The sequence below is a fragment of the Haemaphysalis longicornis genome, unplaced genomic scaffold, assembly GCF_048455015.1.
Source record: "Haemaphysalis longicornis isolate Haplotype H1 unplaced genomic scaffold, Haemaphysalis longicornis Haplotype H1 scaffold_4, whole genome shotgun sequence".
In the NCBI taxonomy this organism is placed as follows: domain Eukaryota; kingdom Metazoa; phylum Arthropoda; class Arachnida; order Ixodida; family Ixodidae; genus Haemaphysalis; species Haemaphysalis longicornis.
Window position 1 is genome coordinate 179882540 of NW_027526361.1, and position 144179 is coordinate 180026718.

At 49.5% G+C, this 144179-nt stretch overlaps 3 protein-coding genes across 5 annotated transcripts; 2 read left to right on the top strand and 1 right to left on the bottom strand.

The window, feature by feature from the left end:
- The first annotated feature begins 4761 nt into the window (after window positions 1–4761).
- LOC144179529 (uncharacterized) lies at window positions 4762–21828 on the top strand. Of its 3 annotated transcripts, none has more exons than XM_077707921.1 (12): window positions 4762–5597; window positions 6226–6351; window positions 6495–6645; window positions 8143–8227; window positions 10245–10487; window positions 12053–12223; window positions 14018–14142; window positions 15677–15738; window positions 15812–16054; window positions 16939–17110; window positions 17567–17715; window positions 19262–21828. In XM_077707921.1, the coding sequence occupies exons 1-12, from the start codon at window positions 5099–5101 to the stop codon at window positions 19417–19419; spliced, it is 2184 nt and encodes a 727-aa protein (XP_077564047.1). In that variant the 5' UTR covers window positions 4762–5098; the 3' UTR covers window positions 19420–21828. The 3 variants fall into 3 exon arrangements, 2 of the variants coding, with proteins under 2 accessions (XP_077564047.1, XP_077564046.1); XM_077707920.1 differs by having other exon boundaries at window positions 4764–5597; window positions 8116–8227; window positions 19262–21826; XR_013324271.1 differs by lacking the exon at window positions 16939–17110 and having other exon boundaries at window positions 4764–5597; window positions 8116–8227; window positions 19262–19367.
- A 21605-nt stretch (window positions 21829–43433) lies between these two features.
- Window positions 43434–80520, bottom strand: LOC144180122 (uncharacterized). The gene is made up of 7 exons (XM_077708516.1): window positions 80465–80520; window positions 72749–72826; window positions 68634–68711; window positions 63336–63368; window positions 62540–62743; window positions 56239–56412; window positions 43434–43714 (listed from the first exon to the last, which is right to left on the bottom strand). Exons 4-7 carry the CDS (start codon window positions 63364–63366, stop codon window positions 43434–43436), a joined length of 690 nt encoding a protein of 229 aa, XP_077564642.1. The 5' UTR covers window positions 63367–63368; window positions 68634–68711; window positions 72749–72826; window positions 80465–80520.
- A 27309-nt stretch (window positions 80521–107829) lies between these two features.
- On the top strand, window positions 107830–109950 carry LOC144180686 (uncharacterized). Its single transcript, XM_077708977.1, has one exon. It carries the CDS (start codon window positions 107890–107892, stop codon window positions 109450–109452), a length of 1563 nt encoding a protein of 520 aa, XP_077565103.1. The 5' UTR covers window positions 107830–107889; the 3' UTR covers window positions 109453–109950.
- Window positions 109951–144179: the final 34229 nt, after the last annotated feature.

A 144179-nucleotide genomic window follows, 5' to 3' on the forward strand; every position in this document is an offset into this window, starting at 1 on the left:
AACATCACTACGACGCACGTGGACCGAAGTCGTCCACATGGTTCGCCAAAAACCTTAATACGCAAGATTACGGATTTGTTTTTGTTTGTTTCTGTGAACTGACTTTTTATTTTGTGTTGTAATGTCGTTTTATTTTAGCACATGGTCGATGCGCTCGTAGATTGGGGAGGGGCGAAATGCAGCAAAACAATGCACTGCATTTCTGCACTTGTGTTTTCTTGTTACCGCCCGGCTCCGCCGGCCTGTGTTATCAGTGTCCCAAGTGAAACGCGCGTTCTATTTTTTTCTTTCTTATGCTGCACGGGTTATCATATTTGATAGGGACAATATGTTTCGCACTAACGTCCCTTACCTAGATTAGTGTTCTTTGATCTACCGTGTCCTCGGTGTAATTGGACGGTTAGAGAAACACTCGCACCGAAAGACAAATGCCCGCAGAGCAGACGCCGTGGCATTCGAGTCACCCACACTCGCCTGCGTACGTCACTTTGTTGACTGCCGCTTTGTGGCTCGTATTTTTTTTAGTTGTTAGGGGAGCACAAGTTCGCTCCAATAAACTTTTTGCCCTTCAAGACAACTGCGTAATCTTTGGATTCTTGACAATATTATGAAGCATAGAAGAACGACGCGCGTTGATTTCAGGGACAAAGTTCAGGGACAAAGCTAAGAACTGCAACAAAACGAAAGCCGCGAGGGTGCAGTAAACAAAACGACTTGCGCAGGCGAGTGTCGGTGAATCGAATGGCACGGCGTCTGCACGGCGAGCGTTTAATTTTACGCGTGATTGTTTCTGCAAGACTCTAAGTACATCGAGAACACTAAAGATCAAAGATTATTCTAGTCAGGTGTCGACAGCGCCAAACGCTCTGCATTCCATATTGAATAGCCTGCGTGATATACAATAGGAAGAGAAAAAAACTCGGGCCTCAATTCTAACTTAGATAAGGCACATGGCAATCAAAACACACAAATAAACAAACCAGAGGTCGCGGCATTTCCGTCCTTCTCCCTCCACCAAGGGTTGTCAGGTCTCGCGATCTCTCGCGAAATGGTTAAATTTTTTAGACTCGTGGGGGCGAGAATTTCAGTGTGGAGACTTCGCTACTTTCTGGCTAATTTGGGCATTGGTGATTTCTATATTTCCAGCCCCTTCCGATGCGCCACTTCCCACAAAGGGGCCTTCTATAAACTTCAATTGCATTTCAGCTGTTGAGACACACTGAACAAACACAACCCAACAAACGTTCAGGCGGATAACGGTTATCTGGAAAATTGTAGAATAGGTCCCAAAAAATCAGTCACTCACACACACCACCATACTGCGCTACTCAACATAATAAATCAAAATTTTCGTTGGTCTTTTTTTTAATATCCTGCACCTGATGTCGCATGAATAGTGTCAAAGCCTGCAAGCAACGCTATCAGTTTCAATGGGTCCTGAAAGACGTTTTTTGCACACTCGTAACATTGAACTCAGCTCGCTGGATTAACAAACCGTCCTCGTGCGTACGATACTCGTTGCACGCACACACGGAGTATTCCCTACACGCGCACCAACTACGGTCGACAAATGCTTAAATATACCCTCCCGACCACATTATATTCATTTTGAGCTTCAAAACCTCAGATTTATTATATAGTCTTGTCCATTATGATGATGTTTACTGTTCTTGTTACAGCCATTGAGAAATTTTGTTCAACTTTCCGTTACCCTGTCACTGGCTGTTTTTATTAGAATGTACTTATGCCACTTTGGTTCTATAGATTTTATTGGTCTAAGCGTGCCAGGAAATTGCTCTTAAATTGCATTTAATTGTTTTTATCTCGAACACAATATGATTTGTAGTTCAATGTGTGTATTTCGGCGAAGTGCGCCAGAAAATTGTTTTTTCTCCGGACGTACTTATGCCTGTTTTGTTAAAGTATATTTATGGTTGATTGTACCATAAAACTGCTTTTGTATAAAAATTTTCCCTTTTATCTTTTTTGAATTAATCTGCCAAATTGTATGTTTACTGTATATGAATGTACATTGCAACTCCTGTTTGAACTGTATAAGGTACACAGGCCTCGTCAAGCCCAAGATGGCTTTTTCCCTTTGCCCTCAGTATATCAGCATATCAATGTTCAAATAAACACTGACTTTCGAAAAACGGTCTGCCATAAACGTGTGAGCGAAATTTTGAAATGGCCCATATAATAGAGAGGCACTCTTTTTCAGAGAGAGAGAGAGAGAGAGAGAATAAACATTTAATAAAGGAAACGGTGGTGGTTGAGCCGTCACTCGGTGGGGTGGGTTCACCTCAGTCCAGGTACCCTTGGGCCTTGGCTGCAACCCTGGCACGGGTGACCAGAACGATCTGGTCAGCGTGACGGGAGCTGGTCAGCAGGCCCTCCCACTGCTCTGCGGAAGGTCTGGGGTTGGGGGTAAGCGATGGGGTGTTTTGACAAGCCCACACCACGTGGGAGGTAGTATTAGGAGAGGGACAGAATTAGCAGGTGAGGGTGTATGGGGTAGGGGAGATAGCGTGGAGGATGGGTGCGTTGTAATATGTGTTTGTAATCGACGCCAGATGACTGCTTCCTCGGTTAGTTGAGGGTGAGGTTGAGGCAAAGTGAGGCGAAGGTTGCGATAGTGGTGCAGGATGTCGTGGTAGCGTGATGGAACAGCGGGAGGTGGAGGAGGCTGGACAGTAGGTTCTGTTCCTGAGGAAAATGCCTGGTGTGGAAGGGCGCGGGCAGCAGCGTGAGCCGCCTCATTTCCCTCGAGGGATGAGTGGCCAGGGGTCCAGACGATGTACAGCTCGGGGAGGGGATTGATTGAGGCGAGTATGCGTAATGCGGGAAGTGAGATGCGTCCACGTTGAATGTTAGGGCAGGCTTGCTGGGAATCTGTTATTATTGTAAGGTATTCGGAGCCAGTTGTAGCGTCGATGGCTATGGTAATTTCTTCGGCAGTGGTGGTTGATGTCGAGAGAGTTGTGAGGGAGGTGAGAAGTGTGCCTTCTGAGTTTACAACCGCCAGAGCATGAGCCTGGCGTGCGGGGTAGAGGGCGGCGTCGGTGTAGCGAGTATCGGGGTGAAAGTGGAATTGTGATCGAAGATGCTTAACCCGTGAGAGCCTTCTACCTTGGTTGAATTCTGGGTGCGTATTGTTAGGAATTTTGGATACAGTAATGTGGGACCGGATTGAAGATGGAATGCGCTGAAGTGCTTGTGAAGCAGGTGGGGTCGGGTAACCGAGAACCTGGAGGACGTGTCGGCCGGTAGTGGTAAGGAGGAGTCTGGTGAGTTGGCTGTTGCGTCGAGCTTCCAGGAGTTCTTCGAGGGTGTTGTGGATTCCGAGTTGGAAGAAACGACAGGTAGAGGTTTGAGCGGGGAGGCCAAGTCCAATTTTGAAAGCTTTTCGAATTAATATATCGACTTTCTCCCGTTCTTTGGGTTTGAGGGCGATGTATGGGGTGGAATATGTGATGTGACTAATTAAAAGTGCTTCAATTAGTCGTATTGTATCGTCTTCTTTGAGGCCCTGACGTTGGTTTGTGATGCGTTTAATGAGATGGGTAAGTTGGGTGACAGTGGCTTGAAGGTGGGGAAGAACTGCAGCGCCAGAGCCATTTTGATGGGATTGAACTCCGAGTATACGAACGGTGTGTACTTTAGGAATGGGCGTGGAAGCGATTGTTGGAGCAGGATCGGATGTGGGAACTGGACATCCTTAAATGGAAGGTTTAGCGCAAAAAAGACGAGGACGGTGGCAAACGTGACAGGTGCTACTAACAACTGAGTTGATTTCGAAAAGCACAAACAAATAAATAGCAGGCATACACTGAAGAAAAAGAAAGGAAAGAGAAACAATTACACACATCACGGTCATCTGGCGATCATCAGAAAAAAGTATGTAGAAATGCACTTTCCTTATCATAAATAGAAAGCGACCGTACACTTACGCACATGGGCCCTTTTCTTTTTATGAAAAAAGCCTCGGCAACCTCACGTGCGGTAGCATCTCTGCTCCTTTCGATTATTTTTGGTTTTGTCCAGATTGGGTTTACAGATTGGGTTTACAGAATCACAATCTCTACAATGTTGGGGCAAGTGCGAACCAGTTCCATTTTTTATCGACAAGGCATGTTCTCTGAGGCGGTCATTAATGCATCGGCCGGTTTGGCCGATATACACTTTACCACAAATCACAGGGATCTCGTACACAACACCAATCGCACACTTAATAAACGTCGTGACATGCTTCTTGCATTTTTTGCGTTTCATCTCTGGCGCTATTCTTGAGCACAGCGTGGCAAGTTTCAAGGGCGCTGAAAACACAACCGGTATGCTGTACTTGGAAGCGACCTTCTTAAGGTTATGTGCAACTCGGTGCGAGTACGGTATGACCGCAGGCCTTGGCTCATTTTGCAAGTGCTCAGCATTAGCCCTTTGAGGGGCACCTTTCGTTTTCTTTAGCAAACCCTCCGCAACGGCGGTAAGGGTTGAGCCCGGAAAGCCAGCAGCTTCAAGCCTGGCCATTTGATAGTCAAAACTGCTTCCCATAGCATGCTCACACGATTTGTACAGGGCAGACTGAAGGCACATAGTGGCGATGGCACGCTTTACAGTTTTAGAATGAGCGGAATCAAAAGGCAACAGTTCCTTGGAGGTTCTAGGTGAGTATTCCCAGCACACGTGGTCGTTCATAAAAGTTAGGTTAATGTCTAAAAACTGGAGTCTACTGTAAAGGGGCAGCTCATGTGTAAAATTTAAAGGGGCACTGACACAAAATTTTGAAGGCGAGATAACGTCCGAGATAGATTGTTGAGAACGCACATACATCATCTGCAAAATTTCAGCGGAAAATACAGCCTAGAACATATTTAAAATCAATTTTAAAGTGAGCGAAACGCAACCGAGCAGCCGGCGGAGGACCTCGCGCCATCGACATTACGTGGATTTTTTAAAAATAAGCCAAATCCGAAGACGTCACGGGTTTCTCCCGCTACCGCACTGCGCAGTTTGCCCAGTTTGCATTGCGCGGCGGCGTCGCGCGTGTTTACGTGCGCTGGTGTAGTTTACGCACTGCCCGTGTTTACTTTGTGGCACCATGTCGGGGGTACGGTGCTCCGTGGACTTCTGTCCATCGCATACAGGTTCGGGTGCAAGCATGCACAGATTTCCGCTGGGCGATGGCCCTCGCCGCCAAAAGTGGATAGAGTTTGTGCGCGGTGCTGCGGGACGCACAGAGTGGACCCCACGGAAGAGCAGTCGGATCTGCTCGCTCCATTTCGAGCCGGCGTGCTACAAACAGGACCTCCCGAACGTGCTGCTACCCCGTCCGCGTTGCTGTCTTGAGCCTGATGCCGTGCCGTCTATTTACAACTTCGTGGGCCCTGATTCGGAGCATTCTTCGCTATCCCAGCGTCCTCGGCTAGAGGTTCGTATTGCTTACGTTCTGCTTGCATGTGTTTGGTGTCACAAATATGTAATGACGCCCAATATCGTGCAGGCTCTCGCTGACATGCACCCTGAGGATGCTGCATCCCCTACGATTTGGGCGGGCCCCAGCGCTGATTGTGAGGTGAACGAAGTCGAGAAGGCAGCAGGTGGGTATTATTGTTATCCCGGTGCGTGTAACGACTCCACTTTCGGCCGTGAAGTACGGAGCTAGGATATCGCATGGCGCGCTTGCACTTGCGGTGTTGTTAATAGAACGCCACGTACACGTTTGGCTGTAACAGACTGCGGCATACTGCCGATCGTGTTTCAGAAGGCCCCGGCTGTATCGCGATCGAAAGTGGCCGTGGTCCCGGCAATATATGGTACTTCATGAAGTGATGTTTCGAAGTATCAATAAATTCGAGTAGCACCGCGTGAGTAAACGAGCGTTGCGAGAATAGAAACGGGTGACAGCATGCTGGGGCACACCAAAATTATCACACAAATGCAGGGTTCCTGCACTTGAAAAATTTCTGTGCATTTCAATATATCTCAACCACAGTGTACTGATATGTATTGTGAATCAGAATAAGCTAACACCATCGAATAAGTATAAATGGGTAAGTGGGCCATTACTAACTAACCACTGCTGCTTTTAAAAACATGACAGTTTCATTCAGTACATGTGTCAAAAATAACACATCATTACCAGTTATAAAGGTCTATAAGGATAATGCACCGACAGCATGTAAAAACTTGACTTGAAGACAAACAGCTCGATATTTGTTTCCACAGGACAAGTAAAGGTGGATGCAGAGAGCCAGTGCATTGTTCAAGTTTCTTCTAAGGCAACTCAGGTGGTGCTGAAGGCTCACACAAAAGCTGCCAAGGTTCAAACAACCCGAACAGTGAAGGAAATGGGTGAGTGCCTCTCGTGATACTGCGATATGTATTCATATCGATCATTCTGAATTCTAGAATTGCAACCCCTTAGGGAACATTTCATGTTTTTTTAGGTGTCAGTGTGGCTTCCTAAACATACTAACATGCTGCTGTACTTTCAGCATGCCAGACCGACTTGGAGTTACCTGATATACTATTGATGGAGGAAATGCAGCAGCGGTGCTCAACACCTTTACGCTCTGAGCCATCTTTCACTCACATTGATGATCCCCTGGACAAAACATATGAACCCACATTGAACACCACATGCGCGTAAGTGGCACGACGTTTTATTTTCATGCTTGAATGTGTATTTAAATGTGCTTGAATGTGTATTGGGTGGAGTAAATCACAACATAATAGGCTTTTGCTATCCCAAAACAAGCCAAAAAGCTGCTTTATACAAGGTCAATAAATGGGCACAAAAAGCAAAGGTTCATACCAACTACTCCTCATCACCACACATTTCGCTTGACAAAGTCCTCAAAAACCACAGACTGTGGCAGTCAGACAATTCACGTCTTGGGCATATACCCCCTGTGCTGACTCTGGCTCCTAGGTATGTGGTCCTGTGCTGTCATGCATGATATTGCAAAACAAAATCTGGTCTGTGGCGGTTCAATTTCGATGTAATGAATTAGGATAATGCTTGTATGCCGTCATTTTGTGGCACGTCCAAGAACCTTAGCTTGTCAAACATAACGTGGGTCTCCCTGTATGCAGTGCCTCATAGCGAAATTGTCTCTTTGGCACAGTTAGAAATTGGTCGAAGTTTTATTGCTGAGGTGCCTATTTTTTTTAGTAACAATGTAGTCAGTTGTCAACAAGAGAGACATTGTACGCTTGCAATATGGGCTTGGAAAGTGTGCATATTGGCTTGCAGTTGTCAAAACATTACCTTGTGCAACACGTGTTATAGATAGCAAGAAAACGCTTTCTACTGCTTGCAGCACCTTCAGCGGTTACGGTACTTGTCTTTACCGATTTACCGATTCTAACGCGCACTTTTCTTCCGAAAAAATAGGCCGAAAAATCGCATGCGCGTTGGAATCAGATACAAAACCGAAACTGCCGAAACAGTGGAAATTTCATCCCACCCATCGCCATCGTTATCTCAAGATGGCGCCAAAGCTTTTAGTAACGATTTTTTAGACGCAGCAAGCCTAGGCCCCTAGGCTTTTCCATCGCCGTTCACACAAATCGTCAAATCGTTTCACTTGTGCGCTTGATAACAGCAATGGCAGCAGCAGCTCCCACGCGTTCAAAACGAGTGGTCGGCTGAAGCGCGCGCCTCTGGAGAAGCTCTCGGGATGGGCATGCGAGGCGTGGGTCACGATCCCATTGACCATGGTTGAACGTTCGTTCAGAAGTGTGGCATCGCGAACGCGCATGAAGGCACTGAGGCCGAGATGTTGTGGTCAGCGGAGAGCGACGAGGAGTGAGATGAGTGAGGTTACTTCGGGAAATAAATCGCCCGTTTCTCTCGCATTCGTTTGTCTGGGTCACAAAGTCCCGTGCGCGTCACAATCGGAGGTGCAAGTTTTTTTGTTTTTTTTTTGCCAGGAAAATCGAGGGCGCGTTAGAATCGGGTAAGTACGGTACTCGATAATTTATACAGTTAATTTCACAGCATGGTGGTTGCGTGAAATCACTTGCCGACTTTAGCAGCAATTTCACCCAAAACCATGCAGTGCCCTGAGAAAAGTATGTTTACTGTGTTTCAATCAACCTTATTTTTAACAGATCCGTAGGTGCACCTCCTGCTAATAGGAAATTCATCGTGTACGAGGAATGCCTGCTGAAGGTTTTCCAGATGTGCCAGACATGTGGCCTCCCTGCTGAATGTTCACTACAGGTGTGGTTACATTTCTATCCCTCTAACACATTATGCTGTTGTTAGCAGATGGGTTTAAAAATGAAGGCAATGGTAATGCAGTCAAACCATGGTATAACAAATGTCAATTTAACGAAATCCTTGAGGTAACACATCACTTTATTTCCCAATTTTAATCACTGTTGCGCCATTTGTTGTGGCCATGCATTGCGAGGCCACCCACACATAGGAGCCAAATTTTGATCTTGAAGACTTTGAGAAGCATAAAGCAGCATGCAATGAAATGGGACAGAAGAGAAATGCAGAGACAGAGCCTCGTTTCTTGCTCACTGTTGTGCTCACAGATTCGTACCACATGGCTCGTTGACTACCATTCCTAGAGGTGGTTGTTTACGGCAACATGCCTACTAGCTTTCATAACATTGTTTCGGAACCAAACAAGCCAGTCTTGAAAATTATGTTGTGTACCAAAAGTAGTGCGACTTATATATATGTCCAGAGATGAAAAAGCATATGTTTGCTTTTCTAGATTCCACCATTGCTCATCTCAATGATCGTGCTTCCGTCTGCTGCAAGTGCAGAGCAACATGCCTTGTTCCCTTCATTGCAGACGTGGTTGGTGGCATTACACTTGGAAGCCTGCATTCTTTTGAGACAGCAGTCAACTAATAATAAGAAACTATCCCCACACATTCACTGGGAAGCTTTGGTGTTTTTCCTAATGCTGAAAACCCCAACACCACGTCGTGGTAGAAATCATGGTATAACGAATTTATGGTGTCGTTACATCAAGGTTGAGTACCGGCAAAAAATTTTAAGGCGTAGTAACTTCTAACGTAGGTTTGTGCGGACATCACACATTAAATAGGCAACTTATGAATGGCAAATTGCTGTTATCACATACATAAAAATTGACTTTATAGCTTTTGCTGCATGACTGAGCTCGAAATGGAGGGCACAAGACATTTCCAGCAACTTGAATTTTGTGTCAGCAACCGACAACCACCTACATCATGTATATTTTCTATTTTTGTCTGCCATTGGCCACTGCGTCAGCTATGTGGTGCACTGGCCGAGAAAGCTCTAGTGTACAGGCTACACTGGTAATGGTTTTTTGTGGCCATGTAGCCATCTCTCTTTCAATAAAGCCACCGATACCCATCTCGCTCAGAGCTTTCTTAACTCTTTCTTGACCGCGGGAAATTGACCAACCCTTAGGGGTCCAACAAAACATTTTTTTCTGCAAAAAAAAAATTGGTTAGGCACTAATCATGGAAACACAAAATGCAGAATATTTAACGTCTTTTCCAATAACACCAGTTTTGAAATGTTTTCGTACATCATAGTTGTAAAAAAAAATATTAAAATCAAAAGTTTTGTCGAGTTGTCGAAGGAAATGACGAAAAGGGGGTTGTGTATTACAGACCATCGTTAGTAGAAAAAATTAGAATATACATTTTGTAGGGAAATATTTCAAAAACACGCCCTAGAAAAAATGTCGACTTGCGCGGAACAGTTTGTCAGATATAAATAAAAATGTTAGCAGGTGTCTCGTTCCACGCGATGAAGCCCAACCTCCATTTCAAAATGTGCAATTTCGGGTGGTTCCATGGAAGAAATCTGGCGGTTGGACATTATCAGAGGCACGAATTTGCCCCCACGTAATGTCAGAGCATCTTGTCTATGACTGAATTTCCATTGACGGCCAGCAGAGTATTTGGGACAAGCACGCGATGCGGGAAAACATGCATAAAGTTGAAAACGGAACTGAAATGGTGCTATATCAGCTGACAACGACCCAATGGTCTTTTCCACAGGTGTAACACTGAACAAAATTGTGTGAAATTGCTGACACATAATCTTCACTCGATATGTATGCATTTAAATGGGACCAGTAGCCTTTTCGAAATTATAGTAGGTCATGGCCTTGACGACCTTCCCACCCCTCTCGTGTTTTTACTGCTATGATAGCAAATGCATATGAACAGATCATTGCAATGTGCGTCTATGTGAATGGTGTACTGGATACTTTTTGCAGGTGAAAGGTTCCCTTGCGACGATCACAACAACGTGCCAGGAGAACCACGTCATCACATGGCACAGTCAGCCGAAGAAGGGCAAGCGTGCTTTGGGCGACATCACGCTGGCTGCTGCTGTTCTGTTCACGGGCGGAAGCACAAAACAGTCCCTCCGTTTTTTGAACAACGCAGGCATTGCTTGCTTCAGCGAACGGTCCTACCATCGCTTGCAGAAGAAGTTGCTGCTTCCCACGGTGTACAAGGTAATGAAATTTCTGTATTACACATATGCACAGAAGCAGAATCTGTCGGGGGTGGAGGGGCTTCTAGAATATACGGACCGTGGAACAATACTGCTGTGCCGTCACGAAGGTGCTTTCTAGAGTATGCATTGGGCTGCAAAACAGACGTCATTGGTGTAGTTATGCTGTGACGGTGGCTTCATGGTGTGCGCAAGAATATTTATGTTGTGGACTGTGCTAATGCTTTTGCTACTTCTCCTCTAGAAATGAAGCTCTTTCGATTTTTAGCTTGTTCGCCCCTTCATGCCTAGCAAACACAAGCAATATCCTATGTGCCTCACGTAATGCTTGTTTACATTTTGTTGTATGTGCACACGTGGAGGATGAATGGAAATTGTTCCTTTGTTAACATTGGGCCGATAAAACCTAATGGCAGCCAGCAAAGAGGATAAGATTATCAGCGCACATTTAGTTGGTGGTAGACAATCGATAGACACAAGATTTCCCTCATGCAAGATATGTACCTATGATTTTGCCTCTGACATAGTGAAAAATGCCTGGGAAAGCTGAAGACAGGGGATCCAGTCGTTTCTTTGGTATTTGTCAGGGAACGCTTTTCACTGATTTGGTTGATTATGGGGTTTAACCTCTAACAGCGCCGAAATCTCGAACAGACAGGTGTTTTTGCTTTTTAACACACTTTGCGCCTTGGAATCTTTTTACCTATAGCTTTTTCTTTGTGGCGCCTTCTTTTCATGTGCACTGTGTGAAATTTTTTTTAGCCACCACCGCTGCCTGCCACTTACTGCACCTAAACATATTATGATCGACACCTACATGCTGCTGTGCGCTTTTTTTTTAGTATTTCAAATTGATACCTCACTGGGAGTCTCTTTATTTTTGGCTCAAATATAACTGTGCTGGATCAGTAGCGTAGGGGTTTTTCGAATGGGATGTGTTTTTTCTGCTGCTTGCTGCGGCTACCTAAATTAAATACAAGAATATTTGTTGAACATGAAAATGGACGGCTTAGTTAAGTGAACTCGTTGCTGGAAATTATTCACGTGAAACAGGAAAATGCATTTCAACATAGCAGTTTTCACCAGTCCTGGTGCCTGTTTATCGCGTTTTGTTTTGCCCGAAAGCAGTGCACTAGGCGTAACAGCAATCATACAAACAGTCGTAAAGAAGCATTGAAGCGTAAAGCGTGTAGAAGCAAAAATGCACTTGCCCTTGGGAAACGTCACGTTTTTACCCCATTTTTTGCCAGTAAAAAATTTTGAGCTGTGAATACATGAAATTCAGCTCACTGGATTACATTGTTCACCTTCACGAATGCCAGTCCAGTAGATGGCTGCAGCACGCCTGTCCCACCACGGGACGCTGGCCCGGCCGATGGTGGTACTGGCACGGCGGAGCAGCGTGCCCTTTTTAGGGGTCACACGCTCCCCATATCGACTAACCCATTTGCCCCACTGTTAGGTGAAAGTGGCACTATGTATCATGACTATTTGTATATTTCATGACTACGTATATTGTATGTTCAAAGACATGCTTTCAATAAAGAACTTATGTGCTGATTTCAGGTCTGGGAGGATGAAAAAGGTGAACTCCTGCGCAGTCTGGTGGCCAATGGAGGGACCGCAAGGGTGGCAGGAGACAGTCGTGCTGACTCTCCCGGCTATAGTGCTAAATATGGTGTCTACACACTCCTGGAGACCAGCATAAACAGAATAATCAACATTCAGCTTGTGCAGGTGAGGGTGCAGTAATACACTTACATCAATCAGTGGAGACATACTTTTTGTCAATATTTTCTGCTTATAGTGCCACTCTGTCCTTTTATAGAAAAATGTCCTTTTATAGCATTCATTGTGGCTGCAACTTACCAGAAATTCCTTGCAGCACAGCTTCATCACTTTTTATTATGTAATTATGTCGGTTGGCTATGATAACTCGCGACAAATATCTCTTACAACTGATCCCTATTATGCACAGAATCTTGCTTAGTTCCACATTCACTGTACTTATTTCTACAGCCATAATTTGATCTCATTTACTGCTGCTTGCTTTACTGCTTGCTTCAGGTTCATGTCAGTCATCTGCATTGCACATGTAATTATGGTGCACATGGCGGGCCCTCCTGTTTTCTGTCAGCCACCCATCTCTGTTTGTTTCATGTAGTAGGCACATTTAATTACAGTCTACGCTCGTTACAGCGGATCTGGCAATAACGGTCTTCTGGTTACAACAGACCGTTTCTTCGTTTGGTCCCCATGCATTTTAGAGTCCACTCCACTCATGACGGACCCTACTAGAGCAGACTATCGGCTACAACAGACTAAACTTTAGGCAAAAATCGTTTCGACTGATAGCTAACTTCCATGGGGCTGGCACCCGATATGCTTTTTATTTGTATAGTTTGGCAAGAAAACTGTTATGTCTGACAACATCATTGGCAGCAGGATCGTTGGTGCAGCCAAGCCAGTGCCAGTGGCCTTGTTTTTTTTTTTTTTTTTTTTTTTGCGACTAGCATCATGCGCAGCAGGGTAGCTGATTTCACTGTTGGATAAATTGAGCATAATTAACGCTGTAGAAAAAGGGGAAAAACAGGCCGACATCGCTAGAAGTACAGGCCTGTCTAAGCAGACAGTCCGCTCGGCCGTCTAGAATAAGGCCGCTGCTGATAAACGCGACTCCGGTGAGATTGAACAACAGCGCTATCGAATACGCTAAGTGGTCCACCCGGAGTCAAGTCTGCCCTTGTCAGTATTTTTATGCAATAAAGAAGTCGGGTTCAGTGAAGTTCGAACCTTATTCATATGCATGCATCGTTCCCGTTCCGTTTGGTGAAAAAGGTAAGCAATGTATTAAGTAGAGGGTTGGTTCCCATCCATTGTGTGCAATCTTCCGGTAGCCGTGCGCAGTCTAACTGTCCAACTTCTGATTTCACAGCTGTCCTTCATCAGATTATTTCGTATAAGCTGCTTCAATGACCAGACTAAAATCATAAAAAATGCGGAAGCTGCTTTGGGAGAACGTCAGGCAGAGATCAGATTTGTTTGACAAACGGTTTCGGGTAAACCTTCCTCATCACAAAGGGGTTTGAAAGAGCTTAGCTAATTCTGGTGGCCACGACTGATTTGTATAGCTGGTTAATAATTGCTCCTGGTTATAGTCTTGCTTTATTTTCTCAGTTTATCATGCGTCTTTATACACTTGACCGTATGCGCTAGGCTTTTTCCTTTTCCAGGTGCCGGTGCTAAGCTTTAGAAACGGTCTTTAGGTGATTCTTTGCCCTCGCGCTTACACTTTGCGTAGGTGCTGCAGGCGTGTAGAGAGAACAAAGCGTCTATAGTATGTATATGCAATACCGGTCAAAGTACCCACTTCTGCGCTCATATATCCCCCCTCCTCCCCCTCTCCCCCCCGGGGAGGGGGGGTTGGATTCTGCATACTTCGGCTACAGCGGACGTTCTTTTCTGGATTAACAGGGTCCGTTGTGATGGGCGTAGACTGTATTCACATTACGCATTTTCATTCGTTTCTAGAGCAACGAGGTGGCTTCAAGCAGCCATATGGAACTTGAGGGCCTGAAAAGGGCTCTAACCGCCCTTGAAGAAAGCGGTGTGCGGGTCACCGAAGCGGTGACAGACCGACATCCACAAGTGCGCAAGTAAGTGTTGTTAAATAGAAATGAAAGTAAAAAATAAAAATGAAAAAAAAAGTAGACCAAACCACTCACTTATACACTGATCTTCACAAAATTATGTGAATGCTGTGGGGACCATCATGCATAAAAAAGCATTGCAACACCAACTTCTGTACGTAGTAATTCCACCTGTGCTTGCATATTCGAAAGTATAAGCAATATTAAAATGTCTATTTCTGGGCCACTCAGCCGACTCAGCCGGCCAATTATTCTCTGTGTGGCGACATGCCACACACAAAGGGACACAATGCTCCCTTTAGCGTCCCGTGGGCTGAGCTTACCCGAAGGCGCCACCGCTTTTGGAGCTGCACCCCTCCGCAATTGTCCTGACGTGGGCGCTTCGTTTTGTGTAAGCACCAATGCGTTAAAACAAGTATTGAGTCGTGAATGTTTTTAATAGTTCCACGTATGAAGGTTTTGCGCCTTTGTTCACAGGCGATGTACTGGGCTTAACTAAAGCCCCTGTATCTATAGGGCTTTAGGCATAACAGGCAGCATGGCGCGGGCTGGAAAAATTTCGGGGAGGTGGGGGGGGGGGGCTGAAGCCCGGTCAGCCCCCCTGGTTACGCCGCGTGCCTTCAGGTGACTCATCCACGTAAACCCTGGCAGAGACCTTGCGAGGAATTTTTCCCAGGCCCGTGATGGCCGATCAACAAGGCTTGTACCGAGTGGAATAGTCGTGGTAGATAGAGGGGCGAAACGCGCCGCGGAAGCAAGCAGCACATTGCTTCCAGTCTTTTTTTTTTTTCTTTTCTTTCGGTGGTCCCGAAAGTAGCAAGAAAATCGCCGTCATTCATAACTTCAACTTGCTACGGGCCTAGTTCGCCAATTTGGTGAAAAGGAGGCACAATGTGCGGCGCTGTGGGCAGAATATGGTTCCTTAAAAACTACGGAGTGAGGAGGGGGGAGGGGGTTCAGTGAAAATGGGGGGGGGGGGGGTTGAACCCTGCAAACCCCCCCATTGGCTACGCCACTGACTCCTACATTTCATAGGTCTAGACAAAACTTTCCTGGCACTCATTGTAGAAGTGCGCATAATATATGCATCGAAATGCAAGGCGTGAAATTTTTCAGACCCGAACTGTAAAAAAAAAAAAACAGCAGCTGAAAGCTGAAAAGACATGACAGGACTCCTTTTCCCCTGTTCGTTGCCAGCATGTACGACAGCTTGCAGACAGGGTTGCTTGTAGACCCAGTACTTCACTCTTCTCCCCTCCCCTTCCTGCTATTGCAATGATGCCCAAGCACAGAGCACACAGAGAAAAAAAAACGTACTTTGCTGTTTTTCCCCCTACATGATTCCTCATGTCCACCCTTAGAAAGATGCTGGGGAACCATTACAAGCTTTGCAATGACATTTGTAGTTTGAACTTGGTAATGTTTCATTGCTTTTTCCTTATGAAGTAATTTTGTTATTGCTAAAATGCTGGTTGTACTTATTAGATGCTATATTGACTTGAGCAGTTCAGTTTCTAGTTCTGTTTCTGCGTTAATACAGGTACTTCAAGACAGAGAAGCCTGAGGTGGACCATCGGTTCGATGCCTGGCACGTGTGCAAAGGTCAGCATTGTAAATTGTTTCTACAGAGACCCCTCCCTCATGGTTGCATTGGTGTCATTTTTTCATTTTGCAGGACTGAACAAGAAGCTTCTGCAAGCTGCCAAATCAACCAGCTGCACAGCCATCAGCCCCTGGTCACGCTCCCTTGTGAACCATCTGTATTTTTCAGTGAAGCGTGGAGATGGGAATGGAGACCTTGCAGTGGCTGTGTGGTTGTCCATGATGAACCACATACAGGACAAACATGACGGCCACAGCCTGCAGTACGAGCGGTGCCAGCATGGTGACCTTGAACCACGAAAGTGGATATTTCCAGGTGCATTTTTGTTATGCTTCTTTTATTGAAACACTTTTTTTTCTCCCGTGAATGGTCACCTAAGTGGTAATTTAATGGTTGGCAGTGGCTGTATTTGTACCATTTAGGATGGAGAGGGAGAGAGGCAAAAATTGGCACCTCAGGCCAATTGAACAGGGCTACGCAACTTGTGGGCTAACGTGCAGGATAGCAGAGGACCCCGGCTAACTTCCCTAGAGAAAGTGCTACGCACCCCCCTACAGTCCCCACGGAACGCTCCCGCGGGCCACTCGTCGGCTCGAGGGGGGGGGGGGGGGGGGAAGGGGGTGGTAGAGGTGGTCTCCTCCAGCCGTTGGGAAAAGGGCAGCTTGAGAGAAGGCAATGAACTGGTCCTCCTTCCGCCTCGCCCTCCGCACACATTCGCGACGAGCAGGTTCGGCGCGTCGCGCGGGGTCATGAAGCCGTCATGACTCACGTGACGCACCGGCTGCCCAAAATGGCAGCTCCCAGCTCACCCAAAATATGTGCAGACGAGGCGTCGGGACACCAGGATCACCACGAACTGCAGCCCATGTTGAAAGTAATCGTGAGCGCAAAGGGTAGATAAACTGTGGCGACATGCTATTCCATTCGTAAAACTGATGGTCGCATAATGTAAATTTCTGAGAGGAAATGAATGTATGGACGGCACAAAATGTCACTTGCCACAATTGACATGGGCTTGTGATCTTCAATGTCCATGTTTCCTACGTGTGCATTACGCTGCAGGCATTTCGTAAGCTAGGAAGCACACAATTGCTGCAATTGTAAGCTGTACTTCATGTGGCTGCTAGTGAAGTGCTTTGCAAGCAGCGCTCTACATTTCAGCCTGTAACTTTTACATTTCAACCTGTAACTTATTATAGGAACCCAAGCTTTTGACAAGCTGACTGTCATCGTGACAAGCAAGAGGCTCCTGGATGACATTCGTCAGATGTCTCCACGATTCCAGACGTTCAGCGTGGAGTCCTTCCACTCCATCATTAATCGCTTCGCGCCCAAGGCGTATGCCTTTTCCTTCCACGGAATGTTTGCAAGGCAAGTCTGTTGCAAAAATGCCTGGGTAAACGTGTGAATAATTTTATTAGTGAACCTTCATTGTTGTTCGAAGCTTGGCATGTTATGGAGTATATTTGGTGCCCTTCACCATCATCGAATCCAGTTTCTCCCATAGAGGGACTACATCTCTGACCATACTCTGGTGCAGAGACATGTTTTTTTTTACAGTTAGCGTCACTCGTGAGGAAAACACAACACTGCAGTTAGACTTGGTATATACAAATGGCATCGAAATATATCAAATTATTGTCATTGTCTTTGTTTATGCATCAAGTCGACCTCCCTTTAGGAAGATCTACCTTCACGTTGTTGGGAGTTGGGATTTGCAATTGGGATTTCTGGCCATTATAATGATATCAGTGGCCTTACTATTTGCATTTGTGCTGACCTATGGATATGTAATATACATAACTGTGCCATCTTTACGTACTGCAGAACTGCACTGGCTGCCTTGCACTACAATGAGAATGCCGACAATGGACAGGCAGTGACACGCAGCGGTGAGCCCCGCTTCAGGGTGAAGAACCCAAAAGCGCGGAAGGGGGAAGCAACCGCCTCTTCTATCAAGGAACCGCCCACCTATGGTATGGAGAAAGCTGGTGCCCCTCTTATAAAAATCTCAGTAATTTCCCACAAGTTGCACACAACAGTAGCTGAACGCACTAAAGCTGGTTATTTTCTTTGATCACCTATCTTGGCCTCAGATTTAGCACGCTAGCTCAGCGGAGTGAAAATGGGGCTCTGTACACCTCAGGTGGTCCACAAAGGCATTTCAGGGGTCTGCAAAGCGCTTTTCAAAACTTCCCCCCCCCCTCCCCCATGACCACTTTTGTTTTCCTTTTTGCTAAACCGTGTTTGTGCTGCTGATGATGATTGATAGTGGTATCCCCTTTGTAGCAGGGTGATGATGCGTAATCTCACCAAAAAAAATGTACAGAAACTAATATACCTATGTTTTACACTCTTCATTTAATACTAAGGAAACAGTGACTAAGGAAACGGTGACAATTTCTGGACGCCAGAAATTGTCACCGTTTCCTTAGTTGGGTGCGCTGCTAGAAGATGTGGGGAGTTGACTCAAGCGAGTAAACAACCCCACCGAATCTACAGAGCACAGGTGACGAAGGGGGTGGCCGTCTGATGTGCGGCGTTCACCGACCAGAGCGGTAAGAATGAGTCCGAGCCCTGAACGAAAGCAACACAAAGAAAGACTTGTATTTGGACAGGCAAAACACTGTACAAGCACGAGAACATGTAACGTAAACGAGAGGTAACTTAGAATGAATACAAGTGCGAGAAACAGTTCAAAATTGGACAAAATGATACCATCAGGAGCAATAACAAATAGATATTACGAAGCAGACAAGTTAACTAAAAAGAAAATGAACAGTTCGATGCATACGAGAGACAGAGTCCCACAATATTCACCGACCGGGCCGGACGATGCACCGCTGTCGGAGGTGATTCGGCTACCTGTGAAGCGTGGCTTCGTCGTAGGCCAGGCCGTCCGGGACAATCACGGTGATTTGAGGCCCGGGAGTACGTTGGAGTCCTCCAGGGCACGGGTCGCCGATGGTGTGGTGCGCAAACTGGCTGAAGCCGTTGTCACATCACGACGTCCAAACGTAGCTGATTTTCTTCGGCGCAGATTCTCCTTTTATAACTGCGCTGGCGCGGAGAGAGAGGGCGCAACGCACCCGCTGCTGTCGAGTGCACAACTTCCCTCTTTCTGCCTTCTGGAATCATCGGCGCGCCTTAGCACTGGCAAAGCTACTCTCGCCCCCTCCAAAGAACTCGAAGCTTCGGTGAAAGCTAAGCGGCGGAGCTTTTATTTTGGTATTTTCTTGCCGGCAAGTGGTCGTGTTACCGCTGCTTCGTTTGAGAGAGTTCCAGCATTTTCTCGGGGCGAATAGAACAAAAGTGAATGAATAGGACGACTGTAACAAGAATTAGGCCCTGTCCAATAAAATGAAAAAATTATATGATACTTTTAGGCGTCGTACGCCCGAGTTTGTGACAGTAGCACTTATTTGCCACAATTTTGGAGCACCCAGTACAATTCTGATAACCTTTTTGTTGTGCTTGTTACTTTGATTCTCTAACAGACATGAGTGCCTTTTGGATATGCAGATTATGTGGCCCGTCTCTTCTCACTCCTTGAGGAGTACGTCAGTGGTGGAACTCCAAATGCCCTTCCTGTGAAGCCGCCTCATTTGACAACCGCACTTGTCTCTATTGACAAGGCAGCCCTTGTGAAGTCCCACCTTTCAAGGTTTGGGAAAAAGTAAACGATGATGGAGGACAATACGCAGCCACTACCGCCACCAGTGCTATAGCCACAGCATCTGTGCTCCGTGCGGCATTGGCTGCCTTGATCTTGTGTGGACGCTACTTGTCAATTCTGCGCCCAGTGCTGTTGTGCCGAGTCCACTGTGTCACCGCACGCCGCGGCAGAAAGCAGACCATACGACATTTAGATGTGTTCTTCCCTTTCCGGTTTGATGGTGCATTTTCACACCCAAGAGAATGAGTAGCGCCGGTGTCTTCCATATGCACTGAGGCCTGCCTTCGGTTCTTTTGTGTGTGGCATTTATTTCGGGCAAATTTACAGAGAGGCACGGCAACCACTCATTTTTCCGGAGATGTACGGGCACTCCAATCATCCATGTTAGTACGTTATGTCACTATTGTTCATTTCTTGTCAGTGTTTTTTTGTACTGAAAATATGTCAAGTATCATTCACTATAATTTCATGCTGTATTTGCTTGACTTGATAGTAGAGTGTATTAAATAAAGTGTTCATAGCGTGTACCATGTGTGTACCAGCTGTGTTGTAGACTTCGGGATGCCGGTGCCACTTTGCACGCCTGTTGCCACCACTGCGGGTCCCCCCTCACATACGTTGTCATACAGGTTAGAGGAGGCCAGGGAGGGATGGTTTTTTGGTGCTTCATCTTTGGTGCTATTATTTTTGGTGCTTCATCCAGAACTTTATGCACTTGCTACCTCCCCTTATCTGCTAGTGTTGATTGTGATGATGTGCCTAGCAGATCAACTAGTGTTGATCTGCTAGTGTTAATGTCGATTACACCGTATGTAAAGCTTGTAGGACTCTGGGTTTTTTGCGGCGCAATACAAGAAACTTTCCACAGGCAATGCGCGAATTGCTGTACAAGTCTAACGTAAGGTCGATCTTAGAGTACGCTTGCGCCGTATCGAACTTTCTAATAAATTAGAAAGGGTACAAAGCCTTGCAGCCCGGTACGCCATTGGTAAGACTCCTAGGAACTCTAAGTTTAGCGCAAGTCACTGCCAAGAGTTTTTGAAATGGGAGACACTAGAAGATCGAAGGGCAATGGTTCGCTTAAAACTATTCCACTCCATATACTATTCTCAAATTGACATTTCCCGCCATGATTACATTTTGCACCTCATTACGTGTCAGCGCGAATGGATCACACCTGCAAGGTGTGTGAAATTCGCTGCAACACATTGGCGTTCGCAAACTCATTTTTTCCGAAAACAATACACCAATGGAATTGGTTACCTGCGCCCATAGTTACGGAACAGTCTGCGGATGCATTTTACGCTTCCATGTGTTTGCTGAAAGCTTTGAACTAATGCACATTTGTTCACTGTGAATTTATTGTGATGCAAAACAATCGTTTTTTTTTGTGTATGTGCGTGTGTGTGTGTGTACGTGACACTCGAACTGCGTTGTAGCCCGACATGGTAGGACAGCCTTGTACTTTCACTTTTTTTACTATTACTTGCTCGTGTTTTTCTTGATGCAGTGTGTTATATTTTCTGTGCGACTGCAACTGATGGAAAGCAAGGGAGCGACTTGCTGTGGCCTTTTCTTTGTATAGGTATTGAAACTAGCTGATATTCTGTACCACTTGTGCTGTTACTGACAACTATTAGTTCCTGAAGAGCATGGCACATCTTTTTTTTTTCCTCCCCTTGTGTGTACAAATGTATCTGAAAAGGGGCTCGCGGCCTCTGGAACATTTTTTTTTGGTTATCAATGTGACTAGTTGATGTATTTCTTTTTGTTATTCCCCCCCACTGTAATGCTAAAAAGGCGGTGTGGGTACCAAATAAAGAAAGAAAGAAAGAAAGAAACACCTACCAGGGAGTTTATTTTTCGATCATGAGTGCTTTCCAATCAGGCTCATACGTGCTTCGTGCTATTGTGTTCTAGTACTATACCCATGCTATGTGCAGTTTCACATTTATGCACTTTTCTTATTACTATTTCTTATTTGCCACAACCTAAGGCACCTTTGAAATCTGTTATATCTGCTCCCCAATATGAATCGTGTTGACGTAGAAGCTCACTTTCATGGTTACGTATATTGCTTGCAGCCATAGCGCAGCTCGGGCCACACTGAGTGATCAAATGATGCATTTTTCACGCAGTCTCATGAAATAAAATTTATGGAACTTTAGTGACATTTTATTCAACAGGTAAAATATGCCAGAAAATATCCTTGGTAGCATACATAGGAGCAGCTGACATAGAAATAATTTTTTTAAATTGCACGGTCTTGGCAACATACATACTGACATAAAAAAATAGGAGCAGCTGACATAAAAATAATTTTTTTAAATTGCACGGTCTTGGCAACATACATACTGACATAAAAAAATAGGAGCAGCTGACATAGAAATAATTTTTTTAAATTGCACGGTCTTGGCAACATACATACTGACATAAAAAAATAGGAGCAGCTGACATAGATGCACTGTCTTGGCAACATACATACTGACATAAAAAAATTGTCTTGGCAACATACATACTGACATAAAAAAATAGGAGCAGCTGACATAGAAATAATTTTTTTAAATTGCACGGTCTTGGCAACATACATACTGACATAAAAATAACTGACATAAACAGCTGACAAAAATACATTTGTCAAATTTCACAGTACCAACACAATAAGGCTTTCTTATTGTGGGTACTGGAAGCCGGCGTATTCTTGAGAGGGGAAGGTGTCCCTAATTGTGCCCACAACACAGCTGGGCAGGACCCTCCTATTGCGTCGTCCCAGCCGACGCCAGACCCATCGGGCAAACATGCGGTACGCAGTGTACCTGTAGCATCTAAAAAAAAAATGTATCACATTAGGAATATCTCGCCACTTGCGTTCATGTCATGAAATGCAAATTTTTGTATGTAGCAAACCTGCACAACGACCAGCCCCAATACATACCCATGTAAATTATTCCCAAGAACATGATGCATTGTCAGGGGTTGAGCTTGTTCGTACCTTTTAACACTTGATATTTGCATTCTATGACTAGGCGCGCGCACACACACGCACGCGTACATAACACACACAATTATGCACTGACATGAGGGTGCAGGTGCCTCGTGTAGCATATCGTCCGAGTCAACAAAAAAAGAGCCTGTGCGATGCCAGTGAAGAAAATAGATATTCTACGCTGCCGGAACGTTTTCTGATGCCGCAAAGATAACTCCGATAGCACGGCTGTTCAAGCGTACGCAAGTGCGATGGCTAACTGCTAGCACTGACAACCTAATCTTGCGAACCGACGATCATTTAGGGTCGCGAGCACGGTAGCAAACGTATGTAAATGTCCGACCTGTGTATTTCCGGAGCCTGCACAACTTCAGGGCGCTCCTCCAGAAGTTCGAAATACATTATCTGAAGAACACGTATGTTTAAAAAAGCTACAGCGAACATTTCGTGTGCCGTGATGCAGTCGTCGTCGCCTCTCAATCTGTCCACACGATCCAGCTCCCTGCAGCAAACTGACTCCACTTCGGTACCCATCGCCCTGCAATGTCCACACTGGCACCTGCGATTAACGTGAGAAGCGTTTCACACTTTCAATCCGTCGTGCATACATTATTCAGCATCGTAGGTATAATCCTTGCAAAATTTGTAAAGAAAAAAAAACACAACATGCAAAGCGGACAAGCCAACTGCATGTTTTGCAATGCATCGTTACAGGGCCATGCCTTTCTTTTCTTTTTTTTTTCGCTGTCTCGCAAGAAATGGCGTACAAATGTATCAATTAGACATCGCTGTTGAGCGCCCTGGATGTTACGACGCCCGACACGGAGTTAAGTGATACTTACCATTCAACATTTCCAACGCGCGGGTCTTGGTGTGGCTGCTCCTCGCTGTCACTGTGGGCATCATGCTCCGATTCGCTGCTGGCAAGTGGGTCAAACTGGAAGTGGTTTGCCACATCCAACAGAGCGTCGTCTATCGCCTGCAACAAATCCTCGTCTACGGATGACGAGGACGACACGGACGAAGACGACGGTGTTGACATGGCGAATTCGTGCGAACGAACCAGACCGTTCAAGCAGCGCGCTCACGTGCGCGGGTTGCAGGGCGCTGCGCACGTCACAGTTTTGTGTGGTCACGTGGACAGCTTTGGTTATAAAAAATCCGGAAGTTCGTGGCAGCCGCTGAAACCGAAACTGAGAGTGGCCGCATTAAAAACGTCTCTAATTAAACAACCGTCGTGCGCTGAAGCAAATGAGGTTTGTACGCGTGATAAATAGGTCATTAGCTAGTTATTGCGACAAAAAAAACAAGATGCAAGATTTTTGTGTCAGTGCCCCTTTAAACCCTTCCCGCCCTGATGAAAATGACCTAAAACTTCCGTGACTGTGTTAGGATATGTTACTTGGTCCTGTTTTCTCAAAAGAACCAAAAAATCGTCAACATATCTGAAAACCTTGAAAACTTTGTCCCCTTTGAGCGACTGACTCAGATCCCGATCAATGCCTGCCAGGAAAATGTTGCAAAGTGCTGGCGCTAAACAAGAGCCAATGCAAATACCCTTCTTTTGTCTGTAAAGCTTATTTTCGAAAGATATGTGAGTGGCACTGAGGTAAAACTCAAGAAGGGACATAAAATTATTAACAGAGATACCAGCACTATTCTGAAAGGTTATCTCGCCATTTGTTTCGATACACTCCACAACTGCGACCAAGAGTTCATTGTGCGGAACCGAATAAAACAAGTCTTCAACATCTATGGAAAAACCATATCCTATGTCTGTCCTACCCCGTATAATATCCGTGACAGCGACAGAGTTCCTCGTTTCGAAAGGGTCGTTCACATTTAAGGTTTTAAGCTGGTTCAAAAGAAAGCCACTGACAAGCGACTGCCACGTATCCCTTTCACTCGCGATAGACCTGAAGGGAATCCCGGCCTTATGGGTTTTGGCCGTGAAGGAAACCTTTAAATTGATCCGGCCACTTTCGCTGATACCTTTAGCAAGTTTCTCTAGCTCGAGGCTCTTACACAAGGCTACAGCTTTACTCTTAACCTTTGAAGCACTCACATCAACGGGGAGGAAGTTCTTGTTGACGGCAAGTGTGGCTTTCTCATCGAACGTTCCAGCGGTCATGGCGACGAACCCCCCTTCCTTGTCGCTTTGTAGCAGCCTCAGATTGTTGTCCACGAAATAGTTGACCACGCTGTCTAACCGGTCACGTTGAGCACGGGTAGGCGACACGGTACGGAGAAGGCTGTCGACACCGTCGAGTAGGCATCTTTCGCCGTCTTTTGCGCTAAACCTTCCATTTAAGTATGTACCAACTCGCCCAACAGCATGTTCTGTTGAACTGGACATCGCCCACTAGTTCGGGAGCGGAGGATGAGGAGTGCTGATTTGTTGGGGGCACACGTGAGGCCTCGAGGGCGTAGATAAGCGAGAATGGTGTCGATGGCTTGTTGTAGGGTATCTTCTTGTGTGCCAGGAGATCCGGTGGTCGTCCAAAGGGTTAAATCATCAGCGTATAGGGCATGGTGGAGACCAGGAATGGTTTGAAGGAGAGGTGGGAGCTTGAGGACAGCGATGTTGAAGAGCAGGGGTGATATAACTGATGCTTGTGGGGTTCCCTTGGGAGGAGTGCGAAATGTGTCAGATCGAAGTGGTCCAATGCCAAGGGTGTGGGAGGCTGAGAAGATTTGTCTTCCTTCAGCACAACACGGCAAGCATACGGCTCCTGCGCTGGAGTTGATGAATATGATTGCTATTGGTTTTGCCTTTGTAGAGGGGTGATGACATGTCATCTTACCAAAAACGACTAATATACCCATGTTTTACACTCTTGGTTTAACATTAGCACTGCTTAGGGCAGGCACAAAATGCTTATTAGGCACAAAGTACTTTTGTTTTTCCTGTAAGAGGTGGTAACTGTCTTAGGTAGTTTTCCCCTCTCTGCTTTTCGTCCACCAGCATTCTAATGTTCTTTTCATCCCCTCGACAGCAATGAAAATAACTTCCTCTGTGATACCCTTAAATCCTAGGGCTTCTGGAAGCCGAATATTCCCTTCATGTACATTTGGACGGATATCCTCACATTGTAACACTATGTGCCGCATAGTTTCTGTTTCTTTTCCGCAGACAACGCATAGCCCATCATTTTGTGAATACTTCCCCACAAAACTCTTAGTTTGCAGGCAACCTGCGTTAGCCTCAAAAAGCAAAGCACTGCCCTGGGAATTATCGTAGAACTTTTCCTTTCCGATGTTCAATTTCTCAGCCCTGTATATCTCTAGCGACGTTTTAGCTTGCATTTTTTCCCTCGAGTTATTCGTTTCAATCTGCCTTGCCTCTTTTTGGGCTACCTTGGCTGTTTTGGATTCTCCACTGTTCTTTGCGTATGTCATCGTTAGCCTTCTGGTCTTTCTTAACCACTGCGTGTCCACGCTTTTCAAGTATGGGTACCTAAAACCTTAGCTGCACACCTTCGTTGATCCATTGCTCTCAACCTGATCTCAAAGCATATTTTACTCTGTGCTTCTCTAACTTCAAACGACGCCCAGCCCACATCTCCCTGAGCTGCTTCGTTAGTTGTTTTTCCATGCGCGCCTAATCCAAACGTCCTACCGTTCTCTGGTTTACTTCAAGGCCTCATAAAACATCTGATTTTAAGGAGAGTACAGCATTCGCAAACGTGAGACTCGGAACCATTACTACTTTCCACATTCCTCTTACTACTTATATTTGTTATAGCCCAACAGAGCTCTATGCTTCATTATAGGTGCGTTTCACCTTCCCTTACCCTTAACTTGCTCCTCGTGGGTTTGTAAGTAGTTAACCCCTTCGTTTATCCACATTCCCAAATATTTATGTTACTTCACTCTGGGTAATTCGCCTTGCTGGATACACACTGCTAGCTTCATTAAAAACCATTATTCCTGATTTTTCTGCACTAAAATTTCCCGAGATCGGTGGCTTCCTGGCCGCTAACATGTATTAGCCGTTGCATATCGGTTTGGTTATCAGCTAAAAGAACAATGTCGTCTGCGTATAACATTCCGGGAATATGCTGTTGTACCACTTCACCTGCAGCATATGGGTTGGGCTAAACCCTACTTGAATTTCTTCCAGTTTCTTTTCTAACCCTGCCATGTAAAGCATGAACAGTATTGGGCTCAAAGGGCATCCCTGTTTCAGTCCCCGATGGATGTTGACCTGCTGGGCGCGTTACTGTCCTTCCCATGTAAGCTGCACTCTACTGCCATAAGGAACTGTATTAACTCGTCATCTAATCCCTGGAGTTTCAGGATTCTCTACAGCCATCCTCTTTTTACTTTGTCATATGCCCGTGTAATATCCAAGAACGTAATCAATAATGGTCTATTCTGTGCTTTCGCAATTTATATGCATTGCGTTATGACGAACAAATTGTCATCCAGTCGGCTGTCTTGTCTAAATTCATTTTTTAGTTCCCCAAGTATTTCACTTTCTTCCATCCATGCTTGAATTTCTGATTTTATCGCCTGCATTACCAATCTATACACCACTGACGTTACTGTGAGTGGTCCGTATGAATCAATACTGGCTTCGTCTCCTCTGCCTTTATATATTAAATTCATCCTACTTTCTAGCCAGTCCTCTGCTATTTGTTTGGTTTCTATCATCTTATCTATTGCCCTCATAAAAAAATCCTTACATTTAGGTCTAAGCAGGTTTATCAGTTGCATTTGTATTCCGTCTGGGCCCACTGCTGTCTGGGGGGAAACCTTTTGCTCTGCTTTTTTCCAGTCAAGGTTCATCAAACTTATTTCCCATTCCGCAGTCGTCTGTGGCGCTGATGTTATCGGTGCAGGCTGCCCTACCACTATTGCCCTAAACTCTCACTAATCACACGATGAATATGCGCTAACGCGTGCTCTCCTTCTAAATGTTTCCCCTCCTCATCAATCAGGAATTTTTGATGGATATTGTTTTCTGAGCTTAGTAATTTTGCATGGTTCTAAAACTTCTTGGATGCGCTTTTGTCCTTCTTCCGTATTTCTGCCATCCATTGTTAGCTTTTCAGGTTGATCTTTGCTAGCCCTATTTTCTGCAGTTCTAGTTTTTTCCCCCGTAGATATCCCATTTTTCCTTCACTACCTCCGGTTCCATACCAGTTCGTTTTGCTTCTCCATCTTCTCTCGACGCCTTCCTCCGCTTGTCAATAGCCTCTTTTATTTCCTTATTCCACCAGCTTCTCGGCTTTCTCTTCCCGTTCTATCGGTTTCGTTGCTTTGCTTCATTTATCTTACTCTTTATGAACACAATCATTTCGTGGTAATCTCAATTTTTGTCTGGGTATTCATTGATTTCACCTTCCAATCTATCAGCGATGATCTTTAAAGGAGCCATGAAGAGAAAATACAACTTCGTTTAATTTGAAAGAACTAGGATTCAGTATCTCACTCAGCTCCATTAGAGCCACAAAAGATGTTTTTTAACACAAAAAAAAGCAAGAAGTATTTAAAAACTTTCAAATTTGGCGCCATAGTGACGTGTTATGAGCAAGAATGACGTCATACGGGCCGACAATAAAACATAATTTTCAGTGCGTTAACTGCACGCTAGCATTGAAGTGTTACGGTCAAATGGAACTAGAGGCCCCATTACAGACGTCCAGTCATGTGTCGTCGCGACAGGTCAGTTAGGCGGCCGCCAATCGCACAAACAAGGTTCCGTGACGTCATAGAAAAGTTTGCGGGAAATCGGCTAGGGGGTCGCGACTGCTTTACAAGTTTTCTTTAATATCTCCGTCATTTGTTCGAGGATTGCGATGATATTGGTATCATTGTTATCGGGACTAAGCAGTCTTTCTAATAAACCCAACTTGTATTTTGTCTTCATGGCTCCTTTAACAGCTCAGTGTTCAAATTCGTTCCTGCTATTGTACCTATTTCTGAATTTGTCCGGGTTGCGCCTCCAAATTGCAAGCTAAGCCGCTTGTGGTCACTTCCTAAGCTGTCTGTTCTATTTTCATCTATCCTCTTTTCCCGCAACCTTTCGTATACTGTCTCGGATACTAAACTGTAGTCTATGCTGGACTGTCTGTTACCGCTTTCCCACGTTATTTGTCCGTCACATTTGCTTTCCGTGTTTACTATTACAAGCCGGTTTTCCTGACATAGATCTATTACTAGAGAACCGCTGTGGTCTGTGTATCCATCCAAACCTTCTATATGGGCATTCATATCTCCAACTATGATTATTTCGCCCGAATCTTTGAACTCGTTTATATCTCTTCACAAACAGTTTACCAATTCCGCATTTTCTTCCCTAGCACTACTTCCGGTCCACAGATAAACCACTCCTAACCATGTATTTTTCCCCTCTATAGTGCCTCTAACCCATAGATGCTCTTTGCAGCTTTCATGCACTCTCTGCCAGTCGGTCCCTCTTAATTGAGCTTCCCAACACCTCCCCCTGTCTCCATTCCTTCCTGTGGTCTTTCTTCATTCCTGGGACACGAAGCAACGACGCCCGGTTCCCCTAATTTAGCACGGCGCCCCTACTTTAAGGGTCACTTGTCACCAGCTTTCGGCGCATGTAGAAGTACTCTCATGGGCAAACGAAACGTGTTCACAAAAATGTTATCCAGAACACACATGTAGCGCCATTCCTTCCGTGCAGGTGAAACTGCCGCGTTGCTGAATTACAGCAACAAAGTTGGGAAATGCGGTTTCCCAAAAATACCAATAGTGCTCCATTATTTGAGCTCCACGAACAGTAGTTACCATTTTTCCGTGTTCTGGCTCGTCTTTTCGTGTTAACATTTCATAAGTCTGTGACTGTACGAATAGAAAAGTATCATAGCAGTTGCAAATGGTAACTCACAACACGGTATTTTTTGAAAGGTGCGATTATGACACTTGGCAATTGTTTTAAAATCATTCACTCTATTCCTTATAATCCACTGCGGCAGAATGAAATGCCCTTAATACCAGCAGTTTCCTTTGCTGGGTAGCCTTGCCCAACAAATTTCACAACGAAGCTAGGTGATATTTTTAGTTACCAGTAATTTTTAAGGAGTTCGTGATGTCTACTAATCAACCCCCGTTTCCAGTTCATATTCGAGACGGCGCCCTCTTCACCCCCCCCCCCCCAACGAAAAAACAACTAGAGAACAATGTTGACAGGTTTCAATGCCATTGATTGTAGGATTTTAACGCGCTGACGCAACGCAGGCGATGAGGCGCGCTGTAGTGGAGGGCTCCGGATTAGTTTGTTACCAGCTAGGGATCTTTAACGTGTGCCAAAATCTCGTACACACGGGCGTTTTTGCTTTTCGTCTCCATCAGAAAAGCGGCCGCCGCGGCCGGGAATCAAACCCGCGACAAGGTTTTACTTCTAAGGAAACTCGGTGGTAGTTGTGTATGTCGCCTCGCGCCACCTACACGTCTGCGCAGGTTTCAAGTTCGCACACAACCTCGATAACGATTTACCCAGGGTTACCATCAGTTTCTTCGATGTGACTTTTTGTTTGAGGATATTTCCCGCGCGGTAGTAGATTGGACTCGAATAAGCCAAACTCCAATAAATCAAACGTTTCGTCATGGCATTGGGCTCATTGCGCCGGGGGTAATAAAAGCTCTTGAAGACTTCAAGTTCTTTCGAAATGGTTGAAAGGCCTTGCTTCAATATTCGATGCCCTGCACGCCACCGCGGAACAATTGTCTTTGCAGCGCATCATCCCTGTTCTTTAGTGTCTTCATTTTTTTATTTCAAGGCGTACCTTGGGGTATACAGACATGTTATGTTAAAATAACCTCGAGCCGCAGGGTCAAGTTTACAGGATTGGGTAGTCGCCACACTAAATATGCATTCGAAGTTAGTGATAGGTTGTTAAAAATCACCGGTTCCGAAGGAGCCTGCTACTTGCAGAAGCGCAATAGGCACGCGCCACTGCGTTGCCTTTAAACCCGGTTAGATCATTGCACGCAGGGCAGCTCATCTTGAAAGGGTCTGACAGCGTCGTTTCTGCCACCAAGGGTTGCCCACTATTGCAGCATTGTCACGCTTCACCTTGCGGCGGCCTGGGCGAGATGACCGTTTGCACAAGACGGAAGCGACAACCCTAGAGGTGCACCGGAGAGCACTTTTTTTCTGGCAGCGCAGTGGCCGCCACCTCTCCAGTTACAGCGCCGACAAAGTGCGTCGGACATCAAGCAAGGATGTGGCTGTTTTGCGCCACCCTCCAGCTTGACCCGTTTGGGGGACGCTCCATGAATGAGTTGCCTAACTCTAATCAGCTATTCTTCCAGTTTGAAGGCGCTCTTTATCCGCTACCACCAGAGAGAGGACGCTGCAGTCTTCTTGTTGTGATCGGCCTTGTGTGCGTGATTGGGGCGGCCTATCAATTACATGCTTGTGTTTGAGATGACTCTTGAAAGAGGCCATTCAAGCTTCCGCGAACCGGACGTGAGAGCTGCGCGATGCTGATGTAGAAGTTCTGGTTATAGCCCCATTTGAATCTTTTTCACTGTATTCCTATGCCTCGTACATACTTGAGTCTCATATTTCGCCTTCGTCTTCGGCCTCGCTATAATGGTACCAGGGTGGCAGCCAGTGCACGTGCACAAGGGTATTAAGTTTCCTTGCGCAGTGGCACTTCATTGGTCGATTCTAGATACCCCATAGCAGCCTTTGCAACGGCATGCAATGCACTGTGAATCTGTGAACGTTGATACCGCGTGATTCACGGAGGCTTCAGTTGCTGCTCTCCGAAAATATGGGGTGGCAATGGAGGTGACGCAGATAAAGCAAATCAACACACGTAGTTCATGAGCTGACCTGGTATTTATAGAAGTGTACTCTGTAAGCAAACCAACGCACATGCTTTTTGCTTTCAATGCGGATTTCACCCCTCAAGCCTTCCAATTTTCGGTGGTGGTTCTTGGCGTCACTTTATGGGTATGCGGATCCACGAAGCGGTGTTCGCCAACTGAGCCATGTAATGCTTAAACGATGCTCGTGCGTAAAACAGGTTCCCCCGTGTGTCACCCGTCCCTGCACAAGCCTGCAAAATTGAATCATGTCCGCGTCACGCATCTGATAGCTAGCGCATATGCTCCGTGCGCGAATGGGAACTTGTGAGCGTTAAATTGCAAGCGAACTACTCAAGCGCGACTGGACCTCCACACGATCCCCGCCGCCGCACTAGCGGACTACGTTTTGATGCAGGCCGGCGTAGAACTACCCAATGAGGACAAAGTGAGAATCCATCACAAATCAAACTTCATCATTGTCAGCACCCCATCTGAGAAGAGAGTGCTCAAGTACCTCGGCATGACCCAACTTCCACTGCCCAACGGCACGTACACCCTGTGCAACCATATCCCCCCGCCATCCGATACTGCTTTTGGAGTAATATTTACCGCGCCAGAAAACGACACTCCGGAAGAAATTATGCGCACCTTGACAGCGTACAACCACGACCTCCACATAATAGACGCCGAGTGGCTGCGGAACTCCACCTTAGTGCAAATGCTGTTCCAGGGACCCCATGTGGAATTCTGGGTCCGCTACAGGGCGGCCACCCTCCGCTGCCACCTGTTCAAAAGAAAATCAAAGGCGTGCTTCAACTGTTGGCAGCCGGGCCATCGAAAAGACGTGTGCCCCAATCAACCACCTGCCCAAAGATGCCCCACTTACGGCCTAGCGCAAGCCCCGGAACAGCACTTGTGCAAACCGAACTGCATCTTGTGCGGAGAGGCCCACCCAACGGGAGCCGCGGGTTGCCCCCGCCGCTTCCAACGAGGGCGTCGACAGCCACACACCAAGAGCGAGACGCCGAATGTACCAACCAACAGTCAACAGAGCAGCAACAGCCAAGGAAAACCTCACCAGACGGAGGGGAACCGCAAACTCAAGCCTACCAAACCCCCCGAGAAGACGACACAGGGGAAACAGCTGCCGCCACTGGAGCAACCGCGGACTTACGTCCAAGTTCTCCCAGGAACGACCGGCACCGCAACAACGGTAACACCAGCAAAGGCGAGTACCCAAGGCCTTTTCGCTCCCAATTTTATCCTTCCTCCCTTACATACTACATCTCCTACATCTCAGGACAGCAAACTGGATTTAATTCTAAAAGAGATGCAAAATATGCGAGCCGACATAGCGCTACTTAGAAGCGAGAACGCCCAACTTAGGGAAAAGAACAGCAACCTTAAAGCTCAGATAGCGAAACTAACAACCAAAAACGCCGCGGAGACAGAACCCACCCCGCCACCGCTTGAGCGCAAGAACACGAGAAGGACGGTAACTAACCCCAAGTCCGACGACAACATGGGCAGACTAGACAAGCAAGAACTCAAACAAGAAATGCTTCTGTCACTCAACGCCACACTAAAAGAACCCATTACGGCCCTGCGAGCTGAACTACTTGGAACCCTGACGAGCGCGAAGGCACCTGCAAGCAACTGAACCGACCAGGCGAGCACGACCCCTGTACCAATAGATATCGAGCAAGATGCCGACTTCTAGACACATCACCATATGGCAATGGAATTGCAGAGGCTACAGAACCAAGAGAAGCCAAGAGAGGCTACAGAGAGAAGAGAAGAGCGTGGACAAGCCCACTTGTCCACGCTAGATAAACCACCCGATGTCATAGCCTTACAGGAGACAGGATCCAACACCAAACTTCTTAACAATACAGCGTACACATACCCCGAACACCCGCAGCTAGCTACACTCGTCAGTAGAAACATATGCACATCCGCTAGTGAAATAACCAACACAAAAAAATTACGCCCACATCCCCTCGCGGGAACCCTGGTGTGATGCGACGCTGAAGGGGGTTCCATTGTGCGTTTCCGTTGGGTCGATTACTCGAATTGCGTGAGCAATTGTAGGCTAATGCGAGAGAGAGAGAGAGAGAAAGCAAGGGTATCGCGGACGACCGTCGACTGAGAGACCGGCCGGAGCGCGGCACTTCGCTTATATGCGCAGCGCCACCGAAGGAGAGTAGACCGCGGAGAGAGAGGGCGCTGCACATGCGCACAGCGCGCTTGCGCCGCGCGCAGCGCCGCGCACCGGCGGAGTGAGAGTGCGCTGCGCCACGCTCCCGCAGATGTTGGGCGAGAGTGTTCGCTATTGGAGAGAGGAAAGGGGGTCAGCGGAGGAGAGACGCAGCTTAGCGGACGCGGACGCCGACGACGACGGACGCAGGACAGGGCCGCCGGCAAGAGATGCTCCTCTCAGCGTCGCATCTAATATACCGCACGTATTCATAACTCTATTGCCAGTCAAGAAGGGCAGCAGCCTCTCCACGGGCTCAACATTTACTACCCACCAAAGCAGACGACCCACAACTTCAAACCCCTCTTGCTAGAAGCCCTGAAAATAGCCGGACGCCAACCCTTGTAGGCAACTTCAACGCCCCACACGAGGCATGGGGATACCATAGGACAACAAGCAAAGGCAGGAAATTGGAAGAATCAATACAGACTTGCGGTCTTACCTTACACAATACCCCACGAACACCGACCCGCATCGGAAAAAGCGTACAAAGAGACACAACCCGGGACCTAACCCTAACACACAAAGTAATAGCGGGAAAATGGGAGGTCTCTTCTCAAAACTCTCGGAGCGACCATTACATATTACAATTCGAAGCCAACTACAAGACGCGGCTGGCACAAGAGCCACCCAGGAAATCCCTTACCAACTGGAACTGGGATCTGTTCAGACCGAAATGTACGCAAGTGGAACCGCCCAAGGAAACTACAGAAAGCAACATCAGAGAATGGATGCAAACCATTATGAAGTGCAAAGAATACAGCGATGCACCAATAGAACCCATAGTTCCGGCACCGTATGTTGATTCTAAGCTACAGCACATGTGGGAAGCATATCGCAGTATCGAAGCGAGATGGAAAAACACCGGCACAGGAAAACACTAAGAATAAAGCTACAGAACCTCAACACAGCAAAAGCCAAACACGCAGACTACCTGACACGAATGCAGTGGCTCCAAGCGTGCGACGAATTGCGCGGCACACTATCGATGAAGCGCACGTGGGCGATCCTACGGAAATTAATCGACACCAGCAACAACAAGACAGAATCTGCTAAGAAGATCACCGAGCTTACACAACATTACCAGGGCTCGGAGCTGCAAATGCATGGTGAGCTCATAAAGCTATACGCAACCCAAAACAATAATACACGCTCCGAACCTGCGTATTATATGGGCGCGAGCAACGAAATACTAGACGCCGAATTCACATTCGAAGAGGTGCATGCCGCCATCTAAACGCTAAGAAGAGCGACCTCACCTGGAGAAGACAAGACATCCAACAAGATATTACGACATCTTGAAGAGACAGCGACTGAGACCCTGACAGCCTACTTTAACAAGGTGTGGCAAGAAGGGGAAGTGCCGCCCGATTGGAAGCACGCAAACATATCACTAATTCCCAAGCCAGGCAAACCAATCAAAATCGAAAACCTCCGGCCAATATCGCTTACGTCGTGTGTGGGGAAACTCATGGAGCAAGTCGTGAACGCCAGCATAGTAGACTACCTCGAGACGAACGACATGCTACCACACAACCAAGTCGGCTTCAGACCATGGCTCTCAACTCAGTCGGGATCACGGTACAGAGGCACAGCGACGAGAGGGCGAACGGAGGAGGAAGAGAGCAAAGGGAAAGCTGGGCGGCCGGCGGCGCTTGGACATTATCGGCCCGAGCAAAAGATTTTTTCTACAGATTCAACACGATTTACTGCACCACCCACCGAAAAAAGGCAACGCGGCCATTTTAGCCATTGACCTCCACAAAGCCTTTGATAACGTATCGCCCGAGGCAATACTAACAGAAATCTCGACGCTCGGGCTTGGAGTAAGAACATTCGCCTATGTGAAATCCTTCCTCACCGGCCGGACAGCCAAGATGAAACTAGGAACGTACCAAGCATAAATCTTCAAGATGCCAGACAAGGGGACGCCCCAGGTAGCCGTAATCTCGCCTTTACTCTTCAATCTTGCAATTCGACCGATGGCCACAGCGCACTTTACAGCATCCCACAAACTACGATCAACGATATACGCAGACGATATCACCCTGTGGGTCGACAGGGGCAGCGACGCCGACATCCAACAGACGCTAAGGAAAGGCGCCGAAATAATCGCGGAACACGCAATCAGAGCGGGCCTCATGTACTCGACTACCAAATCCGAACTAATGATCCTTCGCCCCCCCCCCCCCCCCAGGAGAAAACTAGCCACCCAACCGCGCATCAGAGTCGAGATCGGAGGGCAAAGCATACCCATTGTCTCGACCTTAAAAATACTAGGACTGAGGATACAGGCCAATAGAGGGACAACCAAGGCAGTACGCGTCCTAAGGTCACATACGCCGAAAACAATTTCCATGTTAAAAAGAATCACCTCAGGGCAACATGGCCTCACAGAGGAAGAGAGGTTAAAGATCGTACATGGCTTTGTAGTCAGCAGATTCAGTTATCACCTGCTTTATGTGAATCTAACCCAATCTACCAAAGACTCACTCGACGCACTACTTCGGAGAGTCCATCGCGCGGCCCTGCACATTTACCACTCCGCTCCAACAACCAGACCTGCGAAACTGGGCATGCACAATACCCTAGACGAGATACTCGATGCCCACCGCACGGCACATATACACAGGCTGGCGCAGACCACGACGGGAAGGTACACACTGCAGTGGATCCAGATACAACCGCCCAACACCGACTCCGCTGTGGCCAGGATACCAAAACACATACGAGCCCTAATCAAGGTCAAACCCATGCCCAGAAACGTGCACCCGACCTTCCACGCGGGATGGAGAGGCACACGCGCTGTACCACTCGTAGCTCTATCCACCAGACAAACACACCGTGTATGTGGATGCGGCACGGTACCCCGACAGAGCACCCTTCGCAATCGCAGGCATCGCCTCCGCCACAGAACCGCAACCAGCAACCTAAGTCTCCATCTGTACGGCAAACCCCACCACTGCAAAAGAAACAGCCCTGGCTCTCGCCATAACCAAGAGGCCCACCCCGACCGTCGTGCTATCGGATTCCCAGCAGGCGCTTCGCAACTATGAGAAGGGCAACATCTCAGCCTCAACACTGAAAATTCTTCTAAAAAAACCTCCCGACCAGCCCGTGATGTTGCTGTGGACCCCGGCTCACACTGGCGTGGGAACCAACGAGGTGGCTAATCAGCAGGCCTGAGCATTAATACCCCGGGCGAGCACTCCTCCTGGTGTTCCGCGTGGAGCAGTCGACGTCACTGGGTACGCCCTCACCGAATACCGAGACATCACACAACACTACCGCCTCACCCGCCGAACACTACACCCGCCCAACGCCGATCTTAGGATAGAGGAAGCATAGATGCGGCGCACTCTACAAACCCACTCTTTCCCCCATCCCACGCAATTACAGCACTCCCACCCCCACCCCGTCCTCTCCGCAGAGTGTCCGAGATGCCACAACCTCGACACGCTTTAGGGACCGGGCAGCTGGACCGGTGGCGCCACCACTCGGCGCTCCCCTCGACAGTGGAATGAGCCGGTGCATTGGACTACACAGCCTCTCGTTGTTTTTGTTGTGTTTGCTTCGGTGCTTTGAATGTTTTTGTGGTGTTGTGAGCGTATATTGGCGGTGAAACAAAGTCTAGACAGATGTGTTGGGTTCTTAGATGCAGTAATGACTACGTAAACTTGTGGGACGCTTCTAAAGTTGGGTATCGGCTGCAATGGCATGAACGCTTTTTGCAGCGATCTGCGCTTGGCTGCACCCGTTCTGAGTACGAATAAAACTACTATTAGTAGTATTATTTTCTTCTTAAATGCACTAACGGCTACGCAAATTTATTGGATGCTTGTAAGGTTGGGAATGGGCTACATTGACACGAGCGCCTGGCTCCGCGCGATCTGAGTAGGAATAAAACTTTTAGCAATATTATTATTCATTTCTACCGCTTTAAATTATCTTCACTGGTTTCAATGACTACGGTTTCGACGCCAGCCTTAGCGCTGGGATACCTCGGTACGTGTGCTTTAAATAGAAAGGCACCTGCATACGAGATGGATTACCGCGTAGCCGTAGAAATGTTGCGGTAGTTTACACTTTCTGTAACCGTGAGCTTTCTGTCTTCGGGTTTGGTGAGGGACACTGTGACAGCATGGTAGCCTGAAAGCCGAAGTGGAAATCCCACATTTGTGGTGGTCGTTTTATCAAGAGCCAAAGTTATTCACCAACTGAACAGCCCAAGCTACAAACCATCCACCATCCCTCCTCCGCTTCCCGTTTTACCACCTGCGTAGAATGAAGGCTGGCACCGATAGTTAAAAAATGTGGCAGCGTTAACGTCAGCCGGTGTTTTTTAATGCTTAAGTATTCTTTACAGAGTACCTAAAAATCGTGTAATGCCTGGTGAAGACACCAAAAACGCGCGATTAGTTGCCTCAAATATGGGTGCATCAGCCCGAGCCCTCCAGCACAAACACATTTCCGACACGCTGGACAAAGCTTAGATTTGGAGAAAGTGACATGAAAGTTCCAAATTAAACAGCAAAATTATCTAGCCCTCCGTCTAATGATTATGATGGTTGAACGTAAGGCTTTCTTCCTGCGAAATCGAATGGGAAATGGTCAAAGTCAAAGACGCTGCGATCAAAAGATCAAACTGCGTGCTGGTCAAATTCGACGCTCAACTAGTCAAGTTTAAATCCAGAAGGCAACCAAGGAAACCCATACGATAGAGCTTTGCGATAAACCCTCATTGTCGTTAGACGAAGGTGTGCATGATTTTTCAAGCGTAGGTGGCAGCTTGTAAACCGACCCCAGCATTCAGTTGTGAAGCTGAGTACAGGTTTCGGGCACCAACCTGTCTTGCGTCCTTCAGCCACGCAGGAATAGGTTTTTGAAAAACCATTTACCAACTAGCCAGCAACCATTGCAATTCTTGTAAAGCAATGCTTCTCCACGACAAGCGATAACGTTCTGCTATCATGTGGTATTTATTCTATCAACGATTCCCGATGACTGCAGTAAGAGCATTTCTGTGAAATTAAACCCGTTTCAGCCGTAGGTAATGAAGTTACGGAAGCGTCGTCCATCAAAATTTCTGTTTTGAGGTAAATCTTAGACGACACCCCCCAACTTTGTCTTTCGCTTGTGCACGACGTCGACGCCATCTCGTCATGAACTGCCCATGGCCAGCGCCACAGCATTCCTAGGTTGGTTGCACACACCGGATTTGTGGGAGCATTTAGCTGCAGTATACTCCTCGATACGTGAAACTGCATGCAGGCATCAAAAAATTGCATGAAGCAACGAACTTTCACTTCCAGCTTCACTTCCAGCTTGGCGCATTGAGAGTCGTCTGCTATTTGAAAATACTGAGTATGGGCGTAAATCACACACATGGCATGCCTCGTAAACGTCACATCCACTCTCAAGATTTACCTATCTGAAAATTGCACGTGGGGTTACGTACTCTTTGCAAGCCGCACCGCAGAAAAACGACAGAAAGCCATGCACAGTTAGGCTGCGCTGACTGCCACCGGCATTCCACTGACGAGCGGTTCGCCACGGGCGGCGCTGTTCGCTGAAGCGACGGTGGTGCCATAAAACGGCCGCCCGGTCCCGCGGAGCCCTACCCCCTCCTGCTCCGCCCCCACCCACTGGGAGCAGGCCTTGGGTAGCTCTTGCCTCGTGGATCAACGGACCCTGACGCAACGGGCACTACAGGTCGCTTCGGCCGTTTGGGCTGAGGCGCACAGCGACGCGCTGTCGACGCGCACAGCGGCGACACGGTGGTGCGCGTCGCCGAGCTCGCCGAAGTTGTGCTATGGCAAGCTCGCGGAATGCGAAGTACTCCTCGTGGAAGCCTGTCCGAGCCAATCGACTACGACGCCAAGATGCATTATTTTCCACGCGACGACATACAGCGCTAAACGTGGACCACGAAGCAAGATAAAGAGGAGCGCCGACTGTGGCCCAGAAAAAATCTTTTGCTCGGGCCGATAATGTCCACGCGCCGCCGCCCGTCCAGCTTTCCCTTTCCTCTCTTCCTCCTTCGTTCGCCCTCTCGTCGCTGTGCCTCTGTACATGGCTCTTCCCTTCTTCGCTCTCCCCAGAGGCATCATTTCTTTCGCAGCGACGTCTGTCTTATGCCTGTCCTACTATGCAGGAGGCATGCGTGCACGCGCGAAATTTAAACACCCGTGCGCGGCCGCAATAGACGGCGCAGATAATCTCACGCCGCCGCATACATGGGGATCGCTTATTCCCTATCAGGGAACGTTTATTCTGACATTATGAAGACCCACTAAAAATATTGTACTAACCCAGCAGATTATGACGCAACTGAACGACGACGAGTAACATGGAACGAGTAGTATGTAACGCAAGAGTAATATTGAACGCCACAACACAGTCTAGTGTGATTCTGCTTACGACGAATCGATGCAGCGCAAAGATTACCCTCTGTTGATAGCCCGCTCTCCACCCGGAGTCTCCATCGGCAAACGGCAATGATGCACATTTCTGTGCCAATGACTGAATTGGACGGCTGCCCTGTTGTATCAAGTATACGAAAACACTGTCAGTTTGATAAGAAACCCAATAATATCAAACGCAATCTTCATTGTAACTCGTGCCGGAACTTACCGCCCGATGTTCACTGTCGCTCTACAGCCGGGCTATCTCGTCGATAACACCGCGGACTCCAAATAAAATGCTGCGATTTGTATGGCTGCAGTTTTTTGGCCTACCAGGGTTCCCGGTATTTTTTTTTTTCTTTAGGCGGCTGACCAGCAAAACAACCCGCTCGTTAAACCTTTTCTTTCGGCGAGTCATCACCACAGAGATATAGGGTCCGGACGAATTCAAATATCACGAAATGAAGGCATGTGAAAAGACCGAACTGTCAAGGACTTGATCTTGAGCAGATTGCTACGTCGCGGGCAGTCGTGTGTGATGTTATTGTCGCATTTCTGTTCTTTTCTGATGAGCGTGTAAGTGTAAGTGCTGGTCCGTGTTCTAGGCATACTCTGTTTTGGACGTAAGTTGGAGAACTGCGAGAAAGCTGAGGGAACTTTTATTATCACTAGTGATCAGAACCAGTTGCTCCTTTCGCCTTTTGTAAAACCTGTTAAAACACAGCCGAATTGGTATTCACAAATTTACAAAACCGAGCCACATTTTCGACAAGCACTGCGCGAAAGGTAGTATAGCATTCATATGTTTGTATGTGGTCTCTACATTTTGTTTTCCCGCCATGCAAACCAATCCTTAACGTATGTTTGCCGTACGGCCACTCAATTCCTTCGCGCCCTGGTTAACCAGAAGGTGCTGTCGAACAAGTTAATCAACTGTGCGAAGGAGGCACGCAATGAACGCAAAGTGGTGCCAAAGCAGGCCCACAGCAGTCCGTGCCCAAAACTACCGTCACCGAAGCAGACGACAGAGCCGACGGAATGCGTTCCGCCAACGCACCCGCCGGCGCACGGGGAACGCTGGCCGTTTAGCCGGCCGCCAGAGCCTTCTATTTGCTGCGCCATCTACATTGTGTTCCGCGAGTATGGACATGAAGGGCCCGCCGGAGAGAGCGAAGTTGGCACTCCTGTTTATCTTGCTCCGTGGCAAGGACTGTCGCCCAAGCCAGCGGGCTCGGCGTTTCTCGGGTCAGCTTGGGTGTTGGGAACTTCAGGCTTAGTATCGTGGCGAATATTTGATCGCCGGTATCTGTACAACTGCGAATGACCATCCCTTACACAACTTTTCACCATTTATTTTGGCGATAATTGCCGTTTCAGCGATCGGTGACCAAGACATCTGCCGTGGCCTGTTTTGATTCTAGCGCGCAGGTTGCGCCATCTTTCGGCCGCTCGCCGCACCGCGGTGCCAGCAGTGCTGGGTCGGACCGAACCTCCACCGCCGGTCAGCATAGGCTTACCATCGCGGCAAATATCTGAACGCCGCTTTTAAATTCAGCGCTGATAACAACCTCTAGCACATTTTTCACTACACTAACATCTACTTTCTCGCATGTGGAACTTCTTTTTCGCGATCAGATTGATTATAAATAATCAGAGTGGCGACAAGTTGTTGCTATCATGGTCTGCGCCGGTTCGAGCCGCAGGGATATTAAAAACGGACCACGGCGAAGACATCGCCGGCCTAATCACCTGGCCAAATAAAGTTTCCCTGTCTATCGGGTGGCAGCGACTCATCCGAGTCTGATGATTCAGACGACATGTCCACTGCTCGGGCGAGTGCGGACCATATGCAATCATAGGTGACGATGCGGCGAACATCCCTGACGTCACGTGTGAGACCGTGACGTCAGACTGGCCCGCTTGCAGGCTGTCCTTCGAACGGCCATTTTGCCGCGCGGCAACGGAATTTGAAACTGGTTGCAATAAACGTGCTATAATTCTGTTTTGGCGGCTGACGGCTTTCGGTTCGATATTCGTAATTACTGGGCCAATAGGTATTCTTTACAGCATAAAAACTGAAAGCGAGAAATTTAGTGTCAGTACTCCGTTAACACGATTGGTGCCGCTGCGCCGGAGCCGCTTCATACATGTGTCACATAATTCGTATAACGTGTGTGTCATTGAACCAGCCGTAAGCATGATAATCAAGCTACTCCTAGACCACTAGGAAAGCTAAGAATAACCAGCTGAACATCTGCTCCCGCTACGTATATCCTGGCATAGCCGAGTTAAGCCATTGCTAATTTTTTTTATGTCGCTCGTTCTGTGCGAAATTTCAACCACCTGCGCCATCTATTGTTCATGCAATAACACAGCCAATCGCGCTCCGAACATGGCAGCACCGAAACGTTTGCGCCATAGACCTACGGCACTATCATCATTGACCATCGTGTAGCCTCAGCCTCGTGCATGGCAGGAAAAACAGCCACACAGCGTACCCAACTCGGGATTCGTGCGTAACTAAAGCACCAACTTATAGGTGTTGCAATGGTAAACGGCTGGATTAGGCGCCGCCGTCCGCGGCGCGGAACAGCCCGGCTTGAAACAGCGCTGGCTTGACATTGGCTGAGCTTGAAGGCCAGATTGACGCTAACACGTCTCCAGCGGATTTCGCTGAAAAAGCGGCGTCCGTAACAGAAACGCAGCTCCTACGAGGCCTTCCATTGCACGTGGCGTGTGTTTGAGCGGAGAGCTGGCGTCCGGCACCGGCGTCCCTAACAGAGAAACAGCACCATCCTCAGGCATTCTACATCGCCGGCTTAACTCGGCAGTTGCGACAGGTGCTCTTTCCAGCCACTATACCGCAGAATAATGGAAGGGGACAAGCACCAAAAGTCACCCCCGTCGTCCACTCCCAACTGTAAATTCTGCAACTACTCAGGCACCCTCAAACGCATTGTGTGGGAGTGCGACAACAACCCAGCCCTGCTGCCCCTTTCCTCATACCATGAGCACTGGGAGGTATTGCTGTTCAGCTCCCGACGTCATGATCAACTTCTTCTGGTCGCGGGGGCCATTCAAGCAAAGACGGCGCATGGATTCCTGAAATAAGAAACACCCCGCATCTAACGCTCAATAAAAGAATTTTTGTCTTTCTCTATTTCCCCATTCCAGGGCGCCATGGCCCAGCAGCGGCGTAACGTGTAGGAAACAGATCTCAAGCGGCAAAATTGCAATGCCCTTCGACAACGCGAGGCAAAACACTTCGTTTCAGGCCTGCAGGACACATTAGCCCTTGTGGAAATGCGAAAGCATTCACAGTCCGTAGGTGCCTAGGTGTCCTGGCATTATTTGTTGCATTTAAATGCCTATTTTCTATTTCACTCATGCATTGTGACTCATGCTGCATTTTGGGAGCGAGTGCCTCTGGAAAATACGCCGCCCGTTCTTGTGCAGCGACTTAAGAACGTAAGCACTGCGGCGATTATACCAGTTCTAAAAGAGCGGTTTTTACCCCGCACCGAATTCAGAACTCCGTCGGTGTAGAAAGCACGTTTACTGCACACAAAACTCAAGAGTCAGCCCTGGGGCTGCACGGCCGCCTTGGGGTTGCGTCTGGCCGCGTGGAGACGCTGCTTGGTGCTGTTGCTGCCCTGGACAACGCACTTATCCAGGCACTCGGCCAGTCTGATGTAGGAGTTCGAGACGCAGGCGGTCTCATCCCAGGGCTCGCAGCTCTTGCTCCGGTGGTCGAAGTAATACGTGTACACCTTGTCCTCCCATAGGCACGGCCGCACCAAGCTCTCCAGGGAGCCGAGGCGGCATCGCGTGTCCTTGCTTTTGTCTCCTTCGCTGGCTTCTGGGAGCGGGAGAAGAACGCTATAAGAGAGGCTCATGCACCACGGCCGCTCGAAAGAACGCTGCCGCTTCTGCGGCCTGCTTGTCGCTTTTACACTCTGCGTCGTTCAAGTACGGCACGTTGAACCGCAAAGTCTGAGTTTACGGGAGATGGGGCTCGAGACTTTAAAATCTCCTACAAAAGCCGATTTTACTTACGAATTCCCAAAACTTACTTCTGACGGTCATGTGAATCAATCTGCATAGGTTCTGATCTCAAGCGCACCTGGAGCATTCTGGAATTTGTAATGTGAAGCTTCGTTGAACGTTCGTGCGCTTAGTGTCGTAAGATGCCACAAAGCTTTCCACATTTTCGAAAGTGGAGATGACAATTAAAATAGAAACAAAAGGAAGGAAAAAAATGTTTCGTCTACCACTTTTTTGGGGGGTCAAATGCTGAGATTGCATTGCGCACCATTTGTAGCGCCCCTTAATATGCGGTAACACACACGGACCTGGCATGTTTCATCAAGGAGCGTCGCCCCTTTTCGATGTTAGAAAAGCTTTTTCCGTGGCAGTTCCAACTGATAAACAGCCAGAGTCGCATTCTTCGACATCGCAGTACCGCTGAGGCTTTCCGTTAATGTTGAACCTTGCACAGACACTTAAGTGCGCCGATGACACGGCTCCTAATTTCAGAGAAAAATACAGCGTGAAAAAACACCCCATTCGAACTGTACTAACGTGGTTTAACAACAACTACCTTTGCCCTAATCTCGGTAATTTAAAAACACCACATTCGACACTAGGCGGGAACGATAAGATTCCAATGCTTTCTTATTTTCAAAACAAACAAATTCATCATCCCCATCCCACGAGCATTCGGGTGTCGTCATTTCCGAATTAGATTTTCATCACATGTCACAAATCCAAAATTTCTGCTGCATGCTGGCTTATTATGGTTGCCAAATCTAACTAAGCTTTTCATTTGAGCATACTCCGGATATTTGTGCTTTCTTTTTGTTCCTAACCATCTGAGGTATTGCCTGGAGTCCAGGTGCGGTGCGTATACCCCATAACCGAAACCCGTCATTCATTACAGCCGTGTTCTTAGGAATTGTAACCTCTTCATAATGTATATAACCTAGCAGACCTCTTTTCCAGTTAACATGACTACTACCCTGATCCGGGTATGCATAAAAAATTATACAAACAATTCATAACATAGTACAGCATAGCGATTCGTTGCCCTTGAGTGTATATGTTGCCCTAAAGGAAACACTAGTGCGCAACTAATAACCAATTCAATATGCCGGTTAGTCGTAACACCTACGGACAATGGTTAATCCGATTGCATGGCTCCGATATCTTCAACAGTATACCCAATAACATGAAGAAGGAAACCAACTTTTGTCTTAGCTTTGAAACTACATTACTAAATCTGTATATATGATCAATTTTTTTACTGATATCTTACGAAAATATAAAGTATGTTGTGTTATGCTATGACATGACACTTATGTTTTGTCGTTTGTGTTGTGTAATTGCATGTTATGTGTTTCCTTATGTATGTTATGTGTTATGTTGTGTGTTACCTTGTGTGTCTCCAAAGCCACCATTAAAAATTTGTGGTCTCTAGCGGGATTCTCAGGGGGAAATCTTTAATTGCCGAGTGTTCATTGCTCTTTGGGGGCCAAGGAAGATGATGAGGAGTAGAAAAATTTACTGAACAGTGAGATCCCGCTTGAAAGTGGCCGGGCTCCTTTGCCCAGGACTCTGTTGGTGCGGCCGGCCGTCTTCGCCCTTTCAGCGTGGCAAAGCTGCTTACATAGGTCCGAGCTGGCAAGTTCGCTCTCCCACTGCTGGTATGTAGGACTGGGAATTGGTGCAAGGTCTGGTTTGAAGGGCGTGCCGAAACGATATGGAAGAGCATTGCTGGGCTGCCGCAGTGCCTGTGTGAGCTAGGTCGTGGCTCGAATGAAGATCGAATGGGAGAAACTAGGGTTTGAGAATTTAAGAGGTTTAATAATAGAGAAAAACTGAGGTTACAGTAGATCAGGACAGAGGAGCACGGGGAGAAAACGTCTGACGCGGTGCGCAGGTCTAGGGCGACTCTCTGGGCGAACAGCACGAAGACGTGAGAGAGTGAAAACGAAACAAACAGTCGCGTTGAGTCTGGCGTCGCCTCCTGTCCTCGGGCATAACACACCCGAGTCGGGGGCGCGTTCGTGCTCTTCGGGAGCTTGGGTCCTAGCGGCGCGGCCGGGGCAGTAAATTACGGTCGTTCTCCGCATCTTCGGGCGCCAGCCCCGGAGGTGTTGAGAGGCCTCGGCGGAGAGATTTCTACGAATCGTCAGAGCTAGCTGACACCTGGAATGTGGGGTGAATGGCGAATGGCATGTAGCCGTGTGGGATACGGAAATGTGTTTGTTTGAAGTTGTCGGAGGGTGACTTCTTCTTCATTTCTTAATTTTCCTGCCGGTAGCGGAAAGGAACGTCGTGTGAGCATGTAGTGTTCGGTGATGTCATTGTATGTAATAAGTGAGTGTCTGGTCCTCTCGTCGTCGCTTGCGGTGCCCGGCAGGCAAGATCTAGGGCGTGAGCGCGAGCCGCTGCATTGCCACGAAAGGATGAGTGGGCAGGCGTCCAAATGATTTTGATTGTTCTTTCAGGGGGGTTTTGGGCTAGGATGCGTAGGGCTTTCGTTGAAATCCTCCTGGCTATGTACTTTCGACAGACCGCTTGCGGGTGTGTGATAGTGATCTTGGCTTGAATCTGGGGATATGGCTAATGCGAGCTCCGCTTCTTCCGCTTCGAGAATGGTAGCCTGACGAAGGGTGATACCAATTATAAGACCAGTGGGGGTGGCGGCAACCGCTGTTTTGGTATTTGCACATGCTTAGTCCGCTGTGTTTGTGGATACTGTTGTGTGAGTGAAAATACAGCCTTTCAAGAGTTTGTGCCCTGGCTGTTCTTCTGCATTTATGGTGCTGAAGGATCATATTTCTTAGCAGGGGAGCAATTTTTAGGTTCGATCTAACTTCCAGCGGTATGTCTAGGGCAGTATCCATTTCCATTAAAGTGGCGTATCCCAGGTTTATAACTACTTGCCGGCCTGTCGGGGTAGTGCTTAGTCGCGCTTTCTGGGCGTTCAGGTGCGCCTCTGTGAGCTTTTCTGTGGTATTTGCACCCCTAGCGCCATCACACGAGACGTAAAAGTGCCTGTTGAAAGTTTGAGCGCTTGTTTAAAGGCCTTTCGTATAGTGGTGCCGATCTTCCGCCTTTCTGCGGCGAGGAAGGTGGCGTAGGGTGTGACGTACGTAATTCGTAAAATGACGAAAGCTTGAACAAGACCCAGCACGTCCTGTTCCTTCATTCTGTGTTTTTTGTTGGGCAATGCGGCAGGGCACCCTAACGATCTGAGTGGCTGGCGAGTTCAATTTCCGGGTAAGTTACGGATTTTACAATTTTCCTCGTAGGTCTTTCCCGGAAATTTGATGTTTCGAGTCGGAGAAATCTTGATGCCAACCTACATGACGTGTATGTCCGTGGTGGGATCCCGGTGCCATTTTTGAACCAAGTGAAGCTCCGATTTGTCAGGCGCGCAGGTGAGCCGCATTGCTTGCGTACTCATGAACTGCGTCAGCGGTCCTGCATAGTTTTCAGCGATCCCTTACCCACCCAAATCGTTATATCGTCGGCGTAATTGCCGTGCTTGATGTCCGGAGTTTTGTCCAGTTCTTTCGGGAGGTTAATCCGGAAGATAGTGAAGAGGATTGGGGACAGAACCGCGCCTGCGGCGTACGGCGTACCAAGGAACACACCACGCAGACAACTTAACCTAGTCTCGGAGCATAACCCCTCGGAAAACTTAGCCGAGTCTCCAAGCAGAACCACACAAAAACTTTGTCGAAGCGGGAATAAGCTCAGTGGGCGGCCAGCTTCGCTGTTTGCCCATCCTTCTAGCGATTTGCGGGAACAGCGATAATTCAGTCCTGAAAGCCTCCTTGGCCCGTCAGCTTCTTGCACTGATGCTTCATTTCAGCAAGCTGCGCAAAGTCCAGCGCTGTGTTCATTCCCGGGAACTGTAATTAAAATCTATCACCATTCTAAACCATGGTTCATGTCACTTCCGTGCTGCCACCACGTAACAAGCTTTGATAGAGTCTGCGGGTTCATCTCCTTCGCAATATCTCGCCCTGGTCGTTTAGTGGCTTCCGCGGGTACTGCCCTTCGCAGGTTGGAGCTTCAAGGCTTGGAACACGCTTGGTAAGCCACGCGGGTTCCGTCCCTCGACAACCAGCGCTTCAATTTTCGGGTCGAATATAAAGGGGTTTGTGCGCCACCGTGTTCAGTCACGTGCATGGCGTGGAGTTGGAGAACCCGGGCTCAGGTTTCGGTGCAGCAAGCTGTCGCAGCATCGAGAGCGAATCCAAGGGCCGCACAAAGCGCTGCTCGCTCAGATTCTCCGGGGAGTCGACAAACGCCCGGAGCCGGCACGATCAACTCTTGTAGCCCCGTGGATGCCTCGCACTTAGCCGTTCTACGTGATTAGCGAGCTCTTCCGAAGCCACACCTTGCTGTCGCACATACGTAATCCCAGCAAGATGAAGTTGCCGGGACTGGACATCCCCGAAGCGGTCTTGAATCATTCTCCCCAAAATTTGGTATTGTGGCGGCATCATCATCGCTAACGGCCGCGCCCCATCATCATCGTTATTGTAGATGATGACGCAAGTCAGACCATCATGGCCTGCGCGCTGCTCAGCCGAACTCGACGGTCGTTCCCTGATTCTGGGGCCCATGTTGTTTCCACGACGCAACTGTAAATAAATGTAGGCCCTGCCGCACCGTCTCATCGACCGCCTAAATAATTGGGGACCCGGACGTCGGCAGCATGGAGCCACGCTTCGTCTACAATCTGCCCCCCTACCCGGCCTTTGAGCACAGACATCCCGGAGGCTGGCTCTGTGACATGGCGGCGCACTTTGAGCTACGGCGCATCGACTCGCAGGCTGAGCGGTACCGTATTGCCACAGAGTAGATTCCAAAAGCTCTACACATAGACATCATCGAATACAGTGAGCAACCGTACGACGACCTTGAGATCCTTGTCATGGCGCGTGTCGGCACGAGCCCTGCTTGCCTTAACGACTCGGCATCGGCATCGCTCCAGCCTATGGCCGGAGCACGGCGCTAAGTTACATCACCACCCGACTTCAGTGAATGTCGGTCGTCCACCTTGACTCCCTCCACGCTCGCTGCACCCAACCGCTCGACTCCCGGCAAGCTGGCACTATCGCTTAGTACGGCGGCTTTGCCACGTCACCCGCTGTTGTTACCCAAGAACCCCAAGGTGTGGTTATGCCAGATGTAGTGTTTCTTCGACCTCTATGGTGTCACGTTGCAGCAGGACCGTTACTTCCTGATCCGCGAGCTGCTGCCTTGCAGCCTGTCCTCTAGCTTGCCGGAACCTGGAGCCCGGCCTTACGACGAGCTCATGGCCTTTCTCCTTGCGCGCTCCGGTCAGTTCCACAAACCACCCGCGCCAGCCATTGAGCCTTGCCCCACAGATGTCACGGTCCTCCTGCCTAGCACCAGCCCGTTTACAGCCACAGTGTTGCAGCGCAGCAACGATGCCATGCCTCACGGTCCACAGGGATGCGGTGGCGTTTATAGGAGGGTCTACCCCCCGCCCCTACAGCAGTCTACCCACCACCGCACCTGCGCTGCCTCCACATGTTGCTGAACCACCAGGCTTGGCTTTGAAGCAACCGGATTAGCCTCCTTTCAGGCAAACGTCTTCTTTGGACACGGGTGAGACGTTGGCACCCAGCACACCATGCTCAGACACGTCTTGAGGTGCCTGTCAAAGGCGCGGTTGTCCCAAGCATTGCCCCTGTATGCGAGGTAGCTGCAGCGACCACTTCACTGAAGTCGTACCGCGATATCCCATCGTTTCCTCTGACCACTTCTCGGTTAGAGGACAAGTGTAGTACACCACAGGGATTCCAGAACGCCGCCGGACAGACGCTCATTATGATACGCAACATTCCCCATCCTGCGGTAGCCCACATGAGCGTTCAGCCGGGAAAACAAACGCCACGCGTTACGCTAACCTGTGCTTGCCATTATCAGCGAACTCCCAAAGCCGCTGCTGGGCTGTCACGAGCATTGCGGGGGCTGATCACGCCTCGCCCCATCACAAGCCAAAGGCGACAGGTCAACTTCACAGCACGCGCCCATCAACGTGTCTTACGCGCTTGGCTAAGTACAAGGTTCGCGCACCCAAGAAAAGCGCCGCGACTATTGACAGCACGCCGCACCCACCGTTCGGACGACGCTTATCACAGGCTGCGGTATGATCTGCTCTCAACCACACCGCTAGCTTTGCCATCACTGACTTTGGACCAGCCGCGCCCCCGCCGTCTGTCCAAGCTACGCGCCCGGATGAGTGTGCCGTGTTTTGCGTGCACCCTACCTCGCTGGCCACCATATTCAATTGCTCCTCCACGGCAGTCAGCTCGTTTCCGCCTGCTACCGAAACGAAACTCTCAGTGTAGGCCTCCGGAAGCTACTAGCCCCACCGGACGCTCCCTCAACGCCGACCTGGACTATCCCTCTTTCGATTCCTATGGTTGGACCTTGGATGACCCACCGAACATTTTGTGACCACGGACGCACATATTTACATAGTTCTCCACCTCGTCTGCTGCTTGCCACCAAGTTGATATTTTTCGGTTTATGTACATGGTTCCTTCTGCCGCCTTTTCAGTCATTTTTCGCGTGCATTTCATCACGCACTGCGCGCTAGGGAGGCAGTCCTGTGGCGGCATCACCATCGCCAACGGCCGCGCCCAATCATCATCATTACTGGTGATGATGACGCAGCTCAGATCATCATCGCCTCCGCGCTGCTAGGCCGCACTCTATGGGAGTTCTCGGATTCTCGGGCCCATGTTTTCACCCCAACGCAACTGTAAATAAATGTAGGCCCTGCCACACCGTCTCATCGGCCGCCTACAGTATAGTCGAGTAGTGTGTGCTCTGGCAAGTACTCTGGTACCACAGTAGCCGGGGGAGGGGTAGTTTTGCCTCAAGAACATGAGTCTTCCCCGTAATAGAACAATCATTTGAAAACAGCTGTTTCATGCTGAATGCAGAAGGGTGCTCTTGGAGGGGGGGTACAGCGAAAAAAATAACACATCACGGCGTGAAGGCGTGAACGGTGTCGAGGGTGCGAAGCACTTCGACATAAGTTGTGGATTGCTTGTGTGATGAGCGTCATGGTCCGTGCGTGGTGATGCACTCAGTTTTAAATGATTTTGAGGTGCAGTAAAGGCACTGTAAATTGCAAGGGCCACACGAAAGACGAATTGCGTCCCAGCACTTCGCACCCTCGACATCGTTCACGGCGTGGAGATGTGTGATTTTTTTGCGTTTTGTGCCCATTTAGATGGCTTGACTGACATATTTTACGATAATAGGGCTGTGTGCACGGACGCCAACGGACATTGCGAGATCGTTGTACACTTCAGTACCTATTTTCCATTCAAACTTCGTCTGGTGGCGTAGTCTAGTGGTAGCACATTGGATTCATAGCGTGTTGTTGCGGGAGTCAATTGTACGAATCTTTGCGGTGCTCATTTCCTTTTTTTCTGCGACTCCCTCTGAGCCGTTCGAGCATGCTGCTGTGCGCACGGACGTCAACGGACGGACATTGCGAGGTCCTAAGGTGCTTCGCACCTGAAACGGATAAAGCCAGGTATTGGTGCTGCTGAGCTTCCAATGGTGGTGCGACGACACTGTGGTAGGTGTAGCGGCCGCATGCACCGGGTGAGCAAGGAACTGAAATGATGGTTCCATGATCACTATACTAGGGGGAGGTCAGTTGTACTACCACTGATATTCACTAGGTGGTCCATCTTCTCGTCAATAGTGTTCTTATGGTCCACGTGGGTGCCAAATAGATAACTTGCATCATCATAGCAGAGTTAGAGGTTACCCCTGAGCTTGTCGAAGTTTTCACTTTTTTTGTTGTCCGCATGCCGGATGTCTGGGGCTTCTACTAGACTATGATAGAAGAAAATACCTCTCGGAAGCAGCGCAGATGGGTCGTCTACTCATCCCAGCCCATATGGCGAGGACATGCTGCCATCTGCGGAGCTGTCTCCGGATGGGCCGCTCAGAATAAGGCTAATTGTTGGATGCAAACGCGGCCAGAAAAGGGGCGGCATTGTGGCGACAACGTGTGTGCAGGTTTTGTCTATCGCTCAACTGCCACCAAAATGTCATTACAATTGGCAACTCTTATCAGGAGCACAGCATGCCGTTAATCACACTTCCGAATCCACGAACATGGCGACGCTGCCGCTCATAAGTTGCATTTACTGGCGAGGCACGCATGCAGGCAACCATGTGAGTGTGCCGTCACTTGTTGCGTCGGGCTCCGCGGGATGGCGGTATTCTCCGTGCTAAGCATATGACGTCTGTTGGAGGTTCCCATCTCTACCACACCGAACGCAAATAAATGCCTCGACTCCAACGTCAGTGCGATTAATAACATCTCTGTTCACTCCACCGTTAAGATTAGGGTTAAACGGAGCAGGCGAGGTGTCTTCTTTTTTCTGACGCGTGCAGGCGCAATGGCACAAGCCTCGCCATGTCGAAGGCGCTTCGGCGATATCAGCGGCCTGTTACAGTGTTGCCAGGCGATGAAATTGACAGCTAAGCGTTTCAGTGAATGCCATCTATACCTCCTTCTTGTCATCCCATACTTTACCCACACGTAGCCCCGGCTAGATTGTCCATTGCTACCGACTAGATACTTGTACAAAAACGTTTTATATTGTCCATATATGTGGACAAGGCCCCACAGCGTCACGACCCAATACGGCGATGGGAACGAAGATGTGGCTGGTGCGTGGCTTGATCATGATTGTTGTGGCCGCCATGTACAGCGTATAAATACATAACTCATTATCCTCAACCATCCTGCCTGTCACTTCCGCCCGGCCGCACGTAACATCTTTGATGGAGTGTGCGGGTTCATCTCCTTCCCGGCCCCAGCTTGGAGGCTCACTGAGAGGGTTCAACTTAAATCGAGGACGACTCAGCGAGCTATGGAACAGAAGATGATAGGTGTAACATTAAGGGACAACAAGAGAGCTGAGTGGGTCAGGAAACAAACGGGTTTTAAGGACATATTAGTAGAAATTAAGAAGAATAAACGGACGTAGGCAGGGCATGTAATGCCAAGTCACGATAACCATTCGTCATTAAGGGTAATAGAGTGGAGCCTCGAGACGACAAGCATGGCAGGGGGCAGCAGAAAGTGAGGTTAGTTAGACCGTTAGAAAAGTTATGCCGCGACGTTCTGGCTAGGGCCTTGCAGGCGGGCACGGATTTCCATAAAGCGAGCGTCGTAGCTGGCTGACAATCCACCGAACGCAGCGATTAATGCCCCGCCCCAGCTTGCCCAGGTGACCTTCGTTAAGGTGCCACGCTCGGGCAGCGTGGCGTAGAAGATGTTATGCTAATAACATCTTTATGTTGTCGGGTCATGCGCGGTGCGCGGCAAGGGCATCACCTAGTTTTACCCAACGAACAGGGTCGTCCTGGAAGCAACAGAATGCCGGGACGACGACCATGCGGGCAGGTGATAACGCGCTGCGCGGGACTGCGTGTTACGGCACGGGAATGACGTCGAGAAGCCGCTGACACGCTTCTGTGAGGGCCTGCGCAGTCAAAAAGAGTGGCTAGCATTCGCAGCAGCAGTTGTCGTCATTGCGAGAGGTTGGTCACTCGCGCAGAAAAGTCAAAAGCCCGCAGAAATCACGGCACACACAGCGGAAGCAGCGCGTGTCCAGAAGACGTCGGCCGCTGGTAAACGCCGCGCCAAAGGCTGGCTCACTGGGTGCTGGGCTTTGCGTTTGGCGCTCGTGCTTCGACCGCTGCTCGAACCATGAACTCGGGCAGCAAGGCTCGGAGGTGTGCCAGGCCTTCACCACTGCTGAGTGCCTTCCCTGCCGCTGGATTGCCGCGAGGGAGAGCAGATCCGGAGGCTGGGTCGCCTCGGGCTTGAAGGCTTGTCGACTGCGCCACTTGCAATCAACTTGGGCCGTTTCAGAAGCTTCCATGTTTATTCTCTGCCGGAAAGAGCTTCCTCTCCGTCCTCCTCTTCCGACCGGTCGCCGTCCTCCTTGCCCTGCTGGTGGATTGGCCGCTGAATATATATATATATATACAGTCGAATCTCGATATAACGAATCACGCGTCACAGCTCCTAATCTTTATTTTGAAAAATCGGTGGAATGAAAACTGGCACATGTAAGCCGGTGCTAAAACTAGGGACCAAATCTGAATACGCTAGCAGTACACGCATGCGCAGATAGAAAAACTCCCAAAGAATATTGCGCCCACTACAACGCTACTTTAGTTGAATTAATTTTATTTTCTTCAGCCGCGTTCAACACGCACAACCGATTAGGAACGCCTCTACGTATTCCACCTTGCACAATACCCCTTAGGGTACGTTATTGCACCGAGCAATGAAAGTAAGACTTTGTTGATGCGAGTTATCAATGTTCCAGACGACCTCATCTTCTGTGTTCGGTGAACCACGGTGGCCTTCCTTCGAGTCGTCATCGTCACTACAGGTGATGACTGCTCTCGCTACTTCTTTGCTTTGTGGCTAGCTGCACTCATCTTGGGATCAGGCATGAACCTCACAAAAAAATCACCCACAACAAAGAACTACCTGTCTGCGCACGCGATTGGCGTGAAGAACGACCGACAGGCCACCGACACCCAAAGTAACGAGAAATAAAGGAGGCAAACGCGGCTGCGCCTGCTAGGATACTGCCCATTAAACCACAGCTTTGTGGTGGCACTGGTGGCACTAGACATGTGATGATAGCTACTGCACTCGGGGAATACACAGAGAAATGGCTGTTTCTGCTTCAAGCGAGAGTAGCGGTGCTGTTACTTTCAGGAGAATATTTAATACTAACTCTCCTCGATTATAATGCGGAAAGTAAATTAAGTGCGGTATCCTCAATTCTGCGTCGTATTGAAATTCATAATTCTTAAATACTTTTACATTTAAAATGTAGAAAATCTGGCACGAATTCCTAAAACATTCGCGTTTGACATATTTGGTAATGTGGGATCCGTAGTAACGAAGTTTGACTGCTAATACCGGCAGTTTACCACGCCAAGTGAGGCTTAGGGGTATGGTTAGGCTTTTGTTACTACGGTTATTGAAGTTGACATTTTGAAAATTACATAAAAAACAAAGAAATAAAGAAATAAAAACCCGCATCCAGAGTGGGGACTGAACCTACGCCTTTCGATCTGATCTCGGATGCTTTACCAATTCGGTCTTCCTTCGTGTATTTCCTCAACGAGGCCCTATATATATATATATATATATATATATAGCGAATCAGAAAATGGGAAATGAGGGGCTCCGTGAAATAAGGCAGAAAATAATGGTTGGCAGTCAAGAAAACCTCGGAAAGCAAAGGGGAGGTTGTGGGGGGTCATAGAAAGAGATGAAGAATTTTTTGAGTCGAAAAGAAAGTGGTGAAAAAGTGCCCGCCGGGTGGGATCGCCCCAGACCGGTATTCTGGAGGTCGTGGATCCCACCCGGCGGGCATTTTTTCACCACTTTCTTTTCGACACAAAAAATTCTTCATCTCTTTCTATGACCCCCCACAACCTCCCCTTTGCTTTCCGTGGTTTTCTGGACTGCCAACCATTATTTTCTGTCTATATATATATATATATATATATATATATATATATATATATATATATATATATATATATATATATAAATCTAGAGAAGGATAAACTCACAAAGCGCGCAGAAATAGTATAAGTAAAGAGTCGGATACACAGCAAGAACAATAACAAACAATGTTTACTTACGTAGCGGCAATGGGACTTGCCTTCATCAGAGTAAAGTTACATGATTATGGTCATGTAACTTTACTCTGATGAAGGCAAGTCCCATTGCCGCTACGTAAGTAAACATTGTTTGTTATTGTTCTTGCTGTGTATCCGACTCTTTACTTATACTATATATATATATATATATATATATATATATATATATATATTTATATATATATATATATATATATATATATTATGTAATGTGTCGTTTTGCGTACCCCTTCATTATGGATATTTTCTGCACAGATATATCAAGGGGCGGACACACGTAAAACCTGTGTCTACGCTTGCCTAGAGAAGGCAAGCGTAGCAGGGGGCCGAAGAGTGTTAGATGGGCAGTTGAGATCAAGAAGTTTGCAGGAATAAATCGTCCACAGTTGTCACAGGAGCGGGGTAATTGGAGAATAATGGGAGAGGCCTTTTCCCTGCAGTGCGCGTTGATAGGCTGGTGTTTCATGATGACAGGTAAATCGTCTGCTTGTAAGAAAAGGAAAGAGCAAATCGAAACGGAAGACACGCTGCTAAATATTCCCTTTCACTGTACTAAGAGCCGCCGCGCCGGAACACGTCCGGCCATTGGCTCACCATTTTCGCAGGCCGTATTGCAGCTCTTCTCGTCACTGAAGCCAACGTCCTGGTCTGTGCACTCGATCCTCGGTATGAGCCGACACCGCTTGCGCACGGAGTCGAACACGTAGTTCACCTTCCGGAACAGGCCCGTGCAGTCGCAGGTCCGGGCCTTGCCGCAGTTTCCGGTCTCTGCACGCGTGCAACCATTCGAAGGGCACTCTAGCAACCACTTCTGTCACTATAAAAATGGAAAGTGTGATAACTCCCCGCGATTCAGTCACTTGAAAAAAAGTGCTTTTTCTTGCAATGATCAATTCTTGTTCTATTTTTTCGCAATAAAGAAATACGCATGCTTCGAATCCTAGGTAATTAGTTTTCACAGGTTTCGTAGGTGTTCCTTGCGACCAATCAATAATTGAGTCCTATATTAAACGGGGCTTTATGAAAGGCAAACTTCCTGTTTCTTTTTTTTTTTGAGAAGTAGTGTATGCCACCAAATCTCAGGTAATTAGTTTTCACAGGTTTGTTGCAATCAACTAATCATTCCATCGATCGCAGCAATAAACGTTTGCTCAGAAGATGCACCACATGTTGCGTAGCGCGGCGTCTTTCACGGTTTTTTTATGCGTACGTGTTTATGTAATTGAGCCCGTGAAGATATTCACAAACACTATTGAGTGAAAATCACACATTTTGCAACAATTTGCGGTGTTCGTTAGCTTATACGAATTTTTCTCGCCTTTGCAAGGCATGTAAAACTAAACTCCTAAAAATGACGAAATAGCGAATTCTCTATAGCGGCTAAAAATTAACACTGCATAAAAAGTATGTTGAGGTATACCATTATTACAGGACAAAGAAACTGAAAAAAAGGACGGTGTAACCGCAGCAGGGGCTGCCCGTCATATTTCTTTGTCAAGCGTTACACGCGGGACTGTGGTGCCTATTCTTGGCGACCAAAGCGTGCTATGCGCTTTACCTGTTGACACAAAGAATTATGAGAAAATTGCATGTTACATCAGCGTGTAGTGGTGACACCGTATGGTGAATGGGTGACAGCCTGTCAGGGACCCCGTATTTTCGGCTCCCAGTCGGTGAGGCCAGTCCTAAAAACGGATGAAATATCCCCTTCAAAAGGACCGCGGTCCGTGGATGACGTGACAGCACGTCACTAGTTATGCCGCTGCACCACAGAGGCTATTCTCTCTCCTTATTTGGAGAGATAACGCAATATGAAGCAGCGTGGATACCGCGGAAGTTTCGAAGCTCTCCAGAGGGCCGTCGCAGCATTCTAATCTTTTTGTCGCCTCAACAGCCTTGAAGTTAACTTCCTCTGTGCTACCCCTAAATCCTAGGGCTTCTGGAAGCCGAATATTTCCCTCATGTACATTTGGATTGATACCCTCGCATTCTAACACTATGTGCCGCATAGTTAATTTTTTTTCCCGCAGAACACGCATACCCCATCATTTTGTGAATACTTCCCCAAAAAGCTCTTAGTTCGCAAGCAACCTGCTCAAGCCTCAAAAAGCGACGAACTGCCCAAAGAATTATCGTAGAAATTTTTCTTTCTGATGTTCAATTTCTCAGCACTGTAAATCTCTAACCACGTTTTAGATTCCATTTCTTCTCTCCGTTTATTCGTTTCAATTTGCCTTGCCTCTTTTTTGGTTACCTTGGCTGTTTTGGATTTTCCACTGTTCTTTCGGTATTTCATCGTTAGCCTTCTAGTCTTCTTTAACCACTGAGTGTCCACGCTTTTCAAGTATAGGTACCTAAAAACCTTAGCTGCCCACCTTGTTTGATCCAGTGCTCTCAAACTCATCTCAAAACATATTTTACTCTGTGCTTCTCTAACTTCAAATGACGCCCAGCCCATATCTCCCTGCACTACTTCGTTGGTTGTTTTCCCATGCGCGCCTAAGGCCAAACGTCCTAGCGTTCTCAGGTTCACTTCAAGGCCTGATAGAACGTCTCTAAGCAGAGTGCAGCATTCGATAATGTGAGACCCGCAATGATTACTCCTTTCCACATTCCTCTTACTACTTCATATTTGTTCTACCCCCACAAAGCTCTATGCTTCATTATAGCTGCTTTCGCTTTCCCTTACCCTTAAGTTGCTCCTCGTGCGTTTTTAAGTAGGTACCTCTTCGTATATCCACACTCCCAAATATTTATATTCCTTCACTCTGAGTAATTCGCCTTGCTGGATAGACACTGCGTCAGTGGTACCGTCATTGGAAACCATTATTCCGGATTTTTCTGCACTAAAATTTAACCCGAGGTTGCTGGCTTCCTGGCCGCTAATATTTATTAGCCGCGGCATATCGGTCTGGTTATCAGCTAAAAGAACAATGTAGTCTGCGTGTAACAATCCCGGATTACGCTGTAGTACACCTTCGCCTTGCAGCATATGGGTTGGGCTGTACCCTACTTGACTTCCTTCCAGTTTTTTTCCTAACCAGCCATATAAAGCATGAACAGTACCGAGCTCAAAGGGCATCCCTGTTTCAGTCCCCGATTGGTGTTGACCTCCTGGGCGCATTTCTGTTCTTCTCATGTGCAGTGCACTCTATTGTATTTATAGATTGCTATAAGGAACTGTATCGACTCGTCATTTAATCCCTGGAGTTTCAGCATTTTCCACAGCAGTTCTTGTTTACGTTGTCATATTCCCCTTTAATGTCCAAGAACGTTATCCATAATGGTCTATTCTGCCCTTTCGCAATTTCAATGCATTGCATTATCACGAGCAAATTATCATCCAATCGGCTGTCTTGTTTCAATTCATTCTGCACTTCCCCAAGTATTTCATTTTCTTCCATCCACGCTTGAATTTCTGATTTTATGGCCTGCATTACGAATCTATACACCACTGACGTTACTGTGAGTGGTCTGTATGAATCAATACTGGCTTTCTTGCCTCTGCTTTATATATTAAAATCATCCTACTTTTTAGCCAGCCCTCTGGTATTTCTTTGGTTTGTATCGCCTTATCTTTTGCCCTCATAAACGATTCCTTAATTTTAGGTCCAAGCAGGTTTATCAGTTGCATTGGTATTCCGTCCCGGCCCACTGCTGTCTGGGGGGAAACCTTTTTCTGTGCTTTTTTTCCAATCAAGGTTGCTCAAACTTATTTCCCTTTCCGCAGATGTTATCCGTGCCGGTTTCCCTACCACTATTCTCCTAAACTTCTCACTAATCACTCGGTGAATATACACCAACCCGGGCTCTCCTTCTAAATGTTTTCCCTCCTCATCAATCAGGAATTTTTTATGCATATCGTTTTCTGAACTTAGTAATTTTACATGGTTCCAAAACTTCTTGGATGCGCTTTTGTCCTACTTCCGTATTTCTGCCATCCATTGTTCGCTTTTATGCTTGATCTTTGCTTGCACCATTTTCTGCACTTCTAGTTTTTTCTCCCGTAGATATCCCATTTCTCCTTTACTGCCTCCGGTTCCATACCAGTTCTTTTTGCTTCTCTATCTTCTCTCGACACCTTTCTTCGCTGGTCAATAGTCTCTTTTATTTGCTTATTCCACCAGCTTCTCGGCTTTTTCTTCCCTTGCCATCGCCTTCGTTGCTTTGCTTCATTCATCTTACCCTTTACGAAAGCAATCATTTCGTCTTAATCCCAATTTTTGTGTGGGTATTTATTGATTTCATCTTCCATTCCATCAGCGACGATCTTCAACTGCTCATTGTTTATATTAGTTCCTCCGATTGTACCTATTTCTAAATTGGTCTGGTTTGCGCCTCCAAAGTTCAGGGTAAGCCGCTTGTGAACGTTTCCTAAGCTGCTTGTTCCATTTTCATTTGTCTTCCTTTCCCGCAACCTTTCGTATACTGTCTCGGATACTAACCGATAGTCTATGCTGGACTGCCTGTTACCGTCACACTTTCTTTCCGTGTTTACTAGTGCAAGCCGGTTTTCCCGACATAGATCTATCACTAGAGAACCGTTGTGGTCTCTGTATCCATCGTAACCGTCTATATGGGCATTCATATCCCCAACTATGATTATTTCGCCCGAATCTTGGAACTCGTTTATACATCTTCTTTAACTGTTTATCATTTCCGCATTTTCCTCCCTAGCACTACTTCCGGTCCACAGATACACCACTCCTAACCAGGTATTTCTCCCCTCTATGGTGCCTCTAACCCATAGATGCTCCTTACAGTTTTCATGCACTCTTTGCCAGTCAGTCCCTTCTTTAATGAGCTTGCCAACACCTGCCCCTCTCTTCATTACTGCGGTCCTGTTGCAACCTTCCCAGACATAGTTGAATATGACCGGTGGGGCTTCTAGGTCTCGGAGGTGAGTCTCGGCTAAAGCGTACACATCTACTCCTTCCCGTTCAAGTTGGTTTTGAATTTCTACCCACTTATCAGGCTTTCTGCCTCCCTGAATATTTATGTAACTGATTAAATATTTATTTCATTTGTTTTGCCCTTTCCGATTACGGGGTCTATTTTTTCTTTTACAAAATTGTTCGCTCTATTGTATCCACTTAAATCGCTTCTGACAACGTTCTCAGTTACGCCTGTAAGTTCTCCTGTTAGCTCTAGGCCTGGCTGCCTCCCAGCGTTGAGTGTGCATGCGTCCCTCGCTTCCCCTTTGTCTCCTAGTTTGCATTCCTTAGCTGCGCGTGGGCCCCTAAAAAAGGTGCCTCTCTTCTACCTAAGCACCACCCCACCTTGTTTCCTAGCCTGGGCTGAAGTGAATCCCGTCCCACTGAAAACCTTGCCTCTGTCTAATGAGGCCCTCTACCCTGTTCACGTCTATCACTTTAAGCCCAAGTTCTCTGCTGCGCCTCACGATCTCGCTGTTAGCAGCGAGCACTGCCCGTTCGGTGTGCACGCCCTGCTTCGTCCCCTCCGGCATGGTGCAGACTGCAATGAGCACATTTGGGGCCGTCGCACGCAGGTCATTTACCCACTTCGCTATCTCCTGGCCAAGTTTTCCCTCCTCTCCCTCTAGAACATCGTTAAGCCCCGCGGCAATCACCACAGGGTTTCTAGCTTTATTGGACAAGGCCAGTTACCCCTTTGCTCGAGTCATCACCGTCTGCATCGTTAGATCTGGGAAGCACCCCACCTTAACACGCTTATCCCCCTCTACCATTTCCGCTATGGCAGCGCTGCCCCTCTTAATGTTAGAATTTCCCACAATGATTACCACGCTATCATCTGCCACGTTCTGCTCTTTACTGGTATCCCGCTTATCGACTGGCTTTGATGGCCTATCTTGCAGCACCTGGGAGTCGCCTATCTTGCCGCGGTGTGGTGGCGCCATCTGGGTACACTAACGGTAAACAAGGCCCTGTGATGTCATTGCGACCACAAAAAAGCACGATATAGCGGGAAAATCAAAATTTTAACTTACATTATTTCATTGCTAAGTGAATAAAGCATCGCTTGCATTCGGACTACCGCTGGGGGCACTATAAAACACAATATCTTTCGTACAACACAAACTTGTGTTTTGTCTTCATGGCTCCTTTAAGGAAGACTGTCCTTCGTAGGGTCTGCCACCGTATTTTCCCCTTTATAACTCGCTTGTTGAAAGGTTGATGCAGGCAGAAGGCAGAAAGCCACGCGCATGTGGGACGGCCTGACGTTAAGGCTAACGCCTAAGAGGGTCAAGAAGTACCCACAGCTCAATCATCACGCCGTTTACTGGACGTTAAAGGCACATAGCGTCGAGCCTAACGCCGCGCTTCTACTGGAAAAAGTACTCATTGTGGTCATTACACTTTAAGCTGTGGGTTCACGCCTTAACACCTCATAGCGGGACGTCCGCCGTAAGCTCCTGAATTCGGTGCATGTATATGTACACAGCTGCTGCTGTTATCCTATACGTACACATAAACAGCCCATACCAGAAATGCTGTATTGGATAACGTTGTATGAGAAATCTGAGTGCGTACTCTGCAACCTACGAAAGGGTTACACATTCACGTGGTATTTGTACCCTTCATGAGCAAGCCGCCCGATATTCCGTCGTCGACGTCGCCGTATTCTTACTGTAGACATAAATGTACACATGTGAATGTAATCTTCAAGTCTACTATCAACTGAGCACATCACCGTCGCTGGATTTGTCCCTGCAGTGCAACAAAACGCACTGCATACACGCAGACAGCCAAGCATCAAGTGCACGAGCAGCTCTCAATTTCTCGCGTTTTATGGCGTCTGGTCGGAACAGAAGCAAAGAAGGGGTGCTCTACCGTTGCGCGACAAAGTGCAATCCGGTGGCCGTCGTGCCGAAGGAGGCCACCGCCTCGTGCCTTCATGCTCCCTTGGGACTTACTCTTGCAGGCTGTCTCGCACTCCGCGCTGGACTTGAAGCGGTTGGTCTCCTCGGCAAGGCATTGCCTCTGGGGCCGCCAGTCGGGGCACGTGTTCCTTTCGGAACTGTGCATGCAGATGTACGAGCGCAGCATGTCCACCTGTTCGCTCTCCTGACACCGGTGGATGTCTTGGTCCGTGGAGCAGGCGGGCTCTGTCTGGAACACTGCACCAGCGGTAAACGTAGGCTCCCAATGACACGGGACGTAGCCGCGAGCTGCAATCAAAGGGTCTGTCTCTTTCAGCATGCCCGCTTATCTTATCTTCCACATAAGGGAGGCCTGTAAGCGCGGAAGGGGGCGCTGCTCCATGGGCAACCCCCTGGGGGGCCCGGCGAAGAGGCTCGCCGCAAGCGTGACCGATCTCTGGGCCAGTTGGGGAAGTGGGAATACCCGTAACTGCTTTCGTGCCATAACCGACGATGGCTTAATATATTAGCTCAAATCTGAAGCGAGTTGTTCTGCGCCGAACACAGTTAAGCGCTCTGACCGTGCTCGTCTGCAGCCTGGCGAAAGCGGCGGAACCCGGCAATAGATGTACAATAAAGAATAACTGCGACAGTATGGGTGATGGCCTCTGACATGGTGGCTGTTATGGCGCTTTTGAGAATAATGACGACGGAAGCGGTGTCGTATCGGGGCATGTCGGCGAGCAAAAAAGGAAGCGTCGAATAGCAAGAATTACACAGGTATTCACTGTTTATGGGGCACACTTTCGCTGCGCCCTTCCGGGGTACAACAAGAAAATGTCATACTCACGCAGCTTCGCGCTCCTCTCATCCTTCTGCATGGCTGTAAGTCAACAACAGAAAAGCGTCTCTGTACTTGATGCGCACTGCACGCACTCAGGCTGCGAAAGTATTACACTCTACACCTTGGCAAATTCGCAACCAAGCTTTTAAAAGCGGAGTTGCAGAAAACTACCCGGGAAGAGCGCCGAGCGCTCATGACAGCGTGCCTCGCGGTGACTGCCGAGCGTCCCCGGCACACGCAGTTGCGTTAGCAAAAAACAGAAAAAAGAACGGCGAAAACCCCGAGGAGGGAGAAAATGCCGATCGCTCGTGAGCGCGGGCCTTGATGAACATGAGAATGATTGCTACTAGCGGAGAACAAAGCGAATACGGAACATGTAAATGAACAGTTTCAAACTCGTGCAGATGCGTGGTTATGTGTCCTTCACTGCTCAAGTAGAAAGAAATCGTCCCGCTTCGCTACTGTTCCAGCCTTGCGCGACTTAGTGCAAGCTTCGCTAATTTTCTCCATGCGCAGAGATTCCGCTCACTGTTGCACTTGTTCAGTGGAGCCGTTTTTTTTTCGCAACTGCCAGAAAGAATGTTATGGGTAACTTTACGGACTCAATTTTTTTTCTTGAGCCCGGAGACACGTGGCACTGCACTGCTTGGTACTTCTGTTTATTTGGGGTAACTGTCTTGGACACTTCAAAGCGAGAAAGATTGGTGTGCTTGTATATCTGTGTCTGTCTGTATGTCTGTCTGTCTGTCTGTTCCCCGATTCAGCTGTTTGGCCAAAATTAAAAGAATTCTTGAAAATAACAGGATACTTCTCAACCTACTAAATCTGGTAGCCTACATCATACTTATCAATACTCTTTAATTAAAGACACCATTATCCATGTTCCAGACAAAACAAATACTTCGCTGATATTTGCAGTGTTCTTTTAGTAAAACACAGGTTTGGGCATAACTTTAGGGATAACAAGTATAAAAACGCGGTTATTTTTTAGCTTGTATCAGCGTTGCGTCGAGGGTTTGCGAGTACTTTTATAGCGAATGTTAAGAGGAATATTTAATTGCCGAGCTTTTACTTTCTTGTGAAGGTTGTCTTTTTTACGAATGCTGTGTAGGAGTCGATTTGTTATTCAAGGGATACTGGGGACGGAGTATCGTTTATGGATGGTAGTTACGCACAACTTGTTTCCACTATTTCAGTAGAAAATAGGTTAAATGCCGCTTCACGGAAGCGTACATCTAATACGTCCATAAGAGCTATGGTTTCGGTAATCTATTGAAGTCAAACGAGTGGCTTGTTAAGGTTTGTGGCGTATTTTGGCAACAATTTGTGAGAAGTAAGAAATAGGGTATAATAGGTCATATTAAAGTCGACAGTTCTACGAACACAATGTTTTGAAAAGTCGCGATCTGATTGATTGTAGAATGTAACGCGCCGACGCAACGCAGGTGATGAGGCGCGCCGTAGTGGAGGTCTCCGGATTAATTTTGACCACCTGTGGATTTTTAACGTGCGCCGAAATCTCGAGCAGAAGAAAAGCCGCACTCAAACGAACCGATGTACTACAGTCAAACGCCACTACAACGAGTGCTTCTACTACGAAATAGCCTGTACAACGAGCCGGTGCATAGCCTGTACATAGGATGTTTGTGTTCCCTATGTATTGTGAACGCCACTACAGTGAAGCTTAACAAAGAACTTGTTTAACAAGGAAATTCGTGAGTTCGCAATAGTTGAGTTGTTTTTAGATAACGAATACGCCTAGTGTGAGTTCGCAATAGTTGAGTTGTTTTTAGATAACGAATACGCCTAGTGGCCGAATTCTCTAAAGCGACGGGGCGTCACTCTGAAACGACGGGGTAGTGCCATGCAAATGCATGTGTTCAGCGGTTGGGGCCGTCGCATTGGGTGCAGATGACGCACCAGATAAGCCAAGAAAAGCACTGTCGCATAAGGCGGAAAGCGACGGGCACTGTCCCCCGTCATTTTGCTTGTGGCTATGTGCCCTTGCTACAGTGCTTTTCTTGGCTTATCTGGTGCGTCATCTGCACCCAATGTGACGGCCCCAACCCCTGAACGCATGCATTTGCATGGCGCTACCCCGTCGTTTCAAAGTGACGCCCCGTGGCTTTAGAGAATTCGGCCCCCGGTAACGCTCAGCCGGTAGGTGTGTCGGCGACCGCGAGTCATCAAGTTTGCCAATGGAGCTGCAGGAATCGATAAACATGAACGGTGCGTGTTGCGGCGCGCCATCGATGGCGCGCCATCGGCGCGCCACCTTACTTGCGGAAAGAACAAGGAAATAAAATAACTGAACATTCCGGCAGCTAACGAGATTGCTGACAGCATTTACAAGTTATAACAGGTTATTTACAGGCTATCTAACCAACCCATCCCCTAAAAAGAAGGGGGGGGGTGGCGCGAAGCTTGCAACCGGTCAGTGTATACCGAACCAAAACACGAAACCCCTAACCAATCCCTAATCAAACCTAAACCAATACCCAATCAACCCGAAACTGCCCCTGCCCTGACCCAAACAAAACCCCACCCACCCCACTGACTGAGTTTTGCCTGATCCTAAAAGAATACCATAGCCCCCCCCCCCCACACACACACACACACGCGCGCACACACACGATAAAAATCATCCCACACATATAAAGAATCAGCTTATCACGTGCACATTCACTTCCACTCACACGTCAGGTGTGGCGCGATTGTACTCGGCTACTTTCAAATCACCAGCTCATCTCCCGGCAAGCTGTGCTGCCTGTCAACGTCAGCGTCCGTTCCAAGGGTGATGCGGTAAACAGCGACGCAAACCCGCAGCGGGCCTTTCAGATTAATCGCTCACCTTCCGGCGTGAAGTGCGGCCTACCCAGAATCTCGACCGTGGCAACGACGCAACGCCACGATGACCTCCAACGCTTTGCATGTGACTACTTTGTCAGATTGGCGCAAGCGCACAGACATCCGCATCGTAACGCGAGGGACTCGGGTTCGATTTCGACAACGGGAAGCATACGACCTTCCACGACACAAGTGAGCCAATACAAGCTTCGCTTGAAAAACGCGTATCTCGCACATAGCAAGTACAGGTTATAAAAAGTACGAATCTTTCTACGTGGCAACATTTGATAGGTGACAGAAGACAGTTATTAAAACCACATACTTGGATTTGGCCGCATACTTGGCCGCCTTTGAGAAACATCACTGCATATCTTAGCGCCGCCGTATTCCAAAAATTGCTTCACTTTGGTTAACTGCATATAAAATCATGCAGCAGCCACGAAAGCAGAAAACAGGGGATTCGCCCTAACCGTGGAGCCCAAAGGAGTAACTTAAAGCAAAGCCACTAGTCAAATAAGACTTCTGTTGCTATTGCTTGTCCCTCGTCTTGCCTACAGCACTGCAGTGCACTGGCTTGTGGCACGCCACTGGTGACAGTTTTTTTTAATAGACCGGCGAATAAAAGCACGGGGCTCTTTCTAGTACGGGCTGCATTGAACAAGCCTCAGTCTTTCGCACGCAACACCGCTCCCCAATGAGTGGGTGAGACAATTTGTACGCAAGTAAAAAAAACCAAAAAACGGCAAATTTGTACAGTGTGCACTGGGCACGGATAAATATATCGGAGGGGAAACGGCCCATTGCGGCAAGCGCAGGCGAGCGACCAGATTATAATAGAGTTTTAGCTAACAGTAGAGAGTTTTAGCTAACCGTTTTCGACGGTCCGCTCCCGTATCGGCGGCACGGTCAGCGCAACCGCAGCCAATGCCGTTCGCGGCCAAGCGCGCTTCGCATGCGCAATGGCGCCTCCTCTTGCTATCGAAGCGGAGCGTGAAAAACGGTCAGCTAAACCTCTCCAGTTTTCGACAGTCCGCTGCGGTATCGGCGGCACTCTCCGCGCAACCGGAGCCCATGCCGTTCGCGGCCCAACGCGCCACGCATGCGCAATGACGCTCCCGCTTGCTATCGGAGCGGAGAGAACCGTGAAAGACGGTCAGATAAAACTCGACTCGCTATCACCATGAAAACGAACGCGGACTGCAAATCTTCGTATCTATACGACGGCGAGGGAGAAGGTAGAGACACCTGATGCAAGAAGTGATAGCGGGCCCAATTCATTGCATGACTGCGCAGTGAAATGCCAATCGCGGCGGCCGCTGAGTTTCTTCAAGCGCGGAAGGTGCGACCACCTTGGCCTATGACGGCCGCTTGGACATTCTGGCAGCGCTAAGAAGCCTCGTTTCCCCTCCCGTCTCGTTCTTGCTCCGTGGCTGCGCGCTATAGACGCAAAACTGCGATCTTCGTGATGGGATGCGAGCCAAACGGCCGCGAGATTGAGGTTGATTATGTCAATAAATCAATCAATGGTGTATTTCAAGCATAGGTACATAATATTTGCAAACATTGCTTGGAACCATAGCCAAAGGCTAGTTGTGGGTCCAAATTTGGAAATGCATAGTTATATGCAGTCACATTGTTAACAATCAGTGTACAAGCATACTGTTAGAATAGAGTAATTACCAATACAGCGTCATACATAACACGTGATGACTAGTTGAAAAAAACAAGAAGAAAGGCCGCGAACTTTGCGATTGTACGCAAATCATGGGGCTGCGATCAAAAAGAAAAAAAAAATCAACTACATTTCTGATTGATTGCAGGGTTTAACGCGCCGACGCAACGCAGGCGATGAGGCGCGCCGTAGTGGAGGGCTCCGGATTAATTTTGACCACCTGGGGATCTTTAACGTGCGCCGAAATCTCGCACACACGGGCGTTTTTGCTTTTCGCCTCCATCAGAAAAGTGACCGCCGCGGCCGGGAATCGAACCCGCGACCTCATGCTCAGCAGCGCAACGCCTTAGCCACTGAGCCACCGCGGCGGGTTCAACTACGTTTCTAGTGCAGGGAACACTCTTGAGCATATAACAGAAAATTGTTTTTCAGTTTTTTACAGAAGTTATGATCATTCCTCAAGTCAACAGGGGTTTTATTCCACACTTTCGCACAAACGCGTACTCTATAAGTCACTCACCATAAACATTATTACTAAGGGGGAGATTGAAACTGTTGACGCTGAAATTTCTTGTGTGCCGTAATGGACGGTTAAATAAGAAGACAGGAAATGGTTGATTGTTTCTTACTATGCTGTATGTGATTCGAGCCGTTTTATGTCGCGCTTGTGATCAAAAGTGATAGTCTAAGCTGAGTAAACAAAGGCTTACTGGGTTCATTGTATTTGGCGAAATTCATAATGCTACGTGCCTCCGTCAGTGTCTCACAACTGGATGTTAACTCACCCTGGGTGGCATCTTCGTCGTCGCCTACGGCCAAGACAGTATCGGAAGGGTGTCGTAGAGCACGGACAGCTGTTTGATCTGCGGTAAGAAGGGAAAAATGTTGCGCCGCACTTATCTCCGTTTCCAAAAGTTGCCGCTCTTTCTAAAAATCAGTGAGTGAAACATTAGGCAATCGAACACTAATTCTTGTTCGTGGGCACGGATACGACCCTCGCACGTGACACACGCGCACGTACTCAAGCACCCACGCGGGCAGGCAAGCAGGCACACGCAGGCACATATTGTGTGCATTCTGGACCACACCCCCGGCGGCGGAGAATTCCGGACGACAGGGTCGCCTTAGCACACCTGACTATGCCCATGACGCAGGAATCGGCAAAAGCTTCGTACCCCGGTCTAGTGCAGTGCATTGTCACGAGCCGTGAGCGCTATCCCCCGAGCTTCGCTGGCCTTTGGGGCGAGGATGTTGAAGACTGGCTCGGCAGCTTTGCAAAGTTCAGTGCGTACAACCATTGGGACGATAAGCTTAAGCTACGAAACGCCGCTTTTTCCCTCACGGGGATAGCCGAATTATGGTATTTGAACAATGCAAGTACCATCACTGATTTGGACGCCTTCACTTCAGAGCAGCGCCTGATTTTCGGGTCCTCGGCTGGACGTTCCGAACTTGCCAAGAAAAAACTTGCGGTTCGCCTGCAGCGTCCGAATGAAACGTACACTTTGTACATTGAAGACGTCCTCACGCTGTGCCACCGCGTTGTCAAGGACATGACCGAGGCTGTTCGAGTGCAGCACATTCTGAAAGGTGTCGAGCAGTTTGCATTCCTCGCCCTTGCCCTCCAAAAACCCTACGACCGTTCCCGCTGTGATTGCCACTTGCCAGCACCTGGACGCCCTTCAGTCTTGGCGCAATCAGCGACAAACACCGGCCCGGTAGCTTGGAGATGAAGATCTTCGATCGTTCTCTTGTACGGGCCATAATCAGAGAAAAACTCAAAAACCAGGTACCCTCATGTGCACCCAACTCTTCTTACGCTGCTGAGACGTCAGGTCTGCGAGAAATCATCAAAGAGCTCTCGTCGGTGGCCAGTAAGACACCTCTCGGTCTTGTGGCTCCGCTGTCCACGCCGTACTACACTGAAGTTGCTGGACGCCCACCCCTCCCACTGGCACCGGTCAGCTCTCATCATCACCCAGGGTATCTTTCTGCGCTCCCTTACGGTCCTGGGCGACGACCGTACTACCGCATATGGCGACAGACAGGTGCAGAGCCGCCGGCAAATCGACCCGTGTGATTTTACGATGGAATACGCGGCCACATAGCCCGAGTTTGCCGCCAGCGCCAGCAAGATGAACGACGTGGCTGTGACATCTACGAGCGCGATGGAATGAACCCCTGCTTCAATTACCGCCAACAAGCCTACCAGACTCCGGCAAGTCGTTTCTGGCCTCTTGCTGATTCTGCTGATGTTCCTCGAAATACTTGCGAGTCTCGGCGCCGATCTCCCTCCCCGTTCCGCCGTTCGGTTTCACCCTTAAGTCCCGTTGTGCACAATGATGACCACCACTCAGAAAACTAGACCGTGCAGTTTTTTTGGGGAAAACGGCATCGATAGACACTACACAAATTCCTCCAGAGCATCCGTCAAACTCATTCTCAGTGTCATTTGAAGGCATTTTGGGTAACGCGTTGGTGGACACTGGGGCAAGTGTCACTATTATCCATGCTGATTTGTGTGAACGACTACGAAAAGTTAAAGCTCCATACCAGGGTGCGCTGCTGCATGGAGCTAACAAGGCGTCCATACGACCGTCAGTACAGTGTACAGTTCGCGTTTGTATTGAGGTAGTTTGTACTATTTGCTTAAAGGTGTCACCATATTTTTTTAGGGCGCGGAAAGGCAAAAAAGGTGACGCAGAACCAAAACACTGCATGAGGCCCTGCCAGCCAGGCAGCGCTCATGCCGTAAACGCCGCAGAGAGCCGGTGGCAAGTGGAGGAGCGATCGCGAAGCTCGGGACGTATTGGCTACGAGAGCCATCACTGGAGAGGCTAGTGCTGCGATCGTTTTGACGTCACTCGTAGGATACTCGTTCCTACTTTGCTGCGTAGTTGCCTTGAAGCGAGTGACGTTTTCTTCAATATGCGATTTCTGGATATATTTTCGGGTTGATTTACGGCGTTAAAGTTCATTCCTAGTGTTTGAAGCGTCATTTGAATACGTGAGGACTTCATGTCCGTATCAACTATGGTAGGCTGCTCGCAAACAATATGAGTATGGTGGTATAGCTGCATGTATGCCCTTGAACGCGGTTTACATCAAAGCTCTGGTTCGCTTTCCTTATCAATATTGTGAGCTACGACAGTCGCTAACTTAACTGTCTACATTTCGCACGTCATACCCAAGATATGGGTAAAGTAGGAAATCAAAAGCTTTTTTTGCACGCCGGCCGGGCTTCCACACGGCCTACCAGACGGCTCGAACCGGCGCAGGCCGCGACAGCTTGCCGCTGCTCTTGAAATTCTGACTGGCAGAGGCCTTTTGCAAGGTCTGTAGTATTCGTTGCACACACAGTCTGGTATAACCAAAGTCGCGCGTATTTGAAATAACAGCGTATGTACCTCAGCGTCAATTAAATCGTCCGCTATGGCCTTGGCTGGCTATACATACGATCTAACTGTGCGTCACGATGGTAGTAGATCCGAATGTGCCACCGGAAACACGCCACTTGGCTTGCACGGATTATTAGCTCAGTACACCACTTTTACAGACGATAGTCTTTCTTAGGCTACTCTGCCGAGAAAATTTTGGTCTGTCCGTCTGTTGCTCTATCTGTCCCTCGATTGAAAGTTGAGCGAGTTGGTGATACATTTTTGAAAAAGCGCTAAAAACGACTACACTTAGCGCGCCGGCCTGCGTTCTTTTCTACCTGTCGTCGTTGTTCGCGCCTGTCCCTCGATCCAACCGCCCGGCCAAAGTTATAGCAGAGGTTGAACGATACACTTATATACCCACGACCATCTGTAAACATCCAAGTCCAGTGGCAATGTTCATACTTGTCAAGATTGTTGAGCGAAAACAAAGCATTACGCATATCTGAGGCAAAACATCAATACATACGTGAAATTTGCAGTGGTTCTTTATGGCAACATACATGAGTGCTTGATTTTTGTGATAGCAAATGAAGCACTGCAGCCACTGTACAAAAAAAATACTGGTCGGATTGCCCATAGAAAAAAATCGCAACACTGACCACACCGCTGCGGTACTAGTGGCGCCACTAGATTTGGCAGTCGGTACGCACAATCGTGCATTAAAATTTAAAGAAAAATTAGGAAGGGGAAATGGGCGTGGGCAAGGCATGTAATGCGAAGGCAAGATGACCGTTGGTCAATAAGGGTGGATCCCTAATGATTAAGTGGATCCCTAGAGAGGGCAAGCGCGACAGGGACCGGCATAAAGTTAGATGGGCAGATGAGATCAGGAAGTTCGCGGGCTAAATTGGTCGGAGTTAGCACAGGATAGGGATAATTGGAGATTAATTGGAGAGGCCTTTGCTCTGCAGTGGGTGTAGACACGGTGGTGGTGGAAAAGAAGATGATGATGAAGACGACGACGATGATGATGATGAAGCACAATTGTGTGTTTCCCACGGCAAGTGCCAGGTTGCGCCACCAGTCAGTCGCCATCGGCGAGTGCGTCTTGCGGTTCGTATTTACTCACATTGTAGTCAGCCGTGCATTATGCGTTGGTGGCGCCTTAGGAAGGACCTTAGCGTGGAGCAGTAGGAGACGTTAAAGTTTAATGTATTTACGCTGCAGGAGCAGCCGACGGGCTATCACCTGTATGCAGTTAGAAGATGCGGGGGTAATATTTTGTATAATTTGCATCAGAACCACGAGGAGGAGAGCAGAGAGAGAAAATGTGGCGCAAGGAGCAAGACATCATCCCCTGCGGCGACGTAGCCTCCTGCTGTCACGTACAAGGTCACAAAGTGCTCAAACCGGTATCACTTCACACTACTAATGGGGCATCAATTAGGTCGTGAAACCTCATTTGAGCAATATCAGTGCTAGAGAATCTATTTGGGCTAGATATTCTGTGACGTGCTCACCTTGTTTGTCGCCGTCCTCTTGCGCATGCGCCGAAGGCGCGTTCTGCTTCTCTCCGGGTTTGCTGCTTCGATGGGCACCTGCAGGAAGTGAGCGGGCGCGTTTGATGGCTGCCTTACTGCATGCCTCGCAGTCTGCGGCTGAGGCATGAGTGCAAATTCATAAGGAGTGCCCTCGCCTCACTTTCTTCCAAGGAGAAAGGTAAAAATTACAAGGACCTTGGTAAGGATGTTGAATCCCGTGTTCACCTGCACTTGGGGCTTCTGTTAAACTTTGCGGCCGGATCCGTCACCACTTGATCTGCACCCTGGACAGCACCCTCTGAAGCTCGTTCTGCTATTCGCCACCGTCGATACCTTCACGTCTCAAGGCACGTGCGGTAGCGGCCTGTTCTCCTTTAGTGCGGCTGTTTCTCTTTCAGGGGACGTGTTAGATCGTCCTTTCGCAAGGCCCTCCTCTGACACTCCTCCCGTTTCGGGCGCACCATCACGCTGTTTCCTGGACCATGACCCCGCCTCACAAAGCTGTTTAAGCTTCAGCTTGGTCCGTTGGCGTTCGCCGAAAAAATATTAAAAAAAGACTCCCCCGACGAGAGGCGCCCGGATCAACTTTCGCGCAGAGGCTTTCACAAAAAAATAGCGCCGGCTTAACCCGGATATGCTAGGATATGCGTAGCGTGAGCGAAGGTTCAGATGGTTATTCTTAGCTTTCCTGGTTGTCTAGGATCAGCTTGATTATCATGCTTACTGCTACTTCAATGATACACGCACGGTATACGCATTATCTGACACATGTTTATCAAGCGGCTCCGGCGCAGTGTCACCAATCGCCCCAGAGCTCAACTGGTTCCACAGGTGCACGCCGGTGTTGGTGCGACGCACGAGCCATCGGTTCCACACCCGACCACACCTCGCATGATCATCAAGTGGACCGGGCCGCCACGTGCGGAACTGAGGTCGGCGAATACGCTGGGCGCGTGGGGTGTGTGAGAGACGCCGGGCAACGAGCAACGTTCTGTGCGCCGTGTGACGTCACTGCACCTCGCGCATGCGCAGCACGGCTCTCCAGGAGCCCCACGAAATTGCTCAAACTCGACCAGTGTAGCTCACGCTACAAAAAAATTCCGGGCACACGTGAGCGTATGGCTCATGAGGAGCGCGCGGCGTTGTCCAGGCTTGCGTGTGGGCTTGCGACAAGAGAGGAGCTCCCGTATTCGTCGCCGTGGCCGTGCAGCGACCGGCGCTCCATGGGCCCGCCGCGCCGAACAGGACGACGGCGAATCTGTCAAGCCATCCTATCACAATCCATACGCAGCGAAAACCACCGTGCTAGCTGACAAAGAGAAGGTCTACAGAGGCGCACGCACGCTGCAAGAGAATTTGCCCCACGCGGCTGCGCCGTCGGGCGACGACGACGGAAGGGACGGCAACGATAGCTACTGAATAAAAACATTCATAGCGCATGCGGCCACGGTCAAGAAAGGAGAGAGTTGAAAGTAGCGCTTTTCTAAGTCTGTCCTTTCTTGCGCTTGTCCGCATGGCCTGTGAATTTTTCTACAGTGCAACACCAACCGTCCCCCGAATCCGCACTCGTGTACTGAATAAAACACTGCACATACCGTCCTTACCCGATTCTAACGCGAACTTTTTTTCCGGAAAAATAGGCCAAAAAATCGCATGCGCGTAAGAATCGGATACAAAACCGAAACGGAAACAGCGGAAATTTCGTCCCACCCATCGCCATCGCCATCTCAAGATGGCGCCAAAGCTCTTAGGAACGATTTTTCGGACGCAGGAAGCATAGGCGCCTAGGCTTTTTTATAGGCGTTCACACAAATCGTCAAATCGTTCCACTTGCGCGCTTGATAACAGCAATGGCAGCAGCGGCTCTCACGCGTTCAAAACGAGCGGTCGGCTGAAGCGTGCGCCTCTGGAGAAGCTCGCGGGATGGGTGTGTGAGGCGCGGCCCGTGGGCCACGATCCCATCGACCATGGTTGAACGTTAGTTCAGAAGTGTGGCATCGCGAACGCTCTTGGCGGCACCGAGGACGAGATGTTGTGGTCAGCGGAGAGCGACGAGGAGTGAGATGAGTGAGATTACTTCGGGAAATAAATCACCCGTTTCTCTCGCATTCGTTTTTCTTGCTCACACAGTTCCGTGCGCGTTACAATCGGAGGTGCAAGTTTTTTCGGTTTTTTTTTTTTTGTCAGGAAACTCGGGTGCGCGTAGAATCGGGGGCGCGTTAGAATCGGGTAATTATGGTACTTTAATGGCCTTTGCTTTACGTTGCCGTCGAAAACGGCTTTGCACTGCCGGGGTTCGAATTCTCATTTTCTACTGGGATCCGCTGTCACTGTGGGGAGAAGATAGGTTGATCCCCAGCTCTGCTATTTCTACAGCATTGCGCCACTTGTGCAAGCTGTACCAGTTTTTGTGGCGTAAGCTACACTGCCCGAGGTTGAGCAGTTTCACGTGGACCTTGAAGGGCCATGCTGCGTAAGTGCGAGCACAATTGAATTGCATTGAATTGGATTGGAATAAATTGGATTGTATTGGTTTGGATTGGAAATCCAATCCAATCAGAGTACGGGTGTGTAGATAATTGGGTCTGCACATTCGCCGGTCAGCACATTCCAGAGTAGTGACGTCATAGCCGGGGCAGACGATCTGGCGCCGGCGCGTGCACAGCTGTGCGCCTCCGTTGCGCAGTAGCCAAGTCTGACTATGCGCCGAAGGGGAGTGATAGCCGTTTCGCGTGGCTCCTGGAGAGCCGTGCTGCGCATGCGCGAGGAGCAGTGACTGTACTGCTGGACTGGACTGGACTGGACTGGACCGGAGCAGACCGGACTGGATTGGATTATATTGGATTGGAAATCATTTTAGCAGCAGTAAGCATGACAATCAGCTAATCCTAGACAACCAGGGGACACGTAAGAATAACCAGTTGAACATTAGCTCACGCTACGCATATCCTGCCATGCCGAGCTAAGCCAATGCTAATTTTTTTTTGGTGCACCTGTTTTGGTGCCTCATAAAGCGCGTGCTTAAAAAAACTTGATTCAAGGCTTTCGCCTGAAAACAACGCTATCCCCCATCCACGCTGCTTGCGTCATAAGAAAGAGAGAGCGCTTAGGCCACGCAGCTACACTGTCAACAGCCCCCCAAAGTTATCGTCACCCTTCAGTCTAAACTCCACCGTGCTGTCCTAGCCGCCAGCGTTCCGTCAAGTCTTGGGGGCGTAGCCCCTATTTGTGCACTTTATTAGGAACCTTCCCTCAAATTCCTTTCCAGAATCCTACTGCGCACAGAAGCGTTGAAGCGCTTGATATTTTGGATCTTTTCTTAGTTTATTCCTTCAAACAGATGTCCTTACGGGTGCTATATGTCAATGTCGTTCATGTTTTGAATGAATGTAATTTAGTTTACACCTTTCTGGGCTGTACCGATTTGTTCTGGGCGCGGATTGCGACCGCCGTGGATCTGGTGCCTGGCGGCCAGACTTGTACACGTTACAGAAAGTAAGTGACCGATTACAATTACAATTACTAACTTTAAATGAAATTGATTGCAGTGGTGAATCACAGCACAAGAAAAGTAACCGAGCAATTACAGAAATGCAATCGATTACTTTTGCGTTACTTTCCTTCAAATATTCATTCCCACAAGACAATACACAAGATTGTTCAAACTACCATAAAATACTGTGGCTTTCATTGTAGAGAGAAGCCTGGAGGATTGCGCGATGGCTGGGAAGCTTGTAATGCGCCTCAGGATGTGTTTTTCAAAGCAGTCGTCGCTGATTCTTCCATGTTTTCTCATTCAGAAGCAAGCTGCTACACTGAACACTCTCTCAATGCATGCGGTTGAGGAAAGGGCGGTATTAAAAGGTAAAAAATTAGCAGTGGCTTCGCTACGCTATGCCAGGATATACGTAGCCTGCGCTAAGGTTCAGCTTATTATTGTTAGCTTTCCTGGGTTTATAGGGTTAGCTGGATTATCATGCTTACTGCTGCTTCAATGACACACTCACGGTATACGCATTATGTGACAGACACGTGTATATTCATCGAGCGGCTCCGGCAAAGTGTCACCAATCGCCGCAGAGCTACGCTGGTTCCGCAGGCGCACGCCGGTGTTGCTACGACGCACGAGCCGTATATTCACGGCGTATTTTGTTTTTGCTATCGCAAAAAATCAAGCAGCCATGTGCATTTTGATTCAAAATAACAATAGAAATATCCCTACCTATTTATGTCTTGCCTCATGTATGCTTACTGCTTTCTTTTTGGTCATTGCTCAGCAATGTTGACAAGCAGAAGCACTGCCACCCCATTTAGTACAAAATGTTATTCCTACATAAGCGGGTTTCAAGTATTCTTTAAACTTGCTGCATGTGTGCTTGGCGCTTCGTTATCACGTCACGGCCATGTCATCTCCACATCGCTGCGACCGCGTTACCGCATTTCGTCCCAGTAAAGCCTCGACGGAGGGCAGCGTCCCTGTTAGAAGGCGCTTGCCCTCCGCACAGGTGGTTAAACAACGGAGCTGTGACGTGCACCTGGGGTTTTAGGCATGACGTGTGGCCGACAAATTTTGAAGTTACGTGGGCCGGTGCGGGGCATGGTCAAGTTGACGCTGCTCCGCCCTCACTGCCTCCACCCCTGTCGCTACGAGAGGCACCACGAAGGAGGCACTTTTGTAGCATGAGCTACACTGGCCGAGGTTGAGCAGTTTCGCGCGGCTCCTGAAGAGCTGTGCTGCCCATTCGCGAGGAGAAGGGACGTCACACGGCGTACAGAACGTTTCTCGCTGCAAGGCGTCTCTCACACACCCCACGCGCCCAGCGTCCTCGCCGACCTCCGTTCCGCACGTGGCGGCCCGGTCCACTTGACGACCATGCGACGAGGGGTGGCCGGGTGGGGAACCAATGGCTCGCGCGACGCAGCAACAACGGCGTGTGCCTGTGGAACCCGCTTAGCTCTGGGGCGATTGGTGACGCAGCGCCGGAGCCGCTTGATAAATATACATGTCACATAATGCGTATACCGTGTGTGGGTCTCTGAAGCAACAGTAAGCATGATAATCACACTAATCCTTGACAACCAGGAAATCTAAGAATAACCAGCTGAACCTTAGCTCGTGCAACGTATATCCTGGCTCAGCCGAGCTCAGCCACTGCTAATTTTGTTTTGTTTCGCTCCCTTCGATGCACCGTTCCGCTTGCCATGCTAGGTAGATGCGAAAGTGCAGCTTCGTCATCTCTGTACCCAGTCAATTCCTCTCACCTACCTCTCCTACCTGCCTTTCTTGCGCATGCGCAGAGGGTTGCGCGGAGAAGCTTTCTCCGAACGTTATCCACCGGATCTTGCTCTCGCTACACGTATAAAGCTTCGCTATAAAGCACCTTTGGAAGTGAGCCTAAATACCTATCCTATACCGGCACAAAGACGAGTGGACGCAAGTCAGTGCGTTTTACGATGTAGTACTCATGCGCATTCAAGAGTGGTGAAATTTGTTATCTCAGAAGGCGGTGCTCACGTGGGGCTAAGCATTAATTTCGTGGATGACATCGAGAGCGGCCGATCTCGTCTCGTCGTCAGTATTACTCTTTCGTCGAAGGCAGTTGCAGAGCGAATTGTTTATGTAATAAAACCGGCGTCAGTTATAATGTACCTTTGTTAGAAAGCTGGCCTGGGTGTTTCGTATACTGCTAAAGCTCGCGAATGTTTAGATTTCGGCATACTTCGCATATTCGCAACATGTCATTGCTCATAGCAACTGAGTTATTGCCTGGAGTCCTCTGGCGGCACGTGTACCAAATATCTCGAAAGGGTTATTTCTTTGCTGGAGCGGGTCCTAAACATACTGACCAGTTCAAATTGCATAGAACATATCACACCGCTTTTTAGTTAACACGAATACTACCGTTCATCCTGATCTACACGAAAACAATTACTCAAATAGTTCACAACATAGTACAGCGTAGCGATCAGTTGCTGTTGAGTTTATTTGGCTACCTTAGAGAAAACACTAGACCAGCAATTAAAATACCGTTCAATTTGCCGGTTTGTCGCAATATCTACGAACAAAGATTAATCCAACTCAATGGCCCACATATCAGGAACAGTACACTTCATGATGTAAGACATAAAACCAGATTTTGTCTATTTTGTAAGGCCCATGGGTAACTGCTGAAGCTGGACGTTTTCTCTACGGTACGGTCGTCTCCGAACACCGGCCTAGGAAGCGATGATGACGATGATCAGCCGAGAAGTAGACGAAGGGTTCCTCGAAGGGTTGGATGATGATGGGGACAATGAGATGGTGAATTTCCACGCTTCGTAGCTTCACGCTTACACATATTTCCCTCGCCCGTCGAGGCGGCCTCCCAGCCGCAAACACACGGAAGAACGATGATAGAACGGCTTTAGCCGAGGCAAGTGCACAATCTCGGTGCCTCGGCGGCGGCGGTCTACGGGTGGAGTAATGGGGGTTATGCGGAAGTTGACCGGTGAGGTTTTGTCCAGGATGGTTATGGTCCATGAAAACGGTGAAGGAATTTTTCGCAAAATTCAGGAACCCGGATAGGACGCCATAACAAAACTTCATCGCAGGGTCGGAAATAAACAGTGTGCTGTGAGGAGTCGTAGCGCACTTTGCGGCCCTGCTGACACTCGGTAGTGTGTTTACGGGCAAGCTGGCGGCAGCAGTTCAGGTGAGAAGTGAACTGTTCAGTGCTCGGAACAGAGCGTGACACAGAGGCGTTGAAGAAACAGGTGTCGAGTGTCCAGGACGGTTGGTGGCCGAATACGAGGAAGAATGCCGATTAACCGGGCGTTTTTTGGGTATCCGTATTGTAGGCGAAAGTTACGAATCAACAATGTGGTCCCAAGTACTGTGATCAGGCGCAACGTGCATTGAAATCATGTCCGAAAGTGTGCTATGAAACCTCTCAGTGTGTCCGTTAGACTAAGGGTGTATCCAGGTGTCAATTTTTGAACAGTTCGCGAATAAGTCCGGATATTTGCAATGATGTTCGAGAGAAACGTTCTCCCCAGGTCACTGAGCAGAACACAAGGGGCGCCGTGCCACAAGACGATGCGATGCAAAAAGAAGCTGGCGATATCTTCGGCACATCCAGTACGCAGGGGAACCGTGAAGGTGAGTATCCACACTTCGGAGCTTCGGGCTCACAAGTTTTAAAACTACATTTCGAAGTCTGTATAAATAGGGATCAATTCTTTTTTTTCAATAGCATGTTTTAATTATGCTTATTATGTATGGTGTATCATGATATGTTGTTTTGTGTTATGATACGTTACGATATGTTCATTTACGTGCTAATCTTCAAATGAATGTGTACGTTTTGTATCTGCAAATACAGCACATTTTGTGTTGAAATAGTATAAAGATTACCATCTCAACGTGTACCTCAACTAAATTTTAGAAGTTTAATTCATTACAAAGAAGTCCCAACAGCCTGACTAGCGTAATTTCTGAAATGCAAAGAAAGAAAACGTGCCGAGGTGGATACGAGGGAAATAAACGGGTGAGGGAAGGTCAGGGGCAGCCTTCGTCAGGTGTCGTCCGTGCCAGGCATTCAGCGGTCATTGACGCTGACCGTGTTACCCTAACCAGTTTCGCCCCAGACGGGCGGTGAAAAGAACTTGGAGGAGACTAGTAATGCTACGAGCCGAAGGCTTACGTCGTCCACATACCTTTTTTGGAAGCCTTCTTCTTCTTCTTCTTGGCAGCGTTCTTGTTCTTATTTTTCGGGTCTGCAAGAAAACGTGAAGTCGAGAGCATGACGGAACCCCGTCTGTCCGGGAAGGTACATTTGGAACAAAAAAATCGACTGGTCGGCGTCTCTTTTCTGCTCCGAATGCAAGAAAACGTCCACAGTTTCAATTAGCACGGAATAGCGACACACTGATGGGTCGATTGCTTGAAAATACATCGATGCTGCAGAAAAACGTGCCCCATCAATAAATACTCCAGATAACTTAAGCGCGACTGGAGACTGCATTCATCTCCACGGACGTCATAAAACAAGTTAGTACCCGCAAATTCCTGTTGTCGCCATGTTCCGGGGAAACACGTTAACGACTTGCTCCATCTAAACTTTAAAGACAAGCGCCCGACTGACTGAACTACTGACTGACTCCTCAACGCCCGGCCTAACTGCTACACCTAGAGAGTTGCAATTTCGGGAGACAATTCGTGTCATGTCGCAGGGGCTTAATTAGGCGGCATTTTCCACAATACCACTTGTAAGCAAGGAAAAAGGGGAACTGTGTTTTGCAAAATTCGTCACTATCTCGCTCACCCATTCACATATCCAAATTTCTTTTTCTCATACGTGTAGCGCTTAAGAATACCTAAAAAGTAGTTTTACGGTTTTTCGCTAACCAACACTTCTGGGCCGAATCTGCATTTCAGAACAAAATGGGTGCTCCAATAATTGCTTCGCTGATTGGTTTATCCAATTGTTTTTTTGCTAATAAATGTTACCAATACAAATACACAATACATTCGCATCCTTCTACCAGTTGCCGCAGTCATTGCACTTGTAGCAAATAACGTTTGGATTAACGACATCCCACGCGGTTGCCCAAGGCAGGGAGGACAACGCCGCTCGCGCAGCCCAGCGCTGTTCATATCTCGGAGCGTTTATGACTAAACCAGAGACCGTCAGCGCGTGCTGATGGACGAACGGTGTGCTGTGTCGCGCGTAGTAGTCGAATGAGAGCGCCCGCGTACTCGCATCAAGGCAGAGGCCACGGCTCGATAAGTTTGCACGGAAGGATGATACCCGCTCCGTTAAAAGCCAGAATGCGCACTTCCGTAACTCTCGGAGGTAGCACCAGGAGAGGCCAACGGGAGCCAAAAGCGGGCCTTCCATGGAGTGTTGTGCGGACAGCCTCCCCTGGCTGGATCGAGCAAGGTCGCTTAGGACGTCACGAGGAAAACGGGCTGTAGCAGCAAAGCGCTCCCAGGCGCGTTGCCGGCACGATGGCGGCGCAGTGGAGCATGGGCTGCAGCCGAGGATGCTTTCCGGGGTACGCGGAGCGCCCTCAGTTTTAAAATGGGCAGCTCGTTTTGTCCAGAAGGTTGCATCAGCGCAGGCGTGTATCCAGAACTTCGATTTTGGGGGGTGTAGAAATTCTCCTGGGGGTTGTGGGGGGATGTTGTGGTGGACGGGGTGTGTATAAATCCCCGGCGAGCCCTGTGTATAAAAGCCCAGAGCTCGTACTTGTGGTATCTGTTTGGAGGCTGTCGCTATCCTCGTGGAAGGGGCGAGGGTGTTCGGGAGTACAAATCCCTGCATCAGCGGCTCTAGGTGCAAAGGCATAACGAAAAATGTTACGCATGAACGGTCGGCCCAATTGGTGGCGAAACTGCGCAACTTGTAACTCTGACTGCAGATGGAACACTAGCGACGCCTGTGCTCTTCGTCTTCAGTCTTCGTTGCGCTATGTTGCCGCCGTGATGGAAAACGTGCCGCCCAAAAGCAATACAATCTGGCGCCCTAGTGTTCGTTCTGGGCCACAAAGTGGCCCACAAAATCGTGAACTGCGGATGTAGAGGACTGCCCAATGTTTTCGGAAAATGTGAGCTGGGAAAGTGGCGTCGAATTTCACTAATCTGAGTGGGGACAGGCAAGGAAGGCGTCGCTCTGGGAACGGAGGGTCGTCGGAAAGCTTCGAGGGAAACATTCCCTAGTTAGAACCTCCGACCCTGAAACCTGCGGGCAAGGATTTCCGCTAAACGCTTCATTTGTAAGAGCTGTTGCGAGAGCGGATACGGGCCTCTAAGTTCCGCCTCCTTCCTAGTTTATTCTTGTCGAGGTAAGTTCGGTACTTCTGCAGGCATACTCAAATAAAACATGATCCTGGCACCGCAGTTACACCGCAAAAACTGATTTGTACTTACACGATACAATGGCCTGCTGTCCAAGAATTCTACACAAAGCATAGCCCCCAGGGTGCCATGCTGCGGCCAGTGTACTTTGTGGAACTCCCTACGTGCCACGTACAGAATCTAGCATCTTAGGAGATTGGAACTACGCTACGCGTTGTTCGAGCACTTCGGCTTGAGAGGGCCCCGAACCTCGACCGCACACCAGGTGCGCGGAAGAACACATTCCGGCATGTGCGCGCTGTGTAAGCACCGGGTGTCCCAGATACAGCTGACTCGCGATAACTCGAACTCGCAGGAACCCAAACAATTTGTTTAAATTATCAGAAGTTTGAAACATCAGAAACTGTCATAAATACGTCTCCGGCAAGACACGGACTTGTGTTGCAATGAAACATTCACATATTTATAATACAAAATTCGCACACAAAGAGGAATTGCTATTCACTCTTGCAAAAAAAAAAAAAAATCACACGTAGATCACCCGCCTGCCCCACCTGCCGTCTTTTTTTTCTTGCTCAATCTTCGTGCGGTTGCTGGAGCCCGCAGTTTCGTTTTGACACGTGTATGCAGGTAATCGGCTTCAGTTGTAACCGGTAGTGATATAATGTCAATGTGCAGGTAAATGCGTCAAATGCAGCAGATATTCTACGGAAGGAACAAGCAAAAAATACGAAATAACCAAATTTACGCAGTGGAGTTGTTTAAATTAAGCGGCTTTAAAATGCAATGTATTTTAAAATACAGCATGCCAACAAAAGTTCCGAAATTTGTTTCAATCAACCGGAAGTTTGAGTTATCGCGAGTCTTCTGCACAACGGGCTCCTCCTCAGGCGACGCCCTGCCGCCCTTGAAGGCCCTTTTGCGAGCTGCAATTGTCGCGTCCCAGACGCGGGAAGGAATGAAAGATGACAACCTCAACAGACGTCAACAGGCGTGCACCGGAACTGATAATGGCGCAGTGTACAGTGCGCTCCGCTCTTAAAAGGAACCGGCGAACGAGTGGCCGCAGCGCTGCGCGAAACGACGGCGCCGAGAAGTGGCGAGAATCGGCTACAGCCGGCACATGCGCACTGACCACACGATGCGAGAGCAGCCGCGCGTCGTCTGCTACAGCACGCCGCCGTACCGCTCATCTTCCGAGAGCTGGGTCATGCACTAAGTGGAGATCAGTGGGGCCATGCCGTACTCGGAGGATGGAACAAAAAAAAAAAAGCGAGACAATGTTTTTTTTCACTCTCTGCGAATATAACCGCACTCTCTCGCAGCCTGCGTTTTTAAGTATATTATACTCAAAAGCCCCTCCTTTTCCTCCACCCCTGGAAGAGCATCGTATTTAAAGGAGTACTGACACCAAATTTTGATACCTACAAAATGATATAATTGGCTTCAGTAGTTTGTACAGATGCCTCACAGAAATTTTTGCAGCGATCCGAGGCCGGAATCACATCTAAAATCGATTTTGATTGTCCAGGCCGCGAGCTTCCACAAATCGGCAGCACTAGCGCAATCGCTTTCGGCGTGACGAAACATTGGCCTACGTGTCTGGCCGGTTCAGGGTGACGTCATATAGTCGTTTTCAGAACCGGAAACGATATCCTGCGCTGCTGTTGTCGGTGGTATTCGTTTGGGCAGGAGACGTAGGCGTAGCTGTGTGAGCAATACTTGTAAACGTTGCGTGTTCGACGTCTTTGCTCTTCAGTTCGTTGCCGGCGCATGGTGTTCGGCACTGGTGCCGAAAACGGCGTGGTGCGCGATGTCGACGGGCACCGCGGTGATGCGGCGGTGCGCGTCGCCGAGCTCGCCCAAGTTGTGCTATGGCAAGCTTGCGGTATGCGAAGTACTGCTCGTTGAAGTTTATTCTGGCTGTAAGGCATTGGATTGGATTCCGTTATGGCCGCGTACAAGAAGGTGCATATCCGCAGCGTGCGTTGTTTATTCGCATGAACATGCAATGAGAACGTACGTGCTAGATCACCGCTAAACGGCGGAGACAACTTTGTCGAGTACTCGAAGGTGGATTTGTGCCCCGAATTTCGATCGTAACCAGCGTTATCGTAACGAACTGAATCTCTACCCGAACAGTTATGACATGATTACGGTGTCGAAGGCTTGATATACTCGGTAAAGAACACAATAGATCGTTTACGTGCCGGTTTTCAGTATAACAAGAATATAAACCGATGAATATGTCCCAGCAGCTCTTTATTGTTTTCCAACCCCTTCAGCCGTAAAGAACAAATCCTAGCCTAGTCGGGTGACATTTGATGAATTCAAGAAAATTTTTACTTTTTGTCCTGGACTGTGGAGCCCCCCCACTAACTAGCTCGATTTTACTGTAAATAAAAGATTCTCCCCCTTCTCCTCGTCCTCGTCTTGAGTGCAATTTCACTATAACGCATATCTGAACATTGAGAAGATACGGCTGTGGTAAATGTACCCAAATATCTCTCCATGCCTGAAGAAACAGCTTTACTGTATTTTAATCATAGACGTCACTCGTTTTGCTCATTAAGCCTCCATACTGTTTAGAAGCCTGGGATAAAACCAGCACGCGCTTATACATACATTAGGCTGTTAAGGACTCAACCTACATTTTTTGCTCCCCATAGTGCATGTCGGCCTCATTTCATGCCATGAAAACATAAAGTGATGGTATACAATACTTTGGAGTGTTCGGCAAGGTTCCAAAAACTGTTTTACATTACGTATGGATACCGGGAATCGTAATGCCTTCTGCCAAAGCCGAGAGCCCCGATGGCCTAGAATTTGTTTTGGTCTTGTATTTTCGCTGTTGTCGGTTGTTAGACTCTCGCCGTTCCCTTTGTTCAAAGGTTGCTCGATACAAAAGCTGACGCCTAGCTCCAGCTCTTCGGGCTCCGCACAGCACCGGCTTCGCAGGAATGGGGCGACGCCGGCAATGCTTCTTCCGGAGCGGTATCAAAAACTACACTTTAAATCACGCCTTCAGATAGTGTATGAGATTTTAAGAATTTCATTGTGATAAAAAATGCGCATACGCAAAAACTGGTGCGGACAAGCATAAAAAGTCAACCGCGCGCAAAGAAACAGCAGAGAGAGCGAGCCCCAATGAAGCAGACGACAAATGCGAGAATCTCTAATCCGACGTCACGGAGACGGGCTTCGCAGCGCCGCCCGTGGTCGCACTCACCGCCAATAGTCTAATGACACAAGAGTTAAAGCCGTTTTCTGTAGTAGTACTCATTCCGTAGATGGCCATGCTTCCCTGCTCCACGGTTAATGCGGGAAAGCCAGCTTACAAAAACCCAAACTTAGGACGACTTTTCCAAATTCGGCTCCACCTCTAAACACATGTACATTGCTAGGAAGACATCTTTCAGGAGGCGATCTAAGCCGTCTTCTATCACGATATGAACGCCCAATGGCCTTGATTTTTTATCTTTATCTGTACTGGGAACCGGCTTTATTTTTTTTTCGAGGCGGAGCAGCCTGCTCCGGAGGCAGCCTGACACGACACCAAGAGTCACGGTCGCCAAAGGCAGCACTAGAACCGCTGCACTGTTGGAAAATTAAAGCGCTTCCACTCAATGTGAAAGCTGTCGGCAGTGCGGAGCAGTGATTCACCATAATGGGTGGTTGCGCCGTGATCCGCTCACTGCTACCACCCATCACGCGCTTCGCCGCCCTGTCTCTTGATGAATATTGCATTTCAAATTTCCCGCTTCCGCCGTGCTCGCGCGCCCCCTGCCTGAAATTGCGCCAGCGGGAGTTTTCTTTCTTTGATTTCTTTGATTTCTTTCTCTGATTTAGTTAGCTGAAGCTGTTTTGCGTCAGTTCGAACGCCAAATTTTCTTGCGAGGCTGGAGCTTTTCTGCGGAATTTCTAACGCGCCATTTTTTTCTTGCGGGGCTGGAGTCTTTCTGCGTCATTTCGAAAGCGCCATTTGCTTTTTTTTTTTTTTTTGCTGGGTCGCGTTTTTTGCTTACTATCGTAAAAACCAACCCAACGAGCGTTTCTAACTTAATGAACGCGATAGCTACCGGTTATATACACAGATTTTGTCTGAAATGTACCTGCAGTTTTCTTTGCGCTAAACAACGGGGAGATGTATGACAAGCGCCAGCGGTTCACGAGGTCCGAACAGTTGTGACTGCTTAAACCGCGTGGTTTTCGAAACCTCTGCGTGACTACCTGACGACGGTACAGAAGGCTCTACTTAGGTCAGTGATCTCGCAGCGCCGCCTGTTAGCAAGCTACGACGACAAGGCGAGCCCTTAAAGTGCTGAGCACTTAAAATGCTCGCACGAGGCACCGTAACGCTATGACCCACAACAATTAAAAGCTGCTTTCCACAATTCGACTGAGGCTAACCTGACAAAAGGGGCAATGCATAAAATACGATGCTTGCCCTGGGGTGGACGAAAAGGAGGGCTTTTAAGTATAGCATATGAGAACGCAGGCTGCAAGAAGAGTGCGATCATTTGCATTGGATTTTTTTTTCATCTTTCGAGCACGGGATGAACCAGCTCGCGGAAGATGAGCAGTGCGGCGGAGCGCTGTAGCAGACGACGCGCGGCTGCTCCCGGCTCGTGCGGTCAGTGCGCATGTGCCGCCTGTCACTTCTGCCGAATTCTTTCTATGCAGAGCTCATATGCACAGTGACAGATCTTTTCCTGGCGGCGGCAGGCACGACGTCACACGCCACTCAGTGGGCTCTCTACCTGCTGGCCAAGCACCCTGGGCAGCAAGAACGACTGCTTCACTCCTTGAGGAGAGTGGTTCCCGCCGGGCAGCCCATTAACGAAGATTCTCTGGCGCGGCTACCTTACGTCAAAGTGGTCATACGGGAAGCCCTGCGTTTTTTCAGCCGCCCCTTTCCATAGGGGCGATTTCCCGTGCAAGCCGGGTAAACTTCCACAGCGTTGTAGTCCCACACAATTAAGGGCAATTAAGGGCCGAGCGCCAGGCCGGGAAGTCACTTTAACCTATTTTACTGGTAGGTTCCCGGTGCCACCAAGGCACACGAATGCACATGGTGCCTTCCACAGCCACGGTGGACGCTCAACTCGCAACCGCCTGTGGCAGGACATGCCGCCAGACTCTTTCACCCCCGGCAATGGCGCAACGCGGCATGATGGCCGGGGGCCCCGCCAAATGGACAAGGGTCAAAGGCCCCTCTGAAGGGTAAAGGCAGCTTTCCAGGCGTGGATTCCCCTCTTAAGGGTCCGCACTCGACCAGGGACGCGAGTCGAACCCGGTACGTACCGCATACGAGGCGAGTGCTGTACCTCTGAGCCACCGTTGATTCTCTGATTCTCGCCACTTCTCGGCGCATCGTTACGCGGAGCGCTCGCCGGTTCCCTTTAGGAGTGGACCGCGCGGTACATTCGTAGAGCGAGCTCGGAACAGTTACATCCCCACGAGCAGTGAACGCGGCCATGTGCACGCTAATGACGACAGCTCGCTTATCATACATTGTTATGGCACTCTGAAAAATGTCGCGCAAAAAATAAGCTTCCTTCAAGCGTGCTCAGTTTACGACACCATCTATATAAAGTGCTTCAAACTCCCTCTCAATCACTTCAATGCATGAAATAAAACTTTTTTATTACTTTTGGCCTGAATGGGCTCTTTAGACGCCGATAAAATAAATGGCGACAATGCAACAAACAGTTTTCAGACAGCCAATCGCGTCCCGTGTCTTTTTCCGTTCTCTAAATCATGTAGCCTCGAGAACGGGGCTAAAGCGTTTTGAGAGCTTCTTGCACCGCAACGCGGTCGACTTACGTTTAACAGGTGCTGGCTTCGCCTTCTTCGAGGCTGCTTGAATGACAGGTGGGCGGGGAAAAAAGACGCGAAATGTCACAAAAGATTGTTGTCTCTGCATGCGCCGGTAAGTACGAGGACGGAAGAACAACCGTCTAATTCGTTTCTGCAGTTCTCGCGCATAGTGTCTTTGCAGGGCGCGCATTCTGAAGTTACTTTACGGAGCCGTAGTGCACGGAACGCCTCGAAATAGCCACGTTCTCGCGTAACACTGCTTATCACAAGTGCGAGGTTTGGCTCCAAGCGGCTTGTTTGTATGTTTCTCTTTTCAAGGATTCAGAGAGGTGTGGTCATGCACTTTTCGTGTTGCGGAGTGTCATCGCCACTACGCATGAGCGCGTCGTAGATCGTTGCCTGGTGCTGTATCAGCCCTCTTTCACACAGCCGTCACCTCGTCCGTCACGGCACCGTCACGTTAAAAAACCGCGACGGAGACGTAAACGGAGTAGCGTTCGTACTGTAGCTCTCTGTCAGAGTACAGCGTCGTCTCCTTAGTGATCAGTTTAGCCTGATAATCGAGCGTGCTTAATTTGGAACGTAAAAAAAACGGCTTAGATTTTTATGTGTGCTCACTTTTCGCTAAATTTAGCCGTAAAAGTATGTTTTCTGATTGGCTGGTTTGCCAGGGGCGTGGTCCCGCCGCGTTGACGGAACAGAAACGTAGAGCTCCGCTTCCCGTCACCGTCGCACCGTTTTCAGCGAGAACTCGCCCGAGAAACCGTCGCCCATGACGGCAGACGGTGACGTGACAATGATGTGACGAGATTAAAAATGGCTCTGTGAATGAGGGCTCAGACGGCAGGTCCCGGTCGACCCGGGATGCCGCTCTGTGCTCTGTGAAGCAAGAATTTGAACGAGCACCGCCACACGTCGTGTCCATTGCGACGAAGGGCTTTTTTCCTGGGTGTTTTGTTCGGGGAGAGGGGGCTCTGTGGCTTCTCCGCCGCGTTTACAGCGTTTACTCTGGTATACACCTTCTAAGGGCCGTACTTCGGGTGAATACCGAGTGGGGGGGCGTCTTTAGCTCCTCGTGTAGATTTTCCGTGCCGAAAATGTACGCGGATCGACTCCTGTCTCGTCCCTCACGGCCATACAAGTCACCGCAATGAAGAAAGCAAGTGCATTCAGCAGTTCCTCAAATCCAGCTCATATGATACCACGGGGAAAGAATTCTGTGCACAGGCCCGAGAAAGCTCAGACACTTACTTGCCACTTTGACAGTAGACTCCACTCCTCCTGTGATTAGGGAAACAAAAACAGTCGGTGTGTTCACAAAATGCTCAGGCAACATGGAGGAACAAAAAGCTTAGGAGAAGCCCAGGCCGCCACATTGGGAGAAGTGTGGAAGAAGTCACTTGTCTTTCGTTTTTTTTTAACGCTCATCGGGCGTCCTAGCAACGGCGCCGAAGGCCGGCCCACCAAGGCCCTACGTCACGGCGCGGCCCAGCCGGTAGCCAATGAACGACACGAGGAGATGGCGGCGAAGCGAGCGATGGCGCAGGAGGTAGTTAGCGTGTGCGCGCAAAACACACGCAAAAATCGGCGACTTCCGAAAATGGGTTTTTCGGCTTTAGTAGAGATGACGTCAGGGCTTCTCCTAAGCCTTTCTTTCCTAAGCGTCACACAAGGAAACGCGTCCGTGGGCGCGGTCTCTTTAAGTACAGGGAGCGCCCTCCTGCAGCGAACGGCAGCAACGAAGCCCGCGATTAGGCACCACACACGGCCTCACCGAACCGTTTGTTCCCCGGGATGTAACGCCTAGATCAGCAGAACTGTGGGCGCCCAAGGTAATAAGCGCCATGTAGCCAAAGGGCCCACGCACTTCACCGTCACATCAGGTGTTACCGCAGCCGAAGTAACGTTGCCTTTGCGCGCCTGTTTGTAACGTTGAGAAACAATTCCGCACACTTGGCTCTTTCGGAAAGGGCAAATGGATGGGGCAACGGGAGACAGCGGGACGAACGAAGCAGACGGTGTATTTCCATAAACGGCGTATAGGACGAATACAAACAGGAGGTGGTCACAGTTAGGGACTGTTTATTTTCTGGTAATTTGGACTATCCTTTGTGTAGGGCTACGTGGGCTGTGGCCTTATTCGCCTGCCTATTCACTGCGTTTCCGCCTGGCTGCTGTAGCTGCGGTGTCCCGAAATCTGACAGGATGCTTGAGCTAGTGACTTCCTGGTCATCCTAATTCCCTCTTCTTGAGGCGAACGTTTGTTTTGCACGGCGTTTGCTCGATAACACTCTCAGTACTCCTTCACGCAGTTCGGTTCGTATACTTGCGGGTCTCCAAGTGAGAGAGGCACCATGCAATTGCACCGACCATCAGCCTTCAGACAAATGCAACTATCCAGGAATAGAACGCCTTACCTCCAGCAACACTCAACATTGTTGATAATGAAGCTTTTGTGAAGGATTTCTGAAAATGTGTTTGCGCTTGTTTTACTGTAAATATTCCCTTTCAATTTATTCTTTCCCTCTCTTGTTCTTTTTGCTTGCATTGTTTTGTTTTATGTAGCTCTCTACTGTAGTTCCAGGAATGGCGATGCTGATAAACAAAGTCGCCTGTGTTCAACCTGTTTCTACAGTGTACCTAAACTGCCCTGCTTGCATGATGATCGGCTGGTTATGGGTCCAATAGGCTGGCACATGCGTTCTGCCTAACCAGCGAGGCGTGCTTGGGTTGATTCAGGTTTAGTGCACCGACGCAACGCAGGCGATAAGGCGCACCGTAGTGGAGGCCCCGGATTAATTTTGACCACCTGGGGATCTTAAACGTGCACCGAAATCTCGAACACACGGGTTTTTTCGCTTTTCGCCCCCACCAGAAAACCGTCCTCCGCGGCCGTAAATCGAACCGGCATTTTTCGGCTTAGCAGCAGAACGCCTTTGCCACTGAGCCACCACGGCGGGTGAGCGTACTTTTACCCACTCCCTTGGATTTAAAGTTACGGCGCTCAGAGTGCTCTGGCAGGAATTGAGCAATCCCTGCGATGAACTTCGCACATAGCAGCGCTCAGCTGTCACGCCACTGGAAAGCGAATAGGGCCGCCCAAGAATGAAATTAATTACCCCGAGAACACGCTAACGAGGCGGGATTTCAGAACTCATGCTGCGGCATAAAACGTGAAAAGTGTGCTCTAATGTTTCGTCTTTCCGATTACTTCACTGTGGAAGCTACGGATAATGCGGTGGAATGATCTCCTAACGCACATACGCACCTACTCACGGAAGGACAAAATGGGCATTTTTTCGTTCGACAAAGACCACGTTCGACGACAATAAACGGCGGAGAGCTCTGAATATAGCGGTATAAGGCCTAGCGAAAGATAAGAGGGGTACCCATTGCTTGAGCCTCGTTTCATCATCATCATCATATTTGTGTCCACTGCATGACGAAAGCCTCTCCCGAAGATCTCCAGCCACGCCTATCGAGTGATCGCTGGGTCCATGTTTTTCTGAGTCCCGACCCCTATTGTATTTGCTGTCCATTGGCAGCCACTTCAAACCCATGGACTATCCGTTGACCCTCATTCGCACTTCCTTGAAGACAAACTACAACTATCTTACACTTGAAAAAAAAACTGGCCTTTGATAACTCTGTGATATCCATTCTAGCCACGATAGACGTTTCTCAGCGGAAAAGAAAAACGCACGAAACTTGCACCAAACTTGCACATTTTGCGCTACAAGCGACGCATTATGGGCAATGAATGGAATAGAGGCCTGGGCTAAAAAAACGTAGTTATTTGTGTATTCACTGCATTTAAGTGCCACTATCAAAAGGAACTAGAGGCCTCACTACAGTCGCCCAGTCGTGCTTCTCAGCGGTGGCTTATATTTCGGCGGCCGGCAATGACACGTACAAGATTCTGTGACGTCATAGAGGAATCGCCGGAAAGTGGCCGGGGCTCCGCCACTTCTCTATCTGACTTATCTGACATCCGCATTTCCTAGATCGAAGTGGCATCGTGGTAACGGGGCAAAAAGGGGCTCTCTCCCGCTCCGCCGCAGCGAAGTGACCCAATGGCTCTCCTACGGGTTGGCCGCTTCGGAGCCCGGGCGCTGCTGCGGCATCTTCAGCGGAGCTGGAATCCCGCTGCCCAATTCGCCACTCACTCGCGCTAAAAACTGGCCTCTCTTCAGAAACGCCAAAATTCTCTCTCTCTCTCTCTCTCTCTCTCTCTCTCTCTCTCTCTCTCTCTCTCTCTCTCTCTCTCTCTCTCTCTCTCTCTCTCTCTCCCACTCACTCTATCTCACTCAAATTAGCCTCCCGGAAAAAGTGCGTGGACACTTTAGAACTACTTAAGTTGCTGGCACGTCCACATCAATATAGCTCAAACAATAGCCCAGGCATACTAGACAAAATCCAAAGAGTACCCGCGCTATTTAATTATCATCATCATCACCATTTATTTGCATCAGGGAGTTGGGGGGATTAGAATCGTCGTAGTACATACTGGCAGAAGATGAAATACAGTTAAATACACGTAGTTGATTAGAAAATGCATACAACAAAGCCAGTAAGAAACCCAAAAACGCGGCAGGGGGCAAGTGGTCGAGATGATTTTGAAATTAGATGCTGAGGTGAGTTAACAATTATATGAAAGCACGTTGGCCAGGTTAGCGAGAAAAAAAAAACAAGTGTAGTGGCGCAGAAAGGCGATATAAAAGGAACCCCAAAAAGAACATGCCTAGCAATCGTGCTGTTCCAGCCCTACCCACAAGCCAAAGACTAAAGTTGTCCCAATGGCATTGCTAAAAGTGCGATGGCAAAATTGAAATGCATTGAACAAAGCCCCCTTTCTGCGATTTGTTCAGGTTAAAATGTTTTTTCAGCGTGCCACTCTACTGCTTTAATCAACCAAAGTGTACGAATTCGTCCGGTACCCGTCTTATCAGAGAAGACATCGTTTGTTTTCTACCATCAAGAAGGCCTCGAACTCCAGCTTCCTGTGAGCAGGGGCTGGGCCTATTAGGCCTAGGGCTTGCACCACAACGTAACTCAGCCAGCGGAATGCCCGGCGACGAAAACTACTGAACGCACCGGACGTGCACGTCACCGCGACGAAATAGCAGAAGGGAACTCTCAACGAGGGTATGACTCTGGGGCCATGGACTTTTGTGTGGTGAGACGCACCACACCGCCCATACCACCAACAAAAGAACTCACTGCCAGTGGCGCCAAGGACGACGGGGAAGACACCCAAGAGTGGAATCTTCGGCTCTACAAACGTCGAGAGCGACTGCGTGAGCCCGTGAAAGAAGCGGAGACACTGAGCAAGGCGACTGATACAGGTGGGAAATCTCTGAGAAGACACCTTCCTAGCCTCAAGCCATTCCAATACGGGATTGTCAAACCGCGAAGAGGCATAAACCTGTGTGAAGTGGAGGGGGAGGTGACTCGCAGCGTTCGAGCAGCCTGCCTAACTCCCTTACAAGAATGCCCGCTCATCCGAGTGCACCCTCGATGACGCGGAGGAACTACTGAAGATAGGAGACCTGCGCATACAAGGAAAAGACCTACAAGTCAGCACGTACTCAGCGATGCAAGATGAAGTATGCCGAAGAGTCATTCACGGGGTGGACGACGGAGCGACCGACGCGGAAATCAAGTACGAACTTTTGGCACCGTGATACGAGATTTCGGGCGCCAGACGACTGGTTAAATCGAGTTCGGCCGTAATCGTCTTCTCCGGCAAACGAGTTCCCTACACGGTGTGCTACGCATGGTTGGAGAAGCGGTGTTTTATCTACCGGAAGACGCGTGCCGCATGTTTCAACTGTGGAGAGGCGGGACACAGAACGGATGTATGCCCGAAACCCAAGGGCTTTGCCTGCGAAGACTGCGGACAACCAAACACCATGGAAGACCATTCGTGCACTTTCACGTGCGCACTATGCAAGGGACCGCACAAGACACACTCCAGTGAATGTAAGCAGACATTTTTCAGGCCAGACAAACCGGGGAAAAACAAGAACGTAATTTAAAATCCGGACCATGGTAGTGTACAATACCCGGTATCTCGGCAACAACTGGCGCGGGGAAATAAGAATACACCCTTGGTGACGGGAGCGAGTAGCACCTGCTGTGAAGATAGCAAAGGGACAACGTCACGCGGCCGCACACACGAGTGGGCGACTGCAGTTACCGATCGAAAACACGGGACAGGGCCTGGGCCAGCTCTCTGCCGGGCAATACTCAGCTGCAGCTGCAGCACACAAAAAAAGGAGGAGACGTCCTCAGGCAACCAGCAAACTCTTCAGGCCAAGGATCAAGCCAAAGCAAAGAACAGTCAGGTGAGCAGGGACTGGCCTTCCCTACTCCATCTCTCTTTACACACAGAAATACAAACACTCCAGACCGACGAAAACCAATCGCAGAAGGCAGAAATCAGAGCGCTGCGAGCAGAACTCTCAGCCTTAAAGGCTCAAATGGCGGTACTACCAAATCCCAACTACTCCACACGCGGTCACCAACTAGAGATCCCCTTGCCCCTGCGTCAACTCCTAGTCACCTCCATAATACCAACTTGTCTTACAAGAGTTCAAGGGTTTCAAAGAGGAAGCCAAGCAACATCAAGAAAAGGTTCAAACTCAACTCTGACAGATGAGCGAGCAAATTGGAGGTAACCAGCGCTACACTGAAAAAGCAATAACGGCACTTCGACGTGAGATGCAGGAACAACGCAGGAAGCGCATGGCAATGCGAGGACCGACAGAGGATCAATGGTCAGGTACGGACTCGACATGCCATACAGCCACGAACTGAGGATTTGGCAGTGGAACTGCGGGGGGTATAATCGGAAGCAGTCGTCCCTCCAACTATATGTAGAAAAAGCTGTACATTCCCTGGCAGTCATGCTGACACAGGAAGCGCACAAAATGCCCATCACGCGTATGGGATACAACACTTTTCAAACGAACAGAAATACCGCCATTCTCGTGCAAAAGGAACTAGCTGTGAGCCATCATGATGGATTTGACTCGGATGCCCCTCACGAATATATGGAGATACACCCAGCCAAACGGGGAGGGAGTAGTCTACACATCCTGAACGTATTGAGCAGCCCTAGCAGCCGCAAGCCCAATTTGGACCATCTAATCAAATCCTTCCTTACTTCGGCCCGCCGTGGGGCCCGTATGATGGTGGCGGGGGCTTCAATGCTCACAATGTGGCGTGGGGTTACAAGCGAACGGACGCAAAAGGCAGGAAGCTGGAAAAACTGGCAGCCCGGGAGCAGTGTTGCGGAGTTACCAGTCCGGAATCGGAATGAATCCGGAATCATTCTACATTTTCGAGACCCCGGAATGGAATGGGAATGGAATGGCGACAATACTTGAAAGAATGGAATGGGAATGGAATTAAGTGAATTTCGCCTGGAATGGAATGGGAATGGAATTACATGTATTTTCCCAAAATAAAGCACATGTACTTTTTCTAAGCGCGGTTTTTGTCAAAATATACATAAACACGCAAAAACACCCACCAGCCCAAGTTCAAACATCAGCAAGCCGGAGCATTGAATTTAACAACAACACAGTACTGTTAAAATTGATTGGCTGGTTTCAAGCACGGTATATGTATAAGCAGCGACCCTACTACAATTCTGCCCTTATATACAGCGCTGCTACGACACTCGTCGCGGTCCTCCGCGGAATAACCGCGGCTCTAAGCCGTTGGTATGCGTGGTGGGGAACTACCGCGGAGGCAACCTTCTCTTCCACTAACTGGGCCTTGTGATTTCTTATCTTGGCGGCGCATCCGCCCCGGCTGCGAGCTGCCTCCGCCCCCCCTCCCCCCCCTCCCCTCAACTTTTGTTTTTGCTTCTGGAACCTTCGGCGACTCGCATCCAACTTTCCCGACAGCGGGACGCTGGCGCGGTGCTTGTGTTCACTGCAAACTTCCACATATCAGCTTACGCCCTATCTCACCTCGCGCTCCCCAGTTCTCCCCCAGGAACGTTTGCAATACTTCCCTCCTGTCTAGACACTTGGACGCCTTTGCCCGAAGAAGCGTCGACGAAGGCGTAAAATATTGGTTCGGGGATCCACCCGAAACAGGAGAGCCCATGAAATAGGAACTGCGGCCACGGCTGCGCCTCCCAGCTCCGACGCCGCAATTAGCGGCCGAATAAAGGCCGCGTTCGCTCTGTTCTAGGGAGCGTCTGCAAAATCAGCGAACAGCTCGTGGCACAAACAAACCTCACACCAGATAGAAGAAGCTCTTAATCGACCAGATTTAGGGGAAGTCCTCAAGGTGGAGTAAGTTTCTATGAAGGAAAGTTTGACATCCACCTGAATGCAGCCATACGGCTACAAAGGAAAGCTATACCGCTTTCTCAAAAACTTCGCAGTTGAAGAAAAATTCGTCCTGGTCAAGGATTTGAATCCGGGACCACCGCTTAAAACCGGAGCAGTCGCTCTACCAACTGAGCTAACCAGGAGGCTAGCAGTTTGTAGCCGGAGAGCGAATTGATCAACATATCGAAGTGAAGGACAGGTGTTAATCGACCAGATTTAGGGGAAATTCCCAAGGTGCAGTGAGTTTCAATGAAGGAAAGTTTGACATCCACCTGAATGCAGCCGTACGGCTACAGAGGAAAGCTACAAAGCAGCAGCTCTCCGTCACCTGAACAGTCGCTACTGCAACCGACAAAAATATAATAAATAATTCTCGAGACAGCAAGTAGAGCTTTGATGACGACTTCTGCTTCCCCATCCTGGATGTAAGACTTAAGTACCCGCATACCTGTCACCTGAAAGGAGAGGAGGAGGGAGAGGAGGGGGGCTCTTGTTGGCAATGCCGCCGCGCTGGCGCCAGTGGGCGACAAAAGAAGCCCAATGATTGATTTAGGAGCACGCTCATACTGTAAAAGCTGGGCGATGCTCCCCTTTCACTTCCTGGGCTACCCCCCCCCCCCCCTCTTCCTCCTAGCTTTTTATGGGAAATAAACACCGATTTCATAGAGCACTGCCGCACACTTGCTCCGGCGCCCAGCGGCTCACGTACGCACAATATGTCCGCCAACATGGCACATTTGAAACACTTTTTTTTATATTACCCGTGAAGAAAAAAAAACATGTTGCACGCTGCAAGCTTTGTTCCGAAATGGTTCCGACCTATTGGAAAGCGAACGCTAGCCGCTTCCTCTTGCTTTCTCGACTCTCAAGGGCAGTTTTCAGTGTAAATGCGACGTCAGCTGACGTGGGACGCGTGTTTTCAACGGCATGCCTGATAAGGACATTAAAGCGAAACCGGCTCTTAAACACGTCTTTCGAGCAGCTCATGTTTGTCAAGCGCCGTGTATAGGCAGACGGCAACTGTTTTATTTTGCTTTTTTGTTTTTAGAACTGATCGTTGAAGCAGCCGTCATTTACACTTCGTGTTTGGGGAAACGTAGGGCGAAGCACCCATTTAGCTCATACCATTTTCTTACGTAATTTCATGAATGAAACCAAACTAAAACTCGTTTTCGACATTTCACTGCAGCCTGAGACCTTTATTGCAGCATATAAAATTCACGAGGACATCTAATTGCGATGCTGAGCACGAGGTCACGGGTTCGATTCCTGGCCGCGGTGCCCGCTTTTATGAAGGAGCAGAAAAGCAAAAACGCCTGTGTGTACGAGATTTCGGCGCACGTTGAAGATCCCCAGGTGGTCAAAATTATAATCCGGAGCGCTCTACCACAGCTCGCCTCATCGCCTGCGTTGCATCGGCGCGTTAAATCCTACAATCAATCAACGAGGTCAACTAAGCACTTTTTCTGGTGTAGGGATTTCCGCAACACTAGACTGGCCGACTCCTGAACGTGTCCTTCTATTATTATCGTTATCATTTTTCTTTACTTCTTTTTCGCTTGATTGCCCAGACCACAGGACATTTGGGGGAACCTACATTGCTACTCCACTGCATGCAACTCCTCAAATTAGTTATACAGGCCTCAGTTATACAATGAGTTATACAGGCCTTGGACTCAGTTTTTGCTGAGCCCAAGGTCGCAACGCATTCTCTAAGTCCTTCTTTATTTAGCTAGATTCAAAGGTTGCGTGGTGTAAAAGTGTGAAGGATCTCCCAATTTGTAAAAGAAAAAAAAAACAAGACGCAAGTTGGTATACGAACAAGTGCACTATCCCAGTATACACTAACGAGAAAAAAATTATCCCGGCGCATTGGTTCCCACCGAGACACCCATACAAAGGTCACGCATACTCTAAGCACAGCCTGAACTTTCGATCCTGTGCAGTGGGTGATACCTGACGCACGTAACTATGCTTTTCGGCAAGGGCGACATTGCATGCCTGCACACACGCAAACACAGAAAGCTCTCTACCTATCCATGCTTTCAACGCGCGCTTGACACCAGTGAGAGCTGGCGACCTCTGCGGCCCGTGATCCGTATTTCGTGCAAAGGCAGGACAAGGTGCTGGAACGGTAACTCTTCCAACTGATACTACCAGATCCAGAGGTTCTGTTCCCCGTTAACAAAATTATAGTTCTAACCATACTCACGACCGCTCCATACTCGTGTAATACGCGTTTAAGGAATATGTCTTCTTTAACCATACTTTTATGAGTACAAAAAGAACATGTCATCACTTTATTAACTCATTCAGGCTTAAACAATATGAAAACATCACAACTCGTAAAGACAGGCTGACCATAGAAATACTATAATGCCCCTGTGGGAATTAGTGGGAACTAATGCCCCTGTGGGCATTAGTGGGGTGATCGCACTGCACGAGATCAACCACAAAGCCCCTATCCCTTGACCTTGGGGACGTGTTTTGCGTGTTTTAGCAGTTCTTAACGAGTGTAATAACATCCGCTTAATGGTGTGTTGATTGGTAACTTGGTAATCACCCGATAAAACGGGAAGGAATTAGAGGAATGGAATTGAATTGGCCGGCCATTCCCGGAATGGGAATGGGCGATCTTTTGGGCATTCCGAGGAATTTAAAGAATGGAATTCAGACAAATTTTCATTCCCCGGAATGGAATTGGAATGGAATGGGGACGCCCATTCCGCGACACTGCCCGGGAGTATCTCACGTTACTCACCGACCCACTGCAACCTACTAGGCCAGGAAATAGCATCAGCAGGGACTCATGCCCGGACCTGACCTTCGTACGAAATGTTAGGGAGGAGAAATGGGAAAACCTAGTGAAGAGTCTCGGAAGTGACCACTTTATTTTACAGGCGAGTATGGACGACGCTTGTGGCAGATGGGAGAGAAAACGTCGAGCTTGTAGACTAAAAGACTGGCACAAGTGGAGAGAAGCCAGAGAAAGACGGCTTGGGGAACAGGGAGGACCCAACATAGTGGACATCGAGCTGTGGACCCTAGAGCTGTTACTGGACGTGGAACACCACACGCGAAGCTACAAACGGTGTGCCAGCTGTCGACTCGCACCTCCTCCATATCTGGGATACCAGAGAATCGTTCACCAAGACATGGCGGAGACAGCCCCTCAACCACAAGCAACGACGTCGACTGGCCAAGCTTAGTAACGATGCAGAAGATTACGCCATAAAGCTTATTAATCAAAACTGGCGAAAGTTTCGCGACAGCATGTCGGGCCAGTTAGGCGTGGCGAAGACGTGGAAGATTCTTAAAGCAATGATGGAGCCGACTGCCACGAGGATTGAGCATGCCAATCGACTTGCTAAGCTGGTGCATGAATACCCCGGGACGGACCAAGAACTTATTGACGACCTCAAGGCCAAGTATCTTCGATCAGACCGCCGGAAAGATTACCCAGATTACCAAAGAGAACCCAATGAAGTCTTGGACGAACCCGGCACTATACACGAAATCAAAACTGAGCTCGCCAACATGAAGAAGACCACAGCCCCGGGACCAGACCGAATCACAGCAAGAGCCCTCTACTACCTAGCTTTAGCAGACATTCAAGCTTTAGTCGACCATTTCAATCACGAGTACTGGATCCCTGGTTCGTTACCGCAACAGTGTAAAACAGCGGAAATTCGGTTTATCCTGAAACCGGGAAAGGACTTGAAGGTAGAGAATCCTAGGTCCATCTCGCTAACATTCTGCCTGGGGAAACTTTTCGAGCGAGTAATCAACACTCGATTGCAATGGTTTCCGGACGGCACAGACCAACTTCCGCACACACAATTTGGCTTTAGACCACACCTAGGCACTGCCGATGTGCTTTTGTAGGTCTACAGGGACGTATACCTTCACCCAGACCACATGCAACCGTGCGCGGTGCTGGCCCTTGATTCGAAAGGGGCTTTCGATAACGTCCTGCACTCGGCCATAGTACGCACCTTAGCGGAGACTAATTGCGGCGCCAGAACCTACAACTATATCAAGGCGTTCTCACAAGATGGGAAGGCCACGCTCTCTATAGGGGTACTCTAGTCAGATCTAATTAAGCTGGGATCGCGGGGTTCACCTCAGGGTGCAGTTTTCTCCCCTTTGCTCTTCAACCTGGAGGTGAAGGGTCTGCCGCCCAGACTGAACCGGGTGCACGGCATTTGTCACGCACGGTACGCGGACGACGTCACCATATGGTCAAATCACAGAACTAGGGCCGACATAGAGGACAGCTTCCCACGAGCGATAGAAATTTTGCAGACCTTCGGCCGGTCCCGTGGCCTGGAGTGTGTACCGGATAAGACGGAATTACTGGTGGTCCCGCCCAAGAAGCCTAAATACCCAAAACAAGACCCCATCAAGCTGCACCTGGATTTCATGCCTATCCCCACCAGGCAGGAGATCCGTTCCTCGGCGTGCACTTTGCAAACATGGAACACAACACCACCGCGGTGAGTCTCCTGATAGCTGTGGCCAACCAGGTAGCCCGAATGATCAAGCGAGTGACCTCCAAAAACCACAGAATGAAGGAGACTGAAACCACTAAGCTGGTACAAGCCTTTGTGGTCTCTAGATACACATAGGTCGCTCCTTTTCTGAACCTCAAACCCGGAGAGCAGGAAAGACTAGACCGGGCTCTTCGTAAGTGCTTCAAACTATCTTTGGGCCTCCCAGTATCTATGTCCAATGAGCGCCTAATGGCTCTGGTGGGCCATAACATCACAAAAGAGCTCATAGATGCTCAGAGAATAGCGCAACAGGTGCGCCTCACGAGGACAAAAACAGGCAGAACCATACTAAATAGACTGGACGTAACCCCTCCGACCACGGTGCAGGATCGATTCGACATCCCTCGAGAAATAAGAGAATGCATTCACGTCCATCCTCTCCCCAGACACATGCACCCGGAACACGATCAAGTCCGCAGAACACTCCGGGCCCAATACATCTCCAAAACGTGGGACTCCCACCCTGCTACAATCTACGTGGACGGTGCCCGCCCCACCAATGGGGTGACCACAGCAGCAGCCTGCTCGTCCAGTGGTAACCCATATGCAATGGCATCCATCAAAGCGACGGATCCGACCCGCGCGGAAGAGGTCGCCATCAGCCTGGCCATCTCTGTCCATCCTCGCGCCATTATACTAACCGATTCCAAAGAGGCTTGCCGAAATTTCCTCAGAGGCAGGATATGTCGCCAGGCCCTTCGCATAACTGCGAATCAGCTGCCTGTAGGAGCACAGACCATGTGGTTCCCGGGTCATCAGGGATAGACCTGGGGGAACGTCGCCGCTTACGCGTTAGCCCGCGATTCCTTATTCCGGGCTTTCACCCCATCTGGTTGCCCCCCAGACAAGAGACCCAGCCGATCACCTTCACCCCCTTCACTGCGTACCGTCTACAGGGAGATACTGCTTGAACAGAGGCTCGGCAGGAGTGGATTTCTAGCCCCTCATCCCTCGCAGACAAGAATGGAGGAGGTGTTACTCCGGCAGCTTCACACAAACACACTTCCAATTCCCGCAACCCTACATAAATACTACCCGGGCATCTACCCAACACCACAGTGCCCGCACTGCGACCAGACGGGAGATTTACTCCACACGATGTGGCACTGCACACAAAATCCCGACATAAAAAATATTACACCGAACAACAGATCCGCGACACAATGGGAGGCCACCCTGCTCAGCCCGCATCCAGCTTGCCGATAATGGCTCACGGACCGGGCTGAGAGAGCTACTCGTCGGCCACCGGCAGCCCCGGATTAACGGGCCCGAACATGTCTCTGAGCAAATAAAGTTTTCTCTCTCTCTCTCTCTCTCTCTCTCTCTCTCTCTCTCTCTCCCAGCATCGTTCCCCGCGGTGAGCGAGAGGGAGCGTGAGGGGCGCCGAAGGCAGAAAGAATTGCGGGCGGACGACACATTCGCAGCGAAGCAAGTAGAGTGCGTCCGATTTGCGTTCTTCTTTCGTAAAGTGTTTGTTACGCTTTTTAAAAGTTTTGCTGATTTTATACTGTTTACGCACACGCAATATCGTTTCCGCGCCGTTTGGATATACGCGTGAGAGAAGGCAGTGAACATTTGTTTGTGCGCTATTTGCGTTTTTTTTTTTGTGCACATTTCACTTCCTGTACTCCATCTTAGTGCTTATTTGCTATGTAAATGCTTGTAAAACGGTTATTTCATTGCAATCGGTGCAGTACTTTATTGATTTGATTGATTGTAGGATTTAACGCGCCGACGCAACGCAGGCGATGAGGCGCGCCGTAGTGGAGGGCTCCGGATTAATTTTGACCACCTGGGGATCTTTATCGTGCGCCGAAATCTCGTACACACGGGCGTTTTTGCTTTTCGCCTCCATCTGAAAAGCGGCCGCCGCGGCCGGGAATCGAACCCGCGACCTCGTGCTCAGCAGCGCAACGCCTTAGCCACTGAGCCACCGCGGCGGGTGCAGTACTTTATCCACTGAATAGCTCAGAAATTCTACCCCCGTTTTCGTGCGCGCTAATCGCTTATTTACGAACTACCGCTTCTTTCTCCAAACGTTTAATCGCTTACTTCTGAAACTGTACGACAACGTTACTGTCGAATACGAAATCCAATAACTGCACATTTTCAATTCACGCTTCCTTGTGGTCTGTAGGAAGGGCTAAAAAAAAAGCAAACCTCGAGCAGTCCCAGCTTTCGATGTCCTTGCGTCGGCGAGTTTCAAACCTTTCGTATCCGGCCCTGAAACAGCAAAAGTCATCATCATCATCATCATCATCGACGTCATAGGTGCGATAGTTTAGCTGCAGGACGAAAGCTTTTCTTACTGAGCTCCAACCTCTCCTGCTCTACGCTTCCGAGTTCATTCATTTAAGTCATCCCTCCAACGAGTTATCGGCCTTCCATCACTCCTTGTTGCATCTCTCGGCGACCACTCGGTGGAGCGGTTACCATTCCGTAGCATTACATGCAACTGCCCAAATTCATTCCTTGCTTTTGATTTGGGCAGTATATCTCCTAGCCGAATTTGTTTTCTAATCGAAAGTGCTTGTTTCCGCTAAGGGCTACTTCTTTATTCCTTCGTTCCCTCACCCATTGTTGCGAGCTGATTTTCCCTTCTTCGGTATCGCAGTTTTAGCGCGATAGCTTTATTAGTCTCATTTTTTGATTTACCCGTGGTTCCTAGCCATCCGCTATCAGCCTTGCGCACCAGGCGTACACGGAAATACGTCACCGCCGCCACCCGGAAGCTACGACCGAGGCAGCAAGATTCGAGTGCTCCGCTGCATAGAGTTCCATACTAATATATACTAGAGCGAAATCTGTCGCTGAAGTCGCGGGCCGCCGTGGGCAGCGCCATTGCTTCTAGCGACGTTCCTCGCCTACTTGACTTAGCTAGCCATATGGCTTCTTTTTTGTTTCGAAGCTAAAAGCAACCAAAAAGGGTAACATTTTTTATTGTTCATCGTGCATGAAGCTTCTACATATTCACTGACAAATTAATCTTTTTTGGAGGTACCATTTTATATAAACAAAACAAATTTGATGAATCTTCTGCAGAAATATTGTTTTTCTGGCAGCGAGAGTCAACTTTTTAGCCTGTTCATGAGCCATGCCAAGGACACGTGAAACGTGCCTGCCCGGTACATGAAGGAACGCTCGCTGAAGCGTGACTCCTTAGACATTGGCGCCACATTTCCCTCTAGTATATATTAGTAAGAAACTCTATGCTCCGCTGAACCTGTAATGTGGCGCTACGGAAACAGAAGTTTGGAAAGGAAGACAATGATACAAAGTCGGATACGAAAGAAAGGACAATTGTTTTCACCAGGTTCCGCGCTTGCGCAGTAAAGTGTTCCATGCCCAGTCGGTGGTAGCATTCTCGGCAGACACAGTCTCCAACCGTACCCGCAACCTACGTCATCACACCAAAGCGGGTTTCCACCAGAAGATCAAAAACATGAATTTCTGGTAATTCATGCCCCGAAGCTACACATGGGCTATGAGGCACGGTGTAGTGGATGTCTCCCGAATAATTGAGACCGCTTTAGGATATTTAACGTGCGCCGAGTTCTCGGCACACCGGCGTTTTCTGCTGCCATCGTTCTGCCGCAGCGTTTTCTGCGGCCGGGAATTTTACCCGCGTCGTCTGGCTCAGCAGCGCAGCGCCTTACCCGCCGAGCCACCGCGGCGAGTTTTCGACCGGAACTTATGACGGCACCACAATTCGGCGGCCTAAATGAAACAGGGGTCAAATGATTAACGCCGGTATCAGGAATCAAGAAAGGCATAGATTGTAAGCAGAAAAGAACTAAAATAAAGCCCACTATATAGCGTCTAATCACAAACGCTTTCAACATACTTTTCAATATTTCCACGGTTCTTTCTCCACTGTAAGCTCGGTTTGGAAAACGACAGATGTTGCACGCGAGCAAGTTAAAAATCACCTGAAAAATAGGTACGGATGTCCTCCCAGAGAACAGCCGCGTAAGAATGCTCGGAGGGCCTCTAGAAAGAAGCGGTAGTGCCAAACTCACTATCGCCAAAAACAGAAAACCTTTAACCAATTGCCCACGAACAAAACGCCCAACCATGAGCAGAGCGAAACAAATTACACCGTATTCCCGTAGGGGAACCCTGAGCAGTATGCGAAGCAGCCATGAGGTCGACTGAAGTTCCCATTAGTTTTCAGTTCGTCGTTTCCGTTGACGTTCAGCTTCGCGTGCCTTCGTTGTATCAGTAGCTTCTTGACGTAGTTTAAGGACATAAGGCGCGTTCGTAGCACATGCTCCCGTCTCGGTTTGTAGCACAGTGCGAAGACCGCCACGTACCTCCCGTTGCGGCCAGAGAGTCGTGGGATGGAAACCGGGTGCTGCTTAACTCTTTCTTTTTATAGTGGACTACGCTGACGTCAGTCCAAAAGCTGAGGGGACTGAAGAGACGCGCATGCGTAGTAGAGTGCGGACGGCGGACAAGGGAGGGAGGGACAGAGCCCCGAGCATGAGATGCTCCGAATTAAAAAAATAGAAAAAGAAAGGATAACGCACATGCAACCACACGTCATGAGCCGAATGTTGCAGAGCCTAGCGTTACCCAAATTGACCCGCACCAAATAAAATAAAAGATACGCCATCATCAGGACCGCATGAAAGGCAGTCCTGATGATGTTTAGAGTTTAATGGCGCAAGGCCGACTAAGGGCAAAGAGCGCCAAATAAAAGTGATTACATGAAAGTGAAATGGAAGTAAAAGATCATCTTAGTAAAAATAAACAAAGTAAAACACAACGTAATGACGATGACTGGTGTAAAGGGCCAGGTTGTCAACATGCATGATAAGAAATGAGGTGTAAAAATTTTACGTCGGTGAGAAACTCGAAAACGCGTTTGATTGGAAACAGGGCTTCGTCTCCTAAGAAGTATGACGGGTGTGGTGGGATATGTCGTGCGTGTAGTTGTGGGAAGTGTTTTCGTCGTGTAATGTCGAGTGCCTTACATTGTATGAGGATGTGGATCACGGATAGGGCCTCTCCGCACCTGCTGCACAGAGGTCTTGGAGATCCAGTGAGCAGGTGCGAGTGCGTTGCGTGCGTGTGCCCTATCCGTAATCTAGCCAAGGCAACTTCTATGTATCTGTTCCGTGTGTCGGAGGTGTACGGTCCCAAGTGAGGTTTTATTACGTGTAACTTGTTGTCTGTCTGTTCACTCCAGTGTATTTGCCATGTTTTGCGAAGTTGTTGCCTGATGTGTGGTTTCACGTCGGTGTAGGGTAATGTGGTTATGTCTACTGTATTCAAGAGTGTAGCAGCAGCAGCCATTCGGTCCGCTGCTTCGTTCCCGGCTATACCACAGTGGCCAGGGACCCAGCAAAGAACCAGTTCAAATTTGCGTACATACACAGACATAATACCCTTGACTATGTGGGGATCCTGGCGCCTGAGCGCGGCTCTTTTCCCCCTTTCTCCTTCGTCTCCTTCGAGTTGCTGGCTCGTCTCGGCGCCGCTGTGTAGAGCCGAGCCGTCTTCTAAAACTCCTGCAACCGTTGCGGCGATAAAACACTGTCACGCTGCGGGGGCTCCGCCCTGGTGTTGGAGCTAACCTCACCTCATTGGCCCGTTTGAACGATGCCCGAACACCACCCTCGCCAGGACGCGAACGCGCGCCCTGCGCGGGGGTCCGTTCGGGGAGACGCTCAGGAGGACAGCCGAAGGTGCGTAACTATTTTCTCACCGCCCGGTCGCAGCTCTTTTGCGCCGGCTCTAAGCCGCTAGCCCTTCCGGCTGCCGGCCCGTGCCTTCGGTTGATCCTCAGTCCGTTCACTCACATATTAGCCGTACCTGACACTCGACGATCGCGCCGTGCGGTACGCGCCTGGGAACGGAAGGACAGTGTCTTTCTATTGCGAGCCCATCGGCCAGCACCCCAGATTTTGCCCTTATTGCTGAGCCCACCGGTTCAGCGCGCCGAGGACGCGCACACTTGCGCGTGGCGCCCGATCGCCCATCGTCCCTTTCCACCCACGGGGATGTTGAACTGTAACTGAAGGGGTTGGCGCGAATAAACGCCTTCTGACGTACTACACTGGGCTTATTCCTTTGTCGCCCTCTACTCCACCTGCCCAACAGAGGCGGTGTTGAGCTGGCGCGACGGCGTCTCAGTTCCGTGAGCGTTCTCAAATAGCTCGAACCCGCGGTGGCTCCTCGCAATGTGCATGAGTGCATGCCTTATGCAAGGCTAGGGTGGTGCATATTGTGAGGTAGAGACCACAAACTGGCGCCCAACGTGGGGCCATTGGCTCATTAGCCTTTGGCCGCTAATTAAGCTGAGTACGCAACCGGAATCAGTCTTATTGCTTATCCGCTAGCGGTAGCTGCTACGGGGACGAGGCGACTGCCCCTCCGTACGCGAGTGTGCGTGCACCCCTCGTTAACGCAGACCCACGGGGGAGTGCGGAGGCGCGACCACGCCACACCTGGAGTGGCAGTATCCGTATTCTGGGAGAAAGGCCACAGCCGCCACCCGGAGCGGTGTACGCGAGATTTCTGCTTTCGCCGGCCCCTGTGGGTAGAGATAGCAAGATGCCCTTAGGCTCGTTTATTGCTCCTTACGGAGCTTACGCAGGGCAGCCTGAACCGGAGGCTTCTACTGTGAGGGATTTTTGCCCGTTGGTTGCGAACGCGAACGGCCCCGCACAGTGGTCTGTCCCGGCTCCTTGCGGGCACCCCCGCTGTGCAGCCACGAGTTTCGCTCCCCCGCCACCATCCGGAGCGGGGTTCCTGCCTAATTGCGCGCAGCCAGAGCCCGTGCTGTCTACGCTCGCCGAATTCGGCGCAAGTGATGCAGGCGCTGCAGCCGCCCCCGCGGGTTTTGAACGACCGCAGACGAGCCTGAACGGTTGCCAGCTTCATTCCGGCAACCGCCTCTTTTCGGAGACTGCTCCTCTCATTGAGCTTGGGGCCACCACCCCATCGCTCGAACGAGCTGCCGAAGCACCGTGGAATACATTGAGTGCGCAGCATTTGCTGCAAAACGCCGCCCAAATGGTCCAGTCCCTGTCTGGCGCGGTTGAGGCACTCCTCACTGCCCGCAAGCCCGTTCGCCCGGCTATCAAGCTGATCGCACCGACATACCGCGGCTATGGCGATCTGACCAGCGCCAGAGATTTCCTCGATTCGCTGGCGCACTACCAGCAGGCTATGGGGCTGGACGATGAGGAAATCCTCACCCGCATTGTTCCAGTGACATTGACGGAAACGGCGGCTAGGTGGTACCGGCTCAGTGGCCACCGTGCAGCGAATCTTGGGGAATTCCGCGCGGCATTCCTGCGTGAGTTCCTACCAGCGGACTACGAGCGTAGGATGCGGCGAGAGCTGGAGCTCCGGACACAGGCTCCCGAGGAATCTTTGCAGGAGTTTGTACGAGCTATGGATGAGTTGTTTGCTATTGCTGAGCCCCACGCCTCGAGCGAGGAGCGCGTTGAGCGCGTAATCCGGCAGGCACATCCAACCTTTTCGGCCTACCTGCGTGGAGGTCGTTTCCGCGATCTCGAGGAGCTGGCTGTCGAGGCGAAGCGCATCCAAGGCGATATTCTAGCCGCGCGCGCCTACCGTCCGCCGCCTCCGGCGAGTGAGTCGCTCGAGCCAAGGTGCGCGTGGAACGGGCCGCTGCCGTTGCCCCGGAGGCACGAAACCGCAGACCCCTCAGCGGCGCGTTTGTCGAGCGGGTCAAATGAGGGATGGGGACTGAGCGAACGCGCCCTGGACCCCTACACCTACGCAAGGCGCGCAGCCTCCGCTGTGCCGGCCCAGCAGAGAGCAGGCAATTGCGGGCCTTTCGGACGTGGAACGCGCAACAACGGGCCCACAGGCCTTGTCCCGCCAAGGAGCCCATCCAATGCTGCACCGTTCTCCCAGCCTAGTTTGCCCGGACGCAGTGTGCCCGAGGGTGTCGGAGCGGGGAGAAATGCGTGCAGTGAGCCACCCTCGGGCCTGGTTCCATGGCGTCCCAGGGAGGGAGGTGCTGCTCGCAACCAAGCGCGAGGAGGAGTGAGATGTTTCCGCTGCAGAGCGGTTGGGCACATGGTCAGAGAGTGCCCTGTGGAGGCATCTCTGGCGGGAAACGCCGACGGCGGTCGTTTGTGATCGCACAGACGACCGAAACCCCGCTCGCTCCCTCTGCGTGCCGTGCAGGCCTTTTAACCGGCGGAAACGCGCCGTTTATTCCGGTCAGAATCGCTGGCCGCGAATTTGCGGCTCTCTTGGACACGGGTGCCAGCGCATCGTTGTTCAGTGAGGAGGTTTTGTCCCACCTGCGAGAGCATTCGGTGCATTTGAGGGACTGCCGAACGACGTTCAACCTGGCGAAAGGCGTGGCGCAGTCGGCTGGCGCTGCGAGGTTGACGGTCAGATGGGGGGACCGGGTGAGACGCACTCGTTTCATTCACCTCCCAGGGCTCAGTGTGCCCGTGATTCTCGGTCGAGATTTTCTCCTGAAAACTGGAATTACCGTTGACATTATGAATGGCGGCTATCGCGAAGCAGCATTCTCGCCGCTGAAGCCATTCATTAGCCCGCCGTCGCCCGCGCCTGCTACTGAAGAGAAGGCGCCGGATGCGCGCGGCGTTGAGCGCTCTGAGGAAATTCCCCGCGCTGAAAGATCAGCCTTTTCCTGTCCCCAGCGGGATCGGACGGCTACGCACGGAGCACCGCATCCACTCATAGCCAATGCGGTTGACTTGGATCACTCGCAGCAGGTCCGTCTAACGAGACTGCTAAATCGGTACGACGAGATTTTTACCGAGAGACCTGGCTGCACCGACCTGGTGACTCACAGGATCGAAACTGGAGACGCGCTTCCTCTGAAGTGCAACCCAAGGCCCATCAGTCTGTCCAAAAGGCAGGTGACCGATAAGCTGCTGGACGAGATGTTAAAGGATGGCGTAATTAGCCGCTCTCGCAGCGCCTGGGCGTCTCCAATCGTGCTGGTGCTGAAGAAAGACGGCACCTACCGGCTCTGCGTCGATTACCGCCGCCTGAATGCACTGACTAGAAAGGATGCCTATCCGCTCCCTACGATCAGCTCCGTAGTAGGAAACCTGGGAGGCGCGAGGTATTTTACCACGCTGGATGCTTCAAAGGGGTACCTACAGGTCCGGATGGATGAGAGTGATCAGAGCAAAACGGCTTTCACGTGCCACAGAGGACTCTTCGAGTTCACTCGCATGCCTTTTGGCCTCTGCAATGGTCCTGCGGCGTTTCAGAGGCTCATGGACCGCGTCCTAGGGGAAGCCAAATGGTCACACGCCATGTGCTACCTGGACGACATCGTGATTTATTCACGAACCTTCGAGGAGCACCTGCACCATGTCGCCGACGTGCTCGAGAGGGTGCGGGCTGCGGGTATGACGTTGAACCCCGCGAAGGCCCGGATTGCGCAGACCCGAGTTTCACTGCTGGGGTTTACGCTCGGCGGCGGCTCCATCGAGCCTGATCGGGAGAAGCTCAGAGCAATCCTTGAATTCCCTACGCCGAAGGACGTGCGCGGCCTCCGCCGCTTCTTGGGAATGGCCAATTTCTACCGGTCGTTCATTCCGTCCTGTGCCCGCGTGCAGGCACCCCTGACAAAGTTGTTGTCGAAATATGCCGCGTGGTGATGGGAGCCCGAACACGAACAAGCGTTTCGTCACCTGTCTAACGCCATTGCAGAGACAGCGCAACTTAGGCTCCCCGACCTGACCAGAGAGTTCGTTGTGCAAACAGACGCCAGCGATCTGGGACTGGGGGCTGTCCTTCTACAGGAATACGATGGCGTGCTGAGGCCACTGGCTTTTGCTAGCCGCTCCCTGCTTCCTGCTGAAAGGAACTATTCCGTGACGGAAAGAGAATGCCTCGCCATCGTGTTTGCACTTCGGAAGTTCGATGTCTATCTTGACGGGACGAAATTCGTCGTGCAGACGGATCACAGTGCGCTCAGCTGGCTAATGCGGCTCAGGGAGCCTGCCGGTAGGCTGGCGCGCTGGGCTCTCCTGATACAGCACTACGATTTCTCAGTGCAGTACCGAAAGGGGAACACGAACGTGGTAGCTGACGCGCTATCTCGTGCCCCGTTGTCCACCGAGATTCACTGTCCAGGTGTGATTTCAGCCGGCGACGCCACAGCGAGCGCCCGCGAAGGAGGCGAAACAGTCTCGCAGCCGTCGAGTGGAGAGAGAGAGCCCAGAGTTGAGAATACTCGTGCCGACTCGGGCACCCCGCAGGGCGGAGAGGGAGAGGCGCTTGTCGCAGACTCCGAGCCGCCGGAAAGCGGGTGGGCGATGGCTGCGGGAGCAAGGGGAAGCGATGCCGCGTGCACGGCAGTCGCATTCAGCCGCCAAGAGCTATTAGCCGCCCAGCAGAATGACCCGTTTTGTCGCCGGATTTGCGACGGTCTCAGGGAGACAGAGCGCCGAGAAGCAGCTTGTGGTGCTGCGGGCGCGCGCCGAGACGCAACTTGTCCTGTTGCGGGCGCGGAGGGGCTGAAGTCAGCGAGTGTCGCCGACGCCTCGGGGGACTCATATCTGCTGGATGACGAAGGACTCGTGCTGAAGTACGTAGCCACCGATGATGAGGCAATTGACCCATTCAAGGTGGTAATCCCCAAAAGTCTGAGGTGCGCGCTGCTGCGTTACGCTCACGACGAACCAATGGCCGGTCATTTAAGTGGCTCCAAAGTTTTTGGGAAACTGAGTCGCTCCGTGACCTGGCCGGGCATGAAGCGGGACATTTTTCGCTATTGCCGATCCTGCCATGTCTGTCAAACGGTGAAGGCGCGCGGAGGAAAGCCGCCTGGAATGATGAAACCAATTGACAGTGTGCGTCCGTGGCAGGTAGCCACTTGCGACTTGATGGGACCTTTGCCAAGAAGCAAGCAGGGCTACACTTACCTGGTGGTAGTCGTCGACCATTTTTCGAAATGGGTCGAACTGTTCCCTCTTCGGAGGGTGACAGCGAGAGCGGTACTAGGGAAACTCCTAGAGGTCTTCAGTCGGTTCGGCTATCCCGATAGGCTGATCACGGACAACGCGTCCTATTTCACCGCTCGAATGTTTGGAGCAACGTGCCGCTCCCTGGGAATTGAGCACCGCACTACTTCACCCTACCACCCCCAGTCCAATTTGACTGAGCGATTCAACAGAACGCTTAAGCCAATGATCGCGGCCTTCGCCGAGAGACAAAAGGATTGGGCAGACCACTTGAACGAGTTCGCGTTTGCTATCAGAACAGCAGAGAATCGTTCGACTGGTTTCTCTCCTGCCTTTCTGAATTTCGGAAGGGAGCTGGCGTGCCCGTTGACGAACGTCGTTAGCAGCCAACTCGAAGGAGAGAGGACGCCTGCGGACATTTCCGCCTACGCGTCGAAGCTTCAGGAGCGACTAAGTCATGCTGTCAAGTCAGCGAGGAAAAGTTTGGCGACAGCCAGAGCCCAGCAAAAGGCTCAATATGATCGCAAACACCGGCACCTGGAATTCCAGGTAGGCGATCTTGTCCTGAAGCGCAACCACGCTCTTAGCGACGCCAGTAAGGGCTTTTCGGCTGCCCTAGCGCCTAAGTGGCTTGGCCCGTACGTAGTCGAGAAAGTGTTGTCTCGGCTCTCGTACGTGCTGAAACAGCCCCCTTCGGGGAAAACCAGCTGTGCCCATGTCGCCGATTTGAAAGCCTACGTTTCTCGGACTGACGGTTTGGTGCAAGAGCCCACCGGTTCTGCGCGGCGACGACGAGGCATCCCCGCTGATCCAGGCTGCTCTCGGCCGGCTCATCGGTACAATCTCAGGAAGAGGTCACTTCAGTGATCATAGCACACTAAACGGCAGGCGCTTTCGCCCCCGTGCTGACTTCGCTTCTCTCAGTCTCAGTCAGCGCGGCCGCCCCGGCCGCCCCAGCCCAATCTGTGTGGTCAGTTGTCTCTCCCCTCCAGCAAAGCTGTAAGCGGATGTTTTCTCTTTTTATTCGGTTTGTAAGAGTGTGCATGTTACGTGGCACTGTCTGTATTAGTGTGTCCCCATTTGGGCGTTGATGACTACACATAATGTATCTTGTCCTAATTTGTTTTGTTATTTTTTTAGAGCACTAGTTTAATGCACAGGGTGAGGAAGTGTTCCGCTTAGTATTTTGAGCGTTGTACCGCGTGATGTAGCATGAACCCATTTTGTTGGCTTAGTTTCTGGGTTCGGTACGGTTCGTGTGTTAGCCTCGTTGAAGGCGTTAGGGTTGTTTTCTTTTTTATGTGTGTGTGTGTTGTCGGTGCACGATGTAGTGTTTTTTTTTTTTCCAGTGCTTTAACTTTGTTTTATTTGGTACAGGAACCCCCTTAGTCTGCGCATGCGGGACGAAGTGCTGTGTACGTTTCTTTTCTTTTTTTTTATCCAGTTTAGCAGTGAGCAGGGATAGTTTACTTCTCTTCTGTTTTTTTACTCGGGCGCAGTCTTGAAGAAAGAGCGAATGCCGAAAAGCGGCGGCTAGGTCGGTCGCGGGAGTGCCCTTCGAAGACTGTCATTGGCTTTCGTGCGCAGCCAGGGTCGAGAGTTATGGGCTTGTTTTGAAGGTGTCGGATTCCGGCCGTCCACGGCCCTGGTGTTCATGCGAGCGGCGCGCATCGGAGGCCGTTGCGCGAACTGTGCGAAGTTGGGAGAACGGGCCAGACATTGGGGGGGGGGGGGGGGGGGGGGCGTATATTCAGTGTCAACGGGAGCGGGGCTCTTCCTGGAAAACCCTGGCCTGGTGGACGCTGCGAGGGGAGCGCAGAGCGCGGTGGCGACGAAACTTGGCTCCAGTGGCACGAACACTGTGACGAGTGCGTGTTGTGGGGGCGTTCGTTAGTGCGTTTGGCGTGTGCATCTTCCGGCTTCGGCCAGCCCACGGTGCATTTGGTGGAAAGTCCGCAGGCGCCCGATTTTTGAACTCTGCGATTCTCGAACTTCATCCGGCCCTGGACAGCTGCACTGACTCGGGGAGGTCAACGACATGTACCCCCTGTGCACCGCCTGCGGCAGGCGAACGTAGCCGGGCGGCCCTGCACCGACGAGAGCGGGACTGGTGGTCAGTTGTGAGCTGCGGAAGAAGGGCCCTCCCCAGATACGGACAATGTGGTGTTGTCTTTGGGGCCCCATCATGCGTCATCGCCGCCACGGCTATCGTCAGGCTGCTGCGCCGCTCACGCGGGGCGGCAGCGACCACCAGCGCTGCTCGTCGCTCCTTGGCGGGGCACCCATCAAGTGCCACGCGAGGTCCTTACCTGAGCAGCGCCACCGTGGTCATCATATCTGCCGGCGTACTGGTCAGGCCGAGTCCGCTCCTGGCCTCAGAAGGTGGGAACGGTCACCTGCCCGTCCGGACGGGGGTTCACGCTCACCTGCTCACCCCTGTGTTTGCTAACGGGGGCTGCTGTCTCGGCGCAACGGTGAGCCCGTTCCGAAGCTGGTACCTTTATCTCCCCTCCGTGATCACAACGGGCGTTTCGCCGAAAAACTTTTGCGCGCCCAGCCGCTGAACATTGCGCAAGCCCCGCGAGACTGCGCCTCCCGCATTTTTGTAGATACCAGTATTTTCGTAGTAGCTTAGCGTATTTTGTAGCATCCTGTGTCTTCTGACTTGCCGTAATTCATTTCTAGAGGTAGCGCGTGTTCTTTTTTTTTATGTAATCATATGTAGCGTAGTGTGGTCCCGCATGCATATATTATTGCGATTATTATTATTATTATTATTATTATTATTATTATTATTATTATTATTATTATTATTATTATTATTATTATTATAGTGTCGCATTCATTGTAATCCTTGTATATTTTATTAGCTTTATTTTTCTGTGTGCATGCCTGGCCGATTACTGTGTCATGTATATTTCAGTGTCGGTTTCATTGTACATTGCTTTATATTCACTGTATTCTGATGTTTTTATTTTTTGTTTCTGCATGTTTTACGAGCCATTTTGTAATCGATATTTTCAGTGTGGCGCATAGTTTTTTTTTGTATTTATCATTCGTGCTGGAGGGGAATAGTTTAGTTAGTGTAGTCTGTAGAGTCTTTGATGGGCTGGGGGCTGAGACTGCTCGGGGCATGCATGTATTTCTACTGTGCCGTCTTTTGCATGCCTGGGCGATGGCCGGTCAACTCTTCTCAGACCGGCGAGGGCATTTAAGGAGAGGGGAGTGTGGGGATCCTGGCGCCTGAGCGCGGCTCTTTTCCCCCTTTCTCCTTCGTCTCCTTCGAGTTGCTGGCTCGTCTCGGCGCCGCTGTGTAGAGCCGAGCCGTCTTCTAAAACTCCTGCAACCGTTGCGGCGATAAAACACTGTCACGCTGCGGGGGCTCCGCCCTGGTGTTGGAGCTAACCTCACCTCATTGGCCCGTTTGAACGATGCCCGAACACCACCCTCGCCAGGACGCGAACGCGCGCCCTGCGCGGGGGTCCGTTCGGGGAGACGCTCAGGAGGACAGCCGAAGGTGCGTAACTATTTTCTCACCGCCCGGTCGCAGCTCTTTTGCGCCGGCTCTAAGCCGCTAGCCCTTCCGGCTGCCGGCCCGTGCCTTCGGTTGATCCTCAGTCCGTTCACTCACATATTAGCCGTACCTGACACTCGACGATCGCGCCGTGCGGTACGCGCCTGGGAACGGAAGGACAGTGTCTTTCTATTGCGAGCCCATCGGCCAGCACCCCAGATTTTGCCCTTATTGCTGAGCCCACCGGTTCAGCGCGCCGAGGACGCGCACACTTGCGCGTGGCGCCCGATCGCCCATCGTCCCTTTCCACCCACGGGGATGTTGAACTGTAACTGAAGGGGTTGGCGCGAATAAACGCCTTCTGACGTACTACACTGGGCTTATTCCTTTGTCGCCCTCTACTCCACCTGCCCAACAGAGGCGGTGTTGAGCTGGCGCGACGGCGTCTCAGTTCCGTGAGCGTTCTCAAATAGCTCGAACCCGCGGTGGCTCCTCGCAATGTGCATGAGTGCATGCCTTATGCAAGGCTAGGGTGGTGCATATTGTGAGGTAGAGACCACAACTATTAATTTTATAACGTGATTTTTTGAAGATTTTGTTGACGACAACGCCCGCACAACACTGAGAGAATCTGTATATATAATGGATTGTGGGATGTGGCTTTGAAGGATATGATTAACAACCAGAAGTACACCATAAGCCTCTGCCGTAAAGATACTTGTATTACTGTTAAGAGTTCTCGTGACACTAAGGCCGGGCCCATGCGCCGCGCAGGACACCGAGGTGGAAGTTTTAGAGGCGTCCGTATAAAATTCAGAACATTGGTACTTCTGCTGCAGATACAAGAAGTGCTGCAGAACTGCACATGTGGGAGCTCGGTTTTTATCTACCTGTGCGAAAGATGTGTCGCATGATACAGGGCGGAGATGCCATGGTGCTATAAAATCTGTTTGAGAACTTTGTATGGTGTCTAAAAAGGAGACAGAAAGCTCTGACGCTTCCTCTCTAACTCTGTAAGAGAAGGGCGCAGAGAACGATGGTCGATTTAAAAGGAGTTCACTCATGGATCTATCATAAAAAACTGATTTAAAAGGATGGTGAGGCATGGATGAAATTTTAAAAGCATAAAGGAGGTCTGTGTATGCTCGCTGGCGTTGTAGGTTCCATTTGTTGCACTCGACATACAGGCTTTTAACTGGACTAGTCCGGAAGGCGCCACACGCCAAGCGGAGCCCCAGATGAAGCACAGGGTCCAGCATTTTCAGGGATGTTTTACTTGCTGACCCATAAACAACACTACCATAGTCCAATCGTGAACCTATCAAGCTGGTAAAAACACGTAAAAGAAGTTGTTTGTCAGCACCAAAAGAGATGTGCGACAGAACCTTAAGGATATTCATTGTTGTTGTTTTTTATTGTTGTTTTGGCTTTAGTAGCCACTATTTTATTTTAGATACTTTTGTTTGGCGCTCTTTGCCCCAGGTGGCCTTGCGCCAAAAAACCCCAACCATCATCATCAGGATATTCATTGTTTTTAGGCATTTATGTTTTAGCTGTTTTACGTGTGAAATTAATGTAAGCTTTTCGTCAAAGGTTATGCCTAAAAACTTGTGTTCCTTTTTGACAGGAATCAAGACACCATTGAGTTGAATGTCAGGATCCGGCCGGATACCACGCCTCTTGGAAAACAAAACGCAAGTGCACTTTCTCGGATTAAATTTAAAACCGTTGCTATCTGCCCAGCCAGCTAGCTTGTTAACACCAAGCTGGACTTGGCGCTCGCAGACAGACAGGTTACAAGACTTAAAGGATAATTGCACGTCGTCTACATAGATTGAGCAGGAAATGGTTGGTGGCAGAGCCTTCCGAAGAGAGTTCATTTTTAAAATAAACAAAGTGCAACTCAAAACTCCACCTTGCGGAACACCGTTTTCCTGCACATGAACCCTAGAAAGTGCAGTTCCAACTCGCACGCGAAACGTTCTTTCAGACAGGTAACTGGCAAGCGTGTTCATCATGTTACCCGACATGCCAAAGGACTTGAGGTCGCTTAGGATGCCATACCGCCACGCGGTATCGTACGCTTTTTCTAGATCAAAGAATACTGTCATACAGTACTGCTTATGGAGAAAAGCATCTTTTATATACGCCTCTAATGCAACGAGTTGATCGTTGGTAGATCGCCCCGCCCTGAAGCCCGCCTGGCAGCTCTCGAGAAGACCATTGTACTCTAAGAAGTACACAAGCCTCCTGTTTATCATCTTCTCGAAGAGCTTACACAGGCAGCTTGTCAGGGCAATGGGGCGGTAACTGGCAGGAGAGGAAGGGTCCTTCCCTTCCTTTAGGACAGCCACTACTATGGCCTCCCTCCAAGAGCGTGGAATGTGCCCCGAAAGCCATATTTTATTGTATAGGTGTAAGAGTGTTTCAAGAGTGTCTGGGTGTAGGTGCTGTATCATGGTGTATGTAATCTTATCTGCGCCTGGAGCTGAAGGTTTGCACGTGCTCAGGGCAGCCCTCAACTCATAGAGAGTGAATTCAGAGTTGTAAGAAATTTTTGATTTGTCTTTGTCGTGTAAGGGCTTTTTTTCTGCAGATGTTTTGTGTTTCATGAAAGTGTTTGTGTAGTGTGCTGAACTAGACACGTGTTCGAAGTGTTGTGCAAGAGTGTTTGCCTGGTCTTCTAGTGTGTCCCCTGTTGTACTAACCAGGGGCAGGCTGTGCGTCTGTTGTCCTTTTAGTTTTCTGATTCGTGTCCAGACTTTGTGTGTGTCTGTGTATGAGTTAATAGATGTAAGGAAGGTGTGCCAACTCTCTCGTTTTGCCTCACGGCGCACACGTTTTCCTAACGCCTTGGCCCGTTTGAACAAAATAAGGTTGCCCGACGTGGGGTACCGTCGAAGGATACCCCACGCCTTGTTCTGGGCCTCTCGCGCCCGCCTACAGTCCTCATTCCACCACGGCCTCCGCTGGTTGCGCGGGGCACCAGAGGCGTGGGGAATGGATCTTTCGGCGGCGTCGAGGATGTGCGCCGTGAGGAGATGGGCAGCTTCTTCAACGTGTAGGTGTCCTATGGATGTGTGGTGTAGTTTGGATGTCTCTGTAAATGTATTCCAGTTAGCTCGTGCTTCATTGAACCTATTATGGGAAGATGAACTGCTTGGGCCTTTACCTATATATGTAAGTGAGGTGGGGAAGTGGTCACTGCCATATGGGTCAGTGCCCACACCCCACTCAAGACATGGTAAGAGAATTGCCGAACCAATAGCCAAGTCAAGATTTGAGTATGTATTGTGTCCTATGTTATGATATGTAGGCTGTTTATTATTGAAAAGGCATGCTCCAGAGGATGTAAGAAACCTCTCTATCAGGCGACCCCGGGCATCCGTACGAGAAGAGCCCCAAGGAGAATTGTGAGCATTAAAGTCGCCTGTTAGAATGTACGGCTCCGGCAGCTGGTCGACCAGCGCCTCAAAGTCAGAGCTCGAAAGTGCAAGATCAGGAGGGATGTAAATGGAGCATACCGTTATCAGCCTATTAAATATTATTGTGCGGATGGCTACAGCCTCAAGGATAGTGTTCAAGGTGACAGGGTGGCATGCTAAGGATTTGCGGGCGATTATGGCCACACCGCCAGAAGAGTGGGTGCAGCCATCCCTGTCTTTCCTGTATACCAGGTAACTATTCAAGACATTTGTGTTTTTGGAATTCAGATGTGTTTCCTGGACACACATTAAACTTGGCTGGTTGGCATGCAGAATCTCATGCACGTCGTCAAGATTATTCAGAAGGCCTCTGCAGTTCCATTGAACTATGTTTTCTCTTCCCATTATTATGTGTTCAGAGCTACTGGAGTGTGACTATTTATGTAGGGTCTTTCGGGGCTTGGACTCTTGGAAGGGGTTTTCTGGCCTTCTCTACTGACCTGGACGTCGCAGCCCGTTCCTTCCGCTGCGATGAAAGCCGGAAGGGCTCGACGTCCATGTCGTCATCTGAAGGCAAGGGGGTGCCCAGCGGACTGGGCCCCCTTGACGTGGTACCCTTTCGGGTGTTCTTTGCCTGTGCTGCCAGTGCCGAAGGTGTGGGGAGCACCACAGATGGCACAGGCAGTGAGGCGGGGGAGGGGGTCGCTGCGACTGCCTCCGTCTCCATCTCGTCCGGGCCCTCGCGTGTGCTTCGGGCCGGTAGAGAGGGGGAAACGGTGTGTGCAGCAGCATCCCCACCGGACGTGGATGCCACCACAGCCGCTGCTGGCTCAGCGAGCGGTGCGGAGGCGGGTTGGGCTGCCAGAGGCAACCCAGGGGGGGGCGGGGGCGGGACCAAGTCCGACTCGCGGTACTGGGTCCCCGCCGAAACCAGACGCCGCTCCGCCCCCCGGCGAGCTGCGTCGGCGTACCTCCCCAGAGGGAAAGAGGCGAACCTCTTCCGCGCCTCTGGGAAAGTGATGTTTTCAGTGACCTTGATGTTAATGATTTTCTTTTCTAATTGAAACTTTTCGCATTTTCTGGAGTAGGCCGCATGTGGACCCTGGCAGTTTACACAAAGAAGTTGTTGCACGTTGCAGTTTTCGGCCGGGTGATCGTGCTGGGCGCATTTTGCGCAGGTAAGTCGGCCGCGACAGGTGTTTGTGCCGTGCCCGAACCGTTGGCACTTGAAGCAGCGCCGTGGGTTCGGGATGTAAGGCCGGACTGAACAACGAATGTAACCTGCGTTGATGAATTCAGGAAGGGTCGCCTTGTCGAAGGTTAGGATGAGGTGCTTTGTCGGTATTTGTTTATCGTCTCTGCGGATGGTTATGCGCCTGACCGCTGTTACGCCCTGACTACGAAGGCCCTCCAGCAGGTCAGCTTCAGATTCATTGATTAGGTCATATTCGGAAATCACGCCCTGGGAGCTGTTTAGGCTGCGGTGGGGCGTGACTCGGATGGCCAGATCGGCGATGCGAGTTTGTGCAAGTAGTTTATCAGCCTGATCCTGGCTACTGACTTCAACAAGGATTTCACCGGTTCTTTGTTTTTTGGCTTTATATGATTCGCCGATGACACCTTCAAGAAATTTGGAGACGAGAAATACTGACTTTGAAGCAAGAGGGTTCAACTGGTCAACTGATTCTATTACTAAGAAGCGAGGGTAGTTGTTCGGTTTCGAAATACTCAAGTTGGGAAGTGGTGGGAACGAAGCTTCGGTGCGGCCCCTTTTCGGGGGCCGATCACGTTTGGGGGGGGTTTGGAAAATGCCATATGACACATTGGAAAGCAGGGAGACGGGGGTACTTTCTTCTTTGACCTTACCCTGGTAGCCAAAGAGGTCCCGGAGCTCCCTGCCTGGTGAACAGACAGGAAGCCCATCCGCCGGAGCTTGACCTGGGCTCCGACGGCCACCGTTCATGGTTTCTAACCCTTCACCTATAAACACATTGCCACGGTTGGATCCAGCGTATGTTTGGGGGCTCGGGGTCCGCGGTATCGCCAGTACCGTCACCAAGATTGCTCAAGGTGCCCCGTGCGGGGGAAAGGCAGTCCTCAACCTCGCAATTTTGACATTAAAACGAACTATCAAAGGGTGGACTGCCAGGGTAACAGAATGAAAATGCATAGACGGGTCAAGAAGGGAACGGATTTTATTCGATGCAGGGATGAAATAACCATATTCGGAGCAAAGGATGCACTCGGGAAGCGTATGACAAGAGCGGGCGACGTCTGATGGTAGAGGACTTCACCCTGCAGTCGAAATAAATAGTTCCGCGAACCATGCATTGGGTTTTTTTGTTTTGTTATTACTGCCAGGCCGCGCCTGGCTGTGTTATATGTGTACCAAGCGAAGCTGGTGTTCCATTCTTTATTTTTATGCCGCACTGGCACTGGTAATTTTTATGCCGCACTGGAGAGTGTTTCGCCCTAACGTCATTTGCCTACAAAAATATTCTGTGATCTACGATGTAACTCGACGGTTCGAGAAACACTCGCGCCGAACGATAAAAGCCTGCAGAGCAGATGCCGCGCTATTAGATTCGCCGACACCAGTCTGCGCACGTCCCTTTGTTGACTGCTGTTTTGCCGCCTGTGTATTCTTTGAGTTGTTAAGTTAGCACAAGTTCGATCGAATAAACTTGTTTTCTTTGAAGACAACTACCTCGTCTTTGGCTTCCTGGCATCTGGTGGGGGTGCTGGGTACATGCACCCTAAGTCCTCGTCAAGCCGAGAAGCGAGCCCAACTCGCGTCAGTCGCCGACAGAGTTTGAACTGCTTCCGGATAACGTGAAGAAAGAAGACGTCATGAAAACCACCATGATCAAAGCAGGCACCATGACCAGCGCTTCCAATCTTGCCTTCGTTCTTCAACAACCCAGGGAGCCCTCCTTATTTCATGGGTCACCTTGGGAAGATCCCGAAGACTGGTTGGAGCAAGTCGAACGGGTCAGGCTGTTTAACCAATGGGACGACGCGGAGACACTCAGGCAAATGTTCTTCTACCTTGAAGATTCAGCAAGGATCTGGTTCAAAAACCATTAGAGTTCCCTGGAATCTTGGAACGAATTTAGAACGCAATTTTTGACGACGTTCACCACGGTTGTGCGTAAAAGAGCGGGCCGAAGTCTTGCTACAAACGGGGACACAACACCCTAACGAAAGCGTTGTTGTGTTCGTCGAAGAGATAAGGGTTTTCAGGCGTGCTGATCCTGGCATGGCGGTTACGCGCATTACGAAGTTACGCTTCTTAATGCGCGGTGTGAAGGAGGAACGGTTTGCTGGACTTGTCCGCAATCCGCCCAAAACCGTCGCTGATTTCGTGACCGAAGCCAACACCATTGAGAAAGCCCTCGACATGCGTGCTAAGCAGTATGACCGCAACTTTGTTGGCACGGCCAATGCGAACTGCGTCGACAGCATGCAGATTCCCGCAGATAGCCTGCGCGAGACTATCCGCGCAATAGTGAGGGAGGAGGTGCACAAACTTCTCCCCACGCCGCCGCAGCCGTAAGTCGCTTCCCTTACCGACGTGATTAGGGACAAATTTACACCATCTTCCCGCGAGGGGAACCATGGGGTACATGCGATGCATCGGGGGTTTCCGTTGCGTTTCCGTTGCGTTTCCGTTATGTTAGCGTGTCCATTGTTGTTGTGTGTCCATATTTTACGCAACATATTCACCCCCCCATGCGTCGCATCTACCCAATGGTTCCCCTCGCGGGAAGATGGTGTAAATTTTTTATCGGGGTGACCGGGGCTTGTTACGGTTGCGCCGGCCATCGCGATAGCAGGCCTATTAGTCTCCATTCAAATCATCGGTGGTCATCGGAGGATGTCATCGGCGGAGCGGCGGCGGAACGACTGAGCGGAGCGGCGCAGTTACCGCGTTTACATGCAGCGGAATGAGAGAGAGCAGCGCATAGCAGAGCATGCGCATCTGTTAACCGAGCGCAAGCTGCGCGCTAACCCACACCCACGCACAGCTGACACGGTGACGGAGGGAGCGCCGGCGACGCTAACACACAGATGGCGCTGCGGTGAGAGCGGCGCTAGCGCGCAGCTGGCGCGGCGAGGAGAACGGGGGAGAGATGCGGACTACGCCGGACGACGACCGAGGGACAAGGCGAGTGAAAGACATGCATCGCATCTAAAAAAGTGCAGCAAGCGTTGGGAACATTAACGACGCCAGAAGCACCCCGCGAGCCGCAAGCCATGGCCTACGCGATGAGCTGTCCGTCGCCCTCACCCACCTGCACCCTGTCGTCCCGAGGCTCCGTACCGTCTTCTCGTCTCCTGCCCGACCGCCTGCAGTGCAACCACCCGCACCAAGGAAGACCGACGTGTTGCGAACCCCCGATAATTGACCGCTGTGCTACCACTGCGGAGATGCCGACCACATCTGCCGTCGCTGCCCCTACAAGAGGCTCGGTTTGCGAGGGTTCTCCGTCGACGCACCACGCCCCCGACCCGGCCAGAATACCTGCCCAACACCAGCCGTGGACCAGCCCGTTTCAACCGTTCGCCGTCGCCCTACCCATACCAGTCGCTGAAGCGCCGTAGCAAGTCTGAGTTAGCACGTGGCAGGTTCCCCAGCCCACGCGGAGGAAACTACAAGCAGCAACTTGTGGAGGTGAAGTTGCACAACGGCGGAATAACCAATACTCTCCAACGACTGAAGGACGCATCGAAGACAATAATCTACGACATGCCGTCAGGTCAACGACCTGATCGAACCCTGACGTCACACCCGAACACGACGATAGCCACACGGCGCGACGCGTACCCGACATGACCAAGCCTGCCGCTGAGAAGATGGCGGTAGCGACGACGCATAGTGCCCAACCGTCAAGACGCACAAACCGGGATACAACACTCCGACGTACCCGGAACCCGAGGAAAGCGGCGTCCGACATCCAGTTGTCTATCGACGGCTTTGATGTAGTCGCACTCATAGACACGGGAGCGGACTACCCGGTAATGAGCGGATCATTCGCGTCTAAGCTGAAGAAAGTTATGACCAGAGGAGGCGTTCCGCACATACGCACAGCAGGAGGCCATCTCGTAACGCCAAGTGGAACGTGCACATCGCGCTTCACCATAGATGGCACCACGTACACTGCGCGTTCTTCATTTTGCCTAACTGCTCCCGCGACTTGCCCCCGATCACTCCACGACACCACAGCCGTACCCCGAACACCGTGCTGCTGTAAGGATCGCCGACGATCATGTCACCCTTCAACCCCGCGCAAGCTTGATGATCACAGTCTACTGTGAAGATGGTGCTTCTGACAGCGACGCTATCATAGAGAGTGACCAAAGGTTGCTTCTCGACCGCGGTGTCTCCGTCGCAACTGGCATTGCGTGCTTTAAGCAACGCCAATCCCACGTTTCGGTCACTAATTTTACCGAGGAGTACCAGCATTTAAACAGGGGCGCTGCAATTGCGTTCCTCGAAGAAACGCATAAAGCAAGTGACGTGATCGCGGTCGCCAACTTTCAACACGCATCACAAGATACCTTCAAGCTTCCGCATCGCTTCGCGGTGATCTGACGTTATCCCACGCTGCCGCAAGAAAAACGGCACAAATTATTGGCTTTGCTGCGTCGCTACAGCAAGTGTTTTTCCTCGAACTCAAAATTACGTCAGACACCTCTAGCGAAGAACCGAATAATAACCGAAGATGGAGCCCGACCTACCCGACAGTCACCGTACCGCGTGTCTTCACACGAGCGCAAGCCACCCGGACTCCAGTCGACGACATGCTCATCGACGACATTATACAGCCATCGAAAAGCCCCTGGGCTGCGCCGGTCGTACTAGTGAAGAAAAAAGACGGAACGTTAAGGTTTCGCGTTGGCTACCTGCAACTGAACAAAATCGCCAAAAAGGACGTGTACCCCCTGCCATGAATCGAAGACGCCCTCGACAACCTCTGACACGCGAAGTACTTCTCATCGATGGATCTAGGCTACTGGCAAATAGAAGTGGACGAGAGAGCCCGAGAGAAAACTGCATTCATAACCCCTGACGGCCTTTACGAGTTCAAGTTGATGCTGTTCGGGCTCTGCACGGCACCAGTAACGTTTCAAAAAGTCATGGACACCGTCCTAGCTGGCCTAAAATGGCACACCTGTCTCGCATACATCGACGACGTTGTGGTATTCGCCTGAACATTTGAGGAACACCTTGAAAGTCTGCCCGACAGGGTATTCACACGTCGGGGTGAATGCTTAAGCCTGCAAAGTGCCGCTTTGCGTACGAGGAACTCATGTTTATTGGACTTGTCAACGCTGCGGGAGTTCTGCTTGACCCAGCGAAAACGTCCCCCATAGCGAACTCCCCATGACCGAAAGACAAGAAGGGCGTGCGAAGATTTCTCGGACAGTGCGCATGCTACCGGCGCTTCCCCGCAAATTTCGTACGCATTGCAGAGCCACTAACGCGCTTGAAGAACGATAGCACCCTTTTCAGCTGGGAAAACGCCCAAGAAAAAGCATCCTGCGAGCTGCAACTGGGACTGCAAGAAACGGCCGTTCTCGCTCATTTCGGCGAAAACGCCAAAACGGAAATGGGATGTAGGGTTGGATGCCGTCCTCGTTCAAAACCAAACCGGTGGCGTAAAAGTAATCGCCTTTGCCAGCCGTGGTCTGTCGAAGGAGGAGAAAAACTACTCAACCTCCAAGAAAGAGTACCTCGCAATTGTATGGGCCATATCAAAATTTCGCCCATACGTGTATGGCAGACCGTTCAAGGTTGTGAGAGACCAACATGCGCTCTCTTGGCTCGCCAATTTGAAGGACCCCTCTGGACGTCTTCGGCGGTGGAGGTTGCGTCTGCAAGAGTTTGACGTTATAATCGTGTATAAATCCGGCAGGAAGCACTCCGACGCCGATTGCCTGTCCCGCGCCCCCGTCGACCCACCACCACAAGACTCCGATGAAGACAGCGCGTTCTTCGGAGTCGTGACGGAGAGCGACCTAGCCGCCCAGGAGCGTGCCGACCCCGACTTCCGCGTCATAATCGACTACTTTGAAAGGATGCAACGTCGCCGTGCCTAGGATTTTCAAACGCAACTGCCAGCATTAAAGGAGCCATGAAGAGAAAATGCACGTTGGTTTTATTCGAAAGATTTCGTGTTTTATAGTGCCCCCAGCGCTTGTCCGGATACAAACGGTGCTTTATTCACTGAGAAATTAAACAATTTAGGTTAAAATTTTCATTTTCCCGCTCAATCGTGCGTTATCGTGGTCCCAAGTGACATCACTGAAACCGACCGCTCTGCAGCCTGGAATACCTTCATTCACGCATCCGCCGTACAGGGTAGAGACACGTATACGCTGGCGCCGCCATTTTTGGTTGCTCGCTCGCCGCCGAAGCAAGTCATTGTGTCAAAACCGCGCTCAAATTATCGCCGCAACGCGGTTTACTGAAGAAGTTTGAATCATATTGTCTGTTTCGCGTTGCTAGGTCTCGTGGGAAACGAAAAGAATAACGCGCTGAGCCCGTTGGCCCAATTGCGGCGGCACGGGACCGTTCGAAGGTTGTCTCCACCCTGTACAGCGGTGTTGGTTTGTTCCCGCGTTTCTTTACGTTCCGTAGCCTAGATGGCGCCACCATACCGTGGCAAGCGTTTGGTTTGTTTTTGCCCGCATTTAAACCTGGCTTGTTTTTGTTCTGGGAGAAAATATTCGTTCCCTGAAACAGTGCTCGCTCGTCAAATGGGGTCACGTAAGACACCGTTGCTTGCGTCAATCGGCCAGTGTCGTCTGAGACAACCCCAAGCCCCGTAGTGCTGTGCAGCGAAACCAGGCATGCTGTGCGCAGTACGAACAGCAGAACGCATCAGTACTTCTATGTTTACATGTGCTTTCGTAACTTCCACGGTTTGTCCCATCATTCTTATTGCTTTGTAAAGAATGTGCCCTAAATTTAAGCGCAAATCGCTCGTTCGTCTAGTTTGTAAGTTCTACCTAATTTGCGTCTGCTTCTGCCAGCCTCCGCCAATCGCAGAGCTTAGCCCATGTGACGACATAGGTTCTGTTGCGGGAAATGAGCTGGTGGGTCGCATGACCATTCCAGTTTTTCCTAATTATGTAGCTTATTTGAGCGAAGTTTACGTTAAAAGTGGTGTCAGTATGATTCTAACGAGACAATCTTTTGAATGAACCAAACTTGTGTTTTCTCTTCATGGCTCCTTTAAGCCTGAAAAACTCCCTTCTCGCGAAGAAGAATTTCAGCCCCGGTACCCGAACAAATTATCTTCTTGTCATCCCCGCATACCTTCGCGACGAAATTTTGGAAGCGTCATACGACGACTTCCGGGAATCTGCGAACAGCCCGCACAACTGGAAAAATCAAGGTGAAGTACTACTGGCCCCGCCTTACATCCAACGTCACCCACTACGTCCGGAGCTGCCGTGACTGCAAGCGACAAAAGACGCCACCGACGAGACCCGCCGGACTTCTGCAGCTGATCGCCGTCCCATCAAGGCCCTTCCAACAGATTGAAATGGACCTTCTCGGCCCCTTCCCTACTTCCCGATCTGAGAACAAGTGGATTGTCGTAGCGACAGACTACATGAGGCGCTTCGCAGAGACCGCCGCTCTTCCGAGGAGGACTGCAGAAGAAGTCGCAAAGTTCTTCATAAGCCAAGTTTTGCTGCTACATGGAGCCCCGGAAGTCCTAATCACGGACCGCGGAAGAGCCTTCAGTGCGCTGCGTATGCAAGGAATCTTACGCTGCAGCAACACGGATCACCGAAGACCGGCGGCGTACCACCCCCAAACGGACGGACTAACGGAACGTCTGAACAAAACGATCGCGGATATGCTGTCTATGTACGTCAACGTTGAACATATGACTTGGGACGAAGTTCTCCCGTATGTCACGTTCGCGTACAACACAGCGATCGAGGAAACTACGAAGATGACACCGTTCGAACTTGTCTACGGAAGACGCTGAACTACGATGCTTGACGCCATGCTTCCGCACGTAGAAGACGACGACCTCGACGCCGATGTCCGAGGATACCTTCAACGTGTGGAGGAGGCCCTCCAGCTCTCTCGAATTCGCACAACAGACAAGCAGCTGGTGGATGCCAGCCGCTACAACCTCCGACGTCGAGACGCCGAGTACCTCCCAGGGGACTGTGTGTGGGTTTGGACTCGTATCCGACGACGCGGACTCAGTGAGAAGCTTCTGCGACGGTATTTCGGACCGTACCGGATTCTACAACGTGTTGGCCAACTTACCTACGAGGTGATCCCCGATTGTGATCCCGGCGCATCACGACGACGCACGCGACCAGATGTCGTCCACATGGTTCGCCTCGAACCATACTGGGCAGGATGAGGCACGTTTTGTTGTTGGTTGTTCGGTCTGTAGTTTTGTTTCAGCATCGGGTCGATGCACTCTTAGAGGGGGAGTAATGCCGCGAACCATGCATTCGGTTTTTATTTTTTGTTTTTACTGCCCGGCGGCGCCCGGCTGTGTTATCTGTGTCCCAAGCGAAGCGCGTGGTCCATTCGTTATTGTATGCCGCACTGGTTATCTCATTCTCATAAGGAGAGCCTTTCGCCCTAACGTCACTTGTCTAGAAAAATCTTCTTTGACCTGCAATGTGCTGGATGTAAATCGACGGTTCGAGTAAAACTCACGCCGAACGATAAAAACCTGCAGAGTAGACGCCGCGGTATTCGATTAGCCTACACCAGTCTGCGCACGTGACTCTGTTGACTGCTGTTTTGCCACATGTGTATTCCTTGAGTGGTTAGGGGAGCACAAGTTCGCTTCAATAAACTTGTTTTCCTTGAAGACAACTGCGTCGGCTTTGGTTTGGTGACAATAGAATATTGGTTATAAGGATGATGAATATGCCCTAAACTTGTGCTTCCTAACGAATTTCAACAAATCGGATAAACCACTCTGCTAGCACCAAGAAAGTGAATGGAAACACAAAATCGGGAGGGGCCATCGTATAGAAGACAGTTTGAAATGAAACTACGGCACCCTATTATAAACAGGGCACCGATCCAGCGACCCCACATACAAACTCTCTTCTACAAAAAAATGTGACTCCGATCCTACACAAGAGGGGGCGATATGTCAGGATCAAGTTTATTCGGGGAAGGTCCGATATCATATCACAGTATACACCGACTCCGGGATGTACGAAAGCGCGAGGGCTCAATTGTAGTACTTGACCTCTCTGGCACTCTTTGTCACTGCATGATTCTCCAACATACAGGAACAAAGAAATGTAAATTTGCGCCTGCCTCTAGGCAATCCGAATAGCGGAAGTAACAAATGGAAGCGTTTCGGTAACATATTCCCATTCCCAATGGAAAAAGTTGTCAATGTCACCTGGACACCCGGCATCAATGGTCTGAAAGAGACCGACGCACTGCCCAAGAGGTACACGAACTCACACACCGGGCTCCTTGTGACCACGACTGCCACACTGTCCTCCTCAAAAAACTTTTAGAACGAATCGCGATCCCCTTGAAACAACGAAGTCTCAATGCCGAGGTCTCCTTGCTACAACGAGGTCTCAAATAGAAGCTCTGTGGACGAAAAACCAACTCGAGTATCTGAAAACCTATGGGCGTTAAGGTGCTCGGTGGCAGTATCCGACATTAACCTCAAACTCAGCTAAAATCGGGGAAAAATCCACTGTCTTGCACGCAACCTAGCCATGTCCAATGGTATGGCTAGGGGAGAACTACTGAAACATAACATATTCCAATTCCTCGAAGCATGGGAGGCAGATTTCACCAGCTCGTTACCTCAAGAAGCGCGAGCTGGTTGGGAGGGCACGGGAAGAGCTGCTGCATCTGGTGCAATAGCCTAAGATTCCACCTTTACGCTCCCTGACCTCTTTTTACCACATTTTCCTAAACCACAACTACTTCTTCCTAAACAAATATTTCACTTTATCGCTCTCTCTCTCTCCGAAAAAAAGCAAAATTGCTCAGCCCGGACTAGACATCACAGAAAATTACGCCCACCTCCCCTCGCGGGAACCCTGTGTAGATGCGACGCATCGTGGGTTTCCCTCGGCGTTTCCGTTCAGTTGATTCTCCCATCGCGTGAAACGTGCCATGAACGCGTACGATGCATTTCCGTCTACTACGGGGTTCCCGCGTCCCGTGCACGTCGTTTTGCAGCCTCATCGTGGGTGGTGCTAGCAGTTCTGTTATTGGGCTGGCCGGTGCTTGTTGCGGTTGCGCCGACCATCGCGATAGCAGGCTTGTTAGTCTTCATTCAAAGCAGCGTTGGACATCGGAGCACCGGCGCTGGAACGACGGAGCGGAGCGGCGCAGGTACCGCGTTGTATACCGCCGCATAACGGTGAGGGGAATGAGAGAGAGCAGCGCATGCGCATGCGTTAACCGAGCGCTAGCGCGCGCCGACGCACAGCTGGCGTTGCAAGGAGCGAGCGCTAACCCGCAGATAACGCTGCGGTGAGAGCGGTGGAGAGCGCATGCGCAGCTGGCGCGGACAACGACGACGACGCCGGATGGATGGAGGGATGCATGCATGCATGGACAAGGCGAGTGAATGAGATGCAGTCGCATCTAATAAATATTTTGAAACACTGACACTGACGACTCCTCATTCAAACCGACCAACACCAGCCATCCAAAATCTTTCATTTCATTTCATTTCATTTCATTTATTTCAACCTTAAAGGCCCGAGGGCATTACATAAGGGAGGGCAAGTGACGAGGTACAGAGCAATGTTTTAGCTCGCATTTTAGCCTCGGAAGCGCAGAGAGCCTTTGTCTATCCTGGGCCAGGGCGGTTAAAAAACCATCTTTGCTAGTCTTTCTCTTTTCAATGACCTTTAGTGCTTGTGAAGCATAGGCCGGAATTGACGCAACTGCGCACGAAATGTTCCGTGGGAGTCGAAGTATCGCTACCGCGCCTGACGTTTTAGAGTCCAAACGTAGATGTACCTGCAACTTTTGTTGTTCTTCATACAGCCTCAGCGACCTTGGTTACATACCATTGGTTCAGTTATGGAGGTAGGCTTATTTGAGAGTGGTTAGCGATTGTGCGCCGGATTGGTTCGCGTGGTTGGCTGGCAATGTGCGGTGCCACATCTAGAAAATCGCAGGAAGATGATAATTGTTTGGCCAGGAGTGATTTCGAAGGGATTTTCTGGCAGGATGTAGTGAGCGAGGGAAAAAATTGGCCGCGTATCTGCTCCTTTCGTTGCAAATGTCGATAAAAGGCGATAGTCTGTGCCGACATTTGCCTATTAAATGCCTCCCTTTGCTTTCCTTCTCACCTCTCATGTTCTGCGTCTTCCGTCGCGCTCCTCCGAAGGTAAACACGCTAAAGGTTTGCTGAAGTCCGTTTAAATTTACCGCGTTCCACTGCTCCAGGCCTAGTGCCGCGATTCCCCTACTTCAAGGTTTAGAGAACCACGTTGCCTTATTCCATGTGCGTTCCAAGCAGAGTGTGAAACCTATCTAGTGGAACCTTTCGCAACTGTTGCCGCTTGATTTCTTAAAATCCCGCTGGAAGCTATAGTGGCCCGGGCGACAGAAGGCGATGGAGTTTTTTTTTTTTTTTCTGGAGTGGATGTAGTATTTCATTTCGCGAAAATAAAGCATCTATAGATTTTGCTATAAAGGAACACCGTAAATATCACTTCTGCATAAATTGTATGCCTTATATTTGCGTAATGCCTTGTTCATGTTCAACAATGTTGACAAGTATGAACGTAAAGCCGGACTTGGAGGTTTAGATTTGGTTGTGAGTATATAAGATTATTGCGGAGATTTTGTTTCACTTTGGCAGAGTGGCTGAATCGAGTCACAGACAGACAGACAGACAGACAGACAGACAGAACAAAATTTCTGGGTGTAAGTAGCCCAAGAAAAACTATCGCCATTAAAAGGAGCAAGAAACGGCCGAGCAGCTGCCGGCTCCTACGTGAGTCGTGGGGAACGCTTCCCTAAGGAAACAGTACAAGTGGGCGTGGCAGTCCTATGCTCGCGTGAAGAAGCTTCTTCGGTAGACTTGAGCTTTGGTCACTAGCAGAGCTCAAGCGCGGACGCCTCTATAGCTCCCTGCTACAGTGGACTAGCATCAGCCCCTGTGACGTTCTTCCTCCCCCGGGTAAACTGGCCGCTGAGGCGAGCCGGGCAGCGGAAAATGACAGAGCAGCGCCAACGTGAGCGATGTCACAATAATTCATTGGCACCGACGGCTGCTGACCCTATTGAAAATAGTACCTACGGAAAACGTGTGAGGTGCCATTCACGTTTCAGGATTTTCTGTGTTAGTTGTGTGGATTCTTCTGTTATTTTTTATTGTCACAAAGTACGTGCCATTTCCCGCAGAGTCGTGCCAAAACGGTAGGGGGGAGGTGGACGTGACCTTGTCAGGCTTTTTTTTTTCTTTTTCTGTAGCCTTTTTGACCGTCCCCCTCGACAGCTGTATAGCCATTCCTGTACATGTTGTCACGATAAACTTTCAACTTTCAACTTTCAACTTTCAACATTGCGATGCAATGCTCAACCGTCCGACATCACTTCAGCCGAAGTAGACATACTTTATACTGGTACTACCAAATCGTGGCTTGAGTAGCAGAGCCGCAAATAAAATCTCGAGCGCTTTGAGAGCCAGCAAGGTGACGGGACTCACCTTTCACGAAGATGTATCCCGCCACTCCCAGCACCGCGATGACCATAATGGCGCCGGCGGCCATGCACAGCATCCGCATCGTCGGCCGGGGAAGCCGGGACGACCCTGGGCTGCGCGAGAGCATTGTACGTGAGCATTCACGCGGCACGCGGTGCGCTTCGCAGCTTTTCCTAGCGTCCCTAAATAAGCTACGTCCCTCAATAAGCTATTTAGTGACGCTAGACGGGCTATGCGCTTCACACTTTTCACGCTCTGCACGCGAGATGCTCAAAGCTGCACTAGTGAAGGCTTAACAAAGTGTACTGTTGAGCGAGTTGGTAGTTCATTGTAAAAGATGCTACAGCGCGCAATAAAACACGGACACAGAAAGACGACGGGACGAGCGCTCGTCCCGTCGTCTTTCTGTGTCCGAGTTTTATTTCGGGCTGTACAATCTTTTACTAGTGAAGGCCCCTAGGCAAGCGTATGTTCTAATTGCGCTGATGGTACCTTTTGATGTGCTTATTCTGAAAGCAAATTTCGAGTTGCCGCCATTGTTTGGAAGGATGATAGAGAACACGAACATTGCAGTTACGGGTTCCATCTGCAACCGAACGCCTACGATCTCCGCCCTTCGATAGAGCATCGGAAACTATCACTCACCCGCAATCACAATTTAGCCAATGCATTTGACGGCAGGCGTGGCAGGGGACGGCAGAAAGTTAGATGGGCAGACCAGAACAAGAAGTTTGCGGGGATGAATTGGTCGCAGTTAGCACAGGAGCGCGGAAATTGGAGATTTGTGGGAGAGGCATTTGCCCTGTAGTAGGCGTAGTAGCAGCAGCAGCAGACGACGACGACGATGGTGATGATGATGATGATGATTTGACGACCAGCGTAACTTCCAAGTTTACTGTTTTGCTCATCATCACCATCACCAGTCTAGCGACACCCACTGGAGGACAAAGGCCTCTCCCCTTAATCTCCAATTATTGCGGTTTTGTGCTACGTGCGACTAATTTATCCCCGCAAACTTATTGATCTCATCTTCCCACCTAACTTTCTGCCGCTCCCTGCCACGCTTGCCTTCTCTAGAGATCCACTCTGTTACCCTTAAAGGGACAGACAACCGATTTTTGTCGAGTATATATTCTCTATCCCAAATGAAAGGGCATCGCTTAAAGCACCTTGACGAGAAACGGTTTTGCTGATAACGCTCTAGACCTTTTTAAATCGAATTTTTTGATCTACGAGCCGTATGTGTCCCTCCCAAAACTAATGCTGGCAACCATGACATAGACTAGCTCGGCAACATACTTTTGTCTGTATGCGAAATAAAACACGATATTTAAAAACTTGTTCCCAGCTAAAAAAGTTTCAATCGCAGGCTTTCCTGTTCCTTAATGTGTTTTTTTAATGCAGCGGTCTATTTTGCACGAATGCGCCATCTGTCGGGATAGACGATATGTAGAATCTGTTCACGTTGTGGAGGCGGGAAGTTCCATTCTCCCAGGGGGCGACGTTTTTTTTTTTTTTTTAAGTGCGAATGCACTTTATAAGCGACCCCAAACCATCCACCGCCGGCGGCAGCGGCGGCGTTCGCAGTGCTCCTCTCTGTTTAAAAAAGAAACAGCATCCGGCGCCACGTTTCGATCCGAGGACTTTGCGGCCGCAGCGCGACGCTCTACCGACCAAGCCACGGACGCGACGCTGATATCAGTGTTAGTGACGCGCCTTATATCTTTAACGCATTCAAACTACGTCGTCAGCGGCGTGCGTTGGCGACTCAGCGGCGTTATAGCGGCTTGATAACTGCGTGGTGTACACGTGATACTACAAACCCGATGGAAGAGATGGAAGAGAAGGCGGCGAGGCGGTGGGCTGCGGGGGCCGAGCGCAAGCGCCGCAAGCGGGCCGACAACCGTGCATTCGCACTTTCACATTCTCCCCCTCGGGGAAATGCGGGGGAATTTTTTTTTAAGATGCCGTTGGCGTATTTGGAGACTGAAATAAAATATTTTGGCAGAACAAACGCCCCTGACTCAGACAGAATCGTCAAAGCTCGTTCGCTGGGTCTGTTTGCTGAACGCTGCCGTTGATTCTGGGCATGGTGGCTCAGTTAGCCACACTGAGAGCAACCCAGCGGCGGCTGGCGGCGTGTCTTTAGAATTTTCAAAGTAATGTTTAGAAATACATATACTATTTAAGCGTCTACACATACTTCTGTTAAAAGGTTTTCAATACGTAAATAAACATTTGAGCAGTTACAGTAGCTGGTAGGTTTGCAGGTCACGTGACAGGGACACATACTGTAGTGTCAAGTTTCGACACTACGAACCGCCACCCTTCCGATTTGAGAAAGTTTGCTGCCAAATTAAAATTATTTCCGCCATTTTGTTTAAAAATTGCTCGTGGTTACCGGGCTATATAAAACGCTGGCTTTCATATGAGCTAGAGAACATATACGCGAAAAAAAATCGGTTGTCTGTCCCTTTAATGACCAACGGTTATCTTGCCTTCCCATTACACGCCCGGCCCACGCCCATTTCTTCTTCTTAATTTCTCCTATAATGACCAGAGGTCACGAGTACCTGGAAACATATGGAGCCCGAGAAGAGGGCACCATCCCATCAAGCGCCTAAATGGCTCTAGAATGCTCAATAAAGTTTGTTCTCTGTCTCTCTCTCTCTATCCTTAACACGCGCTTGTTCTTTGACCCACTCCGCTCTCTTCTTGTCTCTTAATGTTACACCTATCATCGTCCGTTGGATTGTCTCAATTGACATTCCGGTCAAACCGTGCCTTTTTCCGTCAGAAATGTTACGCCTGCCAGGCGCTTTGGGGAAAAAAGGAAAAAAAAATAATGTTCCCTACAAAAATAAAAACAACCTAAATAAAACGGAAACAATCCTGCACCAGCTAGGCTATAGCAGGTTAATGCCGATGAAAAAAATCAAAGAAAAGGAAAAGGAAGCCGAGGCTTCAAAACCTTTTGGAAGAAAAGCCGATGGGTTACAAAAAAAAACAAAGAAAAAAGGAGAAAAATTGAGGCTATTGCTTTGCCCGGCGGGAGAACAACGCAACGGAGAACCAACCCCCCACTCCCCACTGTTCTCTCATACCACCCTGAAGCCCGCCATACATCACTGAAGAGAAAGACGCACAGCGCGCAGTGCGCAGCCCCCCCCCCTTCCCCCCTCCCCAAAACAAATTAAAGAATAATAATAACAATGGAGTCCCAAAAAAAGCCGCAATAGACCGCCGCCAACCACCTCAAAACATTACAGCCCCCCGACCGCAATGTCCAGCACCAGGAACCCAACACCGTCCTCCAGGTCGCCCATAAGCACACCCCACGGCACGCCCCCCCCCCCCCCCCCCCCCCAGTTCCCCCTCCTCCTGCCAACACCAAACAGCGCGTTTCCCTTGTACGCGCTGGCACGAAAAACTGGTTATACCGCGCAGTGATAAACAGTAATATCTAACCACTCATTTAGCTCGCCAAGCGGTGCCCGAGTTGATTTTAATCGTAACGGTAGCAGTAGACAAAAGCAGACGTGATCTCGAGAGTGCCACGAAGCGTGGAGTTTACACAATAGTTTGCACTCATGGGGCTAATAAATGTAAACGACGGTGTGAAGTGAGTGATTTGCAGGAATGGGAGCACAATAGGTTGTTGAAGTGGCTCAAACCTGGTTCGCGTCTTGAAAACCAAACAAACCAAAGTGGCACTCTGCGTACGTTCACGGACAAATGAAATGAGAACACGACAATACGAAGCGAACACACAAATGTAGCGTGACTTCTTTCCATACAAGTTAAATTAATGAATCGCCTAATTACAGCAATAAAGTTGGGAAATGTGGATTTCCAAATACACCAATAAAGGGCCCTTATTGAACCTACTCTAACAGTATCTTTTTAATTTTGCGTTTTAGGTACACATTTTCGTGTTCGCATTTTATTTGTTTATGACTACATGCCACCCCTCTTCGTCAACGCGCCAGTCTCAGGGTTGCCAGTGTTTATAACCATGTCTTAGCATTCTTAACTTCTTGAATGACCCGTCGTTTGTTAATATTTTCCGTGGTATATTTGTAATGACCCGTTAAAGGAGCGATGACCAGTACAAAAGGCTATCGTGTTGGGCTGGTTGGTGATGAGATTCACAGGAGGGAACAACGTACACTTCGACGGAGCACGGACTGAAACATTTTGACGAAGGACGGTCGGGCAGCGCTGGTAGATAGGGGGGGGGGGGGGGTAGCAGCGTATAAACGACCAGTCGGGGAGCGAATGAGAAAAGTGACGTCAACGTTTTTAAGGCAATTTATTCACGGGTCCTCATTGGCGCGTTAGCATTGGTTGGCCACATCTCGTGAGCTCATTAAGTGCAATAAGGTAAAATGCGACTTTCGGCTCACGTTTACACCACTCGCGTTTCACATGTCCTCCCAGCTGGGCATTTCCTGATGGGCACCAAGCTGACTTTCAATTATGTCGTTGCTTGAAACAAAATTCCAGTGTGTCTTCCTCTTTGAGGAGGCGCTGCTGAAACTTAGGAGTGAACTTCAATCAAAAGCTCAGTCTAGTGCGCCTGTGGCTATGCCATCTTTCCCCTCATCACGTTTCTCTTATTTTTTATTGGTCCCGCCCAAAAAAGTTACATTTATGTGTTTGGGCGAAACCGAAAAGAGAGTCAGAATTCCTACCACAAGAACTGAGCATGCCCCCAACGTAGCCCAGGCGCGGGGGTTATCACATCTGTTTCGAATTTTTTTTTTTTCAAACAAGCAGTGCTTATAGATATTTTCAATAAGTGTATAAACTAGTTGTTCTCAGTTGTTGCTTGCACGTCGTCTTGCGTTCTTGCCTTTCTGGTACCTGCTCCCACTGTTCAAGCTTAAGCGTTCTCCATTCCAACCGAAACGACAAATCACTTATATAGAAACTGCTCAAATATTCGCACCCATAAAATAAATTTCACGAAAGCGAAAGCAACCGAGAACGTTTCGGGGGTTTGGCGCGGGGAACTTGCAGCAACGCCTTGGCTATGAGGCGCGCCGTTTTGCGGTGCTAACGAGCACTTTAGACTTCAGTTCCTCTGTGTAACTCAAGCAGAGTAACTCTAGTTGAGACCACCGGTCAGTATGATTGGTACATACTTCGTAGTTTAAATACTAATATCGACATTTTTAATAATAATGCGTTGAAAACACCGAATATTTAAGGGCAGAAAACGTACGTATTTTCATATAACCTCATTTTTAGCTACAGGTCTGCCTAGCTGGGCAAACTAGATACTTTTTGTACCTAACCCATTTACAGGAAATCGCGAATCCGCACACCGATATAAGCCTCCTTGTAGGCCCCATAATCTTTGACCCACTATGGACAGCACCCACTATGGACAGCACCCAATACACTCACAAACAGCAAGTTCACGTTCTGGCTGTTAATGACGGCCGCATACTGAAAGTGCAGGTGTAGGTGACGCACTTGTCATTTTGGCTGTTGTATGTCTGTATAATCGATTCTCAATATACACCTTAAGTTTACATCCGGTCATTGCTGCGTCGGCGGACGGTGCTGTGTCAAACTGCGCGGTGGCAGCTTTTTAACTCGATAGCGTTATTACGCCCATTTCTCGATTTTGCCGTGTCCGCTAGCCGTCCGCTATCAACCGCGCTCATCAAGTGTCCACGGAAATACAGTTAAACCTGGATGTAACGATCCTCTATGTGACGAATTCCTGGATTTAATGAAGTTTTTGAATTCCCCATTTCCAGCCCCATTGAAACCCATGTGTTGGCGACCTCCACGTAACGAAGGCGTTCCGGCGGTTAACCTGGATGCAGTGAAGTCGCTACGGTGCTCAGTAATTGTTTTTTGCACTCTTACTGAAATCGACCGGAAAAATGCACTGATTTAGCGAATACTCGCACTACTGTAAGGAGCCAGCAGCTGCGAAAACGTCTAGAATTGCCCAAAAACGAAATTTGTCATGATGATGACGAACGGAGCTGCTAGCGCTATGCCGCGGCTAACCTATTGCATCCACTTATGGTTTCGCTTCTGTAGCGTGACACCACACCAGGTAACAAGAGTAACTGCACTTCTTTGTTTTTCGCTAGAATCGCAAACTACCGTGCGTTTCCACGTGTGACTGCGGTATCGGTTCGACGCTTTACTTTCGAGATCCCACGCCTGCTTGTCGGCTTTAGTCGCGCGCTTCCACTGTTATCTGTGGTATAGGTTCATCGATGATGAGTTCTGCCAGAAAACAAAGTTTCGTCGTTCCAAAACAAGCTCGCAATTTTAAATGCCGTCTCCTCCAGAGAGAAACAATGCAGCCGCCCGGTACAGTAGTCGAGCTAGCACGCTCTTGAACAATTTCGAGTGCGTAAAAGAGCACCGAGTTCGCGAAGAAAAGGCGCTCTTTCAGCCCACCTTTGGGTCTTGAAGCGCGTTAAGCCACCGAAAAGTGTCAAGAAAAAGTGACACGAAAGTTACGTTTACGAATACGGGGTACGCGACCTTGCTTCTTTGCACCGCCATGTCAAGTGCTTAAACTAGAGCGAAAGCAGCTGGCGCAACTCGCGCGGTTTCTCACAGCGAAATGAATTCTTAAAGACATCATCTGCCCTGATGTCTAACATTTTGGCTCCGTTTCTGCTTCATTCCCGCGAGCCCCTAAAATTGAAACCTGCATGTAACGAAAACCTGGATGCAACGAAAAATTGCGAACTTTTGCAACTTCGTAACATCCAGGTTTAACAGTACGTGACAACTGCCAAACGGAAACTACGACTTAGGCATCCAGATGCAAAGGTTAACTGGAAGGTGGGAAGGAGGGCAACGATGCTACGACGGATACTATGACAAAAAAGATGCGTGGTTCATTAAGCGTCGCGTCTGCGCAGTGAGTTCGTTCTCCTGCCATTGGAGCATGCACCGATGAGCCACTGTTGACGCGATACCGATACTGGGCTCATTCGGCGGCTTCCCGTAAAGGCTAACCGTCTAGTATCAGCCGTGCTCACGAAGCGACCACGGAAGACAATCTCCCCGTCAGCCGGGAAGTACGTCTGCGCACCCAAAAGAGAGCTCGCGCCTGAAGCTGTAATCGGTCATGGTTGCTAAAGACCGAATGTGGATAGGAGAAGGAGTGCCGGTACGCTTGGCGACAATACTGTTGCGTAGAAGACAAGGGATGCGTGGTTCGTCAATTGCCGCTTCTGCGCAGTGGCGCTCCTTCTCCCACATAAGGCCGTTGTTCCTAGTTTAGTTAGGTTAACTTTCAGCGCTCGGAGAGCATGAATAGCGAATGCCACAGCTCCGTTCGAAGTTCTCTCTTGACGACGAGGCAACTCTATCGCGTCTTACATGTTAAGACCTCAATGTAGATGTGCCCTGCAACATTTTTCTCCGTCCGCTTTTTTCACCTCTGCAACAAGATTGGTAGAAATAAAACACTTGAACAAAACACTTCATTGGAAGTGAATGTTTTTTGTACTCTTCTCTAAGGGGAAAATGCTAGCACGGTATGTAGCAGACGCTGGGCGTTTTCAGCGCTTCTGGGATGTTGATGTGTGTGCTCTGCCCTTTTTGAATGGCAGAGTACTACGCCCCACCTCCAGCCTAAAATGTATGCGCTCTCACGGCGTCATTCACCTCGGAATACTTAAAAATATCACAGCTGCACATCAAATTATTAGCAGCTACAAAACCAAATGAAGCACAACTACACATAAAATCGACAGCTGGAACATTAAATTGACGTCCGCATCGGGAGTTTAAAGCGCCCCAACCTTAGCTACGTTATGAATCACTGCCGGAAAGTTTACGTATTCATCTTTGACTTTTGGCATTTGGTATGTGCGCACTGCTACGCCAGCACGCTTGTATACGTTAGGTGCACCCTAAATGGGGCGTCCATCATTTACAGTACTACCTTCGCGCTCGTCTGTAGTAGCTCAACGTCTTGCTTCAGCTAAGCTTTGTTCGCGTTATAAGAAGCATTTTTGTAACCAGACAAAATTCTTACCTTGTTGGAGCTTCACTGATTGCTGTTGCACAAGCACATGGAAAGAAGCGCACGAAAAACGTAAATAAGTCATACAGCAAAGGGAAACAACTTGTCAGTTCGCACTCGGTCATATTGAATAAAAATTGGTGTAAGGTTCGCATTATTTGCGGACTCAGTTTAAAATAGTGCCGGACAAGCGTACACGTAGCACAAAGGCACATTGAAAAATAATTACCTAATATAGCACTTGCGCACTTGATTGGCTAATACTACCTCCTAGTAGCAAGTACATTTTATTTGGCCTAAACTGCAGGCGTAGCATACCGACTCCCTGGGCGACCAGTCAGCATAGTCCTTCGTCCCTATTAGGGTTAAGTCAGTAGTACCTCATATTCATAACCAAACTTGGAGTCACTGGTTGACTCTGACATCCCGTAAAACTTCGCAACCAATCGTACGTACTCGCCGTACGGAGCCCTTACATACATTTGACTCGCCTTTCACCGAGGGATCTTACAAATATGGCCACCCCCGCAAAGCTGCATCACATTTTGCGATGTGACAGCGTACGGAACCAACCCTTTACTCTCTTAGTACTTTCGTTTGTCCGTGCACCATTCCTTGTTTTCTGCCTCGTTAGTTGCTTGTACACCCATACGCACTTCGCCAGTAAGTCACTGCATGCCAGTTTTCTTGATTTCACCGGCAGCGCCAAGTTTCTGTCAAATACCACACCCGGCGGCGCCTTGTGCCGCGCGCTGAGCAAGCGACACGATTCTCTGCAGCCTGGGGCTGGTGCTAAAGCCTTGTAATGGTTGGCGTTCACTTTCAAGATACGTGCGTGAGGAGCTCGGTTATTATCGTTTTGTTTGTGGTGCTGTAGATTTGTCTTTGAGCGGCTCGAGGGTAAAGCTTCGTGCGTGGATGGATGGTTGCCGGTCTGCATGCAACGGAATAGTCACATACCGTATAAACGCGTGTAGGGGTTGCACAGTTTTAGCAGCAGAACTGTTTAGGCCGACACAAATCCGCACGGCGTAGACAGAAAACCCCGAAATCCTCGAGCAAAGAATGCGGTTAGGGAGGCACCGGAAACCATACCCGGGACCCTTACGCCGTGAGACCGGCCACCTAAGCACTGCGAAGCCCCAAAGGTCCGACGGCTACGCGTTAGCAGCGTTGGGGAACCATAAAAGAACGGTTACCATGGTCTGAATCGAATCTGTGTCCCTCGCGTTATGAAACCAGCGTCTATCTGATTTAGCTATCACCGCATTACGGGCGCACAGCACTTCCTTTAGGTTCGTTCCGCGGACTGTAGCGCGTGCCAACGCGGCCCACTTTGCGGGAGATGTGAAAGCCTTCGGAAGAATTTATCCGGACCTGCCAGTAATCGAGAACAGCGGCAAGTTCAGCGGCAAGTTCAGAAATAAATGTGAGGTGGCGACAAACAGCGGAAACTAGGCGCCGTACTAAACAACTTGAAATCAAACAAGTCGGCTTCATGGGCCATGCAACGAATAATGATTGGAGTCACACTTACAGACAAGAAACAAGATTCCCTTTTCGAAGAACAAACTACCGTGAACGATATCATAGTTGAAGTAAACAAAAAGAAGTGAACTTGGTCTGGCCATGTACCTAGGCGAAATGACAATCGCTGGACAACCAGGGTGACAGAGTGCACAACGAGAGAAAGGTCTAGAAAAAGAGGAAGGCCAATTAGTCGATTGAGGGAGGAAACAAAACAATTCTGAGGCAAAGAACGGTCTCAAGCAGCGCGGGACAGGAGCGGGTGGAGGTCGAAGGGAGAGGCGTTCGACCTGCAGTGGACCTGAGTAGGCTGATGATTATGATGATGATGATGCAGCAGCCGGGTCTCCGATGAAGGGATAGAGGCCGCCAGTTCTGCTGTTTCTTCAGCCTTGAACTGCGAGTGCAAGCTGCGCCAATTTGCTTCTTGCATATCGCGTGTACGGGCCGCACCCTGGAAATTGGTACTCGTATCTTAAAAAAAAAATTGGCGCCGCTTTTTAATCAATTTCCAATCCAATCCAATCCAGTCCAGTGCAGTTAAGTCCGTTCCAGTGCAGTCCAGTCACTGCTCCTCGCGCATGCGCCGCACGATCCCTCCAATAGCCACGCAAAACGGCTATCAAGCGGCTTCGGCACTTCGTCAGACTTGGCTACTGCGCAAAAGAGGCGCACAGTTGGGAACGAGCCCGCGCCAGTGCATCTGCTACGGCTATGACGTCACTCCTCTGGAATGCGCAGACCGGCGAATGTGCAGACCAAATTCTCTCCACACCCGTACTCCAATTCCAATACAATCCAATTTATTCCGATCCAATCCATCCAATGCTCTTCGCGCTGGCGCAGCACGACCCTTCAAGGTCCACGCGAAACTGCTCAACCTGAGCCAGTGTAGGTTACGCTACAAAACACGCAAACAGCTGATTGACGGATTGATTGGTTGATTGATTGATTGATTGATTGATTGATTGATTGATTGATTGATTGATTGATTGATTGACGGATCTATTGATGGATTGATTGATGGATTGATTGAATAATAAATTGATTGATGGATTGATTGATTGATCGACTGATTGATTGATTGATAGATTGATCGATTGATTGATTGATTGATTAATTGATCGATTGATCGATGGATCGATCGATCGATCGATTCATTGATTGATTGATTGATTGATTGATTGATTGATTGATTGATTGATTGATCGACTGATCGATCGATCGATCGATTGATTGAATGATTGATTGATTGATTGATTGATTGATTGATTGATTGATTGATTGATTGATTGATTGATTGATTGATCGATTGATCGATTGATTGATTGATTGATTGATTGATCGATTGATTGATTGTAGGGTTTAACGCGCCGACGCAACGCAGACGAGAAGGCACGCCGTAGTGGAAGGCTCCGGATTAATTTTGACCATTTGGGGATCGTTAACGTGCCCCGAAATCTCGTACACACGGGCGTTTTTTGCTTTTCACCTCTATCAGAAAAGCGGCCGCCGCGGCCGGAAATCCACCCCCCCCGACCTCGTGCTCAGTAGCGCAACCCCTTAGCCACTGAGCCACCGCGGCGGGTACACGCAAACAGCGCACAACAGCCAAGCGGAATACGCAGACAACGTCCAGACAAAGCACAAAACGAATTGGTGATGCTAATGTCAATACGCATTCAGGGGATAGTGCGAGTTCACCATCTGTCGACGGTCCATGGA

Coding starts and splice junctions, on each gene's coding strand:
- LOC144179529 (XM_077707920.1), top strand. CDS start 5,099: ATGTCGGGGGTACGGTGCTCCGTGGACTTCTGTCCATCGCATACAGGT. Junction 8,228..10,244: donor CTGCTGAATGTTCACTACAG/GTGTGGTTACAT, acceptor TACTTTTTGCAG/GTGAAAGGTTCCCTTGCGAC. Junction 17,111..17,566: donor TTCCACGGAATGTTTGCAAG/GCAAGTCTGTTG, acceptor TACGTACTGCAG/AACTGCACTGGCTGCCTTGC.
- LOC144180122 (XM_077708516.1), bottom strand. CDS start 63,366: ATGCAGAAGGATGAGAGGAGCGCGAAGCTGC. Junction 62,744..63,335: donor TGAGAGGAGCGCGAAGCTGC/GTGAGTATGACA, acceptor CCGCTGGTGCAG/TGTTCCAGACAGAGCCCGCC. Junction 56,413..62,539: donor GTGCGAGACAGCCTGCAAGA/GTAAGTCCCAAG, acceptor GCACGCGTGCAG/AGACCGGAAACTGCGGCAAG.
- LOC144180686 (XM_077708977.1), top strand. CDS start 107,890: ATGCCCTTAGGCTCGTTTATTGCTCCTTACGGAGCTTACGCAGGGCAG.